A 144,179-nucleotide genomic window follows, 5' to 3' on the forward strand; every position below is an offset into this window, starting at 1 on the left:
CCAATTGGTATCTGGCCTTAGGGGTCGTATAAGGCATAAATGATCAGTACCGGTCGTCTATGGAATGAACTAATTAAAGAATTTGGACTTATCTGCAAGTTGTAACTGCTTGAGTGTCGTGAAACTTGTTGTGAAAAGAAAGTAATCACGAGATTACGTCCAATAGTGTAGATAAATTACGATGTGGTTCATAAGCGAGAAATATGGACGTGCGTTACGACGAACTAATAACCGTGTGATATTTTGGGTATATCCTAGGATATGTTCTTGGTAGTGTTGAAACAATGTAAAAGGATTCTAAAGTGCGTACTTCGTTGGGTTGGCCGAGGAGGTAGACAACGATTGTCCTAGCTAAAGGGATTTTCTTAAATGCCTAGTTATAGCCGAGAAATATAGAAAAGAGAGGAACCCCAGAAATTGTTGGCAGCGGTTTTGTTTCCATCAGGGCCGTTGGGGCGGGATTTTCCCCTCCACGGCGAGACCTCCAATGCGGGATTTCTCACGCCAGAGCAGGATAGGGCGAGATAAAATCTTATTCTCCCCTATTTTCCCCTTGTTACAATTATGGACCCCGAATCGTACCCCAACTAACCCCCGCGATCTAATTCAGTGTTCATTAATCAAATATAAGTTATAAGGTATGTTAAAATTGTGGAGAACCTAGGCATATGAGGAGGAAATTAGCAAGGACGTGGAGGCAGGGGAAAGGGTAATGCAGGTAGAGGAGTAGTGCAGCCAGGAAAGGAGGTTGTCCGTCAAGAGGACAAGGCTCAGTTTTATGTTTTTCTGGGTAAGACCGAGTTTGAGGGTGTGATGCAGTGATCACAAAAGCTACTCTTGTCTGTGCCCAGATGGATATTGTTTTGTTTGATCCGGATTCTACTTATTTGTATGTGTCAGTTCAATTGCCTTGGGATTTGATGTGGTTTATGATATACTTGATGCCCCCATCCATGTTTCTACCCTAGTTGAAGAGCTAGTCATAGTCACCCATGTATATCGTGTTGTCCTATTGTGTTTATGGATTTTCAAATTTGGGTTGATTTGGTTATGCTGGATATGGCTGACTTGATGTAATCTTAGGCCTGACTTGGTTATCCCCCTATTATACTGGGCTTAATTGTAATACTAAGTCGATAACTCTAGATATCCGTGGTAGGGAAAGATTAGAGTGGGAAGGGGTGTACAAGCCTAAGCTAGCTAAGATCATATCCTTCATTCAGGCTAGGAAACTGGTAGGGCAGGGTCGTTTGGCTTATTTGGCTCATGTTTGGGATGTTGAGATTGAGTCTTCCTCTATTGAGTCTGTTCCTATGGTGTTTGAGTTTAAGGAAGTGTTTCCTACGGATTTGCCTAGTGTGCCTCTGGATAGAGATATAGATTTATGCATTGACTTGGAAACTGGCACTTCCCCATTTCCATCCCTCTATATCGTATGGCTCTAGCAGAATTAGGAGAGCTTAAGGCTCAAAACCAAGAGCTTCATGATAAAGGTTTCATCCATCTTGGTGCTTCCCCGTGGGGTGCTCCTGTCTTGTTTGTTAAGAAGAAGGAGGGTGGTATGAGGACCGGTGAATTTATCTTTAGCCATAAATGGGTGGATTGATACCGGAATGACCAGCTTATGGATAAAGAAAGTCTCATTAAGTATACATTGGTGAAGAAAATTGAAGAAGTTAGCATGAAGGTGCGTATAAAATGGGGTTAGTTCTTTGAATTTGATGAGTATACTTGAGTTTGAGGTGTCATATTGATGAAAGCTTGACTTCGTAGTGATAGTCAAGGCTGACGGGGTGTAATGGCAATAAGAGTACGTGATGTATTGTGACGGGATGCAACTATATAATAAAATTGTTGGTTAAGTGAATTTTTAGTATAGTAATTACTACTTACGAGTATCCAAGGTCGTGGTTTTCTAATACTTGGAGAGTAATGTGATTGTAGGGAAAATTATAAGAGATGGTAGGACACCACTCAAATAATATGTTAAAGAGCTAGAGTCATGATGAAGAAAAATAGTGGGATGTAGTACAACCTTTAGAGAGAGGCGAGAGCAAGAATATTTTTTTTAATTTTTAATGCTAAATAGGTATCTTCAGAGGGATAGATAATTGGGTTCAAAGACGCATGATTTCATTTTTTTGGTTGTGGCTATTGTAATATTGTCACAAGTTCGTCGGATTGGTTAAAAACTATTGGAAAGGACTTGAGAATGGTGTGTACAAACATTAGCTCAAGTGTGATGATAAGTTCTTATTTTGTTTTGACTTTACTAATGTGTGCGATTGAAATTTTAGTGAAAAGATATTGTAAGATCGATGGAGATGCGTTCAATGATAAGCGAAGATCCGGGACATCATAAAAATCTTCAAGGTATAAGATAATGTTGATAGATAAGGGGATTGTGTTATACAGTTGAGCTTACAATTCATAGTTTTCATTGTAAGTCTACATTCGTGGTGATATATTTTGTCAAGGTATAAATTGGAAAGGTGAGAAATGATCATTTGTATATGGTATTGAGCATTTAAAAGGACTTACACCTCGGTTGAGTCGTAAGTTTACTACTATTGATAGTTAAGTACCTAAGAAAGGTTTCATTTTTAAAAGTGTTGGTTTATGATAAGGTAAATGGTCGGAGTGTTTATGATGGTTGTTAGTATTGTGAGTCTGATTCACTAACTATGCTCTAGTGTGTTTTCACTTTTGTGGGTGGATCCCTAGTACTGGATCAGGGGTACCAAATCCTGCGATGTTCTCTTTGTTGAGAGGGAAGTTGGAAAGATTTGGTTATTTCGAATGACATAATTGGTGTTGTTTTGGAGTTGTTTAAGTCTTTTAGTGGTTCGACATGTACCACTTGCTTATGAGAATTTATAGAAGAGCTACCATGCGTATTTATCATTGTCCGACAATCTAATATTTCAACTTGTCATCGAGGTCATGTATTGATTGTGTGTGGTTGAATATGGGGATCATTGGGTCTAATTCTATTATTCTTAAGGGTAATCTACAATCATAATTGTGATGTCGAAAGATCAAATTTTTATAACTTAAGCGTATGTAAATTTATGTTATGAGATGGAGATGTTGTTAAGAACTATGATCGTTTGGGTATTATGAGTGTTTGTTGGTTGATTCAGGTTTACTTCTATTTGTAACGAGTAATGACTTGAAATTTTATCATACTTAAGTGCTAGAGGATTAGTCCAAATGATTCTGTTAAGGTCCTTGATAACATGTTGTAGACGTGTGTACGATCAACTTGGTGGTTATTGGGAATATGTTTGCGGTTAGCTAAGTGTACATACAACAATAATTATCACTAGAGTATTGTGATGATTTCATTTAGGCATTGTATGGGAGGATATATAGGTATTAAGTTGGTTGGCTGGGGACGAGGATTATATCATAAGGTGAGACTCAGTGTTGTGAAACAAAACCTTCGATGTGAGGAAGATCCGGTTGAAATTCTTGATCATGATGTCCAAAAGCTAAGGACATGCGAGACAAGTATCCCCAATCATTCGACATTTCAGATACTACTCTACCCTTACTTTAGTTAGTCTTCCCTAGTTGATCACTCGAGGACGAGTAATGGGTAAATTGGTATCTATTGTANAGGACGAGTGATGGGTAAATTGGTANGAAGATCCGGTTGAAATTCTTGATCATGATGTCCAAAAGCTAAGGACATGCGAGACAAGTATCCCCAATCATTCGACATTTCAGATACTACTCTACCCTTACTTTAGTTAGTCTTCCCTAGTTGATCACTCGAGGACGAGTAATGGGTAAATTGGTATCTATTGTAACGACCTGATTCCGTCGTTATGGTAAAGCCAATGGAGGAAGAATTGGGGTCAGAAAACTTTTGGTAGTAACTTGGAGTTTCCTAACCTAGTCCAGATTTGACAAAATCAAAGTCAATAAAATGTAGGGAAATCTGGTAACAACTGGTTTATTTAATTATGATTTTGATTTCATGAATAGATAGCTAAGATGTTAAGGAACCCGTACGACTTTACGGAATGAAATTCGGGCAAGTAGAACTCCCAAAAATGATCTTAGCGTGAACAGGTGGTTTTTGAATGTCAAGGGTTGAAGGTGTGTTGTGAAATGGGGGCTTGGAATTCAAATTCTAGCATTATGTCTCCGTGCATGCCGCCGTAGTGGGATGGCTGTCGTTGTAGCTGGATGGGCCCCGCCGTAGCGGGACAAACGCGACTTAAGTCAGTAATAAAATCCCAAAAATGTTTGATTCTGCACTTTTCAACTTTGAGAGCTAAGGAACGACCCCGGGGGTTTTCTTGACAGTTTTCCACCATTCTTGAGGCTAAAGGTAAGGTTTTCACTCCCCGAATCCATTTTTCGATCCGTAGAATGTATTCTAATCGACAATAATCGATGGGGGAGTGTTTTAATCTAGAATCTATGGTGGAAACAGCCCTATTTTTGATACTTGGGATCATGGGTATGATCCAAGGTTGTTAGAATTGTTAGTAATTCGGGTAATGAGTGATTATTTATTCATTCCTGTGTTATTATGATTGTTAGTAGACCAAGAACAAGTGGAACGAATCTGGAAAGGGAAGGAACAAGTTTCTTAGGGTTTGAAGCTTGTTTCGAGGTAGGTAATGGTTGTGATTCTATGATTGTATAATGTAAGTTTGTCTTTCTTCATTATGATACATATATGTATGTGGATGTTGCATTATTGATTACACTTATTGTAAATAAGGATATATAATTGATGAATGTCATGAATCATGACTTGATTGTATGACTATGAGAATGTACTTTGTGATTGTGGCTTGTTGAATGTATGACTATGAGAATGTACTTTGTGATTGATGAATGTCATGAATCATGACTTGATTGTATGACTATGAGAATGTACTTTGTGATTGTGGCTTGTTGAATGGATCGGGTGTTGCTTTTCGATACACTAACTTGGATCGGTTGCCATGTTTCGGCATAATTATGGGATCGCCGTTGCCACGTTCCGGCATAATCTTTGGATCGGGTACCACATTCCAGTATGCTAACTGTTTGGGTTTGGGTTCCATGAGAGGACCAATGACTTGTCATAATTGTGTATCTTCAGAAATGTGAAGGTGTTTGATGCTCGTAAATGTTGATAGTATTGTATATGTTCGATATATGCATGTGATTATATTGTTGTATTGATTTTATGTATGTTGGACTTAGTGGGATAGACTCGTGATCCTACCAGTACATTGTGGTTGTGTATTGATACTTCACTTGCTCTTTTTTGTTGAGTACAAGGCATCTTCAAGTGGCTATTGACAGACCTTGTTTAGAAGATCAGTGATCGTTGTTCGAATTCAAGGGTGAGCCAATTCTTCCAAGCTGCCATGAGTTCTCATTTTGCTATGTCAACATTTCAGACTTAGACTTTCTAGTTAGTTGATTAGTTCATTAGTTGGGGTTGTATTCCTTCTTGTTTAGAGTTGTTGAACTTTAGATGTTTTGGTTCATTCACTTTCAGGTTCTAAGTGTAATTTCCGCATTGTTTAGTTGTTAGATATTTTGGAAGTTTATGGGAACTTCAATTTTTAGCTACCGTTCCCCTTTTCGTATCCTTAAATGCTTTAGTTTTTGGTTTAGTTGCTTGGTTTGGGTTGTAGTAGTGGTTCTCCCACCGGAGAGTTAGTGTGAGTGTCAATCACAATGGTTTGGGTCGTGACAAATGTAGTAATACATATAAAAATAGTGTATACTACTACTAGTATATACATGTTTAATTATAAATGAGAGATGTATATATATATATATATATATATATATATATATATATATATATATGCGACCATGTTAATACTTTTCACACTCTCCATAAATAATATTTAATTCTCAAACATAGTGTGAACAACCAATTTAGGAAATGTTGGCATATTTGAAAAAAAAAAATACTTAATCATTCTTAAAACTATTGGTGGAGAAAAATTGAAATTCTTAGAATAAGTGTGTACAAGTAGTTTAGGATAAAAAAGATAGTTTAGGACAAAACAAGCATATATATGGATAATATTCTATTAAGTAATCTTTGACTAGAAAGTTTAAAAAATAAATATGTTTACCTTTTTTCCATTTTAGGAGATCCCAGTAAACTACTATTAAATTATAAAATCTCAATTTAGAACAAAGTCAATCCAACTCGACATAACATATTATATTTTGTAGACTCTCCAACTAGAAACACTCTCCAACTGATTTCGCCATAATTCATCTCAAAGAATTCACTGGTGAGCTGCAATTGACGTGAACTGCTTGCCAAAAAAAAAAACTCTATCGATTTTACTTGTTCATCGATTTCATCAAAATTCATCACGTAAAATTCACTTGTGATCATCTTCCATTTCTAACAAATGCATGATCTACTTATAACTACCTGAACTTATTTTTTATTGTTAAATCATATGAACTTTCTCATTTAAATGTTTTAAAATGAGAAAAAGGAAACAACTTTTTGTTTATTTACTCATTTTAAACAAATTATTTCAGTGATGATTTTGAATTTTTTGTTGTTGTGTTGTTAACGTTAGGGATGATTTAGAAATAGTAAATCTACCTGAATGAGATTTATTTATTTATTTATTTATTACCTTCAATATTTTTGGTGCTCTGTTTGGTGCTATTTCCCATAATTGACTTTTTAGGTGGAGAGTGAGATTTTCTCTTTTTAATTTTTTTTTTAAATTCTCATAATATGTTCTAATTATTTTATGTACATTTTTTCCTTTGATTTTGGAAGTGACAAATTTTAGCATTGGTAGAGCTCGATAGCTCTGATTCGTTGTTGGAGGACTGCATCTAAAATACTTGAAAATGGTAAAGTTTTCAAGTTCAATTATTCCAACAATAATGTAATTTTTGTTTCAGCGGCAATATGTTAAAAAAATTTAAGAATACTCTTGCTTTGATCTATCTTATTTTTCAATCTCGAATGTGCTCTTTGATATTTTGCATTGTGGTATAAGATTAACTTTCTTCTCTCTTTCTTTCTAATGACTAAAGAAAGTGAATCATCACATAAGATTTGTTACTATGCAAGGAGATGCCATTGCATAAACATGATACACAAATTAAATGTATCATTTTTATGCAATGACATCTCCTCACATTCCGAATATCATGTGATAGTTCTCTTTCTTTAGACACTAAGAAAAAAGAGAGAAAACTTATTGATGACGAACCTAACTTGGAAGAGTTGGTCAAAACCATAATTAATAAAGATGATAAGGGAAAATTAATAAAGGAACATTGGTAGATTCATCAGGAAAAAGTAAATGAAATATCCTAATGGAATAATCTTGTCTTAATTATTTTTTGATTGTTTTAGTTTAACTCGATCATTTATACATATGTGAAGAATCTTAATCTCATATGAAAAGGTTGGAATAATCATTTATATCTTTCTAAGTAGGTATAGAGCTTTTAAGTTAAATGTTACTAACTTATATATGAAATATTATTTCTCAAGATAGGTCATAAATACGGCATACTTAAAAGCGGTATGAGAATTGAGGGGGTGGGGGATGACATATGTTAAGGTAGTGATTGATGGAGAAATTTGATTTTTGCTTTTATAGTTCTTCCAATATTCATATATTTTTATGTTGATATTAGCATCTTTAAGTATTAGAGTCATCTATGAGACAAAAATAAGGTTCTCAGAAAGTTTTGCTTATTATATGCATTTTGATTGATCTACTGTCATTGTATGTGGAGGAAGTATATGTATATCTCCATATACAATTGAAGTAGAAAACTTTTCCAAAATAACATGAAAGTTTGAGTGGAGGGTAAAAACACATTTAAAGTATTTCATTTTTTGTGTTTCAAGCCTGAACTATCATATGTACAATTTTCTTGAACTATTACCAACTATTATTGAGACACACATCAACTATTAATTGTTCACTTTTACTACCTAAATGATGGTGATATTTCAGGTACAAAAAATGAATAATTAATAGTTGATGTGTTTGTTGATAAATAGTTGGTGATAGTTTAGGTAGAAAACTAACACACGACTTGATAGATGATATATGAAACTCAGAAAAAGAGAGAGGATATTTTAGGTTTATTTTAAACTATTAACTCTAAAACATTTCTGCCTTTATATGCCTTCTCCCAGAAAAGATTTTGGTGAAACTCAGAATAGCCTTAATAATCTCTTTTCCACTCTTCAATAATTGTTTTATGATCTTTCCAGTCTTTCGAAAATAAGGGCCCTGAGATGCTAAATGATGTTGATGCTCTAGCTGATGAAGAGAAGGGTAGAGGGACTTCTGTGGAGATCGAAAAAAAAAGTGCTATGGATGCTTCAGAAAGAGTTATTCTCTAATAAAAAACAAGTCATGCAGTATGTCAGTGATAAACCAATTTCAACAGATGCATGCGCGAACATATCGAACACCAATAGCATAAATGCTACATCTCTCGAATATGGAATAGGAAAAGTCATTTCTATCGGGGACAACTCTGGAAAGGGAAAAAACCCCATGAATCATGATAAGGATATCGGTGATGCCTCCAAGAAGAAAGTGCAAAACACTTTCCCTACCAATGCAAAAATTTTATTGTCAAGTGTTTTACTTGATGGAGTGCCCATGAAGTATATCTCAATGTCATCGGAGGTAAGTTTTGATTCTTGAATTCTTCTTGATATTTCAATATTTTTTGTTCTAAGTATGTTTTTTATGCTGCAGAAATCTCTTATAGAAGTTACTAAAGGGAATGGTTACCTATGTAGCTGCCATAACTGCAAGTTATCCGGGCAAGATTTTCGTTTACTCTTCTACTATTTGTTCTCGCAAATTTTCTTCATGTCTAATATGTCTTATGTAGAAGAAGATTCTTCTATGTGCTACGGAATTTGAGGGGCATGCTGGTTGCAAGAGCCACCATGCTAACAATTATATTTACTTTGATAGCGGGAGGACAATTCATGTTGTTGTTCAAAAGTTTAAGAAGACCCCTCGGGAAATGCTCTTTGAAGTAATTAAAAAAATCGTCGGTTCTCCAATAAATCCAAAAAAAATTCAAACCTTCAATGGTGAATACTTTGTTTTTCCTTGAATGCACCCTTATATATAGTCATAATGTTTTGTTATTTATTTGTATTTTAACAAACTCATTTCTTATCTTGTATCCAGAGTACTTACAAAGTGCTAGAGAATATCTTCTTGCAAAAAATGAAGCAGGAAAACCATTTTGATCTGCTGATCGATCTTGTGATGCTGGTCAAGGACGGGGAAGCTCAACGAATAGTCAGTGAACTAAAGTCAAATTTTAATTAGAGGTGTTAAGACTCAGTGCTATTATTTTGAAAATACAAACCTATTTTTTTTATAGACAACTTTAGCAAATGGTGTTGTGTTTTTATTAGATTTTCATGCCCGTGACCGCTAAACATGCTATTTGAAGCTCTTTTTATCTCTTTTATAAAATGAACTTCGTATTTTGGCTTTTTAACAGGATGTCTTCCTGAATTTACTGATATTTGTGATATTAATTGTTTTGGCTACAAATGAGTGACTAAGGCAGATATATGTTGATAGTGTGGTTATAGCTCTATAAGCTATACATTATGGATGTATTATGGCTTAAAACATCAGTAGATCTAATCAAATATTGGCAAGAAAATTTAGTCGATATCTGTATTGGTGAAAAATGAAATTGAAATAGTTAATGAGCGGAGGAAGATATTTTATTGAATAGTCGAGATGTACCAAATCGAGTAAAAATTGATCTGCTTACTCAACTCAATTTCGTGATTTTGAACTTTATATTATGGAAACATAGTAATAAATATTTAATTCTGTCAAACCTCTGTAAATGAAGCTTCAAAAACTTTTAAACTGTATTTGATTAACTAATATATCGTAAATACTATCTCATTTTCATCCCATGTGTAGTTTATGTTTGTAGACAATGTCCAATTGTTGATAGGATCTGAATGAAAAAGGGAAATACAATAGTGGGCGTAGAAAATATCTCGTAAAATAGGTTGAAGTGTACGTAAGTTGATTTCGACATCATTATTATAATTTTGATACCGATAATCTTTTAGGAAAAATCCGAGAGTAGCCTAATGATTGAAGGATAAGGATACTATCAACAGAGTATGATTTTGCAATAAATTATATTTGGACATTCAAATTAATTCTCTACTAATTCTTTATCATTATTTGATTCAACATTTTCATTGGTGCTCACTACTAGATATAATCCGAACAACAATAACAACAGCTCCCACAACCCTACATTAATTAAAATCAGCAAAAAAAAATTAAATTAGAATAACTAAACTTTGTACTAATATAATTGAAATCTCTAATTAAAAAAATAATAATAAACAAAAAGCATTTTTTTTATCGCTAATAGGAAAAATATATTGTTAATCTTATTTAACGATGGATTATGCTAACAAAAAAACTATTAGTGCTAGTGATTCAACAATATCTTATCGAATGATTTTATATTGTTGCTTCAATGTTTTTGTAGAGATTGGCGTTCTTGAATTAAAGAGTAAAAGTTTGACTGAAAACACAAGTTCACATTTAAAATCAACAAACTCACTTTACTAGAAAAGTACACATAGTCAAAGGATAATATAGTGGAGTAACTTCCACTATAACCACTGGTGATGTGTTTACAAGTTTCACTGTACAATTATTTCTCGAAAACAGAGGACTATGTGAAATGCACATATTGAAGATAAAAAATATATATTCAATTAAACTACTGAATGATTAGCATATTTTAGTTACACTACAAGTATATGATTGTAGGAGAACCAACACTACTTTAGGATAAATGAGCATATATGAAAGAAAAAATTATTTACTAAATCTAAAAATGTTACGTGAAGAAAATTTAAAAATATGAAACCAAGCGTGACAAGCAATTTAAGATAAAATGAGCATATATGAAAAAAAAATTACTAAATCTTTAAAAACTTAATGAAGAAAAATTGAATTTGAATGTAAATTTTAAAAATAAGTGTAATCAAATAATTTAGGACAAAATAAGTATATATATGAATAACTTTATTCTTACTAATCTTTGACTATAATATTTAATAGTCAAAGTGTAAGTTTTGATATGTGTCATGTATTTGCTGATTTGGTGTGAGTATCAGACGCACATACTTTTTTTAATCAAAATGTTGTTACATTGTTAGAACCTTAAGCCTTTTATGTTTAAATTCCATTTATTTATTTATGAGATTCTCTAATAATTAATAATCTATTAATAATATCATTTAAAAATTAAATTTAGGTGTCTCCATTATTGAAATCTTAAACTTTTTATTTCGCAAATTTATACCTGTAGACAGTGTTTTGCGACATTTTATTAAAAATAAAAATAAAAATAAAAATCTCAAAATATTTGACCATGTAAATGTTTTTCATACTGTTAATAAATAAAATTTAAATTCTCAAATCAGTGTGATCAAGCAATTTAGGATAATTTTGACATATATGAAAATGAAATCATTTACTAAATCTTAAAACTATTAATGGAGAAAAAACTCAAATTCCCATTGGTCAAGTAATTTAGGATAAAACAAGGATAAACATGGATAATTTCCTATTAACTAATCTTTGACTAAAAAGTTCTAAAAAATAAATATTTTTACCTTTTTTTTTCATTTTAGCTGATCCCAATAATCTCTTAAGGGTTGTTTGATGTGAAGGATAACACCAAATAGTTATGGGATTAAATTATAGTGCCACTTATTTTGTTGTTTGATTGGCAAATCTGAGATAACTTATCATGTATTTAATAAGACTCACATGACATAACCTAGTCAATCCAGCTCAACATATTATATTTCGTAAATCATGTTGTATAGGATCACTCGTCAACTAGTATATATACACCTTTGGGCCCTCTCTTTCTCTCTAGCAAAAAAAAAAACCATTAAACTTGAAACACTCTCTAACTAATTTCGCTGGAATTCATGAAAATTCACTAGCGAGCTGCAATTGAGGTGAACTGCTTGAAAAAATAAAACTAAATCATTTCGCTTTGTTCATCGATTTTGTTAAAATTCATCATGTAGAATTCACTTGTGAATTGTGATCATCTTCCATTATACTAAGCTGCAACCTGACTTTTTATTGTTAAATCATATGAACTTTCTCGTTTAAATGTTTAAAAATGAGAAAAAGGAAAATTGTTTTTTTTATTACTCATTTTAAACAAATTATTTTAGTGATGATTTTGATTATTTTTTGTTGTTGTTGTTAATCTTAGCAATAATTTTGAAATTAGTAAATCTACTTTAATGGGATTTATTTTATTTATTTATTTATTTTTGACCTTCAATATTTTTGATGTTTTGTTTGGCGGTATTTTCCATAATTGACTTTTCAGGTGGAGAGAAAGATTTTCTCTTTTTAATTATTCTTTTCAGATTATCATAATATGTTCGAATTATTTATGTACATTTTTTGCTTTGATTTTGAAGTGGGAGATTTTAACATTGGTAGAGCTCGATAGCTAGTATTCGTTGTTGGAGGACTGCATCTGAAATACTTGAAAATGGTAAAGTTTTTGACTTGAATTATTTTCAACAATTATGTAAATTTTGTTTTAGCAACAATATTTTAAAGTTCTGTAAGAGTACCCTTACAAAATTATTTTATGTACATAATATGTTATTTTTTCAATCTCGAATGTGCTTTTTGATCTTTTTCTACGTGGTATAAGATTTAACTTTCCTCTCCCTTTCTTTCTAATGACTAAAGAAAGTGAATCATCACAAAAAATTTGGTACTATGCAAGGAGATGTTGTTGTTGCATAGAAAATGCCTTTGACAACTCTATCACCTTTACCCAACATACACAAATTAAATTTATCATTTTTATGCAATGACATCTCCTCGCATTCCGAATTTCATGTGATGATTTTCTTTCTTCAGACACTAAGAAGAAAGAGAGAAAGATTATTGGTGATGAACCTAACTTAGAAGAGTTGGTCAAAACCGTAATTCATGAAGATGATAAGGAAAAATTAATAAAGGAACAATGGCTAATTCATCATAAAAAAGTAAATGAAATATCCTAATGAAATAATATTTTTTTAGTTATTTTTTGATTGTTTGGGTTTAACTTTGTCATTTATACATATGCGAAGAATCTTAATCTCATAAGAGAAGGTTGATATAATCATTTATAACTTTCTAAGTAGGTATAGAGGTTTTAAGTTAAATGTTACTAACTTGCATATGAAATATTATTTCTCAAGATAGCTCATAAATGCGACAATGTTTAAAGCGGCATGAGAATTGAGGGGGTGGGGAATAACATATGTTAAAGTAGTGATTGATGGAGAAATTTGATTTTTGTTTTTATAGTTCATCCAATATTCTTAATTTTTTACGCTAATATTAGAGTCTTTAAGAATCAGAGTCATTTCTCAGAGAAAAATAAGGTTCTCAGAAAGCTTTGCTTACAATACACATATCGATTTCTCTACCATTATTGTATGTGGAGGAAGTATATAGTAGATGTTCTCTTCACTATGTTTGGTGAAGAATTTTATCTCCATAGAAAGCATATGTATCTCCATATACAATTGAAGTAGAAAACTTTTTCCAAAATAACATGAAATTTTCAGTGAAGGGTCAAAAACACATCTAAAGTATCCCATTTTTTTGTGTTCCAAACTTGAACTATCATATGTATGATTATCATGTATGAACTATCACCAACTATTATTGAAACACACATCAACTATTAATTATTCAATTTTACTGCCTGAATGATGGTGATTTCAGGTACAAAAAATGTGTAATTAATATTTGATGTGTGTTTTGATAAATAGTTGGTGATAGTTTAGGTAGAAAACTCACACACAACCTGATAGTTGATATATGAAACTCAGGAAAAAGAGAGAGGATATTTTAGGTTTATTTTTAACTATAAACTCTGAAACATTTCTGCATTTATATATATGCCTTCTCCCAGAAAAGATTTTTGGTGAAACTCGAATAACTTTAATAATCTCTTTTCCACTCTTCAACAACTGTTTGATGATCTTTCCAGTCTTTCGAGAATAAGGGCCCTAAGATGCTAAATGACGTTGATGCTCTAGCTGATGGAGAGAAGGGTAGAGGGACTTATGTTGAGATTGAAAAGAAATGTGCTATGGATGCTTCAGAAAGAGATTATTCTCTAATAAGAAACAAGTCGTGCAGTAAGTAAGTGATAAACCAATTTCAACAGATGCATTCATGAACATATCCAACACCAAAGTCATTTTGATGGGGGACAACTCTGGAAAGGGAAAAATCCCCATGAATCATGATAAGAAAATTGGTATTGGCTCCAAGAAGAAAGTGCAGAACACTTTTTCTACCCATGTAAAAAGTTTATTGTCAAGTGGTTTACTTGATGGAGTGCCCGTGAAATATAGCTCAATGTCATCGGAGGTAAGTTTTGATTCTTGAATTTTTCTTTGAGGTTTCGACATTTTTGGTTCGAAGTATGCTTTTTCATGGTGCAAAAATCTCTTATAGGAGTTCTTAAAGGGATGGTAACCTATGTATACTGCAAGTTATCAGAGGCAAGATTTTCTTTTACTCTTCTACTATTTGTTCTCGCGAATTTTCTCTATGTCTAATGGGGCATTATGTCTTATGTAGAAGAAGAAGTATCTAAGTGCTTCGGAATTTGAGAGGCAGGCTGCTAAAGAATATCATCTTGCAAAAAATGAAGCGGCAAAACCATTGTGATCTGCTTATTGATCTTGTGCTTATGGTCAAGGAAGGAGAAGCTCAAAGATTAGTCAGTGAACTAAAGTCAAATTTTAATTATAGGTCTTAAAACGGTGTGCTCTTATTTTGCAAATACAAACCTGTTTTTTTTTATTTTATTGACGACTCTAGCTGTTGGTGTTGTGTTTTTATTAGATTTTCATACTTGTGACCGCTAAATATGATAATTGAAGCTCTTTTTTTTTCTTTTTTATAAAATGAACTTCGTATTTTAGATTTTGAACATTATTCTTTGTGAAGTTCCTAATTTTTGTGATATTAATTGTTTTGGCTACAAATGAGTGACTAGGGCAGATAGTTGTTGATAGTATGGTTATAGCTCTATAAGTTATACATTATAGATCAAAATATCATTAGATCTAATCATAGAGATCTAATGAAACATTGATGGAAAAGATAGTCGATATCCGTGTTGGTGGCAAGTGAAAGTATTTGGTGAAATAGTTAATGAGTGGAGGAAGATATGCTATTGAATAGTCGAGATGTACCAAATTGAGTAAAAATTGATCTGCTTACTCAATTCAATTTCTTGATTTTTAACTTTATATTATGGAAACATAGTAATAAAGATTTAGTTCTGTCAAACCTATGTAAATGAAGCTTCAAAAACATTAAAATTGTATTTGATTAACATATATATAGTAAATACTCTCTCATTTTTATACAATATTGAATAGTTTAAATTTGTAGACATTGTCCAATTGTTGATATGATCTAAATGAAATAAAAGGAAATACAATACTAGGCAGAAGGTATCTCATAAAATTGGCTGAGGCATACGTAAGTTGATTTAAACATTTAGGAAGAATTTGAGGGTAGCCTAATTTCCAAAGAGATGGAACAAAGCTGTGTTACTAAATTTTAATAGAGAATTCATATTTCTAGACTTGGTCAAGCCTTGAGTGTTATTTGCATAAAATATAGTCAAATTATCTTTTTTAGCCCATATTGAACCCCCCTCCCCCAACTAATTCAGATCGCGCACGCACTAAAGGGCTCATTTCGGGGTGACACTTCCAATAATATTTCTTTGTACCCTAGGTTCAAACTTGAGACTTCTGATCAAGAGTGAAGGTCTCACCACTGCACCATAATTCATGTTGATTATATATTGCTATGTTTTCATTTACATAAAATATAGTCCAAAATTAGCGACAAGCACCAAAAAATATTTTTCAACAAAATGATGTAATTATAAACATGTATATATAATGTAGTAATACTTATATAAATAGTGTATACTACCACTAGTATATACATGTTTAATTATTAATGAGAGATGTATGTACATCTATATATACAATACTAAAAAACCTCTTAAAAACTACGGGAAAAAAACGACAAACGATGTCGCTCCAAAAAGCGGCGAACGATGTCGCTCCAAAAGGCGACGCCATTTGCCACATTGTCCGTCGCTTTTTAATAAAAATAATCATTTTTTTAATTATTTTTCAAAAATCGACGGACGACATCTCCTAGTCCGTCGGTTTTTTCGCGGATTTTTGCTCCAAATATATATATAATTAATAATTAATTAATTAATTATTTTTTTAAAGGAGCGACAGACAGCATCTTTAAGTTCGTCACTTTTTGGTTAACATGATTGGTCAAACATTTTGTCACACCCCAAATCCAGATGTGATGACACGTGTCCATTTCCCACCGGACACATCAGCCTAACCCAACCACAACGATAGAGAAGTAGAAATACGAGAATAAAAGATAATAAATAAGCGGAAGACTTTAATTAAGATTCAACACTACCTAGAATTTGGTTGTCACATGTACAAACCTCTAAATACATAATTCGAATAAAAATATACAAGTCTCAGAGTATAGTTCTCGAATAGAACAAAACTGAAAGTAAAGATAACTCAAGGGCACGTCTGGAATGAACCGCTACCTCTCGAGTATGTCCCGAAGCTCAATTTGCTAAAGAAACTACTAAGCCGAATCTGAGAGAGAGCTGTCAGCCTACACAATTGTGTAGAAGCAAGGGTGAGTACCGAAAACCACAGTTACTCGCAAGTAACTCTATACTAAACTAAACTAGCAGCTACAAACAACTCTTTTCAATCCCAACCGAACCACCGAAACTTCAATCTAGCAGCAAACCAACCAACCTATACTAAACAGATCATATTCAACAGCAAGAACCAACAGTATATCCTCATTAACCTCAGATAAAAAAATAAGAGCAAGTAGATCAAATTCCACATAAGAAGGGTAAACCGATACAATCCACACATCACAGACAAAGATAAGGCAAATGCGATGCAAAATGCAATAACGATGTCATGTAGTCGTGATGCATGTTTGTCATACGATACACATCTGTTGACGTAATCAGTCCGCGCTGAATACTCAAATCAGAATCCATGGGGGCCATACATGGACCATGTATCACCGCCGGAACCAGATCCTATCGGCATCCAAATCGCTAGCCGGAGCTAGTCTCAACTGTGTCTCATATCCATCCATCCTCATATCAGTGTCTCAGAACTCATGCAACAGATAGTTCACACATGAGATGAATAATGACTATGCACATGTCATCAATCACAATCATATCACGATCCATCATAGTATTACACATCATCTGTCTCAATCACAACCATATCACGACCACATCATAGTATTACACATCACCTGTCTCAATCACAACCATATCACGACCACATCATAGTATTACACATCACATGTCTCAATCACAACCATATCACGACCACATCATAGTATTACACATCATCTGTCTCAACATCAATGTCTATATCAATCATAGCCTACTCATGCTCTTCTATCCCCTCAATATCAGTTATCACATGACTTATTCAACAAATTCAAGTCACATATAACATATTTAGCTCGTTTTATTCCCCATCTTTCATGTACAACAATTTCAATCAACAAATAAAACCCATCCTCAATCTCCATTACTCCCCAACACAATTAGGAAAGTAGGCATGCGTAGTCTAAGAGTTTTACAAAGTTTAGAAGCCACTTGCCTTAAAACGAACTCCAAAAGTTACTTGACTTGAGCCTTTCCTTTTCGAGTATAATCTGGATGACGATAATCTATTCAAACAATTAATCACAATCACAATTCGAGTCCAATGACACAAAAATCAAGAAATTTAGGGAAAAAGGGCAAAACGGTCCAACAGTCTCATATCGGAAAACGATACCCAAATCTGGAAATTTTTGATGTAAAATGATCCTTAAAGTATTTCAAAGCTAATGGTGAAAACCAATTTGAAAACGGAGTTGAAATCAATTCACAAACTCAATTTGAAGGAAAATCCACGTTCTTGAAAAAGCCTAAAATATTCGGATCTGAAACCCCGACTCGAAAATGAAATATCTCTTGAAAAACATCTTACCCATGCTTAGATAAGTTCAAATATAAAATTTCATCAAAAACGGAGCTAAGATCGACCTTGAAATTCTCAATTTATCAAACTTTAACTTTACCGGGAAAGTCCAAATTGTATGCAGTTAATATGATGAAAATAATCGATGAATCAATAATTTTATGTTAAAATCAGTTTAACCATAGCATAAGGATCGTAAATATACCTTTTTCATCAAAAAGGGAGTCCAAATCGATAAAACCCCAATTTTTTCCCAAGAGATTTACGGATAGGAAAAAAAACCAGATAAAGAAATTATGAGAAAATGTCAAATTGAATTGAATACTAACTCTCATATTAATTCAAGAAGAAACCCGTAAGAATCACTCCATTCCGATCTCTAGAACTCCCGATATGCTCAAAATACCAAATGAACACAGTCTGAGATTTTTCTAACAGTACATGGCTGTTATGCACCAGAAAAACAGCAGTTAATCTTTCACTAAAAATGCCGTAATTTCCTCATACGATGGTGAAATGACCTGATTCTTTTTTTTAAATGTCTTAAATAATGATACGGACCTGCTCGTTCAATCGGAGCTCAATTTCATGCTCGTTTGCCCAGTCAAATATCATTTCTACTCGGTAAACAAGTATTTCTTATTTGTGATAAAAGTCCAATCTCGGGTTAGCGAAAATGCACCAAAATTTGTAGATAAGTCCTATAATTCATGCTCAAAATTTCAGAACCTTTGTAATAATTTTTCGACCTTTAAAACTAATAATGAACCCTTTAGTTGCCACAATTTGCTGAAATAGTGTCAAAGCATCCAAGAAGCTTAAAAGCTCACCCAAAACTCATTTGGCACTTCCCGAACACAAACCAAATATGCTACTAGCTTGAAAATGACATTTCGGACTCAATGAAATCGTCGGAATTTGAATTCGAGGTCTCCTTGACCCGGTATCCGATAAGGCGTCAAGAAACTAACTTTAGGCTCAAAAACTCGAAATGCACTCGGGGCCTCTAAAAATTCAACCAAGACTCATTCTAGAGTTAGAATCACCCGCTGAATCCAACGGTGCCCTCGGAATTCCATTTCGAGCACCGGAACCTCGTTTGTTGACCAAAGTCAACTCTTGATCAAAATTTCACAATTTTTGCAACTTAGGACCTCAAATCTTCGTTTTAACTCCAAATTCGACTTCATAAATTCTCATAGACCCGCTTTGACATTCTAAAACTGCTGGAATTGACGAAAATCTGATTCGAGTCTCGAAACTCCAAATGACTCGCAATAGCACTTTTAACCAAACTTTAACTCTTAAAAACTCAACTTTCCAAAAACTCAACTTTTCATCAATTTTCCTTAAAACCAACTTCGAAAATACAACAAGTAGGACTCGGGGCAACTATTGGGAGGGGTAAAACGGTCATTTTATGAAAATTTCCAAAAATGACCTTTAGGGTCATTACACATTTAAAAAAAGCGACGGACAGCGTCTCTTAGTCCGTCGGTTTTTTGGTCAAATATATTTATAAAAGCGACGGACAAAGAGACGATGTATGTCGCTTCTCTTAAAATATCTTTGACCTAGATTGGGATTTTCTTATTTTCTTCTCTCTCTTCTCTCTTCTCCTCTTCACTTTTATTCTCTCCCTTGTCTCTATCGATCTCCCTCCACCGGCTGCCGCCTCCACCGCCGTCACCGTTGCCCTTGCCCGTCGCTGCTAGTCGTCGTCCGTCACCGCCCGTTGCTGCCTCTCCTCTTTGTTAAGGTTGTTGTTTAATTTTAGGTTTTTTCAATTCTAGTGATTATAGTTGATTGTTAGTTAGTATATAATTTCTTTAGTTTGTTGGGTTGTGTTATTGTTAATTTCATTTGATTATGTTAATTAGTTAGGTAGACAAGTGGAGATTTTTTATTTTAGGGTTTCTTTTAAATTGAGCATTTTTAAATTGGGTATTGTGATTAGTGAATGAATTAGGGTTTTTTGATTTTAGAAGTAGTTTGAACTTGAGAATATGTAATTTGACTGTGAATTGAGATTTTTTTTAAAAAATTGTTTGATATATTGTTAGTTAGTAAAGTGTTACTTTGAAGTTAGAAATTAGTAATTGAAGTGTATATGATGAATGTTTGAATGTCATGACTATATAGTGATGAATGTTTGAATGTCATAAATATATATTGATCGATGAGGTTTTCTTGAATTAGAACTTGAATATATAACTAATTGTTGGATTAGAAGTTTATATATAACTAGCTATGAACTTGAATTTAGAACTTGAAGTTTAACTTGAACTTGGAACTTGAATATAACTAATTAATTCTTGGATTAGAAGTTTATATATAACTAATTTTAGAAATTGGATATGAATTATTGAATTTAAGTAGAACTTGAATTTTTGTAGGATTTTAGAACTTTAATTAGGTTGTGAACTTTAGAAATCTTGAATTATTGTAGGATTTTAGAACTTTAGGTTGTGAACTTTAGAAATCTTGAATTATTGTAGGATTTTAAAACTTAAAGTTGTGAACTTTAGAGAAATTGAATTTTTGTAGGATTTTAGAACTTTATAAGGTTGTGAACGTTATAAATCTTGAATTATTGTAGGATTTTAGAACTTTAAGTTGTGAACTTTAGAGAACTTGAATTTTTGTAGTAGTTTAGAACTTTAGGTTGTGCAATGTTAGAAATCTTGAATTATTGTAGAATATTAGAACTTTAAGTTGGGAATTTTAGAGAACTTAATTTTTTGTAGGATTTTAGAACTTTAAGTTGTGAACTTTAGAGAACTTGAATTATTGTAGGATTTTAGAACTTTATGTTGTGAACTTTAGAAATCTTGAATTATTGTAGGATTTTAGAACATAAAGTTGTGAACTATAGAGAACCTGAATTTTTGTTGGATTTAAACTTTATAAGGTTGTGAGCGTTATTAATCTTGAATTATTGTAGGATTTTAGAACTTTAAGTTGTGAACTTTAGAGAACTTGAATTTTTGTAGAATTTTAGAACTTTTAAGTTGTGAACTTTAGAGAACTTGAATTTTTGTAGGAACTTTAGGTTATGAAACGTTAGAAATCTTGAATTATTGTAAAATTTAGAACTTTAAGTTGTGAATTTTAGAGAACTTGAATCTTTGTAGGATTTTAGAACTTTAAGTTGTAAACTTTAGAGAACTTGAATTATTGTAGGATTTTAGAACTTTAAATTGTGAACTGTAGAAATTTTGAATTATTGTAGGATTTTAGAACTTTAAGTTGTGAACTTGAATTTTTGTAGGATTTTAGAACTTTATAAGGTTGTGAGCGTTAGAAATCTTGAATTATTGTAGGATTTTAGAACATTAAGTTGTGAACTTTAGAGAACTTAATTATTTTAGGAACTTTAGGTTGTGAAACGTTAGAAGTCTTGAATTATTGTAGAATTTTAGAACTTTAAGTTGTGAATTTTAGAGAAGTTGAATTTTTGTAGGATTTTAGAGATTTAGGTTGTGAACTTTAGAAATTTTGAATTATTGCAGGATTTTAGAACTTTAGGTTGTGAACTTTAGAAATCTTGAATTATTGTGGAAGTTTAGAACTTTAAGTTGTGAACTTTAGATATCTTGAATTATTGTAGGATTTTAAACTTTAGGTTGTGAACTTTAGAAATCTTGATTTAAATTTATGAACTAATTATTAGGTTTAACTTTAGAAATCTTGATAAAATATAGTCTTTATGAACTATTTTTAATTTTGAGATGAATTTTGAAAGACTTTATAAGTCTTTAAATTGTGATTTAGATATTTTTGAAAGTTTATTTAAGTTTGTTGTTTTATATTTTGTGTAGCTTCTTTATAATTTTTTGTGTTTGATTGGGGATGAATTGAATTGAATTGAATTGCTTGCAAGTGGGTAAGCCAGTTTTTGTTGTCAAAAAAATTGAAGAAAAAGCGACGGAAAGGGTGGTTTTGTCCATCGCTTTTTTGGATTTTATTTTTTAAAACCCAGAAAAGCAACGGATAGGGTCCTTTAGTTCGTTGGTTTTTTGGATCTTTCAAAATTTTATTTCCAAAAAAGCGACGGACGGTGTCTCATTGTCCGTCGCTTTTCAAGATTTTAAAGAAATTAAAAATTAATCAAAGTGACGGACTTCGTGTCTTTTTTTAAAATAAAAAAAATAAAGATAAAAAAAGCGACGGACGGCATCACATTCTTCAAAAAAATAATTTTTTAAAAAATAATCAAAAGCGACGCGGTCCGTCGCTTTTGGAAAAGCGTCGAACCAAAAAGTGACGAGATTGACTATGTCGCTTTTCCATCGCTTTTAGACAATATAGCAACGCAGTCCATCGCTTTTTTCCATCTCTTTGTGGCAGTCTTTTAGTAGTGATATTGCTGACCATGTTAACACTTTCCACACTCTCCATAAATAAAATTTAAATTCTCAAACAGTGTGAACAAGCAATTTAGGATAATGTTGGTATATTTGAAAAAAAAATTATTTAATAAATCTTAAAACTATTAGTAGAGAAAAATTGAAATTCTCAAAATAAGTGTGAACAAGTAGTTTAGGATAAAACAACCATATATATGGATAATATATTATTAACTAATCTTTGACTAGAAAGTTTAAAAATTAAATATTTTTACATTTTTTTCCATTTTAGCAGATCCCAATAAATTACTATTAAATTATGAAATCTCAATTTTGAAAAAAGTTAATCCAGCTCGACATAACATAAAACATTTTGTAGACTCTCCAACTAGAAACACTCTCAAACTGATTTCGCCAGAATTCATCTCAGAGAATTCACCGGTGAGCTACAATTGAGGTAAATTGCTTAAAAAAAACTCTATCGATTTTATTTGTTCATCGATTTCGTCAGAATTCATCACGTCGAATTCACTTGCGATCGTCTTCCATTTCTAACAAATGCATGATCTACTTATAACTACCTGAACTTGTTTTTTATTGTTAAATCATATGAACTTTCTCGTTTAAATGTTTTAAAACAAGAAAAAGGAAAACACTTTTTTCGTTTATTTACTCATTTTAAACAAATGATATCAGTGATGATTTTGAATTTTTTGTTGTTGTTGTTAATGTTAGGGATGATTTAGAAGTTAGTAAATCTACCTTAATGAGATTTATTTATTTACTTATTTATTTATTTATTTTTGACCTTCAATTTTTTTGGTGCTCTGTTTGGCGGTATTTCCCATAATTGACTTTTCAGGTGGAGAGTGAAATTTTCTCTTTTTAACTTTTTTTAGATTCTCATAATATGTTCTAATTAGTTTATGTACATTTTTTAATTTGATTTTTGAGGGAAAAGATTTTAGCATTGGTAGAGCTCAATTGCTCTTATTCGTTGTTGGAGGAGTGCATCTAAAATACTTTGAAAATGGTAAAGTTTTTGAGTTCAATTGTTCCAACAATTATGTAATTTTTGTTTCAGCAGCAATATTTTAAAATTTTGTAAGAATACTCTTGCTTTGATCTATCTTATTTTTTCAATCTCAAATGTGCTCTTTGATCTTTTTCTTTGTGGTATAAGATTAACTTTCCTCTCCCTTTCTTTCTAATGACTAAAGAAAGTGAATCATCATATAAGATTTGGTACTATGCAAGGAGATGTCATTACATAGAAATGATACACAAATTAAATGTATCATTTTTATGCAATGACATCTCCTCGCATTCCAAATTTCATGTGCTGATTTTCTTTCTTCAAACACTAAGAAGAAAGAGAGAAAAATTATTGATGACGAACCTAACTTGGAAGAGTTGGTCAGAACTGTAATTAATGAAGATGATAAGGGAAAATTAATAAAGGAACATTGACAGATTCATCAGAAAAAAGTAAATGAAATATCCTATTGAAATAATCTTTTTTTATTTTTTTTTGATTGTTTTAGTTTAACTGTGTCATTTATACATATGCGGAGAATCTTAATCTCATAAGAAAAGGTTGGAATAATCATTTATATCTTTCTAAGTAGGTATAGAGATTTTAAGTTAAATGTTACTAATTTATATATGAAATATTATTTCTCAAGATAGCTCATAAATATGGCATACTTAAAAGCAACATGAGAATTGAGGAGCTGGGGGATGACATATGTTAAGGTAGTGATTGATGGATAAATTTGATTTTTTGCTTTTATAGTTCTTCCAATATTCATAGATTTTTATGCTGATATTAGCGTCTTTAAGAATTAGAATCATCTATCAGAAAAAAATAAGGTTCTCATAAAGTTTTGCTTAATACACTCATCTTGATTGCTCTACCACATGATAATTTTTTTTACAAAAAAAGTGGCATAAATTTAAAAATAAAATTATTAAATTATGAAAATTTAGATAATTATATTTCAACCGCTAAATTTATTTCTATGGTTTCTCCCTAACCCAACGTGTATTATTAGCTACTGCTTTCCGAATTTAAGTTCAATAATAAATAAATATATTGTAGTTTCTTCCCAATGTGTATAATTAGCTACTTCTTTACAAATTTAAGTTTAATAATAATTAAATATATTTTTTAATCAATATATATATATATTGTCACTCCCCGAACCTACACCCCGGACGTGACTGACACTCGAGAACCATTATTGGCCCCAAGCGAACCCTTGGCCTGACTTACTTACCCAGTGGAAGACTCTAACATTATTACAATGATCAAATGCACTTACTCAAATGTTAAATAAAATAACTTAGAATGTTTAATAGTCAACATTCAACTTGGCCAAAATGGTAATTCAAGTCTTAACATATGAAATGATAATGTAAAGACAACTGAACTACTAACTGTCTATGAAACCTCTATAACAAAGAGGGATGTCGGGACAAGTCCCCTGACCATCCTAACAATGAAATACTGAAAGCAAAGTAAAAGGAGTCCTTTGGAATGGAAGGAGGCTCACCAACTGACTCTGAGTGCTCAACTGGATCAACGAGACCCTAGATGCTGATCCTGGTTACCTGCGTCTACATCATAATAAGATGTAGATCAACTGGCATCAGTACATTGAATGTATGAGTATGCGAGTTGGAATGCTAAACATAACTTAAGCTTGAAAACAATCTGAAAGAAACACTTACCTTGGCTTTACTCAACTCCTGAATAACTAAACTCAAGATAAAGCAATAAAACACATGCAATATATAGAAAGCTTGTAAAACAGTGGAAAGCAACTTAGTTTGTTAAAGGAAATGTAATAACAACTCAACTTTACTCATATAATAAAGTAATATAATTTTTGTGGGAGATTCTCAAACCGACAACCACCACTATAAGCCTAAGTAGTGATACAACATCTTGCCCACGCTACCAGAACTGTCCTATACTTTGCCATCATATAGAACCCTTAACTAAGTGAATCCACTAGTCTATGCTAAAAGCATCTTAAGGAGTCATCTAAATAGTATGATACTTTACTACCCATATTGACTACATGGTTTATGGAGACTTGAGTTAATATGAACTTGCATCCCCATATCGGTGCTCAATACTACTCCCAAAATATACTTAGCTCATATACTTTTTTAAAAATAAATGTCTTTCTTTGGTTTGAGATAATTACTCAAAACTTAGCTTAAAAGCTCTCTTGGAATCGATGTTCCCTTTCTTGTTTAAATGTGAAAACATTTTTAAACTCTTCGGGAATACATAGTCCCCATACACTTCTTTGAAGAAATGAAGTTCAGTCTTTACTTTTTACTCTTTACTCAACTTGAACTTTAAGTCTTGAAACAAAGTTAAAATGTTAGTAAAAGACTTTTAAAAACTTTATAAATTTCTCTTAACTTTACTCTTAACTTTCCTTGAATTTAATTATGGATTCAAGGACTGTGATTTGTGATAGGAAAGATCTCACGATGTTTAGGAGTATTTTTAGATAGCTAAACATGAGAAAAGGTCAAGAAATCACCGTCTTGGAACAAGTCCGCGACGCTGAGTTTTATTTAAATATTTGATCGCGAAATTAAATTTTGAGACAGAGGAGTCTCATCCTAACCGCGACGCGGAGCTGATATTTATTCACTGGAGGAGCAAGTCTGCGACGTGGACTTGCGTGCCAAAACCTGCTCGACTTTTCCTTCTTCGTTTTTCATCTCTAAATCCTCTTAACTCAATTGGTTCTTTCCCCAAACACTTAGTATAATTTATACCTTGAATATACATCAGATTCTACTCAATAAGACAACTAAAAACATGAATCAATCTCAAGAAAACTCCAACAACACAACCCATAAGGATTCAAACGAACTTCCTCAAGAATTCAAAGAATTTACTTTCGAATCTAATAAACTTTGCTGAATTGAATCATGATTGGTGCGTGGGTGAACTAACCCATCGCTATGTGATCTCACATACTTCGTAGGGATCACCCCTTGATGAAATCCACAAGCTAAATTCGAACGTTCTTGACAATTCTTGATTCCTCTTCTCCTTTCTCCTTTCTCCTTTCTCCTCTTCCCTCCCTTCTCCAAGACCTAGCGTGAAGTTCAATTTTCTAAACTGATTAAAATCTGAATTTACCCCAATTAAACTCCTAAAAAGGAATTAATTAAGTTGGGTAAGGAAAAGACCAAACTACCCTTCAAAAATCCGTATTGGACTTTCCTTATTCGAACAACCCAACTTCCAAAAGGCATATCTAACTCATACAAACTCAAAAACACGCGAACTCGGCTCCATTGGAAAGATTATTCCAAGATATTTCCTAGGATATATGGAAACACACCTAAATCATCTTTCTAGGAGTTATGGTCGTTTGATGTTGACCAAAAACTCAAACTTAACTTAACCAATTTTCCAGATTTTTATTATTTCCAAAAATCACTCTTTCTAATTCTGGCTCTTTCTAGTTCTTTCAATTTGCGAGATGTTACATTATTTCTCCCTTGGGAACATTCATCCCCGAATGAGATTACTCTTAGAAGGCTAAGGGTGTAACATTAACATTCAGCTCAAACACCCAACAAGCAATGCATTTACAACATGCTAATCTTATAAATAAAAGCCAAGAAAAGGATTAGTACCTTAATTTGGAACTTCTCCGGATTCGAAGAGATGTGGATATCTCTTCTTCATATCTTCTTCAGCTTCCAAGTAGCTTCCTCAACAAACAGGTTCCTCCAAAGAACTTTGACTGATGCTACCTCTTTTGTTCTCAACTTGTGAACTTGGCGATCTAGAATCTGAAGTGGAATCTCCTCGTGAGATAAGCTACCCTTGATTCCAATATATTTAGTTGGTATGATCATTGAAGGATTGCCTATACACTTTTCCAACGTGGAGATATGGAACACCGGATGAACTGCTGCTAATTCTTGTGGTAACTCTAACTCATAAGCTACATTCCCAATCCTCTTGGATGTTCTGTAAGGCCAATATAACAAGGACTAAGCTTCCCCTTCTTACCAAATCTCATAACACCCTTCATGGGTGAAACTTTCAAGTAAACTCAATCATCTAATTCAAACTCTAACTCCCTCCTCCTACTATTAGTGTAGGATTTCTGACGACTCTGTGCTGTTATCAATCTCTCTTGAATAACTTTTACTTTCTCCATAGCTTGATGAACTAAGTCTGGTCCTATTAACCCAGCTTCACCAACTTCAAACCATCCAATAGGAGATCTGCATCTTCTCCCATAGAGAGCTTCGTAAGGAGCCATCTTGATGCTAGAATGGTACCTATTGTTGTAATCAACTCAATGAGAGGTAGGTGATCATCCCAATTACCCTTGAAATCAATCACACAATCCACATTGATACCTTAAAACACTATCTCCCCCTTGTTCAAAAGCCATCACTCGTTTCTTATGAACACTTGCCTTTAATTCAAGCAGTAAATGATCTTGGTCTTGCTTCTGTTTTACTTCTGACACTAATGATGATTCAGCTCCATTCATCCCCACTACTCCTCCTTTTGTGGAATCCATTAATCGAACTCCTAATCGTGCAAGTCTATGCACATCTTTTGGTAACTCTTTCTTATCTTCATCAAAATGGGTGGTACTACCCATAGACAACCTGCTTAAGGCATCAACAACAACATTAGCCTTATCTGGGTGATAAAGAATACTCATGTCATAATCCTTGAGTAATTCTAACCACCTCCTCTGTCTGAGATGAAGCTCTTTCTGACTAAACACATACTGAAGACTCTTATGATTGGTGAACACATCCACATGAACACCATAAAGATAATGGCGCCATATTCAAAGCAACTACTATGGTAGCCAACTCTAGATCATGGGTTGGGTAGTTCTTCTCATGAACTTTCAACTGTCTGGAGGCATAAACTATAACTTGCCATTCTGCATTAAAACTCAACCCAAACCAACTCTAGACGCATCATAATAGCCACAAAGCCTTGTGTACCTTCTGGTAAGGTCAATACTGGGGCAGTAGTCAACCTCTTTTTCAATTCTCGAAAGCTTTTCTCACAAGCTTCAAACCATTAGAACTTCACTGTTTTCTGAGACAACTTGGTCAAATAAGATGAAATAGATAAAAATCCCTCGACAAACCTTCTATGATAGCCAGCCAAACTCAAGAAACTCCTAATGTCAGTTGGAGATGTGGGTCTAGGACAATTCTGCACTGCCTCTATTTTCTGAGTATTAACTTTAATACTCTCTCTAGACTCAATGTGGCCTAAGAATGCCACAAACTCAAGCCAAAACTCACACTTAGAGAACTTGGCATACAACTCTCTATCTTTTAGAGTCTGGAGAACCATTCTAAGATGACTAGCATGATTTTCTTCATTCCTTGAATAGATTAGTATGTCATCAATGAAGATGATAACAAACATATCTAAATAAGGTTTGAAAACTCTATTCCTAAGGTCCATGAATGTTGCCGGCGAATCGGTCAAACCAAAGGGCATAACTAAGAACTCATAATGACCATAACGGGTCCTCAATGCTATCTTTGGAATATCACATTCCCTTACCCTCAACTGATGGTAGCCTGATCTGAGGTCTATCTTAGAGAAACAAGTAGCACCCTGAAGTTGATAAAAAAGATCATCAATTCTCGATAGAGGATATTTATTCTTTGATGGTAACCTTGTTCAACTGACGGTAATCTATACACATCCTAAGGGAAGCATCCTTCTTCCTCACAATTAAGATCGGAGGGCCCCAAGGTGAGACACTTGGTCGAATAAAGCCCTTATCAAAGAGGTCTTTCAACTGTTCTTTAAGCTATTTCAACTCTGCCAGAGTCATTCTATATGGCGGAATAGATATAGGATGAGTATCTGGAAGAACGTGTATACCGAAGTCTATTTTCTCTTAGGAGGTACTCCGGGAAAATCATCAGGAAAGACTTCCGGGAACTCTTTTACTACTGGAACTGACTGAAAAGGAGGTATCTCAATACTAAAGTCATTAACTCGGACTAAGTGATAGACACACTCCTTGGAAACTAACTTTATTGCCTTAAGGTATGACACAAAATGACCCTTAGGCATTGCTGAACTGCTCTTCAACTCTAAGATTGGTTCACTGAAAACTGGAACTTGACTACTCAAGTTCTACAATATATTGATGCATAACAGGCATAAAGCCAGTCCATACCTAAAATGACATCAAAATCTACCATATATAACTCAATTAAGTCAGCCATGGTACTCTTGTGATTGACGGAAACAGAACTATCACGATAGACTCTTTCTGCTAGAATAGACTCACCATTAGGTGTAGAAACACTGAAGGGCTTAAGAAGTTGCTCAGGAAGAACATCAAAATGAAGACTTGGATCATACCAGTTAAAACATCTGGCGAATCCTGCCCTTGAAGTAGCTTATCTAGATGCAACTCTATCTGGTGGAGCAACTGAAGAAGACTGGGCTCTATTGCCCCCATTACCATTACTCTGTCTGCTCTTTGGACACTCCTGCATAAGATGACCGTTCTGGCCAAACTTGAAGCAACTATTAAAAGAATCACGACACACCTCTGAGTGGCTCCTACCACACTTAGCACATGCAAGAGTCTTAGTACCCCCTTGTGCTTTACTACCTTGCGAATGCGTAGGTCTAGCTCTGAAGTTCTACGAATTTTGACTATTGTACTCACAATTGTTCCTTGGTGCAAGTGCACTAGAAGATGATGGAACATGTCCTTTCTGCTTATGTTGGAAAGAAGACTGGTTCACATTACTCTTTTGTTGTCTAGATTAATTCCCTGATGCCTTAGCCTTCTTATTCTTAAAACATTCTCTATCCCTCAGCTTGTCCTCCTCAAGTTGTTGCACATGGATCATTAACCTTGCTATGCCCACATCACCTATTAGCATGGTTGCCTTACTTTCCTTATCTGACAGACAAGGCAACCCAACAACGAATAAACTCATCATGCTCATCATGTCGGCAACCATCTCTTTGATTCTCTTAGCTCACGGGGGAAGAAACGCCCCATGAAAGCACTCTCAAATTAGTCCAACTTATAATTGGTTACGCCTAAGCATGACTAGAAAGAAACTTTATAGAGATTAACTCTATCGCACGAAGTTAGTATAAAAAAAGTGAAGGAAATCCTAATTGTTGCAGCCTCCTAATTATAGATGTGGCACGCTTCACACCAATAACTAGGACTCTACAGACACGACTTCATAGACTCCCTAGGACTCTTGAACTCTGTGCTCTGATACAAAGATTGTCACGCCCCGACCCTACACCCCGGACGTGGCTGCCACTCGAGAACCATTGGTGGTCCCAAGCGAACCCTTGGCTTGACTTACTTACTCAACGAAAGACTCTAAGCATTATTACAATGATCAAATGCACTTACTCAAATCTTAAATAAAATAACTTAGAATGTTTAAAAGTCAACATTCAACTTGGCTAAAATGGCAACTCAAGTCTTAACATATGAAATGATAATGTAAAGACAACTGAACTACTAACTGTCTGACTGTCTATGAAGCCTCTAAAACAAAGAGGGATGTCGGGACAAGACTCCCTGACCATCCTAACAATGAAATTCTAAAAGCAAAGTAAAAAGAGTCCTCCGGAATGCAAGAAGGTTCACAACCTGACTCTTAGTGCAAAACTGAAACAACGAGGCACTGGATGCTGATCCTGGTTACCTGCGTCTGCATGATAATAAGATGTACGCCAACTGGCATTAGTATATTGAATGTACGAGTATGAGAGTTGGAATGCTAATAATAACTTAAGCTTGAAAACCATCTGAAAGAAACACTTAACTTGGGTTTACTCAACTCCTGAATAACTTAACTCAATATAAAGTAATAAAACACATGCAATATATAGAAAGCTTGTAAAACAGTGGAAAACAACTTAGTTTGTTAAAGGAAATGAAATAACAACTCAACTTTACTCATATAATAAAGTAATATAATTTCTTTGGGAGATTCTCTAACCGACAACCACCACTATGAGCCTAATTGGTGATACATCGTCTTGGCCACGCTGCTAGAACTTTCCTATACTTTGCCGTCATATAGAACGCTTAACTAAGTGGATCCACTAGTCTATCCATTATGGCTAAATGGTTTCTGGAGACTTGAGTTAATATGAACTCGCATCTCCATATTGGTGCTCAATAGTACTCCTAAAATATGAGTAGCTCATATGTTTTTTTCAAACAAACTTGTTTCTTTGGTTTGAGATAATTACTCAAAACTTAGCTTAAAAGATCGATTGGAATTGATGTTACCTTTCTCTTTCAAATGTGAAAACATTTTTAAACTCTTAGGAAATACATAGTCCCCATATACCTCTTTAAAGAAATGAACTTCAATCTTTACTCTTTACTTCACTTGAACTTTAAGTCTTTAAACAAAGTTAAAATTTTTGTAAAAGACTTTTGAAAACATTATAAATTTCTCTTGACTTGACTCTTAACTTCACTTGACTTGACTCTTAACTTCCCTTGAATTGAATTATGGATTCAAGGACTATGATTTGTGATGGGAAAGATTTCATGATGTTTAGAAGTGTTTTTAGATAGCTAAACATGAGTACAGATTAAGAAATCACTGTCTTTGAACAAGTCCGCGACGCTGAGTTTCATTTAAATATTTGATTGTGAAATTAAATTTTGAGATAGACGAGTCCGTGTCCTAACCGCGACGCGAAGCTTCTTTTCGTTCACTGGGGGAGCAAGTCCGTGACGCGGTCCTGCGTGCCAAAACCTGCTAGACTTTAACTTCTTCGTTTTTCATCTCTAAATCCTCTAAACTCAATGGGTTCTTTACCCAAACACTTAGAATCGTTTATACCTTCAATATACATCAGATTCTACTCGATAACACAACTAAAAACATGAATCAATCTAAAGAAAACTCCAACAACACAACCTACAATGATTCAAATGAATTTCATCAAGAATTCAAAGAATTTACTTTAAAATCTAATAATGTTTGCTGAATTGAATCATGATTGGCGCGTTAGTGAACTAACCCATCGCTATGTGATTTCACATACCTCGTAGGGATCACCCCTTGATGAAATACACAAGTTAAATTCGAACGTTCTTGACGATTCATGATTCCTCTTCTCCTTTCTCCTCTTTTCTCCTTTCTCTAAGCCCTAGCGTGAAGTTCACTTTTCTAAACTGACTAAAATATGAATTTACCCCAATTAAACACATAAAAACGAATTAATTAAGTTGGATAAGGAAAACACCAAACTACCCTTCCAAAATCCGGATTGGACTTTCCTTACTCGAACAACCCAACTTCCAAAGGGGATATCTCACTCATACGAACTCGAAAATATGCGAACTTGGTGGCGTTGGAAATATTATTCCAATATCTTTCCTACAATATCTGGAAACAAGCCTAACTCATCCTGAGCTAGGAATTATGGTCGTTTGAAGTTGACCAAAAACTCAAACTTAACTTAACCAATTTTGCAGATTTTTAATATATTCAAAAATTACTCTTTCTAATTCTGGCTCTTTCTAGTTCTTTCAATTTGCGTGATGTTATATATATATATATATCAAAAGACTCTGCCCGGTCATATTTAGTTGTCACTGTTCGACTTGACACACCCATTAAGAATATAATTATTTATATATGTATTCTACCATATTACTCCTATTAATTGATGTTTAGTATTAACTCTTGGAAGATGATTTGGAGAAAAATATTTAATGTTAAGGGTAAAACAAGGAAAAAAATATTTGTCTTTTCTTGATATGTCAAAAGTGACAATTAAAAATGAAAATATATTTTAAAAATAAGTGACAAGTAAAAGTGAACGTATATAGTATAATATAACTCCCCACTTCCTCGTTTATGGAACCGTGGTTGAAAATGTCTTTTCATAAATACCATCATTCCTTTTAAATTCTTATAGTGGAGTTATTTTCTTATTCTCATGGTGTCAAAAATCATCTATCCATCGTCGCAACAACCCAACACCTCTATCCATAAACCTCTACAGCTTCGCCAAAACAAAGTGACATAAACCCATTTGAAACTCAATTAGTAATTAATTATTGGAAATGAATTTTTGTTGAAGAGTTAAAGATTTTGTTAGAGTTATTTGGTCCATTGTCCATGTTCCGTCAGATGTGTTGCCGACTGTTGGTTAGGAGGATAGACATGCCCTTCTTCCTGTGTTGTTATTCCGTTGTGTTCTGTCACTTGATTGTTTTAGTGTTTCACGAGACTTTTCTTGATCCTTCACTGAATCAACCATATCTGAAGTGCAGAGAGCAAGGGTGATGATGAAAGAAAAAACACATAAAAGCCCACCCCCCCCCCCCCCCCCCCCCCAAAAAAAAACTTAGTAACAAAGATTACTTTAGCCCTTTAATTTTAGGGATAATTATTAACCCCTTGATCTCTTTTCAAGTGAATTTAATATTACCCTAAAATTATAATATAAGTCTCAAAATGGCAAGTGCATTCCACATGTGCCATGCCATCAATACATCAACTTCACATGATTGCCACATCAGTGCCACACAGAACATTATTTAAATTTTGACTTTTTAATTATTATTATTATTATTATTTATTCATAATTTTGAAAGTAAAAATTCTCAAAAATTGAGCTTGGTTGTTCCTCAATTCCATCAAGATTACAATTGAACAAACTCAAGTCAGGATTGAAAGATTGATCCAAGATTTCAAAATGTAACACCCTGACTTTTCAAAACATCTAAATTAACTCGTATCTTCGTAGAAAGACAAGGAGGGTGGATAATAAATTAAGAATGATGTGGTATGTCATATTTTAACTGTTCAATGGTTGTATCTCAAGTTTTGAATTTAGGTAAGTGGCAAAATAAAAGTTGGCGAAAGTTATCGTAAGTTCCTTTTTAAAGATTTCTCTGAAATTTGGGTCAAATGTCTTGTATATTTTCTCAAAATATATAAAGATTTAGAAGGCCTATCACCCATTAAATCAAAGGCCTACGAGTCTAGTTTGCAACGCATAAAACCCCGTATCCAACAGACATCAGAGTAAAAAGTTATGAGGGTTTTACTACGGACTACCGGGGTAGAATCCGGGTTGTGTAAAAAATGTGGTATCCCGGCTTACTCAATGTTTTAAGCCATGAAAACATTTCTTTTCACTTTCAAGTCAGAGAGAAAGCTTAATAGAGGGATCCTATGGAGTTCTTGAAAGATGAAGGTTAGTTTTTGACGATTTCTACCATTAAACATTACACCCGTGCATAGAAACGTGATCTCTACACGTGGCAATCGTTTTTCCCTTCAATTAGCTGTGTTTGGAGCTGGTTTTTGAAGATATAAATTTGTAGTTATTGGTGTTTCTTCATGGTTTAAAATTGGTTAACTAAGGTAATCATCTCGGGACTCTTTTATGATTGTTTTTATGAATTTCTACGGACGTTTCGACAAGTTGGGGCAATATGGAAAATTTGCCGATTTAAGATTAATTATGAACTGTTTATAGGTGTGTACCAGCTATGCATATATAGTGTTTGTGAAGCTTAAGACATAAGGAACAACTTTCATGAAGGAGCTACGGACTTTTGAGCGTTCATTGAAGAGGTATGTTAAGGCTATTCCCTTCGTTCGACATGTTTCCTTAGAGGTATTTATTGTTTGTGATCTTGTAGATGTAATTGTGAGTGGTTGGCTGATTGAGTGGTTATAAATCCTCATTTTAGGGACTCATAATCTGTTAAGAATGACCCTAAGTTAGGAACGACTTAGACATTATTCATATATGTTGTTTATAGCTAAATTGCTCGCCTTTATCCTATTCAATTGTTTGTTGTCGCCCTTGGGGATATTGTGGTTAGCTGTTGAGCGATAAACTTCCTATAGGGGCTATGATGTTGTCTAATAGGACTATGTTACTTCCAAAGAGGGCTATGTGTTGCCCACGGGGCTATATTGATGCCAAAGAGTATTATGTGTTACCTACGGGGCAAATTGAATACCAAAAAGTGTTATGTGTTGTCTATAGGGCTATGCTGATGCAAAAGAGGGATATATGCTGCCCACAGAGCTATGATGTTACCTAAGAGGGCTATTTACTGTCGAAGGGACTATATCGTTGCAAAAAAGGGCTATGTGACTTCTTACAAAGACAAGGGGCTACCGATAGGGATATGTAGATTGACTTGGCACCTTCTGGGCTTATGGGGGCCTAGGTAGGTGGTATGTTGTTTGTACCTTCCGAGCTTATGGGGTTTGGTTAGGTTGATGTTTGATCATTTTTGTATTTTTTAGATTTAGTAGTGGGTTAGCATGCTTATCTAAAATTTTGATTTCCTTACATGATCGCTTTTTGTATATTATGATACTTCCTCACTTAGTCTATAGCCTTTCAAACTCTGTACATTATTTGTACTAACGCTCCATTGCCTTGGAGGCGCTGCATTCATGCATGCAAGTCCCGACAGACGACCCAGTATACCTCCTCAGCAACAGGATTGAGTTCTATCCGATTGGCTAGCCCCTTCGCTCCAGAGCTGCCAGAGTTGGGAGGTTTGTTAACTTTTGTTATATATATCTTTATGGGTAGGCTGGTGCCCTATCGGACCAATCTTTACAAATCTTAAAGGCTTGCAAGCTAGTGTGTAGGGTGTATAGCTACGCTATGGCCATAGTGGCCTTGTTTGTTGGTTTGCTGAAGCTTGTGAGTTGTTTGATGTATTGTCATGATATATACCTGCTTTAAGTTTTGGTATAGATATCATGGTCGCCTCGACGGCCTAATTAGGACTTCTTTGCTAGTTGGCTATTTATTTATATGATCTCCTAGGAGTAGCTATGTCTTTTATAGATCAGTTCACAGGGGCGTTGCCGGGCGAAGGCTTAGTTTTAAGCCGATATATACTTGTTTGTTTTCTTGATTGCGTGTGGCTGCGATGTGCTAGTATCAAATAGTTCAACATGGTCGGCTCGGGCCTGCATTTTGGCATTAGGAGCCAGTTGCACCCCTTGAGTTTGGGGCATGACAAATTTAGTATCAGAGCAACGTCGTATCCTAGGGAGTCTGCAGGCCATGTCTAGTAGAGTCTTGTTTATAAATGTGTTGTGCACCACATTTGATAAGCAAGAAGATATCAGACATGTTAGAATGACTATCCTTCTTTTGCTCACCTCGTGCTATAGAGTGGTGTCTTTAGTGTTGAGGTTTCTGGTTTATAATTGATACTTATATGCAGATAGAGATGGATGCCACTAGACAGACCACAGCTACCCTGAGGCTATATACAGCTGCAGGCGAGGGTACTTACAAAGTACCATAGGTGGAGGTAGCCCATTGTGATACCCAGGGGGAGACATCTTCTCAGCCCCTATAGTTTCTTTATTGCTTCAGGAGCCTCCGAGGGCAACAGGACATCCAACTCCACTAGCAGTACCACCGCTAGTTCCTCCTATTCTATCTAATCAGGATTTCAAGAGTGCAGGATGTATGTTAGCACAATTAGTAGCTACACAATGCCAACTAGTTGCGCCAGATGTTGCCAGACCTTCTGAAGGGCTCGGATGTTCGAGAGTTCGTGAATTTCTTGCCTTGAATCCTCCATAGTTTACAGGGATAGATCACAGAGAGGACCCTCAACACTTTGTTGATTAGCTCCATAGGATCATTAGAGTCATGCAACATTTTGATTGTGCGATGTTGCAGTATTGTGGTACGAGAGTTAGGAGAGATCTAGGGGGGAAAATGCATCTCTACCCACTTGGGATAGCTTTACAGAAGTTTGCATAGATCACCAATTTCCTTGAGAGATTAGGGATGGTTGTGTGGAATAGTTTTTGAACCTCCAATAGGGCAGCATGAGTGTCCGAGAGTACGGGATGAGATTTGATTCATTGGCTAGATATGCACTAGCATTTGTTGATACGATGCATGATAGGGTGCGTAGATTTATGGGAGGGCTCGACTTAAACTATATAGACGCTTGTTTTACCGCTGCACTAAATGATAATATGGATGTCTCTCAAATTCATACTTTTGCATAAGGCATAGAAGATCACCGACATTTACAGTATATGAGTGAGAGGGTCGAGAGAAAGAGACAGAATAGGGCTAGGTCCGCTGGTTCATAGGGAGATTTTTCAAGGTGGTCCCAGACCCCGATATTCTATTAGGCCACCTAGACCTCCACCATAGGAGTTCCAGGGTAGTAGATTTGATTGTTAGGGACAGTCAGGCCCATGTGAGGGTTCACGAGCATCAGGATCACAACAGTAGCGGGGTTCAGGCCAGGTTAGGACAGTATCACCGTATTGCACTAATTATGGTAGGACGCATTTCGGGAGGTGCATAAAGGGAACAAGTTGTTATTCTTGAGGATCGAAGGGGCATGGGTGGAGAAACAACTCGACCATAGGTCAGGGTGGTATAGATCAGTCGACCAGGTCAGTAGTAGGTTCCTCCTCATCAACACAGTCTACAGGGTGTGTACCCCAAACTTTAGTAGGCAGAGGTAAAGGTAGAGGCAGAGGCAGAGGCAGAGAGGAAGCATCTATTTCTGGTAGTGGACAGAATCGTACATATTCACTAGCCGGCCGACAGGACTCAGAGTCATTACCAGATGTTGTGACAGGTACATTGATTATTTGCTCCCATTGTATTTATGTTTTGATTGATCCTGGATCTACTCTGTCTTATGTTACACCATTTATTGTGGGGAAGTTATGTATAGTAGCAGAGTCATTAGATTGACCCTTTATTATATCTACACCAGTTGGTCAGTCTATTATTGCTAGGAGAGTCTATCGAGGTTGCACGGTAGAAATTATCGACCTTCAGACCTCTATCGATCTTGTAGAGTTAGAGATGGTTGATTTTGACGTCATTATGGGTATGGACTGGTTAGCGTCTTGTTATGCTAATGTTGAGTGCCGAAAAAAGGTTGTTACATTCCACTTTCTAGGAGAGGCAGTTCAAGAATGGAAAAGTGATACAACAATGCCGAAAGGTAGGTTTATTTCCTATCTTAAGGCGAGGAGGATGATTACTAGGGGTTGTATTTATCATCTTGTTCACGTTCATGATATAGATGTAGAACCACTGACTTTTCAGTCTATTCCGGTAGTTAATGAGTTTCTAGATGTATTTCCAGACGAGCTCCCTAGTATCCCTCCAGAACGGGAATTTGATTTTTCTATCGATATGCTACCAGGTACACAACCCATATTTATCCCTCTTTATAGAATGGCTCCTGCTGAGTTAAAGGAATTGAAGGATCAACTGAAAGACTTGCTGGATAAAGACTTTATTAGGCCTAGTGCTTCACCATGGGCTATGCCAATGTTATTCGTAAGGAAGAAGAATGGCTCACTAAGAATGTGTATTGATTACTGACAGCTGAATACGGTGACTATAAAGAATAAGTATCACCTTCCGAGGATCGATGACTTGTTTGATCAGTTACAAGGTTCTAAGTGCATCTCAAAGATTGATTTAAGATCAGGGTACCAATATATACGAGTTCAGGAGAAAGACGTTACAAAGATATCTTTTAGAACCAGATATGGACACTTTGAGTTATTGGTAATGTCTTTTGGATTAACTAATGCCCCAGCAGTGTTCATGGACCTGATGAATAGCATATTCAGGACGTATCTAGACTAGTTTTTGATTGTATTTATTAATGATATTTTGGTGTATTCACGTTCAAGCGTTGAGCATGCAAATCATCTGCTAGCAGTCCTTCAAGTTCTTCGAGACCGAGAACTTTATGCAAAGTTTTCTAAGTGTGAGTTCTGGTTGGACTCTGTAGATTTCTTAGGCCATATTTTTATTATATGCAGGCATTGCGATTGATAAACAAAAGATTGAGGCAGTAAAGACTTGGCCTAGACCCATGACTCCGACTGAGGTTCGTAGACTCTTAGGGTTAGGTGGGTACTACAGAAGGTTTGTAGAGGGGTTTTCTTCACTTTCAGCCCTATTAACGAAGCTGACTCAAAAATCAGCTAAGTTCAAGTGGACTGAGGCTTGCGAGCATAGTTTCTAGGAGGTGAAGGACATGTTGACATCAACACCAGTTCTAGCATTGCCAGAGGGTTCAGAAGGCTATGCAGTGTCTTGTGATGTTTCTGGTGTTGGGTTGGGATGTGTTCTAATGCAACATGGTAAGGTTATTGCATATGTTTCAAGGTAGTTGAGAAAGCATAAGAAGAACTATCCGACCCACGATTTAGAGTTGGTTGCAGTTGTGCATGCGTTAAAGGTCTGGAGACATTATTTGTATGGAATTCATGTTGACATCTTCACAAATCATAAAAGCCTTCAATATATCTTTAGACAGAAAGAGTTAAGTCTGTGATAACATCGATGGCTTGATTTAGTGAAAGACTACATCGTGGATATTTTATATCGTCAAGGAAAGGCGAATGTGGTAGCCCATGCCCTCAGTCGAAGATCTATGGGTAGTTTATCCTATTTAGGTGTTGTGAAGAGTGAGCAAGCGCGAGAGATTCTTCAGTTAGCTAGCTTGGGAATCAAATTGTTAGAGACAGAAGATAGTGGGGTAACAATTGAGGACACAACTGTATCATTTCTAGTTGTAGAAGTAAAATCACGGCAACAAGAGGATCCTAGCTTAGAGCAGCTCAGAGCCAATGCTCAAGATCAACAGGCTTTAGCATTTGATATAGCCGGAGATGGAGTTCTTAGATATAACGGTCCATTATGTGTTCCAAATGTTACAGGGCTTCGACATCATATTATGGAAGAGGCACATCATTCCTGTTATTCTACTCACCCTGGTTCGACGAAGATGTACCATGATATTAATGAGATCTATTGGTGGCACGGGATGAAGAAGGACATTGATGAGTTTATGGCACACTGTCCTAACTGCCAATAGGTGAAGGTTGAGCACCCAAAATCCCGCTGGGCTAGTTTAGGAGATAGCCATTCCTTTGTGAAAGTGGGAAGCAATTAATATGGATTTTATTACAGGGTTACCTCGATCGCGTCGCAAGTTTGACTCTATTTGGGTAATTGTTGATAGACCAACAAAATTAGCCCACTTCTTACCAGTCAGGGCTACTTTTACAGCTGAAGACTATGCAGGGCTCTATTAGAGAGATTGTTAGGCTACACAGTGTCCCAATATCTATTATCTCAGATAGAGGAGCACAATTTACTGCCAACTTCTGGAAGTCCTTCTAGAAAGTACTGGGGACACATGTTAATCTTAGTACAACCTTTCACCCTCAGATAGATGTCTAGGGTGAGTGCACAATTTTGACACTGGAGAATATGCTATGGGCGTGCACGCTAGACTTCAAGGGAAGTTGGGATGACCACTTACCTCTTATTGAGTTCCCATACAATAATAGTTATCATTCCAGCATCGGGATGACACCTTATCAGGCTTTGTATGGGAGAAAATGTAGATCCTCCATCGAATGGTTCGAGGTAGGTGAGTCAGGGTTGATTGGACCCAACTTAGTACAACAGACAGTGGAGCAAGTTAAGCTCATTCGGGAGAGGTTGCTAATAGCTTAAAGCTGACATAAGTCATACTCAGATGTGCGATGAAGGGACTTAGAGTTTTGTGTCGATGACTGGGTATTCTTAAAAGTCTCACCTATAAAGGGTATTATGAGATTTTGCAAAAAAGGGAAGCTTAGTCCAAGATTTGTTGGGCCATACCAGATCATTCGGAGGGTAGGATGGGTAGCTTATGAGTTATAATTGCCTTCGGGATTATAATCTATTTATCCAGTTTTCCATGTATCGATGCTACGGAAGTGCGTATGAGACCCTTCTCGGGTTGATCCGATTGAGGATGTTCATATCACAGAGGAGTTGTCCTATGAGGAAACTCCAATTGCCCTATTAGATCGACAGGTCGGTAAATTGAGGACCAAAGAGGTGGCTTCGGTTAAAGTATTGTGGAGAAACAAGAATAGAGAAGAGGTGACCTGGGAAGCTGAGAATGGCATAAGGGTCAAATATTCTCACTTGTTTCATACCCCAAGGTGATGGCATATCAGTTTATATTAGTGCAGTGTGATTAGATACCAATCTGATCTTTTTTTTTTATATATATTGTTGGTTATTATTATTATTTTTGATGTCGTCGTATATTTCCTCGCACTGTTATTGTGGAGCTGTAGTGCTTAGCTATTTATGTTATCCTGTGATATGCCTAGTTTAGAATTTCTACGTTTCATGTTCCTGGATAGTCACATTTACAAGGGGTATTCTGCCTAAATTTTTGAAAATCCTAAGGAATAAATTGCGCGACTCAGATTGTTTTTCATTTGAGGACGAATGTTTCTGGGGGGAAGAATGTAACACCCCGACTTTTCAAAATGTCTAAATTAACTCGTATCTTCTTAGAAAGACAAGGAGGGTGGGTAATAAATTAAGAATGATGTGGTATGTCATATTTTAAGTGTTCAAGGGTTGTATCTCAAGTATTGAAGTTAGGTAAGTGGCAACTAAAAGTTGGCGAAAGTTATCGTAACTTCCTTTTTAAAGATTTCTCTAAAATTTGGGTCAAATGTCTTAGTTGTTTTCTCCCAATATATAAAGAGTTAGAAGGCCTATCACCCATTAAATCAAAGGCCTACGAGTCTAGTTTGCAACGCATAAAACCTCGTATCCAACTGGCATCACAGTAAAAAGTTATGAGAGTTTTACTACGAACTGCCGGGGCAGAATCCCGATCGGATAAAAAATGTGGTATGTAGGGTTACTCAAAGTTTTAAGCCATGAAAACATTTGTTTTCACTTTCAAACCAGAGAGAAAGCTTAATAGAGGGTTCCTATGGAGTTCTTTCATGATGAAGGTTAGTTTTTGACGATTTCTACCATTAAATGTTGCACCCGTGCATAGAAACATGATCTCTACACGTGGCAATCATTTTTCCCTTCTATTAGCTGTATTTGGAGCTGGTTTTTTAAGATATAAATTTGTAGTTGTTGGTGTTTCTTCATGGTTTAAAGTTGGTTAGCTAAGGTAATTATCTCGGGACTCTTTTATGATTGTTTTTCTGAATTTCTACGGACGTTTTGACAAGTTGGGGCAATATGACAAATCTGCCAATTTAAGATTAATTAGGAACTATTTATAGGTGCGTACCAGCTGTATGTATACAGTGTTTTTGAAGCTTAGGATATAAGGAACAACTTTTGTGAAGGAACTACGGTCTTTCGAGTGTTTATTGGAAAGGTATGTTAAGGCTATTCACTTCGTTCGACATGTTTCTTTAGAGGTAGTTAATGTTCGTGATCTTGTAGATGTAATTATGAGTGGTTATAAACCCTCATTTTAGGGACTCATAATCTGTTAAGAACGACCCTAAGTTAGGAACGACTTGGAGATTATTCATATATATTGTTTATAGCTAAATTGCTCCCCTTTAGCCTATTCAATTGTTTGTTGTCTCCCATGTGGATATTGTGGTTAGTTGTTGAGCTATGAACTGCCTATGGGGGCTATGATGATGTCTAATAGGACTATGTTATTTCCAAAGAGGACTATGTGTTGCCCACGGGGCTATATTGATGCCAAAGAGTGTTATGTGTTGCCTACAGGGCTATGTTGACACCAAAGAGTGTTATGTGTTGCCTACACAGATATGTTGATGCAAAAAAGGGATATGTGCTGCCAACAGAGCTATGATGTTGCCTACAAGTGCTATGTACTGCCGACGGGGCTATATCATTGCCAAAAAGGGATATGTGACTTCTTACAAAGACAAGGGGCTACCGATAGAGGTATGTAGACTGACTTGGCACCTTCTGGGCTTATGGGGTTTAGGTAGGTGGTATGTTTTTTGTACCTGTCGAGCTTATTGGGGCTTGGTTAGGTTGATGTTTGATCATTTTTGTATTTTTTAGATTCAGTATCGGGTTAGCATCTTTTTCTAAAATTTTGATTTCCTTACGTGATTGCTTTTGGTATATTATGATACTTTCTCACTTAGTCTATAGCCTTTCATACTCTGTACATTATTTGTACTGACGCCCCATTGCCTTGGGGGAGCTGCATTCATCCATGCAGGTCCCGACAGACTACCCAGTAGACCTCCGCAGCATAAGAATTGACTTCTATCCGATTTGGCTAGCCCCTTTCCTCCGGAGCTTCTAGAGTTGGGAGGTTTGTTACCTTTTGTTGTATATATATTTATGGGTTGGTTGGGGCCCTGTCCCGTCAATCTTTATTTCTTTTAGAGGCTTGTAGGCTAGTGTGTAAGGTGTATAGCTACGTTATGGCCATACTGGCCTAGTTTGTTGAAGCTTGTGAGATGGTTGATGTATTGTCTTGATATATACATGCTTTGAGTTTTGGTATAGATATCGTGGTAGCCTCGACAACCCAATCACGACTTATGTGCTAGTTGGCTATTTAATTATATGATCTCCTGGGAGTAGTTGTTTCTTTTAAAGATTAGTTGATAGGGGACTTGCCGGCCGAGGGCTTAGTTTTAAGCCAAGATATACTTGTTTGATTTCTTTATTGCGTATGGCTACCATGCGCTAGTAGCAAACAGTTCAGCAGAGTTGGCTCGGGCCTGAGTTTTGGCGTTAGGAGCCAGTTGTACCCCTCGAGTTTGGGGCGTGACACAAAATCATTCTCACAAAAACCTATTCAATATTTAAGAAACAGTATCAAAACAAATAAATAATAATAACTGAAAAATTAATTTGAGATGAAGGAATTATATTTTTTTCAATAAAAAGAGCTTCACGTTCATGACATTCAAACACTACCATTTGAAACAAGAATGAATTGTTGTTGTTCTTTCCCTGTTCATCATACCCCTTTATTAATCAAAATGAAATGGGGGTAGGGTTGGGGGCGATTCAAAGAAGGAGAAATAAGATGGAAAGCTCAACAAAGAAAAAGAAGAAATGTGTGAGGCAAGTTATGGTTGAGGTGGCGATGTCTGAAGAAAAACGATAGAGGGTTGGAGTGGCGGTTCAAAGAGGAGAAATAGGGTCGGAATGGGAGTTTCAATGAATGAGAAAGAGGTCAAGTTTCGAAGATTTCACGACCCACAGGTACACCCTAGATGTAACATGGCGTACTTGACCCCGAAGGGGTCTCATACAAGCCCTTAGCATATCATAACATAAGATAAAATAAATGTTGCTGAAATTTTAAAACTTTATCCAAATAATCGACGTCTTTTATTAAAGCAAGTGGAAGTCTAGACTTGTCTCATTATAGACATCTATTACAATATTTGTATAAAAAATAGGGTCACAACCCTTTCAACATAATCTGAAAATGAAATACTAGAAAGAAACTACAAATGACTCATACGTCCTCGAATTATGAGGACTCAAAAACTAGCAAGGAGAATGAACAATTCCAAGCTCTAGCCACTAGGGGAACCAAATTGAGTGCCAATTCCTACACGTGGGGGAAAATGTACAAAAATATGAGTAATTACAAAAATGCACTAAGTATGATAGACAATCATAAAATCATGAAATAATGCTAAAAGGACATTTTAGTTGAAAAGCATGCACTTTACCAAGTTTGCGAATCATCATGCACATTAGTATAAAAGCATAAGTCACAAGCATATTCAACATATAGATCATCATAACATAATAGAACCATCTCTTAAGTAACCCTAAGTCATACTTGTGCAATGCATAGATAAGATCTCACAATCCCATCTATAATAAGTACCACTTATAGGCAACCATAATCATACTTACCATTCTTTGATATCATCCTTAGTTAATACTCATAGACAAGGAAACATTCACCTTTAAAAATTTGTATCAAGGAAAGCAACTCATAGCAACAATCCACATTAAGCATACTTCATTTCATAAACCATCATAACAAAAAAGGGACACTCAATAACTACTCTCAAAGCTTACTTGTTCAATGCATGAATGGTATCCCATACTCCCACCCACACTAACTAGTGCTTATTGAGAAACCATAGTTCATAATCATTCATTGTGGAGGTAAGCCTTAACCGACATAGACCATGTGAGAAAATCATGGAATCTGGTGTTACCCACACCGAAAAAGGTGTCCTACTTGCCTAAGGTAGAACCATTAATTTAGCTTTTAGGTGCATCCACTAGCTAAAGACCTATGAGGGAACATAGTTATAGGATAAGGAGAATGAGACTAGATACCCCACCTCAACTCACGTATGGGCATCCATCTCAAAAGATTACTACTAGAAACCCAGCCTCAACTCACGTATTAGTTTCCATCTCATTCAATATCCACTCGGTGCTTAGCAATATTTCCCACAGAGTACTTAACATTTCATTATTGTGGAAGAATGTATCACCACTCAATCCAACATCATTCATAAGATAGATCCTAGATTCAATAGGTGAGAATAGACATTCAACCTAAGAATCCCCATATTGTGAGAAAGCCTTTGACAACATGTCATCATTATTCTTAAGTGTATAATTAAGAATAGTCTTTCAATCAACACAACATCACTATCATAATCATTGAAACTTAATTCATACTTCATTCATAAGTGTGGGTGTGAGAATAGCCTTTCAACAACACCACAATTACATCATAGTCATAATCACTTTACTCTCAAAGTTTTCTTAAAACATATACATAAATCTCATAATCATGCATAATTCTCACACTTTTCCTTCAAGGACCATGGATCATAGTTCATCAACACATCTAAAATTACTACATTAGACATGGATGATAACTAATTTCAAGTAATCAATTCAATACATTCATAATTCTATAACATTCTACTTGCATTTATCAATACCCACACTTTAAGATCCAATTTGAGAAAATAGGGTAATTCATGGATTCTTGAGGAATTCAACTTAAAATCATGTAAAATCATCTATATATTCATAAACAAACATAATTCAACCTTTAAAAATGAATTTGAAAGAAATCCATGAGATTGAAGTCAAACCCTAATTTTGGGTTTTCTAGTTTTTAAATTAGGGGTTTTGAAGGGGCTCCATGGGTGAACGCTACCCATGGATAAAGAGCTACCATACCTAATTTAATATTTACCATGAATTTGAGGAGAAAATCTTGATTCTTATAGCCCTAGCTCTAACTTTCTTGTTCTTCTTCCTTGGAGTTCTAGAGACAGAAATTTTGGAGAAGATAAACTCTTTTGGGTTTTGGGATTTTATGAGGTGAATGGGTTGGTTAATGACTTAAAAAGTCTTATATAGGTCTATAAAACTAAGTCAAAATGACCTCATTTAATAACTACCTAAATTGGAATTACCTAAAATAACCCCCACTTTAAAGTGGGGTGCCAGGCCTCACTACTCGTTAACGGCACCACGGCTCATGCTGGTGTCCGTGGTCCCTTGACCAGTAGCCACTCTAACTTGGCAAGCCCCCCATAAGGTGAAGGCAACCGTATGAGCCTTCCCATAGGCCGTGGTCTTCACCACGGGCCGTGAAGTGCCTCGTGAAGGGGAGCCTGTCTTGGGGCTGCTTTATGAGCTCACTGCCTCACCACCAAGAGTGGCACCACGGGTCGTGAAGACCCTCGTGGTCATAGTGGGCAGTAGCCTGGACAATTTTGGGCAAGCCTTAGCCCCTTTCCCATCTTCCTTGGCTCTAGCCCTCTTCCTTTGACGTTAACCCTTACGTTTAGGCTCTATTTTAACCTACTAACTTCCGAGGTGTTACATTATCTCTCCCTTGGGAACATTCATCCTCGGATGTCAATCTAGACATGTTACGGACTTAAAAGACTCAAGACTAGTAGCACATCATGCATGAAAAATCAAAATAATGCACAAATCAAAGGAGGAAACATCAACTCCATCTCAACATGCTCAATGTAACACAAAGAAGTAGGAACTACATCTAACAACCCTTTAGGCATGAAAACTTCAACATTTCTCAAATTCATTGGAGGAACTACCTTCTCCAACTCAAAGCATGCTCAACAGACTAACATGAAGCAAATTATGTCGTTATTATCGAAAGTATACTAAAGTATTATTGACAATTAATCTCATGAAACATATAGGAAACTCATACTAAATGCACAACAACATGAGTAAATCGTAAAAACACATTTTCTTTCTAAACATGAATTTCTGAAGAACATGCATAACATAAGGAGATCCTAGAAACTTCTAAATCACCCATGACTCAAAAACATAAAACAAGCCACAAGGAACTCTTTGTCTCAAGCTAGAATAGGAATAGAAGAAGATAAATGAGGATATTGGGACTCTCAACAATCTTGCTATCTAAACATACCATCTCCCCCTTGGGAGTAAACCCCTACAAACGCTATCATAAAACTCTAAAAGTAGCATAGGTATCTTAATAAACATTTACATCTATAAGGAACTATCAACATACCGGTGCCTTCATCAGAAGAGTCTTCTTGGTGCTTTCTAGATCGGACTGCATAGAAGCGACCATAATTGGAGCATTGGGACCCGGACCACTAAGAGAAGCTTGCTTGGCCTCTCTCCCTTTTTCCATGAGTGTTGGGCAATCTATCATCTTATGACCTTTATTTCGACACCCAAAGAAACCACCCGTGCCGGCTAGGCACTTACCCACATGTTCCTTTCCACATTTGGCACATGTAGATCTTTCAAACGAAGAACTGCTTCCATTTCCTCCTTGAGATTTAGGGTTAGACACCCTATCCATGTTGATCATTGGGGAATCATTGGAGTAATCTTGGTTGGAGGACGTCTTTTTGAATCTTGGTTGTCCTTGTTCATCAGACCTAACTCTTTTTACCTCTCTATTCTTTCTCTTGAGTTTTTACTCCTCAATTTGCTGGGCATACACCATAAGCCTAGAGATATATATGTCATGATAGAGTATTTCCATACGTCATTCTTCTCCAACTAAGTCGGACATACTCGTCAAAAACCTACTTATCTCATCCCATAGATCCGCCACCATAGATGGAGCATATTTGGATAGTTGGGTAAATTTCAAGGCAGACTCCTTAACACTCATGCTACCTTGCATAAGGTTAATGAATTATTCCACCTTAGCTTCCCTTAACTCTCGGGGAAAGAACCTATCAAGAAATACTTTCTAAAACACCTCCTAATCTATGGGACCTTCTCCTACCGTCCTATTTCTCTTCCATTGATTATACCAAACATGTACAACACTCTTTAATTGGTAAGCGGCTAACTCCACTTTCTCTACCAAAGTCACCCTCATGGTATCAAGTATTTTATAAACCTCTTCCATAAATTCTTGAGGATCCTCTCCCACTTTGGAACCAAGAAACTCGAGAGGGTTCATTCTTGCAAAATCCCTCAATCTAGAAGCTGAGGAATTCATATTTACCACAGCTACCATCTCTCTATTGACTTGAGCCATCATGGTTTGAGCTTGAGTAGTCAAAGCTTGGGCCAACTTTTGGAGAGCCGACCTAATCTCGACATTCGACATATATGAAGGATCAATTGGAGTTTGGTTAGCTTGAGGAGCTTGATTACCTTGAGGAGATTCTTGATTCACATTCTCACCCTCCACTCTTCTTGTGTTAGCTCTTTGTGCATTCATATCCTTAAGACACAAAAGACAGATTAGGATAGGGACTTTATAGAGCTAACCTTTATGGCATGACTTAAGAGTAATGAAAGAAGTCTAGTTTCCTAAACATCTTATAGCCTCTCATTCATAAATGTGGCGCACTTCACACTATGAACAAGACTCTATTAGATGTGGCTTATGAGATATAATCCTTGAATCATTCTAAACTATATGCTCTAATTACCAAGTTTGTCACGACTCAGGGGTACACCCTAGATGTAACATGGTGTATTTGACCCCGAAGGGGTCTCATACAATCCCTTAGCATATCATAACATAGGGTAAAAGAAATAACACAGAAATTTTAAAACTTTATCAATACAATTGAAGTCTTTTATAAAAGCAAGCGGAAGTCTAGACTTGTCTCATTATAGCCATCTATTACAATACTTGAATAAAAAATAGGGTCACAACTCTTTCAAGATAATATGAAAATGAAATACTAAAAAGAAACTACAAATGCCTCATACATCCTCAAATCATGAGGACTCACCCACTCGCAAGAAGAATGATCAATTCCAAGATCTAGCCACAAGAGGAACCAAATTGAGTGCCAATCCCTACAGTTGGGGAAAAGTGTAGAAAAATATGGGTTAGTACAAAAACGCACGAAGTATGATAGCCATGCATAAAATCATGAAATCATGCTAAAAAGGACATTTTAGTTGAAAAGCATGCACTTTACGAAGATTGAGAATTATCATGCACATTAGTATAAAAGCATAAGTCACAAGCATATTCAACATATAGATCATCATAGCATAATAGAACCATCTCTTAAGTAACCATAAGTCATACTTGTGCAATGAATAGATAAGATCCCATAATCCCATCTATACTAAGTACCACTTTTAGGCCACCATAATCATACTTACCATTTTTTGATATCATCCTTAGTTAATACTCATAGACAAGGAAACATTCACCTTTAATAATTCATATCAAAGGAAAGCAACTCATAGAAACAATCCATATTAGGCATAAAATGACCCATCTGACCACACTTGAAGTAGGTATTGGACCCATCATGACATGCTCATGGGTGGTTCCTACCACAATTAGTACATGTTGGGATCCAAGTAGCCCCTTGTGACACACTACCTTGAGAGTAAGTAGGTTGATCTATGATATTGTGGAGTTCTGGTTCTTGTGATCATTCATGTTCCTTAGTACAAGTGACTAGCTGATGATGGAGCAGGTCCAGGTGACCTCTACTAGAAGGATGAATGATTTACATTCCTGGACTTCTGTTAGTCGGACTCATTGATTTGTTGTCTTAGACCTCTTACTGCAGAACTCTTCCCTATCTTCCAACCTACCCCCCTCCACATACTATACATAAATCATAAGCCTATCTATTTTGAGCTAAGACTCAAACCATTCTTTGTTGCGAGTAGGATTTTACGGAGGAATTTAAATTTTCTTATATGATAAGGTCACTAGATGTAGCACCTTGAGTTCCTAAATGAACTTTCATTACATGATGATTTATTTGGCCCATAAGATATCAAATGAAAGGTCTTTGTATTATCTGTCCAACTCCACCAAGTTTGCTAAGTTTCAACTTTTGATAAGTGAGATATTCACGTTTGAAGTCAGCCTTTCCAGTTAAGGAAAGTTACCCGAAATTATGAGGGTATTTTGGTATTTTCCGTACACCTTCAACTTTAATCATTTTAGTAATAATTTAGGGGTCTTACTGATTATAATCAGTTTCATTCATCCCTAATACGCTTATGGTTTTAGAAGAGAGTTCAAGATGAGAAAAGAGGAAAGGTTCAAGGCGTTCATCGAGATTCTTGAATTTTGTTGTGAATTTTCGCCAAGGGTTTGATCACTAAGAGGTATCTAAATTTTCATAGTGTTGGGTTCATTCACCCACACTCCAATCATGAGTAATTATATGAATTTCATCCATAAGTTTGGGTATATTGAGTTCTTGATGAGTTCTTGGTGAATTTCTTGAAGTTCGAGTTTCGTTCTTTGATTAATAAGGTTTGATAAATTCTTGAGATGAATGTTAGAAGTTTGAGAGTTTTTTTCGAGTGGATTTTCATATAATTAAGTTGGGTAAACAAATCTAAGGGAGTTGGGAAGAAACCATTAGATTCTAGTAGAATTAGGGTTAGAAAATGAGCAAATAATTTTGTTGGGGTTTTCTGGGCATGGGCTGGTGCGCCGTCACACCATTGGGCCAGAAAAGGTTGTCTGTAGTTCAAGGGTTGGCTCCCTGGGTACCTTTAATCCCCCTTGATTCTTACTACTCTAAGCTACTTATAAACATTGATAAATCATTCCTAACATGAATCATAACCTAGAATTTAGAATTCAAATTGAAGGTAGAGATAAGAGACAAGTCTTGAGAATTCTTTCGAGTATTTTGAGAAAGTCCCTTTGAGTCTTTTTGAATAGTCTTCTTCAATATCTAATAAATTGTTTCAAGACTCGAGTAATTCAGTATGAGAATGAGGAGAATGTATTCATGAGTCAACATTATCCTTGAGATCCTTGAGCCGAGTCGTTCATGCCCATAAATTCCGCATGAACTCCATAATTTGAGTGTTTTGAGAGGAGTTGTATCATCAAGTTCTATGTTCTTGAACATTGAGTTTTGATCCTTTTGAGATTATATTCCTACTTATGGGACTACTACATGTTACCCATGATGTCCTTGAGTTGTGTTGTTCATGCCCCTAATTCCGCATGAACCCTATGAGTTGAGCACTCTTGAGGTGATTAGTATCAATGAGTCCTTGAGTTGACTTGTTCATCCCCATTATCCCATATGAACACTATGAGTTGAACATTCTCAAATTTACATATGGAAGGATCACTTGTGTACTCAAAACTTCAAGTTGTGACACACCATTACCAAAGATTCACATGCTCGCAATACTTGCTACTTATGCAATCAAGCTCAACAGGAAGTATCTAAATGCCCTCACATAAAGAATGATTCCATATCACACAGAGGTTAATCAATTCAAGATCAGGAATCAGATGCAACGCTATTACTAAAAAAAGGGAACAAAATACATGTTTTTACCCATAGGTTTGCCGTTATTTTCCAATCGACTTTCGATTCGGCTTACTCAAGATCAAAATGTTCTTTATAAGGCTTGTAATGAGCATGAGTGCAAATGTATGGTCATTTAGGCTCAGTGATTTTTTCCTCGTGAGATGTGGTATTCTTAAGGCATTCGTTTCTTTTTTATTATAATTCTTTTTCTAGTGCTTCTAAGTCATCTTTTTATTCACCTCCATGGATTTCTTGGAAACCCAACTTCCTCGGTACTTTATTCCACAAATATTTTTTTTTCCGAATGGTTTCCATTGTTCTGCAACACCAGCGGTTAAGGGAGACTTTTCTTGCACTTCTTGACTTCTCCTTTTCCTTTTTACCACACCCCCAACTTAGGATTTTGGCCTAAGTTGGCTATTCGCTAAACCACAAGTTAAGAAAATATTAGGTAGTGGGTCAAGTAAGGTCTAGGGTTCATCAAGGTTCTTTCAAAGAAAGGTAAGGCTCAAAGGGTGTTTAAAAGAGTTTCTCACTCTCACGGGGGTATATGTCAAATTTGCCTCACACTCTTTAAAGTTGCCTAAGATCATTTCAAAAGCACACCATTCTTAATCAATCAGACTAACAGGGCAAATTCTAGATTTATTCTTGCAAGGTTCAAACAAGCTAATCACACATGACATCGACACCTAAGTCAAACAAGACTACGCACTTTCGCTAGTATGCAATGGTCATTACAAGAGAATCAATTTGATAATGGCTAATCACAACGGGATTCAAAAAGTTCACATATTGTATATGCAACTTCATTTGGCCTCATAGCCGTACATTCATGTTTTTTCGATTGAGAGCACTATTCAAGTCCTCGATATTGATCGAAACTGGGACTCAAATTTTAGCAAAAGTAGAGGCACATCAACTCACGAGGGGTGGCAAAAATGTGCGAAAAATTCAAAATTTTTGAGAAGGGTCAAAATCATTTTGAAAATAAACATAAACGGTGCCACATGCTTAAACAATCGCAAAGCAGTTTTAAAAGCACAATTAAAAACACACAACCCAAATGTACACCAAAACATAAGTATCCTCAACAAGCAAAACAATGTGGGCATCACCCCACCACAAATAAGAGCATTTGTCCTCAAATGCAAATAATATAGAATCCAAAAGGATAAGTAAAGAAAGACAGAGAGGGGGCGAATAAAGGTCCTGTCTATGCCGTCTCTCTCTCTATCAGGGTCTCAGTGGCTGATGGAGTAGTCTGTTTATGGGCATCAGCACCCGGAGTAGTCTCAGACTGAATAGCAGTGCCAGATCTGCTAGGAGCTGCTGTGGATGTCTCAGCCGGCAAAGTCTGGATCACCCGTTGCACAACCGTCCCTATAAGATCTAGAAAGTCTCTCAATATGCCCTCATATCTGCTCTCATGTGTCTCCTCAGCATCCGTTGATATCAACTCCTCATCGGTCTCTACATGTGCTGTACCATCCCCCTACACATCTCCGGTGGTCTCAGGAGCATCCTTATTATATACCCTCTCTATTAGTGAAGAGAAGTTAGTAGACTTAATTCTACGTCTTTCCTCAAACACGCAATCTCGGCTTTTAAAGCTACCAACTCAGAGGCTTCTCTCTGTTTTTTCTCGCAAGTAATAACTCTCACTGTCAGGGCATCAACAGCGGATTGAGGTGGGGTAAGTGCTGCTGGCATGGCATTGTTGATCATCCCTGGAACAGACTTTTCCAATCCGATAGCTCTCACATTAGCTAAATAGGCCAACTGCCCTATCTTCAGGATCGTGGCCTGAGTGATCCTGGTAGACTTTGAGGAAGAGGATGTACCTGGAGTATGTGAAGGGGAAGAAGGAGAGGGTATACCAGAAGGCTCCGAAGTCGGAGTAGATTAGGATGCCTCTGTTGGCAATAAGTCAACATCGACCGCTGGAGAAGTATCTGTTGGGGCTGATCTCCTCCTGTCAACCTCCTCTCGTGTGAACTCTGCCTTTATACGCTAGATATCGGTGCAAGAAGATGGGTGACCTCTATATCGTTGGTAGGGTCCCGGGGTTCTCCGGCACGCCGACATAGCTCGGTGATCAGAACAGGAAAAGGTAGAGATGTACGTGTCTGTTTGGCTCTCATAGCTATATCCTGTGAAACCAGCAGTCCCAGGTCGATCCGCCTCCTGGCCATGATAGAACCAAGGCAAGCCACCTTAGGATGACACAGAATAGACTCGTTCTGGGATGGCATGATAGTGTTGCTGATGAAGCAAAAGAAGTACCGAAAGGCGATGTTTATATCCCTCTTATCAATCGGAGCTCCCGCACCCAACCACCTCGGGGTGATGTCAGAAATTATCGGAGCTAACCAACCCTTAAAATCATCCAGGGATGAAACAATAGGAAAACCTTGGTGGGGCAGTACCGAGTGCAGCGGTCGACCTAGTACAACATTAATATGCTTGCTGTGACACTCTACCTCCTTGCCTCTAACCATAACTGACTTCACTAGTCGGAACTGACTAGCCTTTTTCTTATTTTTTGGGACCAACTCCCCATAGGCTAAGTAGAATTTCCGAACCCAGGAAGGGATGTAATGGCCCCATGGCCTAGTGAACTGCTCGAACTCATGACAAGCACCTAAGCATGCTTACCTTCCAAACCCTCCACAGAGAGTAACTTTTCTTCTAGAATGGTTCATAAACCATCACCTTTCTGTATGTTCAGGAATCTGGGTGGAGGTGGAGCTACGGGGAGTGCAGGGGCCCCTGAAGGTAGTGTCGGGTTTGGCGCTGATTCGGTAGTGGGAGGAGTTGGAGCTGATGTAACTCTGATAGGTGTTGATTGAGGTCTATCCCTGAGCCTATTCTGTCGGTGAATCAAGGGTTGTTCATCTTCCGGCTCAAAAAAATCTTGCTCAATAGCTGACCCTTTTCTAACGATATGCTTCTTTCATTTGCCATTATCTCCCGATGGGAGATCTTGCTTTCTTTTCTGTGAAGGACTTGATCCTTCTTCATTGATTCTAATTCCCTCTGCCCTTTTCTGAGGTGGCTCATTTTTGTTTGTGCGTACCATAGCTGCAAAAGATCAAGAGATTAAGCGAAACTCAACTCAAACATAGAGAATCTTATTGAAGAAGGACTCGCCGATCCAGTCGGCGAATCGCCCAATCTCTTTGGCGATCTATGTTGAACTCGCCAAAGGAATTAGCTTAAAATCTAGGCAAAATAGTGATGAAAAATTTTATATGGCGAAACGCCGACTAATTTAGGCGACGACAAGGTTGTTCGCCAAAAGATACAGTAGTAAAAGAGGGCAAAAGGGGGCATGCAAAGGGCGGTCTAAAGTCCTATCAGTGAGTCGTCCACTACTTTAGGCGATCACGAATGTGTCCGCCAAAAGTTACAGATATCTCAGCACTATGGCCATGAATGAAGGGTGATCTAAGACCAGTAGGCGAACCGTCGAGTCGTTTGGCGAGCACGAGCCATCTTGCCAATTGATTCAACGAGCCTATGTTTCAACCCACTTCGTAGAATCGACCTTACAAGCCCGGGAAACGAAATCAAAGTACGTATACACGAAATTTACACAAGACCCAAATTTCCCATTACCCCGAAATACTCAGACTTCTTCCAATTTTGCCAAATTTGGATATTTAACTAAGATTACCCTTAGGAATGTTGTCACCCATTCGTTCATTGCGAACTTTTTGTTATTTAGCACAAATATGGGCCACTTCAATTTCATTATTTAGCACGACCAACCTAACATGGATTACACAACACCCACTTCAAGTTCATTCAAATCAAAGCACAAACACTAAGGCAATCGACTATTAAAGCATTTCAGACAAACTTTTCAAATTAACAATAGCATCAGAACACCCTATTTTTATCAGAGAGACTCAATACACATCATCCTGGTACTATAATTGCAAGAGAGTGCAAAATTATCAAAAATAAGTTTGATGTTTTAGAGACTAACATTTGATGCTGATCAAATTGCTTTTTGAAACGCTAGGTAGCAAAGAAATCCAACCCCAAACACTAGTCATTGACTAAAATACTAATGGAAGGAAAAAATCTAGGAAAAAGTACCTTTGGTCTGATTTTAAGGAGTTTGAAACGAGGGAACGTGAGAGATTAAAAAATTTGACTTTTAGCCTTTATATAACCGTTTAGTTCTCGGCCATTCATCGACGTTAGTTTTGTCGCCGATCAATTCGGTGACGCACCAAATGTATACTCATCTTGCCAGTTTTATAGGACATCCCTTATTTTGGGGTCACAACGGCGGATTAAATCGAAATCGCAGATAGGTTCGGCGATTCGCCAACTAGATCCTTGTCTCGCCAACTTGCACTTTTCAACATCTTTCTCACTTTAACCTACAAAATCAGCACACCATTATTCAAACAGAATAACTTAAAGCAACATCACCATTGGTTGCCTCCCAAGAAGCACCTTAGTTAAGTCGTGGCACAACGCAAGTCCTTTCTCATTCTCTGTTATTGGGGTTGGCCCTAGTGTCACTAGGTGACCCCAATATATCATTTGGGTGGAGATGAGGCACTGCAAAACTCAGGAGTGACATGATTAGCTAGATTGATCTAGAGTGAGATCCAATCATTTGGTTCAACACTTCAATATTCTCCTTCATTTCTACCAACACTCGATCTTGATCAGTGATCTTTTGGAGAATGATTTGAAGTGTGTCCTTGACACGATATTTCCCCCCATCTGTAGACTTCCTCCGCTCATGAGGGGGTATATACCTCCCCTTATTGTTGCATTGGACTTCCACCTCTGAGATTTTGGTGGCCAAGTCGTTTAGCTGAGATGCTAGTGCGGTCTTGGCTCATTTCACCCAAATTGTCACTACTCTGCTCAGCCATGCTCATCTAAATGGACAACTCAACGAAGAACAAAACTAAAAGTAAAGTTAGTGACACTACAACTAATAAGAACAAAAACTCTATTAAACTAAAAATTCTCAAACAACACCACTCCCCGGTAGCGGTTCCATTTTGATTCTTATTGTGACCAACAACACTAACCTACAATACGAGTGTCTACGATCGTCGATAATATAGTAACCCAACCAAGGGTTGGGGTCGTGTCCCAAGGGAGTGGTTTTGAGAATTAATAGAAAAATAAAATTAAGTTCAAACTAGTCGTAGCTAAAGACATTAACTATTAAAAACATTGTAAATTAAAAGGGGTGACATGAAGGTCTCAAATATCAAATGGGGGTTTTGTCACAAGTAGTTAAAAAAAATAAAAAAAATAAGAAGATCAACTATGGGGACAAGTTCTTGGGGTGTGACCGCAATATATGTTGAGATAAATCATTGGGTACATGCCTTCGATAGGAAATTTGAAAGATAATAGTGACTAAGCTAAGTTTTAAATGGAAATAACTTCCCTCTCGGGCACCCATTTGTTGCATGAAGGTCAGCCTATGCCTTACCCCACTCACTCTCTCGATCTGAGTGTTAGGATATGGGACTAGGGCTCACCCTCTCGGACTGAACCTCATGTCGACCCATTCCTTAGGCCATCAGTCTAGCGGTCTTGGTTTCGTGACCTCCTTCTCGAGCAAGCCGAAAACACATGGCTGGTTTTGTATTTCTAACTACAAATCCATTAAATTAAACCATAAACACTATGTGAAATTACCATTAAAGCACATCTATCCTATCATCAAGCTAGACCCAACAACAATATCAACACATATTTGCTAAATCACACCCCAAGAATGGGGTTTTTAGCCACACATCAAGAAATAACAAAATACACCTAAAATGATACTAAAATCAAATGGGTATAAGGAATTAAACTTTGATTTAAGCAAAGGAAGAAGAATGGAGAAGACCCACTTGTAACTTGGGGAATATGAAATCCTTCTTTCTTCAAGTGTCCCAAAAACCCTTTCTAAACTTGAGAGAAAATATCCGAAAAAGTACTATTCTATTTTGGAAATTAAAATAAATATTCGACTCCTAAAAATTAATAACAATTTTAGTATTTATAGACTTCAAAAAATAGTGCTAGCGGATCTTTCAGCAAGGTTAGTCGAAATCACCGATTAACTCGGCGATTCACCCTTTGGTGTAGTTCATCGCCGTCTTGCACTAGTCTTCAGCATCGTCGTGCTCTGTGTCATTGGGCTACCTAGTACTACTTCACAGAATTATTCAGTGAAACGCCGACTGCTCCTTTCATCGCCTTTTTTGTATTGCTCCTTCAAGGCTTCGTGTTCTGGAACAAAGGGCGGACTGCATCCCTTTAGCGAATCACCAAGCATGCTTGGCGATGCGTAGGCTTCAGCTTCTTCGTTCTTTTCAACCCTCTTGTTCGTTTTTGCACCTAAGTGTCCATGCTTCCACTAAAACTTCAAATACCTGAAACTTAAGATTTTCATCAGATATTGAGACAAAATAAGCATTTGAGGACACTATTCCTATCAAAATAAAGCCCTAAATGATTCAAATTTGTGGACTCATCACTTTTAGCATAGACTAGTGGATTCACTTAATGAGTAGGTTCTATACCCTGGCAAAATATAGGACAGTTCTAGCAGCGTGGGCTAGACGATGTATCATCACATAGCTTATAGTGATGGCTGTCAGTTAGAGAATCTCCTAGAGATTTATATTTTGTATTTTTATATACAAACTGAGTTCTTATTATATTCTTCAATACATTGAATTGCTATCTACTATTTTAAAAGCTTTCTATATATTGCATCATTTATTGGTGTTTTATCTTGAGTTGAGTATATTATTATTGAGTTGAGCCATATTTATCTATGTTGAGTTGAACTATGTTTCACAGAGTTGAGAATCTTATTGTTGAGTTGAGCCCTATTTCTCTAAGTTGAATTGAACTATGTTTCACAGAGTTGAGTATCTTAATGTTGAGTTGGGCCCTATTTCTCTGAGTTGAGTTGAAATATTTTTCACAGATTTAAGTATCTTATTGTTAAGTTTAGCCATATTTCTCTGAGTTGAGTTGAACTATGATCCACAGAGTTGAGTTGAGCCCTATTTTATGATGCAGATACATGTATTCAAGGTCATCAACAAAAGCTTCAATTATACCACTTTCAGTTTGAGTTAGCTTTAGTGAGCCTTCTTACTTTCATAGGATTCCATTTACATTTTAGTTTTTTCAAGATGTCGTGGTTCTTGTCCCGATTTCCATGTTTGTCAATTGGAGGCTTCATAGATGGACAATAGAGTTTTAGTAGTATGTTTCATTTATTTTGTTAAATGTTTTTACGACTTGAGTTGCATATTTCTTGGAAATTAAATATCCTATTATATTAAGAGTTAATCCTTTGATTTAAAGCTTTGTATTTGAGTTCAATGAATTTTATTCAGTTTTGAGCTTTTGTATGCTTGAGTTAGTGTTTCGCTTGTAGTCAGACATGATGAGGGTCGCTTGGGGACGAACAATGGCTCTTGAGTGTTGGCCACGTCCAGGATGTAGACTCGGGTTGTGACAAACTTTGTATTATAACATAGAGTTCAAGTGTACTAGGGTGTCTATGTTACCGTGTCGATAGGATTTTGTTTATGGTTGTTAGGGCCCCACTTCTATAAATGAGGTACTACAAATATTTAAGAAAAGTTTCCCTTCTTTCATATTCTAAATCATGCAATGGAACTGTGCAAAAAGGAATTTATTCTAACTCGTGCATCCTCAGATCCATTCTACTACCCCTCATACTAAAGGTGGTTAAAAGTTAAAGCCCAAGATCCTTATGGATGAGTTATTCTTAGCAAGAGTCTTGAGGAAGTAACGAGACTCCAGAGGGGCTTGATAGAAGCCCATGAGTGAGTTAAGTGTTGAGTTTCAGAGGAATGCACTCATGATCATATGAATCATGCGTTCAAGCTAAAAGCGAGATGTACTTTCTTCTCTAAACCTTGTTCCAGTTGAGGATGTATATTTTATACGTTTGGTATTATTATCACCCGAGAGATAATATGAGTTACGAGATTATGAGCAGTAGTAGTGAAAGTGCTCAATGTTTGAGGAAAGTAAGCAGAGGTATAGAGATCGATGAAAGGGATATAGTGATGGGGCAAATTATGTTAGTGGAATATGCACCCAGTCAAGTATAAGTGATGATATCCTTTTTATGAGTAGAAAAAGGAATAATAATGTTGTAGAGAGTTCTTGATAGAAGGAGGAGGAAGAGTTACTAGTTAGGATGAGCTAAAGTATATTTTTACTAGAAAGGAGTTTATGATGAGGTGTCGTCGTGTTGGTAACGACCAAGTGTAGGTGTTAGATAGAAGATCAGGAGTATTCACGTGGTGATAACTCTAAACTAGGCTTATGATTATTAAGGGAAAGCCCATTATATTCAGCGGATTACAAAACTAATTAGGCAATGATGTATAACAAATGGATAAATAGTACTGAAGTTGCGAAATGGAATGTGACAATAATTCGTAAGTATGTAGATGGAGAGATAAAGATTGACTACTTGTCATGATGTTTTAGTGGGAGAGTGTTTATTTACGTTTATCTGGTAGTTGTAAGTTAGTATAGTAAGCGAGCAATCATATTTATATTCAGGTTTAGTAATAAACATTTAAGCTTGAATTTGAGATAAGTGTCATGATCAAAAGAGTGTCAACATGACGGTGATGATGTTAGTCTTGAGATTTGATCTGGTAGACTTAACAGAGAGCAGGTGACGAATTGACATTTTAGCTGCAATAAATATGAGTGGTACAAGTGAGAGACCTTAACCTCTAGATAAGGGCAGTGAATAGTGGCTAAGTCGCAAGAGTCACAAGAGAATTTAGAGGTGTACCAAGATGGTATGTTACCCGAGGAGGTCTCAATTAAGTTAATGAGTTTCCCTGTGTGTCTAGATAGCCTAATTGAGTTTTCAATTTGGAATAGATGATTGAAAATATTTGGTTTTACTTAAGAGTTAGATGGAGTGGCCTTATAAACCAATGAGAAGTGGTTAAGGGAAACATCTTAGAAACAGGTCTTAGTACCTTCTTATGGAGAGTTTGGTAGTCACGAGAGAAACTTTTTCTGAGTGTTAGAGTAAAAAGGGGGGTATATACCAGTTTAGAGATGATGGAATAGGTCCATAGCTTTTAAGTGTCAGCATTAGACCTAAGGGGGAGATGATAAGATGAGAAATCAAGTAAAGTATTTGAGACTAAGACAGTAATAAGTTCCAAAGTATATGAGAGGTATCTTTTCAGAGGTCCTTTAAGTAGTGGAGTGGTGTTAGAAGAAGAAGGTTAATGTTCTTATCGTGATCATGATAGTGTGATAATTCTATCTAAGGTTGTAAATGAGGAGGAAGAGGAGGTGGAGGTTTTACTATGAGAAATAGCTTTATCAGAGACATTAGTTTGTTCCAAATAGTAGTTCGGGAAATTCTAGTTAGTATGGCAGAGATGATAACAGTAACCCCGTTCCATACCCAGTCCAATCGTCATTCGAGGACAAATGATCCCAATGGGGATATATTGTAACAGCCCAAAAAAAAATTGAGCTAAGACTCGACCATCCTTCATGGTGAGTAGGATTTTACCAAGTAATTTAATTTTTTCTTAAGTGTTAAGGTCACTAGATGTAGAACCTTGAGTTCCAAAAAGAACTAAAGAGAATTCATTTAAGTCATTCGTAAGTTCTTTTAAGTTTTGGGTCAACTTCAAACGACCATAACTTTCAGTATAAGATGAGTTAGGTGGCCCATAAGATATCCAATTAAAGGTCTTTTGATTATATTTTCAACGCCATCAAGTGTTGCTAAGTTTAAATTTTGGATGAATGAGATATTCCTATTTGAAGTCAGTCTGTCCAGTTAAGAGGGGTATCTTGGTCTTTTCCTTACCCTCTCAGCTTAAATCATTTTAGTAATAATTAAGGGATTAGATTCAGTTTCATTTATCCCCAATACACTTAGGATTTTAGAAGGGAGTTCTAGAACAGAAAATAGGACAAAAGAGGAAAAGTTTAAGGTGTTTGTCAAGATTCTTGAGTTTTGTTGTGGATTTTGCCAAAGGTTTTATCCCTAACAGGTATGTAAGTTTTCATAGTGTTGGTTTCATTGACCCACATGCCAATCATGAGTTCTTTTGCGAATTTCATCCATAAATTTGGGTATATTGAGATCTTGATGAGTTGCATGAAGTTTAAGTTTCGTTGTTTCATTAATGAGGTTTGATAAATTCTTGAGATGAATGTCAGGAGTTTGAGGGTTGTTTTCACGTGGATTTTCATATAATTAAGTTTGGTAAATGAATCTAAGGGAGTTGGGAAGAAACCATTCATTTCTAGATGAATTAAGGTCAGAAAATGAGCAAAGAAATACATCGGGGTTTTCTGGGAAAGAGTTGGCGCGCCGCCCCACCATTGGGCCAACAGAAGTTGTCTGTAGTGCAAGGGCCGGAGCCCTGCACCAGTGTCACCTGCCTCCTCCCCATAAATTCTGCATTAACTCCATAAATTGTGTATCTTTGAGAGGAGTAGTATCTTCAAGTTTTAAGTTCTTGAGCATTGAGTTTTAATCCTTTTGAGATTCTAATCCTACTTATGGGACTACTACATGTTACCGATGAAGTCCTTAAGATGAGTTGTTCATGCCCATAGTTCCGCATGAACCCTATCAGTTGAGCATTCTTGAGATTAGTAGTATCATTGAGTCCTTGAATTGAGTGGTTCATGCCCATAATTCCACATGACATCTATGAGTTGAACATTCTCAAGACCAGTAGTATCCTTGAGTTATATAGTTGTTGAGTTCTGAGTATTAAGTCTACATATGGTTATTGAAATCCTTTAATTGAGTCATTCACGACCATAATTCAGAATGACCTCTATTTTGAAAAGTCTTCTACAATTATTCATAATTTGTTTTAAGACTTGAGCATTTGAGTTTGAGAAAGAGTAGAGTTGAGTTAATTTTCTTTAAAAAGATATATGGAAAGTAAGTATTCCCTAAAGTAAATGTTTTTACATTTATGATGAGAGGAAACACCAATTTTCAAAGGAGTTCATTAGCAGTTTTGAGTACTATCTCTTTTAACAGAAATCTTTTTGAGTAATAATCTCAAAGTTGAGGAAGAGAAAATGTTTTATTTAAAACATATGAGCTAAGTTATATTCGTTGGAGTACTATTGAGCACCGATATGGGGAGAGTTCTAATAACTCACAGGCCCCATAAACAATGTAGCCAACGTGGGTAGAAAGGGTCATACATTTTAGATGATTCCTTATTGCTTTTAGCATAGACTAGTAGATACACTTAGTGAGTAAGTTGTATACAGTGGCAAAGTATAGGATAGTTTTGGCAGTGTGGGCTAGACGTTATATCAGCACATAACTCATAGTGATGGTTGTCAGTTAGAGAATATCCCACAGAGTTATATCTTGTATTTTTACATACAAACTATTTATTATTTTATTCTTCAATACATTGAGTGGCTATCTACTTTTTTAAAGAGAACCATAGATATATATGTATATTGCATCTTTTATTATTGCTTTATCTTGAGTTGAGTATCCAGAGTTGAGTATCTTATTGTTGAGTTGAACCCTATTTCTCTGAGTTGAGTTGAACTATGTTTCACAGAGTTGAGTATCTTATTGTTGAGTTAAGCCCTATTTCTATGAATTGAGTTGAACTATGTCTCACAAAGTTGAGTATCTTATTGTTGAGTTGAACCCTATTCTCTAAGTTGAGTTGAACTATGTTTCACAGAGTTGAGTATCTTATTGTTGAGTTGAGCCCTATTTCTCTAAGTGGAGTTGAATTATGTTTCAGAAAGTCGAGTATCTTATTATTGAGTTGAACCCTATTTCTCTGAGTTTAGTTGAACTATGTTTCACAGAGTTAAGTATCTTATTGTAGAGTTGATCCCTATTTCTCTGAGTTGAGTTGAACTATGTCTCACTGAGTTGAGTATCTTATTGTTGAGTTAAGCCCTATTCTCTTTGAGTTTCGTTGAACTAAGGTCTTTGAGTTTAGTCGAGTTGAGTTGAGAAGCGGTAAGTATATTTGTTTTCCATCGGTTCAAGCTTATGTTTTTGCTTTAGAATTTCCCTTACATGCTCTTACATTCCATGTACTGAAGCCGTTTGGCTTGCATCATTTATGATGCAAATACATGTATTCAGAGTCATCAACAGAAGCTTCGGTTATACCACTTGCCGTTCGAGTTAGCTTCGGTAAGCCTCCTTGCTTCTGGAGGATTCCATTTACTTTTAATTTTTTTCAAGATGTCGTGGGTCTTGTCCTGACTTCCATCTTTGTCATTTAGAGGCTACATAGATGGACAATAGAGTTTGAAAATTTTGTTTCATTTATTTTGTTAAATGTTTTTAAAACTTGGGTTTGCTATTTCTTGCTAGTTTAATATCCTATTATATTCAAAGTTAATCCTTTGAGTTAAATCTTTGTAAGTGAGTTTAATGAATTTTATTCAGTTTTCATATTTTGTATGCTTGAGTTAGTCTTCCGCTTGTAGTAAGCCAAGATGAGGGTTTGATTGGGGACCAACAAATGTTCTCGAGTGTCAGCCACGTCTAGGGTGTAGACTCGGGTCGTGACATATATCCCCTATCAACATAGTTTCTTTCCCCTCCTAATAAGATAAACGGGATAGCCCAGACACAAACAAACTTATTCTGCTCCTCATATCAGCCACCATTTTCGAAGAATAGTGGGACAGTTGAGTGAACTTGAGGTTGTACTCTTGCACACTCATAGACTCTCTTTCATTTGCTTCCCTTAACTCTAGGGGAAGGAAACCCCCCCCCCCCAAGAAATCATTCTCAATCACCGCCCAACCTAAGGGTTGTGCACCTTCTCCTCCAGCCTTTTTTCACTAGTCATACCTTATCCTGGCAACACCTTTTGAGTTGGAATGTAGCCAACTCCACACGCTCACTATCAACAACATGTGTCACCCTAAATACATTCTAAATCTAATCTATAGAGTTTTATAGGTCCTCATTGTGCTTTGACCTAATGAACTCCAGGGAATTCATTCTCAAGAATTCACTAATTTTAGATGTATCAGATATATTCTGACGACCCGCTCCTTGTTGACTTGCCTGATTTGCCACAACCTGAGTTAGCATATGAATATCATTTATGAACTTAGCAGTGGTGATATCTCTCTAAGGGGGTTGCAGTTCTAGTGCATTGGGGGCCTCTTGACCCTGAGGATTAGCATTATTCCTAGCAGGACATCCTCAAATAGCTCATCGTAAAGGCATGATCTGAATAGACACGCATAAGCATTGATTAGAAGAAACTATATTGAATTGATTTTTATCGGACGAATATGAGTAAGAAGAAAGTGAAATGTTTCTACATGTCGTAGCCTTCCAATTATAGATGTGGTGCGCTTCACACGGATAAGAAGGACTCTTTTAGAAATGACCTCATAGACATCCTAGGACTCTTGAACTCAGTGCTTTGATGCCAAGTTTGTCAGTCCCCGAGCCTACACCCTGAACATGGCCAACATTCGAGAATCATTTCTGATCCCCAAGAAAACCCTTGGCCCAACTGACTACTTAGCGGAAGACTCACTCAAACAATAATAGGCTTAGAATAGAAATCAATCTCAAAGTAAAACTCACTAAGGATGTCAGAAAGTACTCATTGTTATAAATAAGACAGTTTGCAAGACATCTCAAACTAAAAGGGAAATACTGAGAGACTCTTCTACTCTAACTATCTATGAAACCTCTAATACTAGGATAGATTTCAGGAAAAGACCCACGACAAATCAACAATGGCAGACAAATTTATGTGAAATCTGTGAGCTTTTTTCGAGAGAAGTTTTTATTGGTCCTATGGTCGATTTGATTGGTAAGCTTCTCCATCCCCTAATCTGTGTATATATGTATAATCCCTATACGTTTTTATCATAGAGACTTTATACAGTACTAAGTATTAACATTATTAGCATAGGCTCACCTTCACGCTAATTACGTCGACATGTTTGATGAAGAAAAAAAGAAGTATCTTCATAAATACCTTCATTCCTTTTCAATTCTCATAGTTGAGTTATTTTCTTATTTGCATGGTGTCAAAACAAAGCAATAAACACCCATTTGAAATCGAGTTAAAGATTTTGTTTGAGTTATTTGGTCCATTGTCCAGGTTCCGTCAGATTTTTTGCGGACTGTTTGTTAGGAGTAGGGGTGTCAAATGGGCGGGTTGAGTGAAAATTGGAGATTTAAAAATGGGTTGAAATAAAAATTGGGTTGGGTCGTCACCCGTCAAGGTTTACTTTGGGCTTAAATGGGTTGAGTTTAAATTAACTTAAAAATAAGTTGGGTCTTGACCCACCAAATTTGACGTATTTAATCTCAATTTTAATATATTGTTGTTTAGGTTTTATAAACACAATTTGAATTTCAATTCAAATTTTTTTTATAAAAAATAAGTTACAAATGGATAGATAAATCAATGCAAATACAGAGTCTTAAAACGCGTTAAAATTGGAGATTAAATTGGGCTCAACTGAAGATTCTCTTAAAATTTAAAGGCCTGAATGAGTTGAGATTGAACCAAATTCATGTTTTTATTGGAGAATATTTTATTGGTTGTATGATGGATTTGATTGGTAAGCTTCTTCTTCCCCTGCTCTGTGTATATACGTATACTCTCTATACGTTTTGGTCTTAGAGTCAATGAATTCAGAAACGAACTACTAACTAGATGAATCAGTTCATTTATATTCTCTTCCAAAATTCAATGTAATGACTTCGAAATTATCTTTACTTCTCAATTTTGTCATTTTTATGCTTTAGAGATGTGGTGAATATTTAAAAATTTTAAGTGGTTAACTAATGATATAATTTTTTGAAATTTTGGACTGCATGTGTGTACCTCAATTGAGTTTTTCCATTGATTTATTAAATCAAAAGTCTGATGTTTTCTAATCTTCCTAAAACAGTTTCCTTCCTTTTAGTTTTGATCTACTCAAGCTTTTTATTAACAATTGAGATGATGAGTGCAAATTAAATATAATTCTATTGGTAGTGAAATCTTCTTTTCTTAATTTCGATGACTTTTCTGCATAAAACAATATATCAACTAGGCCTTGTTTAGGAATGGTAAAGACGATATTTTATGGTAACACAATCTAACTTTAAACCGCTACAAATATCTGTAAAAGATTTTCTGCATTTATTTGATAGTTATAGGCTTCGTTATCTCTATACATATAGATTTGGTTATAGATGGATAGAAGGGGGAGCATATTTCATTAAGAAACAATATATTTGGATATTTTAAAGGTAATATAATTTAACATGTTTGAATAAGACATCAGAATCTAAGAAATTAAAAATCATACTTTAATATTTCATGCATCACACATGTATATATACTAGTATTAGTTAAAAAAAAGGAAGTAACATATTGCCTTATTTTACCAAGTTGTGTATTCTCCATATAGGTAGTGACTTAAAAAGCCTGGCCTTCACTACCATTCCTGTTATGTACTTGGCCTCTCACTTGGGGTGATAGTCCACTCGATTGTATTTAAGGATTGACCTCCATAGGACACCTTCACTTGATCATAGCTACACTTTAGCTTCATGTAATGATTCCACTTGATCGTAGTTTTTCGGCAATTGAAGGAAACAAACAAAACAACATCAGTAGGAAAAAATGGAAATGGGAACTCTTTATGTAACACCTTGGAAGTGCATAGCTCAATTGGAAGTAGAAATTTAGCAAAATTTGGTGCAAAAATTGTTGGTGTAGTGGTTCATAAGTTGGGTTTACAGGCCATACATAGTTTCATGGCTCGTGGAAACTTGTGGTTGATGCCTTAAAATTTCTGAAAAATGTCAAGTCTCAGAAGGTAGGAACATATGTTGTAATTGGGTCTCGTAGATGTAGTCTTAAGGACTAAGTGATTTTTGTGCCTTGAGTTCTAAGACTAGACGTTACAAGTTCTACTTAGTTCTACGACTCATAGATGGTGTGTCGTAGTTATCCCTCAAAGATTTGATGATTTCATTATTGGGTTATACGGCTGGCGAATACGAGGAGTAAAAGGAAGCATGATTTGTACTTAGTGTTTGTGGCTCAAAGCCTGATGACCCAGGACTATTCTCCATACCCATTCTACGAGGAGGTTATATAGATCGTATAAGGAATGACGGGTCATGAAAGGGTGTCGTGGATTATATTCAGAGGCTTTGACTTTGAGTTAGTTCATTGACAGATGGACAATACGGTTCGTAAAAGCATGTACGGATCGTAGAAGGTGTTCATAGAAATGTCCGATAGTTATTTTCTTAGGGTTATTTCGTTCTTTCCCTACTCTTTTAATTCATATACGATATCATTTTAAGCCTGGTTTGAAGAGTATAACTGATTTCCCTAAGACCCTATCCACCCCATTCAACCTCATTCTCTCAAACTCCAAATTCTTGCTTAAGTCTTCTCTCCCAAGTAAGAATAAGGATTACAAAGCTCCAAGGGTTTCAAGTCTCCTCTTCTAAATTTGAATTACGGTTTCATCAAAGTTTGTGGGAACTTCATCAATGGGTTATTCTTCACCCATTGAGTCCCAAAGAAACCTAAAATTTTCAATTATGATTCTCACCCCATTCTAGTGTGTCATGATTTTCTTATGGGTTCGATTGTTTTTAAGTTTATTCATCATCATTGATATTATTATGCATGATTTGATCATAATTCAATATCTTTAATGATATTTTTATGAAACCATGCTACACAAGTATTTTATGTTTATGAATCAAGCTATGATGATATACATGCATTATGTTATGAAGCATTTTATGAGTGAAGTATGCTTTCAAATAAAGTATCAACATGTTATATGAAATGATGGTGCTTCCAATTGAAGTACTCCTCGTTATGAAGATTATCATGATTCAGATGCTCTTGATTAAGTATCTTAAAGAGTATGTTATGAATCATGATTCAGATGCTCTTGATTAAGTATCTTAAAGAGTATGTTATGAATCATGATTTTAAAGGAGCTATTCTTTTGACTATGAGATTCTATGAATGATTTGATATTACTAGATTCTTACTGTTTAAAAGATTATGAATATGATTATTGTCATGCTTGTTTTCGGTTGAGAGTTTACTTAGCATCGAGTTGGACTAGTGGTGATTATCCAGGTCCCAGAATTACGTGCCCCCATAGGACTTAGTCTTAATTGACTCTAGCTAGTGGATTCACCTAAGTTCATAATTAAGGTCCTTACCTTGGCAAGTAGGACACTCTCTTTTCTGTGTGGGATTAGTACATTGAACTCTACTGTAACACCCCAGAACTACTAGTACATGTGCTACTAAGTTGACGTCAAGAAATGGAAATGAGCATATTTGAAGTTCAAACACCATGTTTTAGGACAAAGAACGCCTTAACACAAAAATTTCAAGTTAGAAGTTTATTAAGACAAAGTTTTCCAAAACTGTCCCATATAGCCTATCTTTGAACAAGCATATCTCCCTATCTACAAAGAGTTAGAGAACCAACAATATATAAATTGAAGGTATATGAGTCTAGTTTCCAATGCATTAAACTATTATTTGATACGAAATCGTACTACAGAGTTATTCATATTGCAGTGAGACTACACATGTAGCCTGGTGGGCCCCTTAAGTCGGTGGAAATTTTATAAGATATATATTACATTTCATATTTGTTTTGAGTCATTTGTTTTGCCCAATTCAGAATGTTAAACACTTCTAGACTCTCTCTAATTGTTCCCCTTCAACCAATTATAAAAAACTACAAGATTTCAAGGAGATTCATTGCTAGAAAGCTCATAGAAGTTGTGTTACTTGTTCCCTCCTCTTTGCTTGTGTGTTGAAGGATTCTTCAATGAGAAGGAATCTCTTATATTTGGTGTCATGCTACCATTTTGAGGTAGTAATATCACTCTTCATATTTAGTTAAGTGAATCAAAGTAATCGTTAAGATAAGTAAGCAAGGACATACAATTGGACAGTCGAAAAATCGTATTTGGATTGTTATTTGAAGTTGGGATTTTAAAGGTGTTTTCTTGATGTTGTTGTGGCTGGAATGTTTGGGAATGATCTGTTCGATTATTTTTTTTGTTGTTAATATTCAACTAGAAGAGAAGCATAAGTGTAGTAGAGTGTTGAGTTTTTAGTTTGGAACCAAATTTTTTGCTCGATAAATTTTGTACTAGACATCTTTCATGCCTCGAATCTACACCCTGGACGTCGCTAACACTCGAAAACCATTAACGATCCCCAAGAGAACCCTTATCCTGGCTAACTAGTTAGAAGAAGACTAACTCAATTATTTATAAGCTTAAAACTGAAGAACATTTAAAGCAATGAGTTGAATCTTAAAGTTGTTTGGAAATACGAAGTATAAATAATCAAGTTTCAACAAAACATCTTAAACGAAAACAAAAAGACTTACTAACTTTGTATTTATGTGAGGCCTTTACTATCAAAAGATAGGTGGTGGGATATTACCCACGACTAACGTAACCAATACTACTAAAGCAATTAGCGACTAGAGTCCTCCCAACACTAAGGAAGCCTAACCAAAAGCTGACGAGTGGATAATGTGATCTCAACGAAGCACATGTTGATGATCCTTAATATCTCTATCAATATAATAAAATGGTGCAACATCCAATGACGTTAGTATATGGAATACATGATATGTAATAAAGCAGAATAAAATAAATAACTAAATGGAAGGACTGAAAGTAACTCCACTAAAGTAAAGAATGAAGTAAAATCATTTAAAAGTTTACAATACATGATGCAATGATTTCAAGATGAGAAACCATCGACGAGCCTTCTATAGTAACCTACATAACCCAAGAAACTCCTTGTATCAGTTAGGGATATGGGTCTGGGCCAACTCTGTACTACCTCAATTTTCTATGTTTTGACTTGAATACCTTCGCCAGACACAATGTGGCATAAGAACACCATGGATTGAAGCAAAAATTCACACATAAAAAACATGGCAAATAACTCCCGGTCCTTGACATTTTGGAGGACTATTCGTAAATGATCGACATGATTGTTATGACCCTCCAAGTACTTCTTATATTGATGCCTTGTGTTAGTCATTTAAAGCATTCCTATAGCGATCTATGTCATTAATGACTTGCTTAGACTAAAAGTTTGGTCACATGGTCATTTATTTGGTTTTATTGATCTCATAGTTTCTTCTTGGCCACAATCGCGGGGCCTTTGCTACAATTACGAGGTCCACATTCATGGGGACCCAACATGTTTGCGCATAGAATTCTTGGTCTATGTTTAATAATAAAGATAGACCCGATCAATATTCATTTCATATTTTCCTTTGGAAATTTCTCCTCAAATATAACTATGATTGACGTGATTCAAAAAATTGTGGTTCGTGGAGTTTGTGGCTACTTGGGAGAGTGATCAGAAGTTGTTAAGGTTTCTTCGTTTGAGGAAAGATCACATATTAGTGGGCTACCACTGTTTCGTTATTATATTTTAATGGCAAATTACTTACATGTTGATTGTTTCCTTTGATATGAGCCCCGAATTGTGTTCCATTTTGGAACACAAGCTCGGGGTACTAATTTGACCTTTAGACGAGGTCATTTCCATAAATTCCTATGTGGGTTCCATGATTTTCATTTTTACTTTAGAATAGGCCCGTCTCCATTTTACATGTTTTGGTGTTTAAATGACTGTATTAACAATGAGATTCTAATTTTTATACCGTGAAAAAATTGTTAGGCCATTCAGAAAGGAAAAACTCCAGAGAGGTGATTTGGAGTGCGCACGGTCGGCCTAAAGGTAGGATATGACTTTCTTTCCCCATTATTGAGCTTGAATGTATGAATTCGTGTTGATTAGCATGAATTGGGGAAGGTACCTAAATGTTCTTATTACATTTCTTAGAAACCGTGTTCTAGACTTGATTTGATATTATTTCCGGTGTAGTACAATGCTAGTTGAGGTTTTGTAATTGTCTTCATCTTGTGATTGACTTATGTGTAGTTGTGGTATAGTTGAGCAAGTTTTACCTTCTCTAGGCTTAGAACTTAGACTTATGACATTTATATTAGGCTTTGATCCTTGTAGACATGTGTAGAAACTTGAGTCTGACAGAATGAGCCTTAGTTTAGGCGTTGCCCCAATTTTGGCAACTTTCTGCCCTCCCCTCCTCTTTTTATGGCTCCATTGTGATATTCAAGGTTTTGTGCTTCACTAACTGATTTGGGATTGGAGTCGGCTCGGTCTTGGAGCACTATAATATTTACTTAGGAGTGGACATCGTTCCATGATAGTATTGTGAATTGATAATTTGAGATACTTTTTGCAAAGAATATTTGGAATAATTCTCAAGTGTGAATTCACTTCTCCTAAAAATATATGAAGTATGATTTATATCTAATGTCTAAAATATGTCACTATCACTCAACTTGAATAATTTGTATAAAAAATAACAATCAAAACTGCTCTAAAGGATGCATATCTCAACACACATTGGATCTCATATATGAACTACTACATTCTATGACACTTGATCGATTTTTAAATAATGTTACAAAATAATCATTAGTACAAAAGATAATCAACAACATTAGTAACTAGTTGTTTTTTTATGATATTTCCAATTAGTTGACCAAGAAGATGAAGAGCATTGTCAATTCTCATCCTACTTGATGGCGATATAAAAGATGGAATTATTTTTATAAAATCCAGACATCAGAGTAAAATTTGAAATAAAAAATTATTTTAACAGTCAAATGAATTATAAGGAAACTATTAAAAGGATTGAATAATTTTTATACTCAAATGAATAATAAATTTACTTATTCATGTATTGTAAGGACTTAAATAAGAATTTATTAATAAATATGGAATGGAATTTTTGGAAATAACTATTGTGCAGGTCAACCCATAATGGTGCTAGTAAGCCCGTTAGCCCATTAGGTTGTCCTCCTCCTTAACCCTAATCTTTATAAATGAATACACCATTAAGGATGTGGAATAAGAAGGAATTTTCCACATTATTTGACCACTAGGGTTTACACAACAAAAATACTCTTTGCATCACCTAAAGGATAAATAGTTTGTTTAAACATGGGGATTTTGTGAAGATTTTCGACGATGGGTGTTAAAAGTCATGGTTGTTGTAAATCTACTACCTCTATAGAGAGACCTGTAAGTCTCCTAACATGTACTTACCAATTTAAATACTACAGGAATAAAAAAATTCCTTGAAACAAAACAAGTACTGTGTTTCCAACAAACAGCAATGCCAACAAAAGAATTCATTCTACAAACATGTGGGTTCACATTCTCAACAGTTATGTTTCTAGTAAAAGATTCTTTCCTTTATTTTGTTGTTTCAATGATAATCTTTATGTGTTTTCTCTAATTTTTTTGGAGTTTTCTACTCTTTTGTTTTGGCAATTTTTACTTTTTAGAAAGTCTTTGGATGATAAAAACAATCGGGTGTTTCTTTTATATTCTTCCAATCTTAATTCTGTGAAACTTTATTATTAGAAACATAAAATATTTCATTTAGTTAATCTTTTAGTGGTCCAAGAAGAATGCTTTTTTACAAATCAAAAGGCATCAGAAGACAATTCTTTTTGTTTTTTTGTTTACCTTATACTTGCTTGAATCTTCACATATGAATTGTTGTTAAGATTGAATTTTCATTGGCAGAGGGTTTACCTTTATCCTTTAATATGCCTTAAGGAAGGATATGTTTTAGCAATACTAAATTTGTCCATGTGTGACGTATAGATCAAGGATTCCAGAGATGAATGTTAGAATGAACTTGACGTTATTTTTGATATAATGAGCCTGAAATATTTATTTCTATAAATATGTGTTCCTACTTTTACTAATTTGTTTGCTTCACATAATTCAAGTTAAGAGAATCATAGCTCAGCAGCCAATCGGAGGCATATAAACACGAGAGAGACATTAAATTATATGCATTTTTCTCTAATAGTAAAGGTCAGTGATTATGTAATGGTGAGTTAGATTCTTTCAAAATCAAATTGTGTCATTCATGTTTTCCCTTTTATTCACCTATTATTTTTCACTTACGTAACAACCCATTCTGATCGTTATGGGTAGACCAGATGGTGATAAAATTTTGTCAAAAAAACTTTTTAAGACTTAAAATTTTTAGGGTAGGCCAGTTTCACATAGAGTGTGAGTGAGGCAAGGTTTACTGAAATCCGGGAATGATTTAGGTGATATGTCTAAGATTGATTTATATTTTCTAGTAGCTAAGACATTAAGGAACACTTATGAATTCTTTGAATCAAAATAGGATGAGTAAAAATCCTGGAATCAAACTAGGTATGAAAGGGTTAGTATGGGACATCAAAGGTCGAAGGTATGTTTCAAAATAGGGGATTTTTGGAAAAGTTCCAAGCCTCTGATTCTGTGCAAGCCGGTATAGATGGCATCAGACCGATATAGAGGGATGTCTGTTCAGGCTCTATATCGGTTGTGTAGGCATTATGGCAGGGGAAGCCGCTATGACGACGCCGCTATAATGGGTTGGGCTGCTACTGTAAGGTAAATTAGGGTTTTATGCAGAAAAAACCTCTTATTTTCTGTAACTTCATTCTTGGGTGAAGGGAAGGTGATTAAGGGTAGTTTCCACATGTTCACCACTAAATTCATTGTTAAAGGTATGCTTATTACTCCCCTATCTTGTAATATTCTTATTCTATAAAATCTAGGGTATTACTCTTGGGAGAGGATTTAGACTTGATTTAAAGGTGGGAAAACATTCGACTTGGGAAGAAATATCATGAATTTGCATAGGGTTAGGATTTGAGCATAATACAGGTATTGTTAGGCCATCATTTATTCTTGATGTGGTATTCTTGATGCCCATATTTATGTTTCCACCCTAGTTGGAGAGTTTGTTGTTGTTACCCATATATATCAGTCTTGATCTGTTATGTTTGTGGGTTTACAGACTTGGATAGATTTAGTAAACCTTGATATGGTGGATTTTGATGTGATCTTGTGTATGACTTGGTTGTCTGATCACTTTGTTGTGCTCAATTGAAATGTTAAGACAATGACTCTAATGATCCCGGGTTGGAAAAAATGAGAGTATGAAGGGGTGTATAATTCTAAGCAGTTAAAGATAATATTTGAACTTCTTGATAAAGGTGTTATTCGTCCCAGTACTTCTCCTTTGGTGCTCCGGTATTGATTGTAAATAAAAAGGTTGGTAGCTTGAGAATGTTCATAGATTGTAGATAGTTGAATAAGGTCACCATCCGGAATAAGTAACCTAGTGGTTTAATTAATTGAACTCTAAATTACCTTAATCTTAATTAGTGATATCTTAATCTTCATGTTTATTTTATGTGGTGAATTGTACTACTAGACATAGTAATATATGGAAAATTTTGTTTTACTGGTGAACTCAATAACAAAGGCATTGAATAATTGTAGTTTTTTTTTTTGTTATTATTGTACGTGTGTGTTAACATTTTTCTATACTTTGCCAACTGTTGGTCATGAGGAAAAAGGCTGACTTTGGTTATCACAAAGTTTCTAGGAATGTAAAAAATATGTGGGGATCTTTACAAGAACCATAAGAGAACTAAAGATTGTCGTGCATTTGAAGTGGATGGGAAAAATTATCGTATTTCCAATCAATTTGAAATGTTGGAAAACATCGCTTCTCAACAAGTGAATACGTCAAATTTGCATCTCATCTTAATATTTCAGCAATGTCGTATTCAAAATAATCCTTCCATTTCCTCTTCTTCTTATCCATTCTTTGTATATTCTCATCGGACGAAGAAGTTGAATATAACATTGCTGAAACATTCGATGAGATGGAAATTATACGCGTTCACTTGTTGAGAAGTGATGTTTTCCAACACATCCAATTGTTTGAAAACCGATAGTTTTTGCCATCTTCTTTAGATGCGCGACCATCTTTGGTTCTCTTGTGATACTTGTAAACATTTTCAAATTTCTCTTTACATTTCTTGAAACCTTTGTGATACCCAAGGTTTGCCATTTTCCTTGTCATGATCACAACAGTTTGAAAAGTATTAGAAATATTGTAACACACAATTACAATAATAACAAGAAACCAAACTAAAATTATTTAATCCCTTGGTTATTGAATTCACCAGTAAAATAAAAGTTTGCATATAGTACTATATCTAGTTCTACTATTCACCACATAAAATAAACATAAAGATTAAGATATCACCAAGCAAGATTAAAGTAATTTAGAGTTCAATTAATTTAACTTATTCCGAGTTCAGTTAATTAAAATATCTAGTAGTAAGGTTTGTTTAACCAGTTGCAGGGTTTTCCTATATTCTCCAAGACTGATTTGAGATCAGGGTACCACCTATTAAAGATCATTCCTAAGATACCTAAGACAACTTTTAGGACCTGTATGGGCATAATGAGTTCTTAATTATGTCTTTAGGGTTGACTAATTCTTCAATAGCTTTTATGAGCTTGATGATATGATTTTCCTATACTTTTTTGTAATTGTGTTAATTGGAGATAGCTTGATCTACTCCAAGAGTAAGAAAGAGCATGCAAATACCTTTTATATTGTTATGGATTTTATGGGAAAACAAAAGTTGTATTCAAAATTTTAAAAATGTGAATTCTAGTTGTCTTTGGGTGCCTTCTTAGGGCATGTTGTTGTGGTAAAATGGTTGATGGTGGATCCCGAAATGATTGAGGTGGTGAAAAAATGGGTTCGACCTTGTTCTATGACAGAGGTTAGAAGTTGTGCATCTTACTAGCTACTATCGTAGATTTGTTATGAACATTCCTTCTATTGATATGCATCTGACAAGGCTGACCCAAAAGGAGGTACCCTTCATGTGGTCTGACAAATATGAGGAAAGCTTCCAAAGGCTAATGACTCTCTTGACCCCTACCTCTATTCTAACATTACCAATAGAAGGTAAGGATTTCATTTTTTTAATATGATAGTTCACATTTGGGTTTTTGTTTTTGTGTTGATACCGAACATGAATGTCGTAGACTATGCTTTAAGGTAATTAAAGGTTCATGAGAGATAATAATGACCCCATGATATGGAGTTAATAGTGTTTTCTCTCAAAGTTTGGCGGCACAATCTTTATGTAGTCAAATGTGGGGTATTCAATGATTTAGAGTTTACAACATGTGTTGACTAAGAAATATTTCAATATGAGATAGAGAATGGGTATGAAATTATTAAAAGACTATGAACCTGGATCGGTTGTCAAGTTCTGGCATAACTAACTTAGATCGGTTGCCACAATCCGGCATAACTATTAGATCGGTTTCCATGTTCCGGCATAATTATTTTATTGGGTAGCACATTCCGATATGCTAACTATTTGGGTTTGGGTTACGTAAGAGGACCAATGATTTGATATAATTGTGTATCTTGAGAAATGTGAAGTTGTTCGTTGCTAGCAAATGTTGATAATATTGTATCTGTTCAATGTATGCATGTGATTATATTGTTGTGATGAATTATGTATGTTGCACTTAGTGGGATAGCCGCGTGATCCTACCAGTACACTGTGGCTGTGTACTGATACTGCACTTTCTCTTATTTTTGTTGAGTACATGGCATTTTTCGGTGGCTATTGATAGATCTCGCTTAGAAGATCAGTGATCATCGTTTGACTTCAAGGGTGAGCCAATTCTTCTGGGCTTCCATAAGTTCTCCTTTCATTTATGTCCACATTTCAGACTTAGACAGTTCTATTAGTTATTAGTACATTAGTTGGGGTTGTATCCCTTCTTGTTTACACTTGGTTTATTATTAGATTTTTGGTACATTGACTTTCAGGTTCTAGGTTATTTCTTTTGCATTGTTTAGTTCGTTGTTAGACTTTTGTTGGAGTTTATGGGAACTCCCTATTTTTTTCCTTCGAATTTAACTTGCTTCCGTAACTTAAATGCCTTGTTTTAGATTAGGTTCTTGGTTTGGATTGTAGTAATGGTTTTCTCACCAGAGAGTTAGTGTGGGTCGTGACAAAGTTGGTATTAGAGCCTAGGTTCATTGATCTCAACGTACAAAAATGAGTCTAGTAGAGTTTTGTGGAACGGTACAGGGACGACTTTACTTTTCTTCGAGTGGCTATAGGACTTTACGAAATCTCTCTATTTTCTCTTGTCTCCTTTCGTTCTATGACTTGATTTCAATTGCTATATGCTGATTCATATTGGTGTCGAACCTCCTTCACTCTTCTGTCCGCAGATGGTTAATATTAGATACAACGGCGTCAGACCCGTAGCTCCCGTCAATGCTCTAGGTGAGGAATCTGCAGCGAGAGGTCACAGTCGAAGCAGGGGTAGAGAGGAAGGGCTAGGGGTAGAAGTCGTGGAAGAGTAGTGCTTGGTTAGAATGGAGCTCTTTTTGAGAATGCTCATGTGAATGAGAACCCTCCTGCACATCATGACGAGATTGAAGAGGAGAATGTTGAGGATGTGGGACAAGAGGAAGAGGTGCAGGCTAAGACTACCGATATTCCCCCATAGACCCAGTGCTAGCTAGATAGATCATGTTATTTTTTAAAGGGTTGGTTGGTCCAGGAGTTCTTCCTTCTTCTCAAGAAACTCAAGTCCCTACTAATCCTCTTTTTGCTAGCACTACGCCCAAGGTGGGTGGGACTTGAGGAAATGACGCTTTCTTCCGTCCTTTGATGGGTTCTGTTATGACTGGTAATGAGCATGAAATATTGACTAAGTTTTTGAAGCTAAAGCCTCATGTGTTTCTTGGTATTGAGAATGAGAATTCTTATGAGTTCATCTTAGATTGTTATGAGAGGTTTCATAAGTTGGGAATCGCCCATTAGCATGGGATTGAGTTTGTGTCATTTCAACTTCAAGGTGAGGCTAAGAAGTGGTGGAGAGCTTATATGGAATGTTGATCTTCTACTTTACCTCCACTTACTTGAACCCAATTTCATATTCTGTTTCTAGAAAAGTATGTGCCTAGAACTTTGAAAGATCGTAAGAAAGACGAATTTATGTCTTTGGAAAATAGTGGTATGTCTGTGGCTGCTTATGAGGCCAAGTTCCATCCTTTGTGTAGATATGCTACTCAATTGGTAACTACAGAGGAGGAGAGGATTCGGTTATTCATTAGGGGACTAAATTCTGAGTTGCAGTACTATTTGTTCATATGATCTGCAGGGAGGAGCTTTAATGAGGTAACAAACTATGTTAAGAAACTGGAGGGGGTGAGGCGAGACAGTCAATCTAAGGCATAGGCAAAAAGGGCCAAGAACTCTAACTTTCAAGGTTCTTATTCCAAGGGGTCTAAAAGGCCAACGCTTGTAGACAAGACAATTCAGTCCGACGTGCCCGCCTCTACAGGGAATTACTCGGGAAATCCATCTCATAATTTTTAGGATAGCCAAGGAGTGGCACCTTCGACGGGCAGCAGACCATCTGTTGATCATACTTGCTACAATTGTGGAGAACTTGGGCATATGAGGAGAAATTATCCCCACCCATGTGTATTTGATGTCGCGCAACAACCTTCTAAAGAAGTGATACCCGCGGGGAACGACAATAATGGTCAAGGGCATCCATAAGATGGGCGAGGAGGTAATCAGCGAGGCCGTGGAGGTAGAGGAAATGGTAACAGAGGTAGGGGTAACATGCAACCAAGCAGGGACGGGGCTCATCAATATGATAGGGCTCAATGTTATGCTTTTCTGGGAAAGAATGAGGCAGAGGCGTCTGACGCAGTGATCAGAGGTACTATTCTTGTTTATGACCCAATGGCTAATGTGTTATTTGATCCGGGTTCTACTTATTCTTATGTGTCCATGCGATTTGCCTCTAAGTTTGATATGATTTGTCATATACTTGATTCCCCTGTCCATGTTTCTACCCAAGTGGGAGAGTCAGTCATAGTCACCCATTTCTATCGTGATTGTCCTATTTTTTTTATGGGTATTCAAACTTGGGCTGATTTGGTGATTTTTGATATAACTAACTTTGATATAATCTTAGGCATGACTTGGTTGTCCACCTATTATGCAGTGCTTAATTGTAATACTAATTTTTTAACTCTAGATATTCCGGGAAGGGAAAAATTAGAGTGGGAAGGGGTGTACAAGCCTAAGCAAGGTAAGATTAAATCCTCCATTCGGGCTAGTAAATAAGTAGAGCAGGGTTGTTTGGCTTATTTGGCTCATATTAGGGATGTTGCGATTGAGGCTCCATACATTTAATATATTCCTATGGTGTCAAAATTTAGAGAAGTATTTCCTAGTGACTTGCCTGGTATGCCTCCGGATAGGGATATAAACTTCTGCATCTATTTAAAACCTGGTACTCATCCCATTTCCATTCCTCCATATCGCATGGCTCCGGCAGAATTAAGAGAGCTTAAGGCTCAAATCCAAGAGCTTCTTGATAAGGGATTTATTCGTCCTAGTGCTTCCCCATGGGGTGCTCACATTTTGTTTGTTAAGAAAAAGGATGGTAGTGTGAGAATGTATATAGATTACCAACAGTTAAATAGTGTCACTATTCAAAACAAGTATTTTTTACCTCGAATAGATGATCTCCTTGACCAATTGCAAGGTGCAGCAATTTTCTCTAATATTGATCTAAGATCCGGTTACCATCAATTTAAAATTAGGCCTGCGGATGTGTCCAAGACGGCGTTTAGAACTTGTTATGGGCACTATGAGCTTTTGGTTTGACCAAAGTGCCTGCAACTTTTATGAGTTTAATGAATGGGGTGTTCAAACCTTCCTTGATTTGTTTGTTATAATTTTTATTGATGATATTTTGGTCTATTCGAAAAGTGAGGAAGAGCATGACGACCATCTTCCTATTGTTCTAGGTGTTCTTGGGAAATAAAAATTGTATGCCAAAATTTCTAAGTTTGAATTTTGGTTGACTTCGATTGCATTCTTGGGGCATATAGTCTCAAAAGAAAGGGTAATGGTAGATTCTCAAAAGATTGAGGTGGTTAAGAATTAGGTTTGGCCTAGCTCTGTGACAGAAGTTAGCAGTTTTGTGGGGCTCGCTAGCTATTATAGTCGATTTATGAAGAACTTTGCTTCTATTGCCACTCACTTGACTAATCTGACCAAAAAGGAGATCCAATTTGAATGGACTAAAAATGTGATGAGAGTTTCCAAAAGTTCAAGACTCTCTTGGCCACCGCTCCTATTCTAGCATTACCGGTTGAAGGTAAATATTTTATTGTTTATTGTGATGTTTCACATTCTGGTTTGGGTGCTGTGTTGTGCAGGATAAGAATGTTATAGCTTATGCCTCGTGTCAATTGAAGGTGCATGAAAGGAATTATCTAACACGTGATTTAGAGTTGGCAGCGGTAGTGTTTGCTCTTAAGATATGGCGGCATTACATCTATGGTATTAAGTTTGAGGTATTTACCGATCATCGTAGTTTGCAGCATGTGTTCACTCAAAATGATCTGAATTTGAGATATAGAAGGTGGATGGAAAAAGTCAAGGACTATGATGTGACCATTCAATACCACCCGGGCAAGGCTAATGTGGCGGCATACGCTTAGAGTTGAAAGGCAGTAAGTATGGGTAGTTTAGCTGGCTTGAGTGAATCCAAGAGACCTTTGGCTAAAGAAATTCAGAGCTTAGAGTCTAAGTTCATGTAGTTGGGCATCTTAGAAAGAGGTGGGGCATTAGCTAACATTGAAGTGAGGGTCGTATTCATTGATTAGATCAAGGCCAAACAAATTGAAGATGAAAATTTAGAGGAGCTTAAAAAGAAGACTGTGATTGGTAAGGCACAAGAAACCACTCTTGATGCGAATGGTGTGCTCAATTTTAAAAGGAGAATATGTGTTCCTAGAGTAGATGACTTGATTGAGAAAATGTTGGCAGAGTCTCATTGTTCGCGATATTCTATTCATCCGGGTGTGATCAAGATGTATCGATATTTGAAGAGAATTTATTGGTGGTCGGGCATGAAGAAGGACATAACAGAATTTGTGGCGAAGTGTCAAAATTATCAACAAGTGAAGTATTAGCATCAAAAGCCTGCAGGTTTTCTTCAAAGAATGCCAATTCCAGAATGGAAGTAGGAAAAGATAGCCATGGATTTGTTGGTTGCTTTTCCCAAGACTTTGGGGAAGTTTGATTCTATTTGGGTAGTGGTTGATAGAATGACTAAGTCAGCCCATTTTATTCCAGTAAGAATAGATTATAATGATGAACAATTGGCTAAAGTTTATGTGAAATATATAGTAAGGTTGCATGGGGTGCCCCTTTCTATCATATCAGACCATGGTACCTAATTCACATATAAGTTTTGGAGGAAATTGCATGATGAATTGGGCGCAAAACTCACTTTTAGTATAGCCTTCCATCCACAGACAAACGGACAGTCAGAGAGGACTATTCAAGTCTTAGAATACATGTTGAGGGGTTGTGTGATTGACTTTGGAGGGCATTGGGGTAAGTTCCTACCTTTGTGTGAGTTCTCTTATCGTAATAGTTATCACTCACACATATATATGGCACCGTTCGAGGCATTATATGGGAGGGGATGTAGATGACCAATAGGATGGTTCGAGGCTGGAGATGTGAAACCTTTGGGGTTGATTTAGTGAAGGATGCTCAATATAAGGTGAGGAGTATTCAAGCTAAGCTTCTAGCTACCCAGAGTAGGCAAAAGAAGCATGTGAATCATAAGGTAAGAGACATGGTGTTTCAAGCCTGTGAGAATGTTCTTCTTAAGGTATCACCCATGAAAGGGGTGATGAGATTCGACAAGGAAAGTAAGCTAAGTCCCCGATACTTTGGTCCATTTGAGGTTCTTGAATGTGTGGGCCGGTAGCGTATAGATTGACGTTACCTCCTAATTTATCTGGAGTTCATCCGGTATTTCATGTGTCCATGTTGAAGAGGTATCATGGTGACAGGGATTATATCATTAGGTGGGACTCAATTGTGTTAGACAAAGATCTCCAATATGAGGAGGAATCGGTTGCAATTCTTGATCCTGATGTGCGCAAGTTGAGGACCAAGGGGATTAAGTCCGTGAAAGTTTAATGGAACTATCGTCCAGTTGAGGAAGTTACTTGGGAAACTAAGAGGGACATGCGAGAGAAGTATCCCTAATTGTTCATCGATTTAGGTACTACTTCATTCCTTCATTAGCGTTTTTTCCTAAGTTTGTCACTCGGGGACGAGTGATAGGTAAATTGGTATCTATTGTAACAACCGGGTTCCATTGTTATAGATAAGCCAACGGGAAAAATTTTTGTGTCAAAAAACTTTTTCGTAGTAACTTGGAATTTCCCAACCTAGACCAGATTTAGACGAAATTTGAGTCATTAAGGTGTAGGGAAATCTGGTAACAATTGGGTGAGTTAATTTTGATTTTGATTACATGAGTTGTTAGATAACTCATTAAGGAATCCATACGACTTTACATAATTGAATTTGGGTGAGTAGAACTCCTGGAATCGATCTTAGCGTGAACGGTATTTTTCTAAGCGTCGTTTTTTAAAGGTGTGTTGTGAAATGGAGGTGTTGGAATTATTAAAATAGCTCACTATTTCGTGCAAGCCACTTTGGCGGTGGTTTTGGTCTCTTTGGCAGGGCCGCTACAGCGGGGTGAGGGTCGCCGTGGTGGGTTCGACGCTATTTAAAGTCGTAATCAACCCCTAAATGACATTATTTTGTACTTTTTAATTTTTAGAGCGAAGGAACGATTCCCAGACGACTCCTAACCATTTTCTACCATTCTTGATGCTAAAGGTAAGCTTTTCACTCCCCAAATCCATTTTTCGATCCATAGAATTTAATAGAATGGGTAATTAATGATGTGGGAGGGTTTTGATCTAGATTCTATTGTGGAAACAACCCTATTTTGGATACTTGGAATCATGACTTTGATCTAGGGTTCAAAGAATTGTTAGTAATTCAGCTAATTAGTGATTATTTATTGATTCTCGTATTGTATTAATTGTTTGTAGACCCAGAACAAGCGGAACAAATCCGAAAAGGGAAGGATCAAGTTTCTTAGGGTTTTAAGCTTGTTTCGAGGTAGGTGATGGTTGTGATTCTATGATTATGTGATGTTTGTTTACTTTTTCTTCATTATGATACCTGCATTTATATAAATGTTGCATTATTGATCACACTGGTTGTAAATGAGATAGAGGAATGATGAATGCCATGAATCATCACTTAAATGTATGATCTTGAGAATATACTTGTGATTGTGATTGTGGTGTATTGAATGGATCAGTTTCCACGTTCTGGCATAACTAACTTGGATCGGTTGCCACGTTCCGGCATAACTAACTTGGATAGGTTGCCACGTGCCGGCATAACTAACTTGGATCGGTTGCCACATTCCGACATAACTATGGGATCGGTTCCCACATTCCGACATAATTATTCGATCAGGTACCAAGTTTTGGTATGCTAACAGTTAGGGTTTGGGTTCCATGAGAGGACCAATGATTTGATATAATTGTGTATCTTGAGAAATGTGAAGCTGTTCGTTGTTAGTAAATGTTGATAATATTGTATCTGTTCGATGTATGCATGTGATTATATTGTTGTGATGACTTATGTATGTTGCACTTAGTGAGATAGCCGCGTAATCCTACCAGTACACTGTCGTGTACTGATACTGCACTTGCTCTTATTTTTGTAGAGTAAATGGCATTTTCCGGTGGCTATGGATAGATCTCACTTAGAAGATCAGTGATCATCATTCGACTTCAAGGGTGAGCCAATTCTTCTGGGCTTCCATAAGTTCTCCTTTCATCTATGTCCACATTTCAGACTTAGACAGTTCTATTAGTTATTAGTACATTAGTTGGGGTTGTATCCCTTCTTGTTTAGACTTGGTTCATTGTTAGATGTTTCAGTACATTGACTTTCAGGTTATAGGTTATTTCTTCTACATTGTTTAGTTTGTTGTTAGACTTTTGTTGGAGTTTATGTGAACTACCTATTTCTTTCCGTAGTATTTAACTTGCTTCCGTAACTTAAATGCCTTAGTTTTACATTAGTTTCTTGGTTTGGATTGTAGTAATGGTTCTCCCACCGGTGAGTTTGTGTGGGTGCCAATCACGACGGTGTGGGTCGTGACAGGTGGTGTATTATCCAGTATAAGGTTAACCCAACTTTTGTAGAAGAGATAAAGACCAAGGAGTTTGAGGATGAGGACTTAAACAAGATTAGAAATATAATGGTATTTTGGGAGGCCCAACATGCTACTTAAGATGCGGGTACAGTTCTCAGTTTTAGAGGAAGGATTTGTGTTCCTCAGGTTTATGATTTGATATATTTTGTGTTGGAAAAGTCTCACTGTTAACAATATTCCATTCTTCCGGGTATGACCAAGATGTATCAAGATTTGAGGAGACTTTATTAGTGTCGTGGAATGAAGAACTATATTGCTTAGTATGTGTCCAAATGTCAAAAGTTCAGGCAAGTAAAATATGAGAATCAAATGTGTGAAGGATTACTTCAAAGGATGCCTATTTTATGAGTAGAAGTGGGAAATAATAGTCATGGATTTCATCGTGGGACTTCTTATGACTTTAGGATAGTATGACAAAAATTGGGTCATCGTTGATAGATTAATAGTCTGCCCACCTTCTCCTAGTCAGAGTGGATTATAACTCTCAAAAATTGGTTATGACTTATGTAAAGGAGAGCATAAAGTTGCACGGGGTGCCCCTTTCTATCATTTTAGATCGTGACACTCAATTTACTTCTATGTTTTGGGGTAATTTTCATGAGGCGTTGGGCACTTAACTTACTTTTAGCACAACATTATATTCACAGATGGATGGTCAGTTGGAGAGGATGATAAAGGTATTGAAAAATATTTTGGGAGTGTATGTAACTGACTTTAGGGTCATTAGGATCAGTTCTTACCATAATGTGAGTTCTCTTACAATAACAATTATTACTCCAACATTGATATGGCTCTATTGAGGCACTCTATGGGAAGGGATGTGAATCGCCCATAGGATGGTTTGATGTTGGTGATGTCTTTGGGTGTTGATTTAGTTAAGGAATCTTAGTAAAGGGTGAGGGCTATTTAGGCTAAGCTAATGGCAGCCCAGAGTAGGCATAAAGAGTACGCAGATAGCAAGGTAAGGGACATGACATTTAAGGTTGGTGATCATGTTTGTTGAAGTTGACACCCATCAAAGGAGTCATTAGGTTTGGCAAGAAGGTTAAGCTTAGCCCTCGTTACATTAGTCTATTTGAGAGTATTTACAGTATGGGACCGATGGCGTACATGTTAGCACTACTATCCTACATGTTTGAAGTTCATTATATTTTTCATAGGTGTATGCTAAAGAAGTATCATCAGGATTGAGATTATATCAACAAGTGGGACTCAATAGTACTATAAAACTATTTGTATTATGAAGAAGAACCGGTTGTGATTCTTTATAAGGATGTACGGAAGTTTAAGGCAAAGGATATCAAATCGGTGGAGGTCCAATGAAAGTACCATCCAGTTGAGGAAGTTGCCAGGGAAACCCTATTTCAGTATTTAATCACTTAGGGATGTGTGAAGGTTAAATTGGTATCTATTATAACAACCCACTCACGTCGTTATAGGTAGACCAAATGATGAAACAAATCACCCATAAAATATATTTTGGGTAGAAACTTAAATTCTAGGCTAGGACAGTCTTAGATAGAATATGAGCGAGAAGCAGTCTAGGAAAATTCGAGGATGGTTTGGGTAATATATCTAATCTTTGTTTATGTTTAATCGTATCTAAGTCATTGAGGAACCCATAGGGCTTTTCTGAATCGAATTTGGGTGAGTAAAACTCCTGGAATTGAACATGGTGTGAAAGGGTTTGTATAGGATGTCAAGGTCAAAGATATGTTGTGAAATGGAAGCTTATGGGAGGTTTTCGAGTTTATAATTTCATAAAAGCCGCTATAGACGACATCATGACGCTATATCAGGGTATATATGAAGGCACTATAGCGGCGAAAGCCTCTATGGCAACACCGCTATAACGGGTTGTGCCTGTATAGTGGGTAAGTTAGGGTTTTATGCAGAAAAAGTTCTAAAATCTTTTTTTTCTGCAACATCATTATTGGGAGAAGGGAAGGGGATTTAGGGAAGTTTCCATCAATTTTTCCACCTAATTCTTTGCTTAAAGTAAGCTCATTATTCTCCTATCTTGTAATTTGATTCTTAAGCTTTATTATCTAGAATATTACTCTTGGGGAGGGTTTTGACTTGATTTAATGAAGGGAAAAGCCGTGGTTTCACTAGAGTGATCATGAATTGTTCTGGGTTAGAAATTTGAGTATAATCCATGTATTATTAGTCCATTTCCATTGATTCTGGTATTTATTTATTTTTTATGACCAAGTACTTGACAATACATTGTAAAAGGGGAAAGCTCAGGTTCTTTAGGTGATTGTTGTGTGTTTTCCAAGTTATGTATTTATCCATTTCTATTACTTTATCCTATCACTGGTGTAAAGCATGTTGGTAAAAACATAGGGAAGGAATATGACATTGCATCCTATTGATAATCTCATGTAACGAACCTGTTTATTTTACTTGTGGTTTCAAGTGTGTTTGTTCACTTTAATTGTGATTGTGCATGTTGTGTGAATGCTTGTAGAATCGGGTACCATGCCGGTATAGGAATACTAATGGTTGATTTGGGTACCAAGCCTAGTATGAATACTAACACTGGTTGACTTGGATACCATGCCGGTACACTAAGAATTTGTGTGTGTGGGTTTCGTGAGAGGATCGGGTATGTGAGTTTTGTTATCATGTGAGACAAGTTTCATACATTATTTGATTAAGCACATTATTGTTTGGGAATATGCATTACATTATGCGTTCCCTGAGAGGACCGGGTATGTGTACCTTATTTTATCATGTGGGACATGTTTCATTCATTATTTGATAAAGGAATTTGTGTTTCAGAATGTGTATTACAGTGTGGGTATGGTATATGTGTTCACCCGTTTTACTATTTTGTAGTTGTTTATTTACATTCATGTTTTGGAACAGGATGTATGATCCTACAAGTACACTAGGTTGTCTTTTGATTATACATTGTTCTTCTCTTGTTGACAATAGGGTATATTCACCGAGCTTACACGAGACTAGATTGAGATACGTGACTATTCGAATTAAAGCGTGAGCTACTCATCAGCGCTACAATGGATTTTTCTCTGTTTCTTTGCCCATATTTTTGGGTAGAGATAATTTAGACTATTAGATTTATGCTTTCTAGTTTTCAGAGTTGCATCCCCATTCTTGACTATTTAGAATTTTGGCACTATGACTTTTAGATTCTAGGGTTTCAATTTCATAAATGTTTTGACAACTAATAGAGTTTATGAGAATTAAATCTATTTTACTTTAAGTCTTTCATGTTTGACTTATATATCTTCCGGTTGGGTTGGTACATGGTTCTCCCACTAGGTGGTTTAGTGTGGGTGCCACTCACGGTATTCTTGGTCGACAACTTCAACCTAACAAGTATTACATCCTCAGCAATATGGTTATTTATTTCTCTCGATAGACATGGATTTAAAATCCTTTTATTTATTTTTCCTTTTATATCTCATTTGGATTGAACACAACATCTCTTCACATGTGGATGGAACACTCTCATATTCTTACAAGATAATTGTTTACAAGTGCTCACATTACTCTAAAACACCTTCATTGCCCTTGTAGTAGAATTGAATTTATTATGTACACTTAGCTTTTGAATTGATGTGATCTTAGATAGTATTTTTGTTGTATGCGAAACGTCAATCTTAATGAGGAGTTAAGAGACTGCAAGACATTCCTCATAAATTTATAGAAATACTTGGAAATCTTAAAGTTTATAAAATTCAAGTGGTGCAAAATAAAATGAAGGGTTGACTCAAAATGAGATATATGTGGTTGGAAAGACTTTGTGGACCCCTTACCTCGAAGAAGATGGTTTTTTTATATTTACGAACAACAAAAACTATATGTTTTATGTTTTAGTATTTGATATGATGATATATTTTGAATAAATATGAAGCTTCTTTTTCAAATGAGCTCTGATTATCAAGCACTTACACATTAAACCGCAAGTCTCCATTGTACTCAAATGCAAAGTAGTCATTTTCCTCAAGGAGATAGTTGTCCACAAATTCTTTTCATCATCATGTAAAGTCTGCATTTTACTTGGACTCTTTTGGACCTGCAAGGCTAATAGGATCTACTAGTTTCTCACGAATTGTTAACAATTTTTTGGAGAATGATATACAATTTCATAATCTATCTTTAAGATTGATGTTTCATGTATAACGAGAATAGTAGCTATGATCGTGAAAATCCAAATAAAGGGTTTTTCGGGTAACATTCTAATCTATTTTGATTATGTAGTATCTGGTACAGAACGGGATGGTACAATGTTCTGGTACCTGCATACCGACACCAGTTTGTACTAGTTCATCCCAGTTCCGGTCCGGTCCATTCCGTGGGAGGTTGAAGAATCCCAAAATTCCCGATATGACCACTAGGGGGCCAAACGTCGCTTAGCCCCAACGACTATAGTTTAGCTCCCCCTCCCCCTACGACATCAACCTCCATCCCCACCCACCCCCAACCCTCTAGCCTCCCAACAGACACCTTTTCACAAAAAAATTAGAAATACCCCCCACCCTTCACATTTTTAATTACACTACAAACAATTATCAATTTTCTCTTAATCTCTCTCAAAGATTTAATTTTATTATTTTGCAATTGAAGATTTGTATTATATTGGTGTATTTTGGAGGAGCAATCTTATTCAAACTTCAAGTTTTAGCATCAATTTTTCAATTTTAAATTATAATTGTATGGTCTTTTACATGGACATTTCATACATTCGCTCTACTCTCTAACCTTATATTTATTTTCCATATCTAATCTTGTTAATTTCATATTTTATTTCAATATTTATATCATGGATTCGTCTAAAAAGTTTCAGAGGTAAGAAATTTATCCCACAAAAAATAAAGGATTTTTTTACTTAAAAAGATAAATCTTCTTCTAGTTCTTCTAAATATAAATTTCCTCTTGTTAGAATTAATACATATGAATTTACGCAAGTGAATAAAACTACTTTCTCATGTCCCGATCCTACAAAATTTAATTCTTCTACTCCTATTATTTTTGTAGAGGTCTATAAATGACTTTATGGTAATTGTGAAATGTATTTAGATAAAAAAAAAAAATAGTATTTAAGGAGGTTCCTCAGGTTGGAGCTAGTGAGTCCCTTATTGCCCCAAATAAGGTGGAATGGTGAAATTTTTTTAGTACATGTAATATTTGTAAACAAGCACGAAAATATACTTTTGGCTGGACTGGAGGTTCACTGGAAGGGGGAAGGTTAAAAAATATTTGAGTCTAAAACATAAAAAGACTGGTTTGTGTATTTAACTTTTTGTTGGTATTTGTAAAAGTTCCGGTATTGGACAATCGGTTAGAGGGTCAAACGTGGTTCAGGGTGAACTAAAGACTTCAAAACCAAGTAGTCCCCTTACACAACGAACCTCTAATAGGGAGAGTGTTCGTGAAAACTTTAATAAAATCATTGTTATTTGTGATTTGCCTTTTAGTTTTGGAGAACATCCTGGTCCGAGTTTTATAACATATATTTGGAATACATATAATCCTAGTGTTGATGATTTTTTCATGATGTATGATAAAAAGAGATATTTTTCAATTTTAAGAAAAATATTACCCATTATTCGCACCTATTTTGAAATAATGGATTGCAGAGTTGCTATTACCCTTGACGTGGAACGTAGTCGTGATGTTTTGATTATTTAAGTGTTTTGCACATTAGAGTGAATATAATTGGAATGTGCAAAGAAAGAGTTATCAGTTACAAATTTTGTGAAAATAAGAAAAATAGTTTTGTTATAACTACTATTGTATTGGAAATTTTAGAATTGTTTGCTCTTTGTGACAAATTGGTTAGTATTACTTTAGATAATTTTTCTGCTAATATAAATGCTATTAATTTGCTAGAACCTAGACTTTGTTCAGTTAGTAAATATGTTTTTCATGTTAGATGTGTTGTATATCTATTAAATTTGGTGGTAGGTGATAGTGTGAAATTATTTGATAGTAGTTGTGATAAAGTTGAAAATGCAATTTTTTCCATATGCATAGTAGTAGTAGAATTAATCAATATAAAGAACTTTGCAATGTGTGTAAGCTTCCATATAGAAAAGTTCCAAAGCATGTAAAAACTAGATGAAATTGATTTTATGATATGGTTAATGTTGCTTATAGATATAGAAAGTCTATTACTATGCAATGTCATGCTCATAATGCTTCACTTGATTTTAAGCATAATGATAGTGACTGAGATGAAGCAAATGAACTTAGAAAACTTTTTAAAGCATTTTCTGATGCTATTAAAGTTTTTTCTTGAATATATTATCGTACTATTTCTGAAATTTTAACACATGTATGTGAGATTTCAACTATCTTTGTTGAATATAAAATAAATGAATTATTTAAAGAGGCTATTGTAGCTATGATTAAAAAATTCAAAAAATACATTTTTCTATCCTCCAAATATATTTAACTGCAATTCTTTCAAACCCTGAATATATAGAACATGGTTCAAAAGCTTTAGTAGAATGCATTTATCATAATTTAGATATTCATACAGATGAAGTAGCAGATTTTGTAACATGTCAAAATTACATGATAAGAAAATGTATGACAAATAATTCTCCTTAGATAATGTTGAAAATCTTCGAACTTTTATGCCTCAAATAGATGCCAATGGTATAATGAAACATAAGCTTGGTCTTGATTCTTCTAATAAGTATGAATTTATTAAATAACTTAAATACGATTACGTTAATATTAAGAATGATAAAGGCATACAACAACTATTAAATTGGGGCAGGGCTTGTGGCGCTCAATTTCCAAAATATAGTAGGATGGAGAATGACATGCTAGTAATTCAAGGATCATTAGTAGCTTTAAGGGAGCTTTCGGCATGACAAGATTTCAAATTGCGGATCATAGATATTCGTTGCAGAAGACAGTTTAGAGATATTGGTGTGGTTTAGAGATTAGACCAACGCTGAGTGATGAAATCAAGGACTACCAAGTGATGCCAACACGAAGGTTTCTTAGATTAATTCATTTGATGTGATATTGACGATGCAAGGGAACTTCCAGACTTTCAACAAGCTTTACCAAGACCGGATGTTGATAAATGATATCTTTAGTTGAGATAGAACAAAACATTAAAAGGACCATACAGCTAGTAGTTTTTCATTCGAGGTTTAGTTGAAACAGAACCCTTCCTAGAATGTGTCTGCGTACATTGGGCACTCTACTAATAGATGTAAATTGTGATACAAATTTGAATAAATTGAATTGATTTTTGTATGCCTCGAACCTACACCCTAGACCTAGTCGACACTCGAGAACCATTCCAGGTCCCCAAGCGATCCCTTGTCCTGGCTGACTACTAAGTGGAAGACAAACTCAAGCAGACACAAGCATCAAAAATGAAAATCATTTAAAACAATTTATTTAAATATCAAAGCTATCCAAAAATACTGAGTATTAAACATAAAGTTTATGAGTAAAACATCAGAAACTGAAGATTGTCTATCTATGAAGCCTCTACTGTATAGAGATAGGTGTCGGGACAGGACCCACGACACCTCAAAATGCTACTACTAACAAATCATAAAACTGGAGTCCACCGAAAGCAAGGAGGTCTCACCAAAAGCTGACAAGTAAATGATGTGATCTCAATGGAAGTCTTGTTGATGATCTTAAGTACCTGAATCTGCATCATGAAATGATACAGGTCGAATGACATCAGTACATTGAATGTACGAGTATGTAATATGGCTAAATAAAACAATGACTGAACTGAAATACTGAAGGTAAGTCAACTAAAGAATAATATAAATCCTGATGAAAATCATTTAAGCTCTTATTGTAAGAAGGCAATAATAGTAATATTCAACTCAAATATATAAACTAAAACATGTTTTACTTTACTTTACTGGGGATATTCTCTAACTAAAAAACATCACTACGAGTCTCGTGACGATACAACGTCTTACCCATGTTGCTAGAGCCACTTTATACCTTGCTGGAGTATAGGATGCAACTAAACTGCTGGATCCACTAATAGCCTTCTTGAGGTAGGTGAGTAGTCGTCCGTCTTGCGGTGCAATCTTATCTATGCTGCGGCATAGGTTATGGAGTATGAGTTATCTGAACTCTTACCCCTAGGTGCTCAATACTACTTTCCAAATATAAATGTATGCTCATGTAAAAGTACTCTCTGGATTGCCACAATTTCAGGTGCTCTTGAAGAGGTAGCTAAACTTCTCTTTATCACGTTGAATTGCTTTTCTAAACTATTTATGCTCCTCCTTTAAATAGTGGTTCTTTTCTCCATATAAAAATAGTACTTTTGGAACCATTTGTGTTGTCTTTAAACTCTTCTCAAAAGGTACTTTAAAATACTCTTGAACTCACTTTAAATTTAAAAATCAATGCATGAAAATAAATGCACAAAGACTTTTAATAAATCTCATCAACTAGGGTTCATGTGAAATATAAGCATGAACAACAACCCAAGGATATCAATATATTAAATATAATAATCTAATAATTAAGAACTCAAGATACAAAATAAGAAACTTCATATCTAGAATTTCATGGTAATTGTGGGTAAAGTACTAGACTGAACTCTCGCTAAATGAATTTATATGTAGGGCATGAGTATGAATTACTCCAACACTATGAAAAGTCTTACATACCTAGAAGAACAAAGTTCTTGAATAAGTTTGAACAAGAAATTGATTGAAAGACTTGAAAACCTAACTTTTCTCTTCCTTGCAATTTTCTTGGAGATGAAGAGTGGAGAATAATCTTGGAAGTAAACCTTCGGATTCTTGAAGAGAATCTTGAAATTGGAGCCTTTAGATCTTGAGAAAGCGAAATCCTTTCTTGGAGTTCTTGGAAGAATGAGAATTGGGGATTTTGAGAATTGTTATGCGTATAATGATGGTATTAGGTTGTAATATGGACTTAGGGAAGTTGATTGAAGGTAAAAGGTCAAGAATACCTTTCTAGGAAAATAAGAGGACCATAAAAATCCAAGAATATGACCTTTTAATGAACGGAGAAAGGCCTAAAATGCCCTTAAGTATTTGAATTGGTATAAAATTACCCTCCATCCACCTTTCTGCCTTAAAATACCCCTGCCATCCACCTCTTGGCTCAAAAATACCCTTGATGTTAATCCTTTGGCTCATAGTTGTTCTTAATTTTAATAGCTTTCTTAAAGTAAAATTATTAAATATTTATTTATTAAGTTGCTTAATGTGATTGGTCCAAATTTAAACTCTTCTCAAATAAATAATAAAAATCATGTTTTTAAAATTTTATTTTTTTATAAAACCACATATAATTCATATTTTGACCTAATACACTTGAAAATAATATTGAAAAATTTCATGATATCTTCCTATTGGCCTATTTTTAATCAACCCCCAACTTATTATAACGGAACTCAAGTCATAAAGGAGGATCCAACTTATATTTATATTCTATTTTAGATATATTATCTATTAATTGATTTAATTTTTCATTATCAGTTTTTGTGATATTAAGTTGTTTATATTCCGGATATAATTTGTTTAATTTTCTTCTTATTTTTCTTAATTTTCTACTAGTATTTTTCTTACCATGTTTTTTTAAAGAATTTATGAACGACAAAAGAAATAAGAAGATTGGTATTAAATATATTAAATTTCACATTTACTATTGAGGTAATAAGAATTGATAAGAATGTTATTGCAAATTACTTATCAAGACAAAGCTACTCAAACTGAGAAAGAACAAAGTTTTCAAATTGTATGTTATTACATTAATGAATAATAGATTAAAAAGAATTGTTACCAAAAAAAAAGAAATCAAAAAAGGGGAGATATGGGTAATATTGCAAACCTCAAGGGAGGTCAATGTGATTGAGCGAAACATGAAGGGAGGCCTCTGAAATTATTTCATAAATAAATAGATAATAAAGATCTGGAGATCAAACTAAAGTTGGATCGTTCATCGACCAGGTCATAAATCTTTAGATCCTTAGCCTAATTCAACTTTGTTTTTCTGGGATAATAACATCAGGCGAGGCAAAAAATGATACAACTTCATGTTACTTCCTGTATTCACTTTTTATGATTGACTCTCTTAAATGTTTGAAGACAAAAGCAAAGATATTTAAAAGTAATCTAATGTAATAAAAGTTGAATGATTATGGTATTGAAAATAGTGTGAAGCTTCAGAGTGGTTAGTGTATCCCAATTTGAGAAATAGTACAAAATATGTCATGTTTTTTTAAAAAGTTTGGTGATTCAAAGATTAATAGTAAAAAAAAATTGTGATTTGTCTAGCCTTCAAAACTTTAAAAAGAATAACATCTATCTATCTATATTCTATATTCTATATATAATTAAAAGGAAGAATGTCTAGCCTACGATTATGCCAAGTGGCAGCTTAGGATCAAGACATTTGATATTTTTATGATAAATTAGTTAAGAAATTAAACATGTTGATCGGGAATTTATCATTAATTAAAAATAATCAGAAGAACAAGATACATATGATGAGGTTAAACAGTGCATATATAATATTTGGGAAAATTACGTGGAAAGACCATCCTTAAGACTTAACTACATACATAATAGTACTTTTTCAGTATTACAAATATGAAAGTTTTTTTTTACATATATAGCAGTTTTAAATAAACTGATTAGATAATTTTTATTATTAATAATTAGATATATTAATTATCTTCTTACATTAATTCAAAAACAGTTCTGCCATATCTAAACTATTGTGAAAAAAGAGAGGATAATTTTAAATCACTCTCTCTTTATATTTACAGAATTCTAAACGTTCTTAAATACATTCAAGTCATTACTAATCTATATAATCTTATCTCAGAATTCTTCAATTGTTGGTCGAGTTTAATCATTCATTTGAGATACGGTTGGTAACTACTGGGTAGTTATCGAAAGTGTTCATCGCTTAATCTCTTCATATTTAATCTCAATTTTTTTTACGTTTTCACATAGTTCAGGTATGAGTATTATAATATTATTGAGTTTTTCGATTCTTTTTATACATTTTTTCTGGTAAACTTCATCTTAATTGATGTATATTGTTTCTTTTTATACACAGCAGTTTGAAAAATGGTGAAGCAAGATTCATCATCTGAAATGGAACCACACGATGAATTTGTTGAGATGGTAACACATGTTGGAGAGCCAAACTTTTATTTGTTGTCTCCAACACCTGTGTCTGATTCAAATTGTTGTAACATTCAAAGTGTTTGTGTTTTGCCGTTATCGACAATTGATCATAGTGGTGTTGATCGTCAAACGGAGGAGAGGTCAAAGGAGTACATGAGAAGGAGAAAGTTAGAAGAGATCAAAAAGGGGAAATATATTGCACTTGATTCTAAAGATCAAGGTCAGAGTGTCAACGTCAAAAGGAGAAAATTTATTGAAGTTGCACCACATAAATTTAAAATTTACCATTCTTTGATATCATCCTTAATTAATACTCATAGACAAGGAAACATTCACCTTTAATAATTTGTATCAAGGAAAGCAACTCACAGCAACAATCCACATTAAGCGTACTTCATTTCATAAACCATCATAACAAAATAGGGACACACCATAACTACTCTCAAAGCCTACTTGTGCAATGCATGAATGAGTTCCCATACTCCCACCCACACTAAGTAGTGCTTCTTGAGAAGCCATAGTTCATAATCAATCAATGTGGGGGTAAGCCTTAACCTACATAGACCATGTGAGCAAATCATGAAATCTGGTGTTGTGAAAAAATGGAAACCCTCCATATAAAGGAAAGGATAAAAAGAAAAAGAAAAGAAAAGAATGAAAAAAAAGGAAAGAAAAGTTGCGGAATAAAAGGACAAAAGAAATTGGGTTTCCAAGCAATACATAGAGAGTGAATAATAGGATGACTTATGAGCACTAGAAGAAAAGTTGATGAAGGAAAATAAAAGGATGTGTTGAGAGCACCACATTTCATGAGGATGAAAGTCACTGAGCCTAAATGACCATACCTTTGCACTCAGCCCAATTACAAGCCTTAGAAAGACCTTTTTGATCTTGAGTGAGCCGAACGGAAGATCATTTGGAAAATAAGGGCAAGCCTATGGGTGAAAACATGCATTGTGTTCCTCTTTTTTAGTGTGAGCGTTGCATCTGATTCCTGATCTTGAATTGATTAACCTCTGTGTATGAATATGGAATCATTCTTTATGTGAGGGCATTTAGATACTGTTTGTTGAGCTTGAACTTTCACAAGTAGCAAGTATTGCGACCATGAGAATCTTTGGTAATGGTGTGTCACAACTTGAATATTTGAATACACAATTGATTCCTGCATAAGTAAATTGAGTCTTGTTGTGTGCATTCATGATTGAGTCTTGTGTAGAACTGTTTGATACATCCTATTTGAACTGCTAAACTTGAGTTTTACTTGAGGACAAGCAAAAGTTTAAGTTAGGGTGTTGATGAGTCCACAAACTGGACTCATTTAGGGATTTATTTTTAAAGAAATAGTGTCCTCAAATGTGTATTTTGTCTAAATATCTAATGAAAACTATTGAGTTTCAGGTATTTGAAGTTTTAGTGAAGCATGGACACTTAGGCGCAAAAAGGAACAAAAAGGTTGAAAAGAACGAAGAAGATGAAGCATAAGCATCGCCAAGCACACTTGGAAATTCGCCGAAGGGATGCACTATGCCCTTTGTTCTAGTACGCGAAGCCCTGAAGGGGCAGGATCAAAAAGGCGATGAAAGAAGCAGTCGGCATTTTGCCAAATAATTCCACGAAGCAGTACTATGTCGCCCAATGACACAAAGCACGACGATGCTGAAGGCTAGTGCAGGACGGCGATGAACCACACCAAAGGGCGAATCACCGAGTTAATCGGCGATTCCGACTAACCTTGCCGAAAGATCCACCAACACTATTTTCTGAAGTCTATAAATACTAAACTTGTTATTAATTTTTGGGGAGTCGAACATTTATTTTAATTTTCAAAATAGAAAATTACTTTTTGGATATTTTCTCTCAAGTTTGGAGAGAGTTTTTTGGGAGACTTGAAGAAAGAAGGATTTCATCTTCCTCAAGTTGGAAGTGAGTCTTCTCCATTCTTCTTACTTTGCTTAAATCAAGGTTTAATTCCTTATACACATTTTATTTTAGTATCATTTTAGGTGTATTTTGTTATTTGTTGATGTATGGCTAAAAATTTCATTCTTGGGGTGTGATTTAGCAAATATGTGTTGATATTATTGTTGGGTCTTGCTTGCTGATAGGTTAGATGTATTTTAATGGTGATTTCAACTAGTGGTTGTGGTTTAATTTAATGGGTTTGTAGTTGCAAATATAAAACAACCCATGTGGTTTCAGCTTGCCCAAGAGGGAGGACGCGAAACCAAGACCGCTAGATTGATGGCCTAAGGAGTGGGTCGACATGAGGTTCAGCCCCATAGGGTGAGCCCTAGTCCCATATCCTAACACTCAGCTCGAGAGAGTGAGTGGGGCAAGGCATAGGTCGGACTTCATACGGTAAATAGGTGTTCGAGAAAAACACATTTTAAGCGGGGAAGTTACCCGAGAGGGAACTTATTTCCATCTAAAGCTTAGCCTAGTCACTATTATCTTGAAAATTTCCTATCGAAAGCATATACCCAACGATTTATCTCAACTTGTAGTGAGGTCACATCCCAAGAACTTGTCCCCATACTTGATTTTCTTGTTATTTTTGTTGTTTTAGATATACTTGTGACAAACCTCCTTTGATATTTGACACTTTTGTGTCATCCACTTGAATTTACTTTGTTTTTATTCGATAATTTCTCAAACTACAGCTAACTAGAACAAAATTCTAGCGTAACTACTATTTTCACTGCCACTCCCTTGGGACACGACCCCAACCCTTAGTTGGGTTACTATATTATCGACGATCGTAGACACTCGAACCGTAGTTAGTGTCGTTGGTCAAGATAAGCATCAAGCACCTTGAGTTCCAAAAAGAACTAAAGAGAATTCATTCAACTAATTCATAAGTTCTTTTAAGTTTTGGGTCAACTTCAAACGACCGTAACTTTCAGTATTGGATGATTTATTTGGCCCATAAGATATCAAATGAAAGGTATTTGAATTATCTTTCCAACTCCACCAAGTTTGCTAAGTTTCAAGTTTGGATGAGTGAGATATTCTCATTTGAAGTCAGCCTGTCTAGTTAAGGAAAGTTACCCAAAATTATGAGGGGTATTTCTGTATTTCCTTACCCCTTCAGCTTAAATCATTTTTAGTAATAATTTAGAGTTCTTAACTGATTAGAATCATTTTCATTCATCCCCAATACTCTTATGGTATGTAAATTTTCATAGTGTTGGGTTCATTCACCCACACACCAATCATGAGTTCTTTTACGAATTTCATCCATAAGTTTGGGTATATTGAGTTCTTGATGAGTTTCTTGAAGTTTGAGTTTCGTTCTTTGATTAATGAGGTTTGACAAATTCTTGAAATGAATGTTGGGAGTTTGAGGGTTTTTTTTGAGTGGATTTTCATATAATTAAGTTGGGTAAATGAATCTAAGGGGGTTGGGAAGAAACCATTCGATTCTAGTCGAATTAGGGTCAGAAAATGAGCAAAGAAATTCGTCAGGGTTTTCTGGGCAGGGGCTGGCACGCCGTTCCACCATTGGGCCAGCAAAGGTTGTTTCTAGTTCCAGGGTTGGCGCCCTGCGCCACTCAGTGTGCCAGGGTCGCTTGACCCCACCACTTCTCTGTCGTTTGGACTGTTCGAGTTCCTTCAAAGGTTACATTTACTCCCCCTTTATTATTAATACTCTAAACTACTTATAAACATTTATAAATCATTCCTAACATGAATCATAACCTATAATTTATAATTCAAATTCAAGATAGAGTTAAGAGTCAAGTCTTGACAATTCTTTCGAGTATTTTGAGAAAGTCCCTTTGAGTCTTTTTGAAAAGTCTTCTACAATTACTAATAACTTGTTTCAAGACTCGAGCAATTGAGTATGAGAATGTATTAATGAGTTTACATTATCATTGAGATCCTTGAGCCAAGTCATTCATCCCCATAAATTCCGTATGAACTCCATAATTTGAATGTCTTTGAGAGGAGTAGTATCTTCAAGTTCTAAGTTCTTGAGTGTTGAATTTTCATCCTTTTGAGATTATATTCCTACTTATGGGACTACTATATGTTACCCATGAAGTCCTCGAGTTGAGTTGTTCATGCCCATAATTCCATATGAACCCTATGAGTAGTATCAATTAGTCCTTAAATTGAGTTGACTTGTTCATGCCCATTATTCCACATGAACACTATGAGTTGAACATTCTCGAGATGAGTAGTATCCTTGAGTCCTTGAGTTTTGGAGTTGTTGATTTCAGAGTATTAAGTCGACATATGGTTATTGAAACCCTTGAATTGAGTCGTTCACGACTATAATTTGGCATGAACTCTATTTTGAGAAGTATTTTACAATTATTCATAATTTGTTTTATTACTTGAGCATTTGCGTTTGAGGAAGAGTGGAGTTGAGTTCATTTTCTTTAAAATGATATATGAGAACTAAGTATTCCCAAGAGTAAATGATTTTACATTTAAGATGAAAGGAAACACCGATTTCCAAAGCAGTTCATGAAAAGCTTTGAGTACTATCTCTTTTTAGAGAAATCTTTTTGAGTAATAATCTCAAAGTTGAGGAAGAGGAAATATTTTCCTTAAAACATATGAGCTAAAATATATATTTTTGGGAGTAGTATTGAAAACCGATATGGGGGAGAGTTCTAACAACTCACAGCCCCCATAAACCATGTAGCCAACGTGGGTATAACGGGTAATACTTTTTAGATGATTCCTTATTGCTTTTTACCATAGACTAGTGGATCCACTTAGTGAGTAGGTTCTATACCCGCAAAGTATAGGACACTTCTTGCAGCGTGGGCTAGACGATGTATCATCACATAGCTCATAGTGATGGTTGTCAGTTAGAGAAACTCCCACAGAGTTATATTTTGTATATTTATATACAAATTGAGTTCTTATTGTATTCTTAAATACATTGAGTTGCTATCTACTGTTTTAAAAGCTTTCCATATATTGCATCTTTTATTGGTGCTTTATCAGAGATTAGTTGAACTATGTTCAAAGAGTTGAGTATTTTATTGTTGAGTTGAGCCCTATTTCTATGAGTTTAGTTGAACTATGTTTCACAGGGTTGAGTATCTTATTGTTGAGTTGAGACCTATTTCTCTAAGTTGAGTTGAATTATGTTTCACAAAGTTGAGTATGTTATTGTTGAGTTGAGCCCTATTCTCTTTGAGTTGAGTTGAACTATGTTCTTTGAGTTGAGTCACGTTGAGTTTAGTGAGTTGAGAAGAGGTAAGTATGTTCCTTTTCATCAGTTCAATCTTAAGTTTATTCTTTGGAATTCCCTTTACATGCTCGTATATTCCATGTACGGACGCCATTTGGACTGCATATTTTATGATGCAGATACATGTATTCAGGGTCATCAACAAAAGCTCCGTTGATACCACTTGCAGTTCGAGTTAGCTTTGGTGAGCCTCCTTGCTTTCGAAAGATTCCATTTACTTTTTCAGTTTTGTCAGGATGTCGTGGGTCTTGTCCCGACATCCATATTTGTCATTTAGTGGCTTCATAGATGGACAGTAGAGTTTGAGAAGTCTGTTTAATTTATTTTGTTAAATGATTTAAAGACTTGAGTTGCCTAATTCTGGCTAGTTGAATATCCTATTATATTCAAAGTTAATCCTTCGATTCAAAGCTTTGTATTTTTGTTCAATGAAGTTTATTCAGTTTTGAGCTTTTGTATGCTTGAGCTAGTCTTTCGCTTGTAGTCAGCCAGGATGAGGGTTCACTTGGGGACTAGCAATGGTTCTCGAGTGCTGGCCACGTCCAGGGTGTATACTCGGGTCGTGACAAACTTTGTATTAGAGCACAGAGTTCAAGTGTACTAGGGTATCTTTAAAGTCATGTCGGTAGGATCTTATTTATGGTTATGAGGGGCCCACTTCTATAAATGAGGGACTACAGACATTTTTAAAAAATCCCTTCTTTCATACTCTAAATCATGCAGTAGAACTGTGCCAAAATGAATTTATTCAAACCCGTGCGTCCTCATATCCATTCGACTACCCCTCATAGTAAAGGTGGTTGAAAAGTAAAGCCCAATATCCTTATGGATGAGTTATTCTTAGCAAGATTCTTGAGGAAGTCATGAGACTCCAAAGGGGCTTGAGAGAAGCCCATGAGTGAGTTAAGTGTTGAGTTTCAGAGGAATGCACTCATATTCATATGAATCGTGCATTCAAGCTAAAAGTGAAATGTACTTTTTTCTCTAAACCTTGTTCCAGTTGAGATCCTTATGAGGAAGTTTATTTTATATTTTTTGCATTATTCTCACTCGAGAGATAGTATGAGTAATGAGATTATGTGCAGTAGTAGTAAAAGTGCCCAAAGTTAGAGTAAAGTAAGTAGAGGTATAGAGATCTATGAAAGGTATATAGTGATGGGGCAGATTTTGTTAGTGCAATCAATCACCCAGTCAGTTAGTCTTGAGACTTGATCTGGTAGACTTAACAGAGAGCAGGTGAGGAATTGAGATGTTAGCTAAAATAAATATGAGTGGTACAAGTGAGATACCCTAACCTCTATATAAGGGCGGTGAATAGTGGCTAAGTCGCAAGAGTAACAAGAGCATTATAAGGCGTACCGAGATGGTATGTTACCCGATGAGGTCCCAATTAAGTTAATGCTTTTCCTTGTGTACCTAGATAGCCTAATTGAGTTGTCAATGCGGAATAGGTTGACGAAAACAATTTTTTCACTTAAGAGTTAGATGGAGTGGCATTATAAACCAATGCGAAGTGGTTAAGGGAAACATCTTACAAAGAGGTCTGAGTACCTGCTTATGGAGAGTTCGGTAGTCACGAGATAAATTTTTTACGAGTGTTAGAGTAAAAAGAGGAGGGTATAAACCAGTTTAGAGATGATGGAATAGGTTCATAGCTTTCAGGTGTCAGCTTTAGACCTAACGGGGAGATGATAAGATGAGAAATCAAGTACAGTCAAGTGTTTGAGAATAAGAAAGTAATGAGTTCCAAAGTGTATGGGAGGTATTTTTTCAGAGCTCCTTTTAGCACTAGAGTGATGTTAGAAGAAGAAGGTTAATATTCTTATAGTGATAATGATGGTCTGATAATTCCATCTAAGTTTGTAAATGAGGAGGAAGAGGAGGCGGAAGTTTTACTATGAGAAATAGGTAAATGAGAGCCATTAGTTGGTTCTGAATAGTAATGCGGGAAATTCTAATTAGTATGGCAAAGATTATAAGAGTAACCCTGTTCCATACCCAGTCCAGCCATCATTCAAGGACGAATGATCCCAAGGGGGAGATATTGTAATAACCCAAAAAAAAATTTGAGCTAAGACTCAAACCATCCTTCATGGTGAGTAGGATTTTATCGAGGAATTTAAATTTTTGTTTATGTGTTAAGGTCACTTGATGTAGCACCTTGAGTTCCAAAAAGAACTATAGATAATTCATTCAAGTCATTTGTAAGTTCTTTTATGTTTTGGGTCAACTTCAAACGACCAAAACTTTCAGTACATGATGAGTTAGGTGGTCCATAAGATATCCAATGAAATTTCTTTGGATTATCTTTCCAACGCTAACGAGATTTCCAAGTTTCGATTTCGAATGAGTGAGATATGCTTGTTTGAAGTCAGCATATCCAGTTAAGGAAAGTTACCTGAAATTATGAGGGGTATTTTGGTCTTTTCCTTACCCTTTCAACTTAAATCGTTTTAGTGATAATTAAGGGATTATAATCATTTTCATTTAGCCCCAATACACTTAGGGTTTTAGAAGAGAGTTCCAGAACAGAAAAGAGGAGAAAGGAGGAAAAGTTCAAGGCGTTCGTCGAGATTCTTGAGTTTTGTTGCGGATTTTTGCCAAGGATTTTATCCCTAACAGGTATGTAAGTTTTCATAGTGCTGTGTTCGTTCACCCACACGCCAATCATGAATTCTTTTATGAGTTTCATCCATAAATTTGGTTATATTGAGCTCTTGATGAGTTTCATGAAGTTTGAGTTTAGTTCTTTCATTAATTAGGTTTGATAAATTGTTGAGAAGAATGTCAGGAGTTTGAGGGTTGTTTTCAAGTGGATTTTCATATAATTAAGTTGGGTAAATGTAAGGGAGTTGGGAAGAAACCATTTGATTCTAGATGAATTAGGGTCAGAAAAATAGCAAAGAAATATGTCAGGGTTTTTGGGGAAAGAGTTGGCACGCCGCCCCACCATTGTGCTAGAAGAGGTTCTCTGTAGTTCAAAGGCCAGAGCCCTACACCACTCAGTGCGCCAGAGTTGCCTGCCTCCACCACATAAATTCCGCATGAACTCCATAATTTGAGTATCTTTGAGAGAAGTAGTATCTTCAAGTTCTAACTTCTTGACCATTGAGTTTTAATCCTTTTGAGATTATAATCCTACTTATGGGACTACTACATGTTACCAATGAAGTCCTTGAGTTGAGTTGTTAATGCATCTAATTCTGTTTGAACCCTATGAGTTGAGCACTCTTGAGATGCGTAGTATCATTGAGTTCTTGAGTTGAGTTGTTCATGCCCATAATTCCACATGAAACCTATGAGTTGAACATTCTTGAGATGAGTATTATCCTTGAGTTCTATAGTTGTTAAGTTCCGAGTATTAAGTTTACATATGGTTATTGAAACCCTTTAATTGAGTCATTCACGACCATAATTCGGCATGCCCTCTATTTTGAAAAGTCTTTTACAATTATTCATAATTTATTTTAAGACCTGAGCATTTGAGTTTGAGGAAGAGTAGATTTGAGTTCATTTTTTTAAAAAAAATGATATATGGGAAGTAAATATTCCCAAGAGTAAATGTTTTTACATTTAAGATGAGAGGAAACACCAATTTTCAAAGGAGTTCATCAGCAGTTTTGAGTACTATCTCTTTTAAGAGAAATCTTTTTAAGTAATAATCTCAAAGTTGAGGAAGAGTAAATGTTTTCTTTAAAACATATGAGCTGAGTTACATTTTTTGGAGTAGTATTGAGCACCGATATGGGGAGAGTTCTAATAACTCACATCCCCATAAACCATGTAACCAACATGGGTAGAAAGGGTCATACTTTTTAGATGATTCCTTATTGCTTTTTAGCATATACTAGTTGATCCACTTAGTGAGTAGGTTTTATACCCTGGCAAAGTATAGGACAGTTCTAGCAGTGTGGCTAGACGTTGTATCATCACATAGCTCATAGTGATGGTTGTCGTTTAGAGAATCTCCCATAGAGTTATATTTTGTATTTTTATATACAAACTGAATTATTACTGTATTCTTCAATACGTTGCTATCTACTTTTTTAAAGCTTTCCATATATTATATCTTTTATTGTTGCTTTATCTTGAGTTCAGTATCCAGAGTTGAGTATCTTATTGTTGAGTTGAGCTATATTTCTCTGAGTTGAATTGAACTATATTTCATAGAGTTGAATATCTTATTGTTGAGTTGAGCTGAGCCCTATTTCTCTGAGTTGAGTTGAACTATCTTTCACAAAGTTGAGTATCTTATTGTTAAGTTGAGCACTATATCTCTGAGTTGAGTTGAAGTATGTCTCACACAGTTGAGTATCTTATTGTTTAGTTGAGTCCTACTTCTTTGAGTTGAGTTGAACTATGTTTCACAAAGTCGAGTATCTTATTATTGAGTTAAGCCCTATTTCACAGAGTTTAGTTGAACTATGTTTCACATAGTTGAGTATCTTATTGTAGAGTTGAGCCCTATTTCTCTGAGTTGAGTTGAACTATATCTCACACAATTAAGTATCTTATTGTTGAGTTGAGCCTTATTCTCTCTGAGTTGAGTTTAACTATATTCTTTGAGTTCAGTCGAGTTGAGTTGAGTGAATTGGGAAGCGGTATGTATATTTATTTTAGATCGGTTCAAGCTTATGTTTATTCTTTAGAATTCCCCTTGCATGCTCTTACATTCCATGTATTGACGCCATTTAGCCTGCATCTTTTATGATGTAGGTACATGTATTCAGGGTCATCAACAGAAGCTTCGGTTATACCACTTGCAGTTCGAGTTAGCTTTGGTGAACTCCTTGTTTCCGGAGGATTCCATTTACTTTTTAGTTTTTTCAAGATGTCGTGGTTCTTGTCCCAACTTCCATCTTTTTCATTTATAGGCTTCGTAGATGGACAATAGAGTTTGAGAAGTCTGTTTCTTTTATTTTGTTAAATGTTTTTAAGACTTGAGTTTCATATTTTTGGCTAGTTGAATATCCTATTATGTTCAGAATTAATCCTTCGAGTTAAAGCTTTGTATTTGAGTTCAATGCATTTTATTCAGTTTTGAGCTTTTGTATGCTTGAGTTAGTCTTTCGCTTGTAGTCAGCCAGGATGAGGGTTTGCTTGGGGACCGACAAATGTTCTCGAGTGTCGACCATGTCTAGGGTGTAGACTCGGGTCGTGATATATATCCCCTATATACATAGTTTATTTCCCCTCCTAATTAGATTAACAAGATAGCCCAGACTTAAACAAGCTTACTCTGCTCCTCATATCAGCCACCATTTTCGGAGAATAGAGGGATAGTTGAGTGAACTTGAGGTTGTACTCTTGCACACTCATTGTAACACCCCGTATCCGAAAATAGAGATTTCAGATTTCTGGTGTTACAGGTGGCACTCACGGACACCATCCACGGACCGTAGATGGACTCACGGTCTGTCCTGCAGGTCCATGGTTCGTGACAGAAAACTTCCCCAGAACTCAGTCAGAAAATTTGGCCAAGTCCCGACTCACGGACAGACCCATGGTCCGTATATCAGACCACGGTTCGTGGATCAAGACTTCCCATACCCAGCCTCTGACAAAAACTACGGTTGACCAGAACGGACCGTCAATCAATCCACGGTCCGTAGGTCTCACCGCAGATGAAGGCTAGCAACCAGTTAGCTGAAAATTGTTGATGGGTCAACTTCAGATGGCCATAACTCTTAGCAAAAATTGAATAATGTGTCCCATGACCTATGGTTTGATATATAATTTAATTATCTTTCCAACGCCACCGAGTTTGCTAAATTTTGACCTCCGAGTAAAAAATTATGCTCGTTTTAGTGAAGCCCTGACGGGCAGACTCGACCTACGGACCCAATCGACGGACCGTCGATTGAATGACGGCCCGTCAGTCCAGTCCATCAGTCACTCCGACAGCAGCTAATTCAGGGGTCTTTCGGTCTTTTCCTATTTCGTTTAACCCCTAAGATACGTCTTTTTGACCCTAAATCATGAGGTTTTAGTCAGTTTAAACCTACAAACATAACTAGAACTTACCTTAGTCAAAATCATTAATCAAAACATAGAAAATTAGAATCAAGATAGGAGAAAAAGGTCAAGAACCCTAGTCCAAGAACGCAGCGAGGTTTCTTCAGTTCCAGCCCCGAAATCGAAAGATTTCTCCGTGGAATTCGTCACCAGGTATGTGGGATTTCTCTAGTGGGTTCCTTTTGCCCATTAGGTCCGTAGAATTCAGTTAGATTCTTGATTCTATGATTATGAACAGACCTAGGGTTTCTAGAATTACAGCAGATCATCATGAATTAGTTATTTAAATGTTCCAAATCAGATTATCATGTTATTGCTCAGTTTATCGCATGAATTTCAGAACCCTAGCTATGTATTTCTTTAGTTCTTGAGTTACACATACTAGGTCAGATATTTCAGTATTCAGTTTTACATGCCTCAGTTTATGAATGCATCATTATCAGATTAATTGTTGCATTCTCAGTTTGCATGTTCAGTTTCGAGCTATCCAGTATTTACAGAAATTCAGTCATAACCAGTTAACTACATAATTCATTGGGAGTAGCATAATATCGAGTTGGACTAGGGTTCAACGTACCCATATAGTCCCAGAACTACGAGCCACGTAGGTGTAAGTCCCCTCTGTGGGCAACATTAGTTTAGTGATCACGCCAGCATGCCTCTATACCTCTGGCAGGGTATATTGGGTCCTCTCGATGGGGCGTATACATCAGACTCCACATTTAGCTCATGTGGTTTTATGTCGGTTATTGGTAGCTCCCATAGTTCAGTCAGATTCTATTGCATTGACCATTTATCAGTATATTCAGTATTCAGTCTCAGCATGTTATAAATTGGTCATTGCATTCAATTAGCTCAGCATTCAGTATCTATATCATGTCCAGATTATTTCATTACTTTATTGCTTTGTTCAGTTATATGTTATTTCAGCTTTACTTTATCATGCATGCTCAGCAGGTTGAGGGTGATAAGCTTAGAGAACGAGCTAAGGAGACTAAGAAAGCCAGAACAAGTAACTACGAGTATTCCCAACAGAAATCGGGTGGTGGAAATCGCTCGCAGTTTCAGCAGAAGTCTTCTACTCCAGCCCCTTCATCAGCTAGTGTTCCATCCCCCAAGTTCCGTAATGATCAGAAAGGTAGGGCGTCAGGCTCTAAGTCTCAAGGTAGTGTTTCAGGCACCAAAACCTACCCAACTTGCCCGAAATGTAGTAAGAATCATCCGGGCGAGTGCCTTGCATGTAAGGAAGGATGTTTTGGGTGTGGTTAGTCTGGTCATAGATTGAAGGATTGTCCTTCTAGACAAGGTCAAGGAGGAAATAGTGGTAGAGCTTAGTCTACAACTTCAGCAGCACCAGCAGGTCGCCCAACTCAGCAGGGTAACTCTTCTGGTACTGGTGGCGGACAGCGCCAAAACAGGCTCTATGCTCTTCAGGCTCGTCAAGATCATGAAGATTCTCCTGATGTAGTCACTGGTACGTTACGAGTCTTTGATCTTGATGTTTATGCATTGTTAGATCCAGGGGCTACTTTGTCTTTTGTAACTCCATATATAGCAGTCCAATTCAGTGTTAGCCCAAAAACTCTTTCAGAACCTTTCTCAATCTCTACTCCAGTCGGTGACCCAGTTATAGCTAGACGGGTATATAGAAATTGCCCTGTCACAGTCTCTCAGAAAGTCACCTCAGCAGATCTTGTAGAGTTAGAAATGGTAGACTTTGATGTCATTCTAGGCATGGATTGGTTACATTCCTGTTATGCCTCAGTCGATTGTAGAACTAGGATTGTTCATTTTCAGTTTCCAGACGAACCGATCTTAGAATGGAAGGGTAGTAGCTTAGCGCCTATGGGTCGATTCATTTCTTACATTAAGGCCAGAAAGATGATCTCTAAGGGTTATCTCTATCATCTAGTTCGGGTTAAGGATTCTAGTTCTGAATCCCCAACTCTTGAGTCAGTTCCTGTAGTCAGTGAGTTTCCAGAAGTGTTCCCAGAAGATCTTCCTGGAGTTCCTCCCGAAAGGGAAATAGACTTTGGAATTGATCTTCTTCCAAATACCAAGCCTATCTCTATCCCTCCTTACAGAATGGCTCCAGCTGAGCTTAAGGAATTGAAAGAACAGTTGAAAGATCTTCTAGATAAGGGTTTCATCAGACCCAGTATTTCGCCATGGGGTGCACCAGTGTTGTTCGTGAAGAAGAAATATGGTTCTCTCAGAATGTGTATTGACTATAGGCAGTTGAACAAAGTTACAATCAAGAATAAGTATCCTATCCCCAGGATTGATGACTTGTTTGACCAACTGCAGGGTGCTAGTCACTTCTCAAAGATAGACCTCAGATCAGGTTATCTTCAGCTTAGAGTCAGAGATAGTGACAGTCTGAAGACAGCCTTTAGAACTCTGTATGGTCATTATGAATTTGTAGTTATGTCATTTGGACTAACCAATGCTCCTGCAGCTTTCATGGATTTGATTAACAGAGTGTTCAAGCAGTACTTGGACTTGTTCGTTATTGTCTTTATTGATGATATCCTCATTTACTCTAGGAATGAGGAAGAACATGCAAGTCATTTGAGAGTTCTGCAAACTCTTAAAGATCGTCAGTTATTTGCAAAATTTAACAAGTGCGAGTTTTGGTTACAATCAGTTGACTTCCTTGGGAATATTATGTCTAGTGAAGGAATTCAAGTAGATTCTCAGAAGATAAAAGCAGTGAAACAATGGCCCAGACCTACCTCTGCTACAGATATCAGAAGTTTCTTGGGTCTAGCGAGCTATTACAGACGGTTTGTGGAAGGATTTTCATCCATAGCTCTCCATTGACTAAGTTTTCTCAGAAAAAGGTTAAGTTCCAATGGTCAGGTGATTGTGAGAAAAGCTTTGCAGAATTGAAAACTAGGTTGACTACAGCTCTTGTCTTTACTCTACTAGAGGGTTCAGATGGTTATGTGATCTATTGTGATGCATCCAGGGTCAGCCTAGGTTGTGTGTTGATGTAGCGAGGTAAGGTTATAGCTTATGCTTCCAGACAGCTTAAGGTGCATGAGAAGAATTATCCAACTCATGACCTTGAGCTTGCAGCAGTGGTGTTTGCACTCAAGATTTGGAGACACTACTTGTATGGTGTTCATGTAGATGTGTTCACAGACCATAAGAGCCTTAGTATGTATTCACCCAGAAAGAATTGAATCTTCACCAGAGAAGGTGGCTTGAGTTCCTCAAAGATTATGATATGAGTGTGCATTACCATCCGGGTAAGGCGAATGTAGTAGCAGATGCTCTTAGCAGATTATCCATGGGTAGTGTATCACATGTTGAGGAAGAAAGGAGAGAGCTAGCAAAGGATGTTCACAGACTTGCTCGCCTAGGAGTTCATATTATGAGCATATCAGATGGTGGTGTAACGGTTCAGAATGGGGCAGAATCTTCTTTGGTGGTATAGGTTAAGGAAAAGCAAGATAGTGATCCAATCTTTCTTGAACTTAAGGGTGCAGTCCACAATCAGAGAGTGGAGGTTTTCTCTCAAAGGGGAGATGGTGTACTTCGCTATCAAGGTAGATTGTGTGGTCCTGATGTCGGTGAATTGAGACAACATATTCTCACAGAAGCCCATAATTCCAGATATTCTATTCATTCAGGCGCCACTAAGATGTACCGCAATCTGCGGGAAGACTATTGGTGGAATGGTATGAAAAGAGATATAGCAGATTTTGTGGCTAAGTGTCCCAATTGCCAGCAAGTCAAGGTAGAACATCAAAAACTAGGAGGTATGACTCAAGAGATTGAAATTCCTACTTGGAAGTGGGAAGTGATCAAAATGGACTTCATCACAGGTTTACCTCGTACTCGCAGACAACATGACTCCATTTGCGTGATTATTGATAGGGTTACTAAGTCTTCTCGCTTTTTGGCGGTCAAGACTACAGATTCGGCGGAGGATTACGCCAAGCTTTACATTAATGAGATTGTGAGGTTGCATGGGGTTCCTTTGTCTATCATCTCAGATAGAGGTCCTCAGTTTACCTCTCATTTCTGGAAGTCATTTCAGAAGGGTCTTGGTACTCAGGTTAATCTTAGCACAGCATTTCATCCGCAGACGGATGGTCAGGCAGAGCGTACCATTCAGACCTTGGAGGACATGTTGAGAGCTTGTTGATCGACTTCAAGGGTAGTTGGGATGATCACCTTCCTCTTATAGAGTTCGCCTACAACAATAGCTACCATTCCAGCATTCAGATGGCCCCTTATGAGGCATTGTATGAGCGTAGATGTAGATCTCCGGTTGGTTGGTTTGAAGTAGGTGAAGCAACCTTGATAGGACCAGATTCGGTCCTTGATGCTATGGAGAAAGTGCAACTCATTAGAGATAGACTTAAGACTGCCCAGAGTCGCCAGAAGTCTTATGCAGATGTGAAAAGAACGGAACTAGAGTTCTAAGTTGATGATTGGGTTTTCCTGAAAGTGTCACCCATGAAGGGGGTGATGAGATTTGGCAAGAAAGGAAAGCTCAGTCCCAGATATGTAGGCCCTTACCGGATCTTGAAAAGGATTGGTAAAGTAGCTTATGAGTTAGAATTGCCAGCAGACTTAGCAACAGTACATCCAGTCTTTCACATTTCTCTTTTGAAAATGTGTGTGGGTGATCCAGCATCCATAGTTCCATTAGAGGGTGTGGCCGTGAAAGATAGCCTTTCTTATGAGTATGTACCAGTTGAGATTCTCGATCGTCAGGTTAGAAGGTTGAGAAATAAAAAAGTCGCTTCAGTCAAGGTTTTGTGGAGGAGTCAGTCCGTAGAGGGAGCTACTTGAGAAGCAGAAGCAGCCATGAAGTCCAAGTATCCTCACCTCTTTCCTTCCGATTCCATTCCAGCTTGAGGTAATAGTTCCTCTTCTGTTTTTCAATCATTCATGCAAAAATTCAGTCTTAGAATTATGTTCCTTCAGTTTGTACTTGCATTTACAGCGTATTTGCATGTTCTTGGAACTCAGTTCAGTTAGAAATTCAGTTCTCAGTGTTTTAATGGTAGGGATTGCATCCCTCTCCTTCCATTTCAGCTAGTTTAGTCTTCATTCGAGGACGAATGGTTCCAAGGGGGAGATAATGTAACACCCCTTATTCGAAAATAGAGATTTCAGATTTCTGGTGTTACAGGTGGCGCTCACGAACACCATCCACAGACCGTAGATGGACTCACGGTCCGTCCTGCAGGTCTGTGATTCGTGACAGAAAACTTCCCAAGAACTCAGTCAGAAAATTTTGCCAAGTCCCGACTCACGATTAGACCCACGGTCCGTAGATCAGACCACGGTCCGTGGATCGAGACTTCCCTTACCCAGCCTCTGACAAAAACTACGGTCGACCAGCACGGACCGTCAATCGATCCACGGTCTGTAGGTCTGACCGTAGATGAATGCCAGCAACCAGTTAGCTGAAAATTGTTCATGGGTCAACTTCAGATGGTCATAACTCTTAGATTAAAATGAATTATGTGTCCCATAACCTATGGTTAGATAGATAATTGAATAATATTTCCAACGCCACCGAGTTTGCTAAATTTCGACTTTTGAGTAAACAGTTATGCTAATTTTAGTGAAGCCCTGTCGGGCAGACTCGACCTACGGACCCAATCGACGGACCGTCGATTGAATGACGGCCCGTCAGTCCAGTCCGTCAGTCACTCCGACAGCAGCTAATTCAGGGATCTTTTGGTCTTTTCCTATTTCGTTTAACCCCTAAGATACGTCTTTTTGACCCTAAATCATGAGGTTTTAGTCAGTTTAAACCTACAAACATAACTAGAACTTACCTTAGTCAAAATCATTAATCAAAACATAGAAAATTAGAATCAAGATAGGAGAAAAAGGTCAAGAACCCTAGTTCAAGAACGCATCAAGGTTTCTTCAGTTCCAGCCCCGAAATCGAAAGATTTCTCCGTGGAATTCGTCACCAGGTATGTGGGATTTCACTAGTGGGTTCCTTTTGCCCATTAGGTCCCTAGAATTCAGTTAGATTCTTGATTCCATTATTATGAACAGACCTAGGGTTTCTAGAATTACAGCAGATCATCATGAATTAGTTATTTAAATGTTCCAAATCAGATTATCATGTTATTGCTTAGTTTATCGCATGAATTTCAGAACCCTAGCTATGTATTTCTTTAGTTCTTGAATTACACATGCTAGGTCAGATATTTCAGTATGCAGTTTTACATGCCTCAGTTTATGAATGCATCATTATCAGATTAATTGTTGCATTCTCAGTTTGCATGTTCAGCTTCGAGCTATCCAGTGTTTTCAAAAATTCAGTCATAACTAGTTAACTACTTAATTCATTGGGAGTAGCATAATACCGAGTTGGACTAAGGTTCAGCGTACCCATATAGTCCAGAACTACGAGCCACGTAGGTGTAAGTCCCCTTTGTGGGCAACATTAGTTTAGTGATCACACCAGCATGCCTCTATACCTCTGGCAGGGTATATTGGGTCCTCTCGATGGGGCGTATACATTGGACTCCACATTTAGCTCATGTGGTTTTATGTCGGTTATTGGTAGCTCCCATAGTTCAGTCAGATTCTATTGCATTGACCATTTATCAGTATATTCAGTATTCAGTCTCAGCATGTTATAAATTGGTCATTGCATTCAGTTAGCTCAGCATTTAGTATCTATATCATGTGTAGATTATTTCATTACTTTATTGCTATGTTCGGTTATATGTTATTTCAGCTTTACTCTATCCTACATGCTTAGTACCTTTCAAGTACTGACGCATACGTGCGCTAAATCTTCTCGTGATGTAGGTTCAGGTTCTCATCATTCAGATCACGCTTAGATCGGTTCCCGATCTTCAGTTCAGTAGAATAGTTGGTGAGTCCTCATTCTTCGGGGACAATAGTCATGAGTTTCTTTTCAGTATTTTAGTCCTTTAGTTTCAGTTTTGCTAGACTTAGCTGGGGCATGTCCCAGCATTTCTAGTCAGTTTAGAGGCTTATTTCAGACATAGTTAGATTCAGCTTAGTATTTGAGTTTGATATTTCTTTTGTATTAAACTCTCAAATTTGATATATTCAGTTATAGTATATGGGTACTCCCCATCTCTTCAGATTTATTTATGATTTAGCTTCCGCATCAGTTTATTTTCTTTAGTATGCTCATGATCATGCCAGCAGGGTTAGCTTGGGATCACTTGTGGTCCTAGGTCCCGTGTCCACGTCTCGGGGGTAGTCTCGGGGCGTGACACTCATAGACTCTCTTACCTTTGCTTCCGTTAACTCTAGGGGAAAGAAATGCCCTAACAAAGCATTATCAATCATCTCCCAACCTAATGGTTGTGCACCTTTTCCTCCAGTCTTTTTCCACTAGTCGTATCATATCCTGGCAACACCTTTAAGTTGGTATGTAGCCAACTCCACACGCTTACTATCAACAACATGTATCAACCTAAACACATTCTAAAGCACATCCACAGAGTTTTTTGGATGCTTATTGAGCTTTGACCTAGTGAAGTGCAAGGGATTCATTCTTAAGAATTAATGAATTCTAGATGTATCAGCTACATTGTGACAACCCGCTCCTTGTTGACTAGCCTGATTTTCCACAACCTGAGTTAGCATATGAATATCATTTCTGAACTTAGCATTGGTGATATCTTTCTAAGGGGGTTGCAATTCTGGTGCATTGGGAGCCTCTTGACCTTGAGGATTCGCATTCCTCCTAGCAGGACGTCCTCAAACAGCTCCTTGTAAAGGCATGATCTAAATAGACATGCATAAGCATATATTAGAAGAAACAATATTGAATTGAACTCTATAGCACAAACAAGAGTAAGAAGAAAGTGAAATATTTCTAAATGTCCTAGCCTTCCAAATATAGATGTGGCGCGCTTCACACGGATAAGAAGGACTCTTCTAGAATTGACCTCATAGACACCCTAGAACTCTTGAACTCTGTGCTTTGATACCAAGTTTGTCAGGCCTCGAGCCAACACCCTGGATGTGGCCAGCATTCGAGTATCATTTTTGATCCCCAAGCAAACCCTTGGCCCAACTGACTATTTAGCGGAAGATTCACTCAAACAATAATAGGCTTAGAATAGAAATCAACCTCAAAGTAAAACTCACTAAGGATGTCTGAAAGTACTCATTGTTATAAATAAGACAGTTTGCAAAACATCTCAAAATAAAAGGGAAATACTAAGAGACTCCTCAACTCTAACTATCTATGAAACCTTTAATACTAGGATAGATTTCAGTACAAGACCCACGACAACTCAAAAATGACAAACAAATATATATGAAATCCTCTGGAAAGCAAAGAGGCTCACCAAATCTATGAACTTTTTTCTAGAGAAGTTTTTATTGGTTATATGGTGGATTTGATTGGTAAGCTTCTTTTTCCCCTACTCTATGTCTATATGTATACTCCCTATACGTTTATGTCATAGAGACTTTATGCAGTACTAAGTATTAACATTATTAGCATAGGCACCTTCACGCTAATAACGGCAACATGTTTGATGAAGAAAAAAAGAAGTCTCTTCATAAATACCTTCATTCCTTTTCAATTCTCATAGTGGAGTTATTTTCTTATTCGCATGGTGTCAAAACAAATCGACAGACACCCATTTGAAACCGAATTAAAGATTTTATTCGAGTTATTTGGTCCATTGCCCAGGTTCCATTTGGATTTTTTGCTGATGGTTTGTTAGGAGTAGGGGTGTCAAATGGGCGGATTGAGTTGAAATTGGAGATTTAAAAATGGGTTGAAATAGAAATTGGGTTGGGTCGTAACCCGTCCAAGTTTACTTTAGGCTTAAATGAGTTGAGTTTAAATGGATTTAAAAATAGGTTCGGTCTTGACCCACCTAAATTGACTCGTTTAATCTCAATTTTAATATATTGTTATTTAAGTTTTATAACCACAATTTGAATTTCAATTCAAAAACTTTTTTAAAAAAATAAGTTACAAATGGATAGATAAATCCTAAAAGATATAAAATAGATAGTAATTCATGCCTTTAATATAGGAACATACATTACATCAATGCAAATAAAGAGTCTTAAAACGGGTTATAATTGGAGACTAAATTGGGCTCAACAGAAGATTCTCTTAAAATGTAAAGGCCTGAATGAGTTCAGATTAAACCCAATTCATGTGTTTATTGGAGAAGATTTTATTGGTTGTATGATGGATTTGATTGGTCAGATTCTTCTTCCCCTGCTATGTGTATATATGTATACTCCCTATACGTTTTTGTCTTAGAGTCAATGAATCAGTTAATTTATATCTTCTTCCAAAATCCAATGTAATGACTTTGAAATTATCTTTACTTCTCAATTTTGTCATTTTTATGCTTTAGAGATGTGGTGAATGTTTAAAAATTGTAAGTGGTTAACTAATGATATAAATTTTTGAAATTTTGGACCGCATGCGTGTACCTCAATTGAGTTTTTCCATTGATTTATTAAATTAGAAGACTGATGTTTTCTGATCTTCCAAAAATAGTATCCTTCCTTTAAGTTTTGATCTACTCAAACTTTTTAAGAACAATTGAGATGATGAGTGCAAATGAAATATAATTCTATTGGTAGTGAAACCTTCTTTTATTGATTCCAATGACTTTTCGGGGTAAAACAATATATCAACTAGGCCTTGTTTAGGAATGGTAAAGACGGTATTTTATGGTAACACAATCTAACTTTAAACCACTACAAATATTCGTAAAAGATTTTCTACATTTATTTGATAGTTACAGGCTTCGTTATCTCTATACATATAGATTTGGTTATAGATGGATAAAAGGGGGAGTATATTTCATTAAGGAACAATATAATTGGATATTTTAAAGGTAATATAATTTAACATGTTCGAATAAGACATCAGAATCTAAGAAATTAAAAATAATACTTTAATATTTCATGCATCACACGTGTATATATACTAGTATTAGTTTAAAAAGAGGAAGTAACATATTGCCTTATTTTACCAAGATGTGTATTCTCCATATAGGTCGTGACTTAAAAAGCAAGGCCTTCACTACCATTCATGTTATGTACTTGGCCTCTAACTTGGGGTGATAGCTCCACTTGATTGTATGTAAGGATTGACCTCCATAGGACAACTTCACTTGATCATAGCTACACTTTAGCTTCATGTAATAATTCCACTCTATCGTAGTTTTCCGGCAATTGAAGAAAACAAACAAAACAACATCAATAGGAAAAAATGGAAATGGGCACTCTTTATGTAACACCTCGGAAGTACATAGCTCAGTTGGAAGTAGAAATGTAGCAAAATCTGGTGCAAAAATTGTTGGTGTAGTGGTTCATAAGTTGGGTTTACAGGTCGTACATAGTTTCATGGCTAGTGGAAACCTATGGTTGATGCCTTAAAATTTCTGAAAAATGTCAAGTCTCAGATCTAGTTGTACGAGTCACCCGTACGACCCGTGGTTAGGAACACAAGTTGTAATTTGGTCTCGTAGATGTAGTCTTAAGGACTAAGTGATTTATGTGCCTTGAGTTCTATGACTAGACTTTACAAGTTGTACTTAATTCTACGACTCATAGATGGTGTGTCATAGTTATCCCTCAAAGATTTGATGATTTCATTATTGGGTTATACGGCTGGCCAATACGGGTCGTAAAAGGAAACATGATTTGTACTTAGTGTTCGTGGTTCAAAGCCTGATTACCCAGGACTATTCTCCAAACCCATTACGGGTCATATAAGGAATGATGGGTCGTGAAAGGGTGTCATGGATTATAGTCAGAGGCTTTGACTTTCAGTCAGTTCATTGACAGACGGACAATACGGTCTGTGAAAGCATGTACGGACAGTAGAAGGTATTCATAGAAATGTCTGGTAGTTATTTCCTTAGGGTTATTTGGGTCTTTCCCTACTCTTTTAATTCCTATACTATATTGTTTTAAGCCTAGTTTGAAGAGTATAATTGATTTCCCTAAGACCCTAGCCACCCCATTCACCCTCATTCTCTCAAACTCCAATTCTCGCTCAAGTCTTCTCTACCAAGGAAGAATAAGGATTACAAAGTTCCAAGGGTTTCAAGTCTCCTCTTCCTAATTTGAATTACGGTTTCATCAATGGATTTTTCTTCACCCATTGAGTCCCAAAGAAACCTAAAATTTTAATTATGATTCTCACCCTAGTGTGTCATGATTTTCTTATTGGTTCAATTGTTTTTAAGTTTATTCATCATCATTGAAATTATTATGCATGATTTGATCATAATTCAATATCTTTAATGATATTTTTATGAAACCATGCTACACAATATTTTATGTTTATGAATCAAGCTATGATGATATACATGCATTATGTTATGAAGCATTTTATGAATGAAGTATGCTTTCAAATAAAGTATCAACATGTTGTATAAAATTATGGTGCTTCCAATTGAAGTACTCCTCGTTACAAAGATTATCATGATTTATATGCTCTTGATTAAGTATCTTAAAGAGTATGTTATGAATCATGATTTTAAAGGAGCTATGCTTATGACTATGAGATTTTATTAATGATTCGATATTACTAGATTCTTACTGTTTCAAATATTATGAATATGATTATTATCATGCTTCCTTTCCGTTGAGAGTTTACTTAGCACCGAGTTTGACTATTGGTGATTATCCAGGTCCTAGAATTACGTGCCCCCATAGGACTTAGTCTTAATTGACTCTAGCTATTGGATCCACCTAAGCTCATAATTAAGGTCCTTACCTTGGCAAGTAGGACACTCTCTTTTCGGTGTGGGATTAGTACACTGAACTCTATTGTAACAACCCAGAACTACTAGTACATGTGCTACTAAGTTGACGTCAACAAATGGACATGAGTATATAAATCAAAAATTTTACTAAGAAATGTATATGGAAGTATTTTAAGTGCAAAAACCATTTTTTAGGGCAAGGAAAGCCTTAACACAAAAAGTTCAAGTTAGAGGTTCATTAAGACAATTTTCCAAAAGTGTCCCATATAGCCTATCTTTGACCAAGCATATCTCCCTATCTACAAAGAGTTAGAGAACCAACAATATATAAATTGAAGGTCTATGAGTCTAGTTTCCAATGCATTAAATTATTTATCGATACAAAATCATAGTACAGAGATATTCATATTGTAGTGAGACTGCATGTGCATCCTATAGGGTGGGCCCCTTAAGTCGGTGGAGATTTTATTAGATATATATTACATTTCATCTACGTTTTGAGTCATTTGTTTTTCCCAATTCAGAATATTAAACAATTCTAAAGTCTCTCTAAGAGTTCCCCTTCAACCAAATATAAAGAACTACAAGATTTCAAGGAGATTCATCGCTAGAAAGCTCATAAAAGTTGTGTTACTTTTTCCCTCCTCTTTTATTTGGTGTCTTGCTACTATTTTGTGGTAGTAATACCACTCTTCATATTTAGTTGAGTGAATAAAAGTAATAGTTGAGCTATGTAAGCAAGGACATACAATTGGACGGTCGAAAAATCGTATTTGGATTGTTATATGAAGTTGGGATTTTAAAGGTGTTTTCTTGATGTTGTTGTGCTGGAATGTTTGGGAATTATATGTTCGATTTTTTTGTTGTTAATATTCAAGTGGAAGAGAAGCATAAGTTTAGTAGAGTGTTGAGTTTTTAGTTTGGAACCAAACTTTTTGCTCGATAAATTTTGTACTAGACATCTTTCATGCCTCGAATATAAACCCTGGACGTGACTGACACTCGAAAACCATTTACGGTCCCCAAGAGAACCCTTATCTTGGCTGACTACTTAGAAGAAGTCTAACTCAAACATTTAAAACCTTAAAACTGAAGAACATTGAAAGCAATGAGCTGAATCTTAAAGTTGTTTGAAAATGCCAAGTATAAATAATCAAGTATTAACAAAACATCTTAAACGAAAACAAAAAGACTTACTTACTCTATATTTCTATGAGGCCTCACCAAAAGCTGACGAGTGGATAATGTGATCTCAACGAAGCACCTGTTGACAATCCTGAATATCTGTATCAATATCATAAAATGATGCAACATCAATAACGTTAGTATATGGAATACACGGTATGTAATAAAGCAAAATAAAATAAATAACTAAACGGAAGGACTGAAAGTAACTCCACTAAAGTAAACAATGAAGTAAAATCATTTAAAAGTTTAAAATACATGATGCAATAATTTTAAGATGAGAAACCATCGACGAGCCTTCTATAGTAACCTACATAACCCAAGAAAATCCTTATATTAGTTTGGGATATGGGTCTGGGACAACTCTGCACTACCTCAATTTTCTATGTATCGACTCGAATACCTTTGCGAGATGCAATGTGGCCTAAGAACACCATGGATTCAAATAAAAATTCACATATCAAAAACATGGCAAATAACTCCCGGTCCTTGAGAGTTTGGAGGACTATTCGTAAATGATCGACATAATTGTTATGACCCTCCAGGTACTTCTTATAGTGATGCATTCTGTTAGTCATTTAAATTATTCCTATAGCGACTCCAACTCATTAATTACTTGCTTAGACTAAAAGTTTGGTCACATGGTCTTTTATTTGGTTTTATGAGAATTTTTATGTTTTCGAGCTTCTGAACCTTGAAGGGGTTGATTTTGATCAAAAGTTTAGTAAGAAGACCTGAGAATCCAACTCTTATGGTTCCATCAGCTCTGGAAGGGTCTTTTAAAGTGAGTAGCATGGTTGGCAAGAATCCTAACGCTCACGGTGTGAGTTGGTGCTATTAGGTGTTTTAAATTTCATGTTTTGGCCTAAGTTAGACCATGGTCAATAGTATTGGTAAGCATGCCCGAACGAGAATTCTCTTCGCGTGGTTCGCTCAGGAATATTGAGTTTGGTCTAGAATTACCCTTCGTGTGAATCCAGGGCTAGTTTCAATCCTCTTTGTTGATGTTGACTTAAAATGGAGGTTAGGTGTGGGACCCACCTTTTTCTAAGATGATCTCGTATGGAAGTTTGACTGCTCCATTGAGTATGCTATATCATTTTTTTAGGGTAGAATATCCCATTTACATGCACGGGGTTCAAAATGAATTTTGAACAACCCATTGAAGATATTGTTGTTGCAAAAAACCAGCTGATCTGCATTAGCTGGTGCAGGCCATTGTTGGCCTTCACGTTCATGGGTCATGGGTCACATTCCCAGATCCCAGGTAGACGAATGGCAGGGATCGTGAAAACCAGTCGCAATTGCAGGGTTCATATTTTCGGGTCCCGTAGTTTCTTGTTGGCCACAATCGCGGGGCCTTTGCTACATTTGCGAGGTCCACATTCACGGGGACCCAACATGTTTGCGCATAGAATTCTTGGTCTAACATTAATAATAAAGACAAACCCCGATCAATATTTATTTCATATTTTCCTTTGGAGATTTCTCCTCAAATATAACTATGATTAAGGTGATTCAAAGTCCTGTGGGTTCGTAGAGATTGTGGCTACATGGGAGAGTGATCAGAAGTTGTTAAGGATTCTTCGTTTGAGGAAAGATCACATATTAGTGAGCTACCACTATTTATTTATTATGTTTTAATGGAAAATTACTTACATGTTGATTGTTTCCTTTGATATGAGCACCAAATTGTGTTCCATTTTGGAACACAAGCTCGGGGTATTAATTTGACCTTTAGACTGTGTCGTTTCCATAAATTCCTATGTGGGTTCCATGATTCTCATTTTAACTTCAGAATTGGCCAGTCTCCATTTTATGTGTTTTAGTGTTTAAATGAGTATATTAACAATGTAATTCTATTTTTGATAGTGTGACAAAATTGTTAGGCCATTTAGAAAGGAAAAACTTCAGAGAGGTGTTTGGAGTGCGCACGGTCAGCCTAAAGGTAGGATATGACTTTCCTTCCCCTAGATTGAGCTTGAATGTATGAATTCGCGTTGATTAGAGTGAATTGGGGGTAGGTACCTAAATGTTCTTATTACATTTCTTAGGAACCATGTTTTAGGCTTGATTTGATATTATTTCGGGTGTAGTACTATGCTAGTTGAAGTTTTGTAATTGTGTTCATCTTGTGATTGACTTGTGTGCTGTTGTGGTATAATTAAGCAAGTTTTACCTTATCTAGGCTTATACTAGTTCTTGCCTTAGACTTATGACATTTATATTAGGCCTTGTTTCTTCGATGCTGATTTCAACAACTTTGATCCTTGTAGACATGTAGCCTTAGTTTAGGCGTTGCCCCAATTTTGGCGACTTTCTGCCCTCTACCCCTCTTTTTATGGCTCCATTGTGATATTCAGGGTTTTGCGCTTCACTAAATGATTTGGGATTGGAGTCGGCTCGATCTTGGAACATTGTAATGTTTACTTAGGAGTGGACATCGTTCCATGATAGTATTGTGGATTGATAATTTGAGATACTTTTTTTCAAACAATATTTGGAATAATTCTCATGTGTGAATGCACTTTTCCTAAGAAGATATGAAATATGATTTATATCTCACAATTTCTAAAATATGTCAAAATCACTCAACTTGACTAATTTGTATGAAAAATAACAATCAAAATTGCTCTAAAGGATGAATATATCAACACGAATTGGATCTCATATATGAGCTATTACATTCTATGACACTTCATCGATTCTTAAATAATGTTACAAAATAATCATTAGTACATAAGATAATCAACAACATTAGTAACTAGTTTTTTTATGATATTTCCAATTAGTTAACAAAGAAGATGAAGAACATTGTCAATTCTCATCCTTCTTGATGGCGATATAAAAGATGGAATTATTTTTATAAAATTCAAACATAAGAGTAAAATTTGAAATAAACAATATTTTTAACAGTCAAAATATAAATTATAAGGAAACTATTAAAAGAATTGAATAATTTTTATACCCAAATGATAATAAATTTACTTATTCATGTGTTGTAAGGACTAAAATTAGAATTTATTAATAAATATGGAATGGAATTTTTGGAAATAACTATTGGGTTGGTCAACCCATAATGGTGCTAGTTAGCTCGTTAGCCTATTAGGTTGTCCTCCTCCTTAACCCTAATCCTTATAAATGAATACACCATTAAGGATGTGGAATAAGAGGGGATTTTCCACATTATCTGACCGCTAGGATTTACACAACCAAAACACTCTTTGCATCACCTAAAGGATGTATAGTTTGTTTAAACATGGGGATTCTGTGAAGATTTTCGACGATCGGTGTTAAAAGTCATGGTTGTTGTAAATCTACTACCTCTATGGAGAAACCTGTAAGTCTCGTAACATGTATTTACCAATTGAAATACTACAGGAATAAAAAAATTTCTTGAAACAAAACATGTACTGTGTTTCCAACAAACACCAATGCCAACAAAAGAATCAATTCTACAAACATGTGAGTTCACATTCTCAATAGTTATGTTTCTAGTAAAAGATTCTTTCATTTATTTTGTTGTTTCAATGATAATCTTATGTTTTTTCTCTAATATTTTTGGAGTTTTCTACCCTTTTTTGGCAATTTTTACTTTATAGAAAGTTTTTGGATGATAAAAAAAAATTGGGTGTTTCTTTTATATTCTTTCAATTTTAATTCTGTTAAACTCTATTATTAGAAACAGAAAAATGTTTCATTTAGTAAATCTTTTAGTGGTCCAAGAAGAATGTTTTTTTACCAATCAAAAGGCATCAGAAGACAATTCTTTTTGTTTTTTTTGTTTACCTTATACTTGCTCTTCACATATTAATTATTGTTAAGATTGAATTTTCATTGGTAGAGGGTTTACCTTTATCCTTTAATATGCCTGAGGGAAGGATATATTGTAGCAATACTAAATTTGTCCGTGTGTGACCTATAGATCAAGGGTTCCAGAGATGAATGTTGGAATGAACTTGACATGATTTGTGATATAATGAGCCTGAAATATTTATTTCTGTAAATATGTGTTCCTACTTTTACTAATATGTTTCCTTCACTTAATTCAAGTTAAGAAAAGCATAGCTCAACAGCCAATCGGAGGCATATAAACACGAGAGAGACATTAAATTATATGCATTTTTTCTCTAATAGTAAAGGTCAATGATTATGTAATGGTGAGTTAGATTCTTTCAAAATCAAATTGTGTCATTCATTTTTTCCCTTTTATTCACATATTATTTTTCCCTTAGGTAACAACCCATTCCGATCATTATGGGTAGACCAAATCGTGATAGAATTGGGTCAAAAAAACTTTCTGGGTAAGACTTAAAAATTCTAGGGTAGGCAAGTTTCACATGGAGTGTGACTGAGGCGAGGTCTACGGAAATCTGGGAATGAGTTAGGTGATATGTTTAAGATTGGTTTATATTTTCTAGTAGCTAAGACATTAAGGAACACTTACGAATTTTTTGAATCGAAATTCGATGAGTAAAAATCCTGGAACGAACTAGGTATGAAAGGGTTAGTATGGGACATCAAGGGTTGAAGGTATGTTGCAAAATGGAGACTTTTTGGCAAATTTTTGAGTCTCTGATTCTGTGCAACTCGATATAGATGGCATCAAACCGCTATAGCGGGATGTTTGTGCAGGCTCTATAGCGGTTGTGTTGGAATTATGGCAGGGGAAGCCGCAATGAAGACACTGCTATGGCGATGCCACTATAATGGGTTGGGTTGCTACTGCAGGATAAATTAGGGTTTTATGCAGAAAAAAACTCTAAATCTAAATCTTATTTTCTATAACTTCATTCTTGGGTGAAGGGAAGCCGATTAAGGGCAGTTTCCACATGTTTTCCACTAAATTCATTGTTAAAGGTGTGCTTATTACTCCCCTATCTTGTAATATTCTTATTCCTTAAAATCCAAGGTATTACTCTTGGGAGAGGATTTTGACTTGATTTAATTGGGGGGAAAGATCCGCTTTGGGAAGAATGATCATGAATTTTCATAAGGTTAGGGTTTGAGTATAATTCAGGTATATTTAGGCCATTTTTATTTGTTGTGGTTTTTACTTATTTTTCAGATGAAGAACAATCCAAGGCATTCCAAAGGGAGAATACTTGGGATCTTTAAAGCATTCATGCTTATTTCGAGGTAGGCAATGGTTGTTTTTTCCATGTTATGTAATTATGAATTTCTATTATGTTGGGGAAAACATAGGGAAGGAATATGAAATGGCATCATGTTGATAAACTCATGCAATAATCTCATTTATTTTACTTGTGTATTCATCCCGTCTGATTAAATCGGTTATGCCCGCTTCTATGAGTGGTTATTCAGGGGTTCCACAATAGTCTCTAACTCAAGGTAGTCAAAGAGCTTGTTACTCATCAACTAGTAGGCTCTCACTTGACCACAAATGCTTCAGTTGTTGTGAGCAAGGACATTCGAAAGGGAATGTTTCATCGACAAATGGTTTCCTAGGTGCAACAATAGGTAAAGGCCATAGTACCAACAGGTAGAGATAATAATGCAGAGGATCTCCACAAGGTGGGCTAAGAGGCGATCATGAAGGTCGTGGAGGTTAAGGAAATGAAAATGCAAAAAGAGGAGATGCACATCCTAGTAGGGGGCTTCCCATAATGATGATAGATCTCCGTATTATGCTTTTCTCGGTAGATTAGAGGCTAATGAATCAGATGCTTTGATAACATGTACTATTCTTGTTTGTGACCAGATAGTGTTTATTTTGTTTTATATGGGATCCACCTATTCATATGTAACTGTTAGATCTGCATTGGGACTCTACTTGAGTTGTGGCATTCTTGATGCCCATATTCATGTTTCCACCCTTGTTGGAGAGTTTGTTGTTGTTACCCATGTATATCATTCTTGATCTTTTATGTTTGTGGGTATTCAGACTTGGGTAGATTTAGTAAACCTGGATATGGTGGATTTTGATGTGATCTTGGGTATGACTTGGTTGTCCCATCACTTTGTTGTGCTCAATTGTAATGTTAAGACAATGACTCTAATGATCTCAGGTTGGGAAAAATGAGAGTATGAAAGAATGTATAATTCTAAGCACTCAAAGATCATATTCGAACTTCTTGATAAAGGTGTTAGTCGACCCAGTACTGATGAGTCTCTTGACCCCTACCTCTATTCTAACATTACCAATAGAAGGGAAGGATTTTATTTTTTGTTATGATGCTTCACATTTGGGTTTTGTTTTTGTGTTGATAAAGAACATGAATGTCATAGACTATGCTTCAAGGCAGTTGAAGGTTCATGAGGGATACTAATAAACCCATGATCTGGAGTTGACAGTGTTTTCTCTCAAAGTTTGGCGGCACTATCTTTATGGAGTCAAATGTGGGGTATTCACTGATTATTAGAGTTTACAACATGTGTTCACTAAGAAATATTTGAATCTGAGACAGAGAATGTGGATGAAATTGTTAAAAGACAATGAAGTTACCGTTTGGTTAAGGCCACAGTTGTGGCACAAACATTAAGTAGAACGACAATTAGTACGGCAATTTGGCTTGCTTGGGGTATTGTCACGACCCAAGCCTAGGGCATAGACGTGACCGGCGAATGGGGAACCCGAAGGAACCCCAAACAAGCCTCATAGCGTATCATTACACATCCTTGGTCGCGGAAGCAATTAAAATGACCATAAGCAATAAGCATAATCAAAGGGGAAATCGGGACTAAGGGAGCAAGAAAAAAAAAAGAAGAAATGATGCATAAATACCATAGATGAGTCAAGCTCAAGCATAATACACAACTTGTCCAACACCACCTCTAAACATGAGTACTTAGCGGGGGCCAAGACAAACTACCGGGCTCACCCTCATAGTCAAAACATAACTAAAAAGAAAAGTCTTATACATAGCAAAAGATCATGAGCAACGTCCCCGGAATGGAGGACTCACCAATAACCTTGATAGGAAATCGTATTAGCCACGCGGAGGAGGATGGTCAAGCGGTGCTCCGGTCCCTACATGGTGACATCATGTAGGCATAGAGTATGCGTTAGTACGTTTGAATGTACTAAGTATATGGGATGCAATGCAATGCTACAATAGATGGACATCATAGGAAAAATGCATAATCATACCCGATAGATAGCACATTAAAGAAATGATATGTATAATGATGCTTACATAAAAATCATATTTAGTGGGACGTAGTACATGTGTGGTGAGTGACCATCAATATAGTATTTTCCAAGGCCTACCACCCCCTTGGAGAGGCGAAAGAGGTACAAACCCCTCAATGTGGTTACCCGGGCCTACCACCCCCCGAGCTAGGGACCAAGGTACAAACCCCTCGATGTGGTTATACGGGCCTACTACCCCCCGTACTAGGCAACCAAGGTACCAACCCCTTGATACGGTTACCCGGGCCTACAACCCCCCGAGCTAGGCTTGGTCGACTCACAACACTTATATAGAGAAAATCATATACATGTATCCCTTTCATCATCATTTCAATAATTATATAATCATCCGACTCATAGGATGTACATTGGACATTCCATTCCCTAAGAATTCTATCAATGGCATTTTATCAAACACATGGTGGGCTATTGTTCATGTAGATAAAATTATGTCTTTCAAGAGTATTAAGTCCAACCAATTCCGAAATACATATAAATCAGCCCACCAACAACATACATATATATATCAACCTTCATAATTTGATCATGGAAGCATGAAAACCATAAACATCACATAATAATTCCATTTCATGATAATATGCAAAAATAGACCATAATAGAATGTGTAGTAGTAATTCCATAATTCAAGAGTTCATAAATGATCATAAGGACCCATAAACTTGAAGTAAAATAGAGGATAAATGGTTGGACTTGTGGAAAGGAAGGTTTCCACAATCAACCCACATACCTCAACTTTGGAGAATCCTTGATGAAGATTGGAATGGAGAATTGATGCTTGAGATTGAGTCTTGAATCCGGAATTAGAACTTGAGATGTTTGAATTTGGTTGAAGATCTTGGTGGAATTTTGGAGAGGGATTTGAAAGTGTTTTTGAGTGTTTTGAAGCTAGAAAGAAATATAACTAAGTATGGGACAATCCTCTTTTTTATAAAAGAAAAACGTCCAGCCGCTACAGTAACTTTAGCTACTGGAAATTGAAATTCTGCTCCTGCAGGTTTTATGAAAATGATCATAACTCCTTCATCCTAACTCGGAATGAGGTGAAACCAATTGCATTAGAAAGCTAAATCGAAGGGCTTTAATTTAATAGGTAGCGGCCCTTCCAGTTCCTTGTGTGCTAAGAGATATGTCCCTTTAAAGTTGACCCTGAAAATCGCATTTTTTGCGTTTTTCGAATTTTGATACGATTGCTCTAAAATTCGGGTTAGACCCATTTCCCACTCAATTTTACCCCCTGAATAAGAATATGAAGTCGAATTTCCGAAATCATGCACGGATTTTGAGATATATGGAAATTACAATTATAGGTGTTTCCGAAGCACATTTTCGGGCATTTTTGGGGTCGTTTCAGGTATGTAAGTGACCCTTCGTAAGAGAGATACCAGCTCTAGAGGCTAAGTGCATGCAGTTGCGTATCTTAAAGAAAGGTGGTATATTATCCAGTATAAGGTTCACCCAACTTTTATAGAAGAGATAAAGACCAAGGAGTTTGAGGATACGGACTTAAACAAGATCAGAAATAGAATGGTATTTGGGGAGGCCCAACATGATACTCTAGATGCAGGTGGAGTTCTCAATTTTAGAGGAAGGATGTGTGTTCCTCAGGTTGATGATTCAATATATTTTGTGTTGGAGAAGTCTCACAATTAACGATATTCCATTCATCTGGGTGTGACCAAGATGTATCGAGATTTGATGAGCCTTTATTAGTGTCGTAGAATGAAGAATGATATTGCTTAGTATATGTCCAAATGTCAAAAGTTCCAGCAAATAAAGTTTGAGAATCAAATGTGTGAAGGATTACTTATAAGGATGCCTATTTTATGAGTATAGGTGGGAAATAATAGTCATGGATTTCATGGTGGGACTCCTTATGACTTTGGGATAGTATGACAAAATTTGGGTCATCACTGATAGATTGATAGTCTGTCATACTAAACTCTCCACATGCAGGCACTAAGATTCCTTCTAAGTCTTCTTTCTGAGATGTTTCTATTAACCTCTTCCCGCTTCTATAGAAGTCTTTCTATAATTGTTACCAACATTGTCTTATCAAGCCGCTTAATCTAACTCTCAATAGTCTGACTTCTCCTTCTTGGCCTACTAACACCGTCCTTCTAATTTCATATCTTCCTAGTTCGAGGAAACTTGAAATATATTTAAGAGACTCATCATTGGCTATATATGATTTATTTGACCAAACTCTTGAGGGCAATAAATAATGCTTACATCACCCTAATCCATACTAATAACTCAAATATACTATCTAGGCACACATAGAAAATCATAAACTTAATTAGAACCTTGCATGACCACATATGATCTCGGGTACACCTCTTAATGCTCTTATTAATCTAATGACTTAGCCAAACTTCATTGATCCCGTCTAAGATTCATACTACCACACTTATATCACTCATATTTATCGAAAAATATTACCTTGAATCCTCACCTAATTTATGTCAAGCCTACTAGATCAGATCTCAAAACAAATACTATCACTCTTATATTAAAATCATTTCTATCACGACACTCATCTCAAATTCAAGCTTAGTGCCTTGTATGAAACACAAATATCAATATAATTGCTCACATACTATACTAACTTACCAACAATAGATAAAATTAATAAACACGCACCCACTAAGACTTCATGACAAGTAGTCAATCTTTATCTCATTGTCTACCTATTTGCTAATTACCGTCACATTCCCTTTCACAACTTAGGTACAATTTACCCTTTCACTATACATCATTGCCTAATTAGTTCTATAACCCTATGAATACCATGGGGCTTTCCCTTCAAAAATCACAAGCTTAGCTTAGATCTATCACCTAATCAATACTTTTCTCTTTTATTCAACACATATACATGGCCTTCACTACCACAGTGTTACATTGACATAAACTCCCTTCTAGTTAAACTATACTCTAACTCATCCTGACTAGTAACTATTCCTCTGCCTTCTATCATGAAATCCATAAAAGAAAGTATTACTCCTTAGTCTACATATAAAAGAAAACCCCTCATTAATCACTTACTAGGTACACAACTGCAACTATACACTTTACTCGATAACTATCCCAATTTCATAGGTTACTACACCTCGAAATGCATACTTCTAACTTTGGAGACTTTTACTACTGCTTCTTATAACATCATAACTCATACAATCTTTTTGGGTGAAAATACTACCAAGCTTTAAAACATACTTCCCTCTAAAAGGTCTCACCTGAAACAATGTTTAGAGAAGAGAGTCTAGGAATGCATCTCGTTTATTGCTTCAACGCGTGATTCATATGAATAAGAGTGCATTCTTTCGAATCTACACACTTAAGCTCACTCATTGTCTTCTCTCAAGCCCTTCTACAATCTCATGACTTTCTGAAGACTTTTGTTGAGAGTAAGTCTTTGACAAAGATTTGGGCTTTGCTTTTCAACCACCTTTGAGTATGCGGGGTAGTCGAATGGATATGAGAAACTCATGAGTTTGAATAAGTTCCTCATGGCAAAGTTCTATTACACGATTTAGAGTATGAAATAAGGAAAACTTTTCTTAAATGTCTATAGTCCTTCATTTATAGAATTGGGTCCCTCACAACCATAAATAAGATCCTATTGACACGGATTCATAGATACCCTAGGACATTTGAAACCTGGCTCTGACACCAATTTTTTCACGCCCCAAGCCTAAACTTGGGACTTCACCAGCACTCGTGAACCAGTTTTGATCCCCATGAGAACCCTTGTCCTGGGTGGCTAATAAGAAGAAGACTAACTCAAGCATAAACAAGCATCAAAGCTGAAGAATCATTTAAAATAGTTTATTTAAATCACAAAGCTATCCGAAAATACCAAGTATTAAACATAAAGTTTTAAATAAAAGATGAATACTTCAATACTGACAAAAATTGTCTATCTATTAAGCCTCTACTAGATAAAGTTAGGTGTCGGGACAAGACCCACAACACATCAAAATGCTACTACTAATGTAACACCTCGGACTTCGAAAAAGGTTAAGATGGGTTAATGGAAAAGTCCATGGGCCTAAAAAAGGTCATGAACCCTTAAAGGAAACATAAATGGTCCATTTAGGGTTTCACTGGCTGTTGAGGCTTAGAGGCCTGGCTATTTAGGACTGCTAGGATTTGGGGTCACCTCGACAGTCCCCTAAACTTCCAGTGGAGGCTTGTACGACATGTTAGGGAAGGTGGGCCAATTGTTTAAGGCAACCCTAAAAAGGGGCCACATGTACGGTTCCCTAAATGGACCATCAAGCCCTCAACAGTCTGTTTAGGGATCAATATAGGTCACCCCGTCAACTTTTGACTTAGGGTTATTTTAGTCTTTTGCCCTTATGTGTTTTAACACCTAAGCTATGTTTTTTTAGCCCCTATTCTAAGTCCTATATAACTGATTTAAGCCCTACAACTATTCAATCTAAATCATTCACCTAAATTCTAATTTCCCTCCAAGTTCATCCCAAAAATTCTCTCTCTAAAACTAAGGAAGAAGAAGAAAGGTTTCACTTTAAGATTTTCAATTCACCATAGATATTGGGCCTTGATCACTAAGCTATGGTAGTATTCACCTATGATTTCCTTTCTTCTATAGAGTTCCTCAAAGATCTTCCAATTTTACAAGTTAGATTCTCAATTCAAAGTTAGGATTTTATTCAATCTTCATTGGTTCTTTTCAATTATAAATTAATTGATTTTTTTCTATATTATAATGTATGAATTGAAGTAATTACATGGTTTTTGAGTTGAATTCATATGAACCCATGCGTGATCCATGATTTTAGACTATGAGCACATGATAAAGTTTATGAACTATGACCTATTAATTTATGAAGATATGCATGCTTTTATAAAATTGATGTAAATGTTTTGGGGATGCTTTGAGAGGAAAGTATCAATGTTATTGTGAAAGGTTTTCTCACATGGTTCTATGATCATGATTGTGAAAGGTATTTCTCACATATAGATTCAAATTGGTGAAAGGTTTTCTCATCTATGTTGAATTGTGTTTAAGGAGTTATTCTATGTTTTGATTTTAAATATGTGGATTGGTATTGATCGTTGTCTTTCCTATGTTATAATGATGTTTCATTGTTATCTATTCCGTTGGGATTTTGACTAAGCACCAAGAGGGCTTTGAGGTAAAGGCTCAAATAGGTTAGTCTCTCGTAGTAACCTCTAGCCCCAAACTATGTACCCCCATAGGATTGTCTAAAATGACCTAGCTAATGGATCCACTTTAGCAAAATATGATGTGTACAGATTCTACCTTCACAAGTAGAATCCCCTTATTTTTGTATGAGGGATATACCGGATTCTATGATATATCTCTCATGGTCTTATTATCGGTTAAAGCTAATATCCCACAAAAGAACTATAATTTTTTCAAAGCTTTCTTTTATTTCTTATTTTAAATATGTTACGTTTGCACTGACCATGATTATGCCTTATGTTTCTAACCCTTTTTATCTTATGATTTTATTTGGTTATTGCATGCCATGTAAAGTTCTTTTTAGCATGATTTCATATATTTTATGCATTGATATCATACTTAGTACATTTCATTTTCTAATGCATATTTGTGCCTACATTATTTCACTAATTTAGGGTCTGACGCCTCTACCTCTCATACTTGTGGCTAGTTGATCTCTTGGCATTCGAATATTGGCGAGTCATCATGTTCCAAGGACTGAGATACTTTTACATGCTTTTCATTATTTCAGTTTTTAGACTTTATTATGATATATGGGTTACGTCCCAATCACTTCCTTTGATATAATAGATGGCTTGTTGAGACTATATTAAACTTCCATTTGTCAAACTCTTTTATGATATAAGACTGTGACTTTTGGATCTGTATTTCTATTATCTTGTATGATAAATGCTAAGTGGCTTGTATAGGGCCTTCCAGAGTTCTATATGCCATATTACACCAAGGGTATACTCTAGATCGTGACAACTAACAAATCATAAACTTGGAGTCCTCCTAAACCAAGGAGATCTCACCAAAAACTAATGAGCGGATGACATGATCTGAATGAAACTCATGTTGATGACCTAAGTACCTGAATCTATATCATGAAAAGATTTAGGTCAAATCACATCAGTACATTTAATGTACGAGTATGTAATAGGGTTGAATAGAACAAAAACTAAATTGAAATACAAAAGGTAACTCAATTGAAGAATAATATAAATCATGCTGAAAATAATTTAAGCTCTTGTTGTGGGAATGCAATAATAGTAAATATTAAACTAAAACATGTAAATAAAATATTATTTACTTTACTTTACTAGGAGTTTCTCCAACCGATAACTATCACTATGAGCCTCGTAATGATACAAAATATTACCCACGTTGCCAGAGCCGCCCTATACCTTGCCAGAGTATAGGACACAACTTAACTAACGGATCCACTAAAATGTCTTCTTGAGGCAGGTGAGGATTCACCCTTCTTGCGGAATAATCTTATCTAAGTTGGAGGTTTAGGTTATGGAGTTTGAGTTATCTATACTCTAACATCAAATCGGTGTTCAATACTGCTCCCAAAATATAACTGTATGCTCATGTAAAATTACTCTCTTCTTTGAGATAATTTCTCAAAATGGCCTCTTTAATAGGTAGTTGAACAGTACTCAATCTTTCTGAAATACTCTGAAAAATCTTTATAAGTTTATGTAAATATTAATCTCTTTTCAATGTGAAAATAATACTTTCTTTAAGGGGTAGCTAAAATTCTCTTTATCAAGTTGAAATGCATTTGAAAACTATGTATGCTCCTCTTAAAAATAGTAGTTCTTGTTTTAATATGAAAATAGTACTTTTGGAACCATTTGTGTTTCCTTAAACTCTTCCCAAAAGGTACTTGAAAATACTCTTGAACTCACTTTAAATTCAAGAATCAATGCATGAAAATAAATGCACAAAGGCTTTCAATAAAATCTCATCAACTAGGGTTCATGTGAAATATAAGCATGAACAACAACTCAAGGATATCAATATATAAAATATCATAATGTCATAATAAGAAACTCAATCCATATCTAGAATTTAATGGAAATTGTGGATTAAGTACTGGACTAATCTTTTACTGGCTGGATTTAGAAATAGAGTGTGACACAACTAGTCCAACACTTTGAATATACTTATATACATGGAAGAACAAAGTTCTTGAAAAAGTTTGTAGAAGAACTTGATTGGAGGACTTGAAACCTTAGCTTTTGTCTTCCTTGCAGTTTTTTTGGAGATGAAAAGTGGAGAAGAATCTTGGATTGAAACCTTAGGATTCTTGAAGAGACTCTTGAACTTGGAGCCTTCAGATCTTGAGAAATTGGAGAAATTCTTTCTTGGAGTTCTTGATCTTTGTAAGACTGAGAAATGGGGATTTTGAGAGTTTCTATAGGTATAATAATGATATTGGGTTGTAATATGGACTTAGGGAAGTTGATTGAGGGTAAAAGGTCAAGAATACCCTTTTGGGAACGTAAGAGGACCATAAAATGACCTTTTAATGAATCCCATTGGCCTAATTGGTGATTTGGTGGTCCCCTCATTGAAAATGGTCAGTTGATCACCCAATGGAACTTTACATCGCCCAAATAGACAGAGTCTTAAGGTTTTTGGGACATTTTGGAGAGCTCATTCGAAAACTCTCCAATCCATTCGGCAGATTGCCGATTGGGCAGGTGAGTTCGCCTAATTTCCTTGCCCTGGTTTATTCCAATAAAACGATCATAACTTTTTACTCTAGACTCGAAATAAGGCAAACTTTGTGGCGTTGGAAATAAGACTCATATAACTTTAATTTCAGAAGTTATAAGCCACCTAATTCATTATATGAAGAGAGATATGGTCATTTGAAGTTGACCTTTTTATGAACTCATGCGAGAACTTAGCCGATAGGAATGCTTTGAACTTGGCTTGGTGTTTGAGGTCCCTCATGACCCTAGATCACTGTAGGTACCCTTGATACACTTGGTAAAGGACTTTAAAATACATAAGAAGATAGGATATCACCCGGTTCAAGCTCATATATTTACAACAAACGATTCAGATTTGAAATGAAGAGTTGCGAGGTGTTACAGAATTATTCGAGTCTTAGCTTAGAAATTTTTGTGGTGTTACATGTTTACCCTTATTTTATATTTTTCATGAATGCATTTGTTTATTGTTTATTTGAGGTTTTATATTACAAAGTTATAACTTATAAACGTCAAATATTATAAACGTAATAACGTAAAACCTATACATTTAAAAATAAAAATTAAAAAAAACTTAAAACAAACTTAACTTACTTAAATTATATGTTATAGCTTATAAAGTATAAACTACAAATCTTATAAATTTAAAAAACATTAAATATAAAAAATTTACACGATAAATTGAAAAACTTAGGAAAAAGGGAAAAAAAAAATTTTAACAAACTTAACTTACAAACTTATAAATTTAAAAAAATAGAAAAAAAATATCTTCAAAATTTACAAACTTATAATTTTTTAAAAAGCTAACATAAAATACCTTTAAAACTTACAAACTTGTAAATAGAAAAACTTAGAAAACAAAATATTTTAATAAACTTAAGTACTTAACTTAGAAAGTTATAAACATAAAATTTCAAAACTTAAAATCTTTAATAAACTTAGAAAAAAGATTCATTCGTATTTTGTAATTCAAAACATTATATTTGTATTCTTCAACTCTAAAAAATTAAAATTTTATTTTGTAAATAGTTTTATTCACCGCCCCATTTATCCCGTCCCGTCCCTTTCGTGTTCGTCCCGGTCTATAGTGGGATAGGACGGAACTGAGTATTCCTCCCAGTTATTCCGGCCCTATTTATCCTGTTATCGGTAAACAACCCAATCAAACCATTCTGTTACGGTCCAGCCCAAGTTCATTCCGGTCCAGCCATCCCATTCATATTTTCCCATTCTGGTTCAGTACAATTCACCTACCTTCAATAGTAGGTGACCATGCTTCAACTCTTATAAATGAAAGGTTTATTTTTTGGAATTTCCTAAGAAGTTGTGAATCACCACATTCGTAACTTTTTCAAAATATGTCAGCCCAATAATATCAAAAATATTGATGGCATGGCTTGAGGAATTACCACAAGGTTATTTCCTCTTGGAATGAACTGAGATCATCTTATCTTCAATTTCTAAAAATACAACCACACTATCATTTTTGCTAATGTGACTCATCTTTCAACCTACTTAAACAACTACACAAACAACAAAAAGTAAAATAAAACAAGGTGCAAGAAAATGTAGATTAATAAACAAACAACAACAATCGCTAGTCAATCCCCAGAAACCACACTATTTTTTATAACGCTCAACTACACCTCTCAATTGAAATATAGGCGGTGGTATGCAAAATAGTATCCAACTTTTGTGTTGGGGTCGAATTCACAAGGATTGGTAGAAAATATTTACTACTATTTATTTGTCAACTCATTCAAAAAAGCACATTGTAACAATAATAATGAAAATGGGGGATTTGTTTGTAACGAGGGAATTTATTCACATTTCAAGATTTCAACATAACACAAGAGTGGATTTATCAAGAATGGAAAGACTAAAGGTGTGCATTTGATGGGGTGTCAATATTATAAGTATTGACTAATTAACTTAGAACAAATTACTATATGGATACCATTTGGCTTAAACTACATTTAAATTTCTCTCAACCTAATTAATGTGTGTGTTTTGGATTCTTCCTAACCTCAAACTCATGCCATAAAAACTACCATTATCACCGCCTAAGGTAAATCCGCCCCTGCATCACATATTTTGTATGAAGGATTTAACGGAGTGATAAATGCATGCCTCGTGAAAATAGTTTTGAATGATTTCCTGTATGATTATATCGATGATGAGTATTGAATTTCATGCTAGAGGGAAATAGTTTGGGTGAGTATATAGTACTCGCGAGTCTCCAATGGGTACTAGATCACGGCCTACCACTGTCGAGTAGGTGTATATTTGTAACACCTCGTGATTGATACTCTAAGGATCCAAGTCATTCTTCGTATGTATATAAGCTTAGACCAGTTTATGTCCTACTTGTTCTTGTGTGTAAACGTATTTTATCAAGTGTAGGAAGTAAATCAAATTTGGTTTAAGGTCATAAAAGACCTCTAGCACTAAGTCAAGTTTGTAGCTTTCCTATCGGCAAAGATTTTGCATGATTTAATACAAATGTCAACATCAAACGACCAAATACCTTAGTATATAAGGAGTTAGGTGTCCCAAAATATTTCAAATTGAAGTTCTATGAGTCTTCTTTCCTACACCACAAAGTTTGCATCAATCAGAGTTCGGAGTAGAAAGTTATGGTTGTTTTTGGAACTTGTTTGGACTAGGAAATTCAGTGATGACACCTGTCCATTTGATGAATTGCCGAATAGATTACATAACGTCGAATTGCATCGCTGAATTGACCCAAAGCCCTTCAGAAATTGTTAATTTTGGCGATCCAAAGTCCAATCCACCAAATAATAAGGTGATGGGGCCTTCTAGATCACTAATTTGGCCGACTAGATTCATTAAAAGGTCATTGTCTTTTATTTTTATGGTCTCCTTACATTACTAGAGGGGTATTCTTGACCTTTTATCCTTAACTAACTTCCTAAACCCATATCATATGCTAATAACCTCTTAATATGCATTTTAACTTTCACAATTCCTAATTCTCCTTCTTCCTAAAGCCAAGAACTTCAAGAAAGGGATTTCTCCAATGAGGAATTTCTTTCATCTTCATGTCCAAAACTCTTAAGTTGGCTAAATTATATATTGTGAATTTTAGTTGAGGTCAGTTGAATTCCTTGGGAATTTTTTTTCCTATAAGGGTGTTCAAGCTAATAATCAAAAGAATGAGGCAATGAAGAACTGGCCTAGGCCCACTACTCCGATTGACATCAGGAGCTTTGTGGGGCAAACCAATTGTTATAGAAGATTTGATGAGGGGTTATCATTTGTTTCTACCCCGTTTACTAAATTAACACAAAAGGAAGAAAAAATCTAGTGGTTTGAGGGTTGTGAGAAATTCTCTCAAGAGTTAAAGACTCGATTGACTTCTACTCCAATTTTAACATTGCCCAAGAGTATAGATTGTTTTGTGGTTTACTGTGATGCTTCTAGAATAGGTCTTGGTTGTGTTTTGATAAAGAATGGTAAGGTCATTCCTTATGTGTCCAGAAAACTTAAGGTCCATGAGAAGAACTACCCTACTTATGACCTTGAGTTGGTCACAGTAGTATTTTCCCTTCAAATTTGGTGCCATTATCTTTATGGTGTTCATGTTGATGTGTTCACTTATCACAAAAGGATGCAATATGTCTTTAGTCAGAAAGAGTTGAATTTTTGACAGAGAAGATGTCTTGAGATTCTTAAGGATTATGACATGAGAGTTCCTTACCATCCAAGTAAAGAAAATGTTATTGAAGATGCTCTTAGTAGGTTTTCCTTGAGGAGTGTTGCTCATATAGAAGAAGGTAAGAAATAGTTTCCAAAAAATGTGCATACACTTGTCCTTTTGGGATTTTGTCTCACAGATTATGATGTTGGTAGTGTGATAGTTAAAAATGATCTTGAGTCATAATTGGTGATTGAGATGAAGGAGAAGCAAGGTGGTGATCCCATATTACTCTTGTTGAAAGATGCAATTCATAAGGAGAAGGTTAAAATTTTCTGCATTGGGGAAAATGGGATTCTTCGATATCAAGAAAGGTTATGTGTTCCAGATGTAGATGGATTGAAAGACCAAATTTTGAAAGAGACTCATATAGTTCCATGCATTCTATTCATCTAGGTACCGCAAAAATGTATCGTGATTTAAGAGAAGTTTTCTAGTGGAATGTTATGAAAAAAAATGTTTATTTTATTGCAAAGTGTCCCAATTATCAGCAAGTGAAGGTTGAACATCAGAGGCTTAGTGGAAGGTTCAAGATATAAGCATTCCTATGTGGAATTGGGAGATGATTAACATGGATTTCATCAAAGTCCTACCTCGTACGTGCCGACAACATGATTCAATTTGGGTCATTATTGACTGGATGACTAAGTTTTCCCATTTCTTGTTGGTTAAGACTACATACTCAATAACAGATTATACCAAATTGTATATTCGAGAGATACTCAAGCTTCATGGGGTTCCTTTGTATATCATTTCTTATAGGTGTATTTAGTTCACTTCTTATTTCTAGAAGTCCTTCTTGATGGACAACTAGATCGCACCAATCATACTATAGAGGTTATATTGCGAACTTCCACTATTGTCTTATTAAGAATTGGGATGATCACCTACCTCTTATAAAATTTTCTAATAATAATAGTTATCGTTCTAACATTCAGATTCTCCTATTCGAAGCACTATATGGGAGGAGGTGTAGGTATCAATTTGGTTTGTTCGAGGTAGGTGATCATGAGGCCACTTTGAGAGGAAATGACTAAGTCGACAAAGCCATGGAAAAAGTTATGTTGATTTAATAACGGTTGAATACTTCTCAAACCCAACAAAAATCTTATTCTGATATGAGGCGAAGAGACTTTGAGTTTTACATTGAATATTGGGTTTTCTTGTAACTATCGCCCATTATTGGGGTGATGTGTTTTGGTAAATAAAGGGAAGCTTAGTTCCTGATACATTGTCCCTTACCGTATTCTAAGCAGAATTGGGAAGGTAGCAAACAATCTAGAGTTAGCAGTGGAGTTTGCAGTAGTTTATCTCATGATCCATGTCTCCATGTTAAAGAAGCGTGTTGGCGATCCATCTCTAATTGTCCCTCTAGAGACTGTTGGGGTAAAATATAGTTTATCCTTTGAGGAGGTACTAGTTCAGATTTTAGATCGACATGCACACAAGTTAAGAACCAAAGAGGTAACATCATTGAGGGTTTTATGGAGAAATCACTTTGTTGAAGAGGCTTTGTGGGAAGCCAAAGAGGATATGAAAGACAGATACCCAGAGTTGTTCGTTCATCTAGATGATGAAACTGGAGATAATTGTCCTTGTCTTGTTTTAGATTCAACCTCTATAGTTCATGTTTGAGTGTTTTAGTTTTTGCGTTATATTTGTGCCTTGTGTACTCCTCCAAAAACTCATGACGTGGATAGAAAAATTCAATTAATAGAAAGTTAGCTTGTGTTGGTTACCTTAGCTTGATCATCATTCAAGGAAAAATGATCCAAGGCGGAGATATTGTAACATGCTTTTATGATGTAGGTTCAAGTGTTCATTCTCAGACTCGTAGCTAGACAAGTTTCAGCTTTCCAGTCAATAGTTGGTGAGTCCTCCTCATTTGGGGACTTCATGGATTAGCTAATAACTAGGCTTATCATTAGTTATGTTATTTTTAAAAGGTAGCTCGGGGCCATGTCACGACACTAGAGGCTTTATTATGACATTAGTATTATTTAGACTCATGAACCATTTGATTATTTTATTCAGACTTAAAATAAAAACATGTTTTAGTTAGCTAAGTTTAGCTTCCGCTCGCATTGCATAAATGTTAAAATTATTCTTTTGCAGCATGCCAGTACCAACGGTCCGCTTTGGCTCATTCGTGATCTTGAGTGCTGATCACACCTAGGGTGTAGACTCGGATCCTCACAATATTGGTAGAATCACCGATCTTTTTATTGCATATTATCATTTTGGATTTAATTGTACTTTCCTTGTCTATTTTCCTTAACTAGCATTCTTCTGTTTACTTATCAGATGATTCAGGTTAGTTGTTTTATCCCCCTTTCCCAAATTTAGCGGACTGTGTTATTAAGCTACTTATATTTTTTAACACTTCTTAAGGTATTTACCCCACCCCACCCCTTGAAAGTAAGAACCAAATCCTAGAGGCACACCCTAACTTAACACGGGTTCTATAACCCCGTGAACTCAATTTTTTATATTCATGTACCTTTTGTACTGGCATGGAACCTTCAACCAGGTGAAGTGGTTTGTGTGGTATAACACACACCTCAATGTGTCTATATATATTTCTAAATACTTTTTGAAAAAAAAAATCTCTAAAAAAAATTATCACAATACAATCCGTCGTTACTCAAAGGCATCTCGTGTGTAAACCCAAAATTCTGGAAATACACTGCCAAATTTAAAAATTTGAGCACACAAAATATTGGCTTAGTTTTAAAAATTGACCTGCCTAACATCAGCCCACCATAGCGAAAACCCTCCCGAGGTGGCATTCCAGGTAAAGAAAATTTTGTTGAAGATGCTCTTAGTAGGTTTTCCTTGAGGAGTGTTGCTCAAATAGAAGAACGTAAGAAAGAACTTGCAAAAAAGGTGCATACACTTTCCCGTTTGGAAGTTTGTTTCACAGATTACGATGTTGGTAGTGTGATAGTTCAAAATGAATTTGAGTCCTAATTGGTGATTGAGATGAAGGAGAAGAAAGATAGTGATCCCATATTACTCCAACTGAAAGATGCAATTCGTAAGGAGAAGGTTAAAATTTTGTGCATTGGGGAAAATTGGATTCTTCAATATCAAAAAAGGTTATGTGTTCCAAATGTAGATGGATTGAAAGACCAAATCTTGAAAGAGACTCATAGTTCCATGTATTTTATTCACCTAGGTTCCACAAAAATGTAACGCGATTTAAAAGAAGTTTGCTGGTGGAATGTTATGAACAAAGAGTGTTTCTTTTATGCTGAAGTGTCCTAATTATCAGCAAATGAAGGTTGAACATCAGAGGCTTGGTGTAAAGGCTCAAGATATCAACATTCCTATGTGGAATTGGGAGATGATTAACGTGGATTTCATCACACTCCTGCCTCATACGTGCCGATATCATGATTCAATTTGGGTAATTATAGACTGGATGACTAAGTTTTCCCATTTCTTGTTGGTTAAGACAAAACACTCAATAGAAGATTATGCCATATTGTATATTCACGAGATACTCAAGGTTTATGGGGTTCCTTTTTCTATCAGTTATGGTAGAGGTATTCAGTTCACCTCTTATTTCTAGAAGTCCTTCTAGAAGAATTTAGCGACCTGTATAGCTCTCAATATACTTTTCATCTACAAACTAATGGGCAGTAATGCTTATCGTGACCAACGATACTAACCTACGGTACAAGTGTCTACGATAGTCGATAATATAGTAACCCAACTAAAGGTTGGGGTCGTGTTCCAAGGGAGTGGTTTTGAGAATTAATAGAAAAATAAAATTTAGTTCTAATTAGTCGTAGCTAAAGACATTAACGAACAAAAACATTGTAAATTAAAGGAGGTGACACAAAAGTGTCAAATATCAATTGGGGGTTTTGTCACAAGTAGTAAAAATAACAAAAGTAAACAAGAAAATCAAGTATGGTAGAAAGTTCGTGGGGTGTGACCGCAATACAAGTTGAGATAAATCGTTGGGTACATGCTTTCGATAGGAAATTTACAAGATAAGAGTGACTACGCTAAGCTTTAGATGAAAATAAGTTCCCTCTCAGGCAACTTACCCCATTTCAAATGGGTTCCTCTCGGACACCCACTTGCCGCTTGAAGACCAGCCTACGCCTTACCCCACTCACTCTCTTAAGCTGAGTGCTAGGATATGGAACTAGGGTTCACCCTCTCGGGCTGAACCTCAGGTCGACCCACTCCTTAGGCCATCAGTCTAGTGGTCTTGTTTTCGTGACCTCCCTCTCGGGCAAGCCGAAAACACATGGGTGGTTTTGTATTTGCAACTACAAACCCATTAAATTAAACCACAACCAATAGGTGAAATCACCATTAAAATGCATCTAACCTGTCAGCAAGCAAGACCTAACAACAATATCAACACATATTTGTTAAATCACACCCCTAAGAATGGGGGGTTTTAGCCACACATCAAGAAATAACAAAATACACCTAAAATGATACTAAAATCAAATGGGTATAAGAAATCAAACCTTGATTTAAGCAAAGGAATAAGAATGGAGAAGACCCACTTCCAACTTGGGAAAGATGAAATCCTTCTCTCTTCAAGTCTCCACAAAACCCTCTCCAAACTTGAGAGAAAATATCCCCAAAAGTACTATTCTATTCTGGAAATTAAAATAAATGTTCAACTCTTTAAAATTAATAATAAGTTTAATATTTATAGAATTCAGAAAATAGTGTTGGCGGATCTTTCGGCGAGGTTAGTCGATGTCGCCGAATGACTCAGGGACTCTCCCTTGTTCTGTTTCATCGTTATTTCGTGCTTGCCTTCAGCATCTTCACGTTCTAGACCATTGGGCGATATAGTACTGCTTCATGGAAATATTCGGTGAAGCACTGACTGCTCCTTTCATTGCCTTTTGATCCTTCTTCTTCAGGGCTTC

The sequence above is a fragment of the Solanum stenotomum genome, chromosome 2 (genome assembly GCF_019186545.1).
Source record: "Solanum stenotomum isolate F172 chromosome 2, ASM1918654v1, whole genome shotgun sequence".
Lineage (NCBI taxonomy): Eukaryota > Viridiplantae > Streptophyta > Magnoliopsida > Solanales > Solanaceae > Solanum > Solanum stenotomum.